Source organism: Agelaius tricolor, unplaced genomic scaffold, assembly GCF_023055355.1.
Source record: "Agelaius tricolor isolate 1412-34295 unplaced genomic scaffold, bAgeTri1.0.p SCAF_6, whole genome shotgun sequence".
Taxonomy (NCBI): domain Eukaryota; kingdom Metazoa; phylum Chordata; class Aves; order Passeriformes; family Icteridae; genus Agelaius; species Agelaius tricolor.
This window is the reverse complement of record NW_027269266.1, coordinates 40180285-40324463: the sequence shown is the minus strand read 5'-3', so window position 1 is coordinate 40324463 and position 144179 is coordinate 40180285. Positions and strand designations below refer to the sequence as shown.

The 144179-nt window shown below is 43.1% G+C and overlaps 1 long non-coding RNA gene across 1 annotated transcript; it reads left to right on the top strand.

Annotated features, from left to right (window-relative positions):
* Window positions 1-42682: 42682 nt before the first annotated feature.
* On the top strand, window positions 42683-106028 carry LOC139591159 (uncharacterized). Its single transcript, XR_011679569.1, has 3 exons — window positions 42683-42893; window positions 44780-44838; window positions 105429-106028. It is a non-coding gene; the product is annotated as an uncharacterized lncRNA (long non-coding RNA).
* The last annotated feature ends 38151 nt before the right edge of the window (window positions 106029-144179 follow it).

Sequence of the window (144179 nt, the reverse complement as noted above, 5' to 3'; positions counted from 1 at the left end):
TCTACACACAGCCAGGCTGCAAGGGCAGATAGACATCTTGCAGAGAAAGGCAGGGCTCTGCTAGGTCTGACCCAGCCAGGCAGTGCCAGGAGGTCACACCACAGCATCTTGGGTGGTTTCAGCCTTCTCGTGTTATCAAAATTTAATAGCCCAATAATCACAGGGGGTTGGCCAGACCACAGTGCTGGCAACCAGCATCAGCATTTCCCGGAGGTACAGCAGAAGATTGTCCAAGGAATTTCCCAACAGACAAGACATTTTGAGATGAATTTGGGAGGCAATGACCATGATTTCCAGACCTATTTTCTTTCAGGGTCAAGGAGGGAAACCTCCAGGTTTTTTCCCAGCTGTCCACTCCCCACTTAGCCCTCTGAAGGCTCAGGCATCTGTAGTTACTAATTTTTCCCTATGTGAGGGCACAAGGCATCCACACTTTGCCATGAAACTACATAGTCAAAGCATGGCTCCAGCAAGCATGAATTTTTATTTTTGGTGCTTACTCTCCCTAGGGGACCCGCAAGCCTCCCTCACTGTGGTACAGAAGGCAGTAAACAAGCAGGGAAAGCCTAGGCAAGCAGGTGTCCTTCTCTTGTCTGCTGATTTGAAATAGTATAGACAGCACTGGCATGTATCTGAAGCACAGTCATTATATTTCCATAACTTTATCTGCAGAGGACATAGGAGTTACAATGCAATCAGTGCTATACAGTTTAAAGTGTAGCTGAGATGTATTATAAAGTCAGCTGCAGCAAAGAACATATGGTACAGCTTGCCACCCCACTATAGTATTTCTTCAAAAGACATTTTTCTTACAAAAACTAAGACATTATCAGTCAAATTATAAGTAACCCATTTCCATTTATAGCATACAGTCTACCCTCTGAGTCACACACATGATCGGCAATAGCAGCTGTGAGACTTCTGAAAGTTCGGTTGGGGTTTTTTTTTCCCTTTTATTTTTATACTCTTGATTCTGAAAATGTTTCTGCTTGAGTGGTGAAGTCTTCCCTCACCTCCGTTGTGAAAGCCAAGCATTTCCACGGCTGTCCCTTGCCTTGCCCAGAGGGCACATGTGGACCTGCTGCTCACAGTGCTTGGTGGTTTCAGCCATGGGATGTGCCTAAACTGGGGCACAGAGCAGTTACCTCGCTGCCTAGTGCAACTCAGGGATCATTTCTGCTGTGGCTGGGGGGATTTAGCACAAAAATCCCATCAGAGATTTGGGGGAAATTGCCTGAAACCACATATTATTTACCACTGTGTTATGGTTTACCCCCGGCCAGCAGCTGAGCACCACACAAGCATTCACTCCCTACCAGCAGGGTTGGGCAAAGAACTGGAAAGAAAAGGAAAACCTTGTGAGCTGAGATAAAGCCAGTTTAATAGGTAAAGAAAAAGTAAAGCAAAACAAAGGATGAGTTCACTGCTTCCCGTGGGCAAGCAGGTGTTCAGCCACCTCCAGGAAAACAGGTTTCCATCACATCTGACAGGGAGCTGGGAAGACAAATGCCATCATTCCAAACATACTCCCTTTCCTTCTTCTTCCCCTCCTTTATATGCTGAGCATTACTCCATATGGTATGGAATATCCTTTTGGTCAGTGTGGGTCAGCTATCCCAGCTGTGCTCCCTCCCAGCTTCTTATGCACTTCCAGCCCACTCACTGGTGTGAGAAGCAGAAAGGCCTTGACTCTGTGCAAGCACTGCTCAGCAATAACAAAAACATCCCTGAATTATCCATTCTGTGTTCAGCACAAATCCAAAACAGAGAGCCCCATAGCTCCTATTGAAGAAAATTAGCTCTATCCCAGCCAAAACCAGCACAGCCTGTTACTAAATCCTTCCTACTACTGTTTGCATCACCTGCAAGAACAAAGTCTCCCTTTTCTCTAAGGAGCAGAAGTGCTCTTTGTCATACTTAGCAAGACTTTGGCACCTCTTGATATAGAACTGCTTTCATTCATAGCATGTTTGGTGTTTGCTCTTATTCCAATGAGAGCCACAATTCCAATTTAGAGGCCACTCTTAAGGATTTCCCAGCAAAGAAAGAAGGTCAGGGTTATTTCCTTGGGGAAGGAGGGCAAGAGGAAGGTCAGAAAATTATTTAACAAAATAAATACCACACTGAATTGTCAGGAAAGTATTGAAGTGGAGCAGATGGGTTCTGTTTGCAAGCTCATTTGCATTATGAATACTTTGTCATCTCCCAGATTTTACATAAGCCTCCTCCTTAATATTTTGTTACTTTACAATCATCTGTGTGCTCCCTTACTCACAGACACACTTTTCAAAGAGACCAAATTCAGAACTAGTGAAAGATGATGCAACTACAGTAAAGAAAGATTATATGTTTAGGGGTCTGAAGTCAGGGTCTGTGACTGTCACATATAGCCCTAGAGCCATATCCTGCAGGGTCTATTAATGAGGGAACTTTTATACAAAACTTTCTTAAACCAGGAAAACTAGGACCTGAAACTTCAGTCCCACCTCGTTTGAAGGCGGGGGGGGGGGGGGGGGGGGGGCAGGTCTCTATTGTTTCCACTGAAAAAAAACACCAGTATTTCCTGTTTAAGATCTTGAAATTAAATTTGGCAAAAAAAAAAGTGTTATGGAGTCTATGATTGTGGAGATAAAGACCATGAAGAAGAATCTGAGAGATTTCAAGTCCACACTGCAACATTTTGCTGACTCCATCCTTCTCAGGTTGCATCAGCAGAATGAGGTTCCTGAATTATACTAGAGTGACCAAGGATGTGCATCCAAGACCTTCATGCTGCAAAGTTTGCCCTCATAAGTGTCATATTCTTCCATGATGGACAAATTGCTAAGCACACAGGGCTCAAGCTGGGGGACTGGGAGCAGGAGAGCCGTTGAGCACAGCACAGCAGCTTGAATGACAAATAACTGAGGAAAGAAGTGTGCAAGAAGGAAAGCAGGTGACCGTCAAAGTGCTTGGTGAGGTGAAAGGCAGATGTAAGAGTCCTTCATCACCTAATAACTCTGGGTTACTGCAGATAGACACTGATACTTTGGACTTTAATCCTCTCCTTGTTGTTGCTTAGGTCCCACCAGACATAATCAGAGGTGAGCTCTACCAAGAGCTGCACACATTTACCAGCTAATCCACCACCATCTTAAAAAAGCCTGCTTAAAACTAACTGGAAAGAGAAAGTATATTGAGCCACAGCCTTTCAGGGTGTTTGTGATGCCTATCTGCCTCTGGATAAGGGGAGCAGAGAAAGAAAAGCCCATGACTGCACATTGCAAGCTATGCCTGTGTTTATGCTTTACACTGCTGCAAGGCACATGGGTGGGGATCTGTGCCACCTGCTCTGCTCAAGAAGAATGACTGAACACATCCTGCTGCAGCCATTCATTTGTTTTCTGGTAAGAAAGTAGTCCATGGCAAACATGTCTGATTTTCAGTACAAAAAACTTCATAGTCTGATTCACTGATTCAATAGACTTCCAAATAAAATGAGTCTTTCTGTGCTCGGGAGGGAGGTGTCTGGTCTTCATCTTGGCAAGCTTTTGACTTCTCTGCATATAGCTGTGGATGAAGCTGAGGAATTATTTTTGCACTTGCTTATGAGAAGAACTGCATGGAGTTTAGGATAATCCCCTCACATGAGCTACTTTTGCCAAGAAAAAAATGATAGTTGGATGCAAAGTCATGTGTCCTGGGTTTAATAACTCAAGTCTCAATGAGATCATATTGGTTTAGTACAAATGAACCGGCACCTGAATTTGACTCCAAGGGAGGAGTCAAGGTGCAGAAGGTGCCTAAGTTATGCACATGAACAGGTAAAGAAAATGGAGCTTAACCCAGAAGTTTCTTCCTTGCTCCCGCTTATGGCATCCTCTAGCAGCAGACCATGGAAAGTGACCTGAGGGTGCCAAAGCAAGGATCCAGGATGGTCCTTATAGACACACCTACCCAGGACAACTTTGTACCAACCCAGTGAATAATCTCTTCCACATTCTGGAGCACTGTAACCTCCCAGAAGGGTGGAGAAATTATCTGGGGTGGGTCCAGGGAGGGAAACTGGGCAGAAGCTTTTTACTCCTGGCGCACTGGTTTCCCTTCCTCTGCTTTGCACCCTGACTGTTTGCTTTGATAGCTCCAGCCACTGTCTCTCCTCACTGAGCTCCAGCCATTGTCTCTCCTCACTGGAAGTGTAACCAGTGTATTTCTATTTGCAGACTTCTGGATGCAAGTCCTTCACATGTCTGTTCCCAATTAGTTCTTCTCTTGCAAAGGAAGGGAGACAATATAATGAATACATCTATTTTGTGGAACACAATTTTAATTGAAATGTTTGCTGCTGTTGCCACCATTGGATTAAGAGAGCAGATCTTCGATAGTGAAGAGATTAAGTTAGTTTGTATCTGCAGAATGCAAGTGAGAGGAGTAATTGGAAACTATAAAGAGAGAAAAAAAGAGATCACAATTCCAGCATCGCAAATGGGGAGAAAGTGCTGCACTGCTATTGTCACATGCTATTGTCACGTTGAATTAGATGCATAAAATAAAAGCAGCGCTCACTGTGAATGCTCCTGTCCTGCACTAAGGCTTGTATGTACACATTGTCCTCTGGTCTGGAAACAAGATCCACACTTGAAGAAAGCTCCTCTCCATATTGCAAAATTAAATTTGTGCTCAGACCTTCCAATGTTACTAACACAAAGATAAAGTCACCTGCAAAAAACCCTGTTATGCCCTCGCCCAAAGTAAAAACTCCATCCTGGCTTCCATGGCTTGCCACCTTGTGACTAGTGTATGTTCCTTCAGCTGAATAGACTTTGGGGGATTTACACCACATGAGAACCTATCCTGAGAGCTCGCCCTTGGTTGCAGCAATCACTGCAGGGAGGTGGGCTGGATTCCACCATGCAAAGGGTTTTGTAACTGGCTGTGATGCAATCCTGCAAAGGCTCGGCCACCACCTACAAAGCCAGGCTGTGCTGCCCTTCCTGAGCTGAAACCCAGGCTCAGAGGGGTCTGCCTTGCTCAGGCAGGACGTCTTTTCTTCTTTTTTTCTTTGGTCTTTTTTTCTTCCCTTTAGCAGACAGAAGACTTGTTCATTTCCCATTCCTGCTTACTGAATTATTCATCAAAAATGTTCCACTGGTATCTTCTTTTCTGCCAGGGAGCTCATCATCCAACAATTCCTCTTCGGTCTTGACTTGTAATCAGAGCAATTAGCAACCCATTAAAGGTCTCAGCATGCCCATGTCTGTGGGGGTACAGAGTGCAACTCAGGAGCTGGTTCACCTTGACTCCAGAATTTGTGCAGGAGACCCACAGGATACAGTCTGTTGTGCAGAACAACAAACCTACACCAAGAGGAGGGGCTGGATGCTCAGAAAAGGAGTATTCAGTACACACAGTGAGATCACAGAAGCAGCACATCCATTTGGACTGATCTCAGTGGTGAGAATACAAGGTCCCAGGCTCTGCCTGAGAGGTGGGATATACTTCTCATGTGGGCATTCAGCCTGCTCCAAACAAGGTTGTTCATCTCCCAGGTGTATGGTATTTCCACCCCTTTTTTTGCTGGAAGGAGCCAAAGGGAACATGAAGGGCTGTCATCCATTTCCTCTGATGCTCTGAAAATGAGCAAAAATGGTAACCAGATGGCAGTGGAAAGCAGGATAGTAGGGCTGGGCTGTTCATCCCTGCAGTGAGCTGAGTGAGCCTGGTTTGGCAAAGTCCACAGTACCTTTGCAGGTATCTGATTGTTACTACTGCTCAGGACCAACACACTCTGGGGCTTCAGTACCACTCTTCTGCCTCTAGAAAAGCACTTTACCATGACTCAGGTTCCTCCCTGGTCACCATGAGCTCATCAGCTCACAGGGAAAGGAAGTTCTGAGCCAAGATCTCTCCCTACCTGCTCTGTGCACCAGTGATCAACTACCCAGCATGTAACAAGAAGTTGTGGATACCCTCAGTGTGAAAGGTCAATATAAGCACCATCCTTATAAAAGCTCCCTTTAGAAAATATGTCCAGGGATTTCCTCCTGTTCTGTCTTCCAGTCTGTGCCTGGGGCTTAATAGGTCAGGACCAGAGCAATTCATCACCTTTCCCCTCTGTCCTTTGCCTTCCTAACATACCAGAAATGCTCTTCTGCACTTCTGGGCTCTATCTCTGCTAATGTCTCTGGAAAGATAATCTGTTGAGAAAGAATGAGAGTTATTAAATCAATAAACACTGCTAACCTTTCAACTGTGCCCATCCAAGGAGATCTTCTCACCTCTGCAGCAATTGCTTGCTTTAACAGATTGAAAGCAAAGTGTTCTTAGTGCATATGTCAAATAAGACAGGAAAAAACATGCTCTCTCTCTGTCAGGAAAGTGAAAATGTCCATAGGGGCTCCCAGCATATTTCTCATAACTCTAAGACTGAAAGCCCTGTATGAAATTTTCCTGTGCATGCCCAAATGCCTTTACTGGGGGAGAAGCAATCACACTTCAACACAACCAGGTCAAAATACCTGAATAATGCCTCAAATTATTTTAATGACTTTTGCCTGAGTTGTGATTCTTAAGCAGGAAACATCTGCATTTTTTTACCGAATACTCTTCTGGAAGTCAAAGTGCAGAACTGCAGCCTGTGCTTGAGCCTAAGCCTGCCAGGAGGTGCAGTGAGCTGCTGGGGCATCTTTCAGCTGCTCAGCAGTGTGGGGATGACTAAACATTTTGCTGTTCTCAGGAAGGCCAAGGTCTCCGATAAGCACATGGCGACTCGGCTTGTTATGAATATCAGCAGAAATTGCACGTGCTTATCTCATTTTACGGTTTTAGTGAGTTTGTTTCTTTGGTCTGCACAAGAAGTATCTGTTCTCAAAGCCAAATCTGCAACGTGGCTCTGCAGTAATGACTGGAGAGAAAGATTTTGCTCATTCAGGAAATTTCTCCCTCCTCCAAATATCAACAGGATTCCTCAGCTTCCTGAAAAACACATGAATGAACTGTTAATAGGTCTTGGCTCTTGTGTTAGAAAAACATGATATAAATTGCATTTGGGGATCATCCCTGTTTACATGCCTGCAGGAACTGAAATTGCTTTCCAGAAACTATTTCCAGATAATACTAGTATACATTCTCCTGACTTAAAAATAGCCAACTCACTGCTTAAAGTACAGGGTAAAAATCTTTCTATCTGTAAAACAGATGCCAGAAACTTCTTAAGTTGTCATGAGATCCTCCTAAAGCCTGTTGTATTTATGTTTATTATAGTAGAAATATGACTCTGAACCTCCTTTATCTTGCAGCAGGAATGGGCCAGGTTCCTGTGTTTTGTGTGTGTATGCTGTGTCAGTGAGCTTCCCAGAGACAGCAGGAGAGGGATTTTCAGGAACAGTATTGTCAAAGTTAATCCTTTAGGGGGAAAAGTACACTGAAATCCACTGCAGCTTTAAATGGCATAAGTTGTAACACAAGTGTTTAGGTTTGTTTGTTTTTTTTTTCTTCACACTTTCTGAGGAGAAAGCAACAAAAAAGCCCCAAAACAAACAAACAAACAAACAAACAAACAAACAAAAAACAACCACCAAAGAACAAAAAAAACCGTTCTGTGTGTTTTTTGGTTTTTTTGGTGGTTTTTTTTTTTTTTTTTTGTAAGAGTACCATGACAGTAACATGCACAGTGGACAACGGGGCAACACAAAACAGCATTTCCAGGGCATGAAGTCCTTTCCCAGCTTCTGTGGCTATGAGCTGCAATGCCCTACACTGACTCATTTCCCTCAGCTTGGCCTGGCTGCAGGAACACTTGTTGTGACTTAGCATCACAACTGCTCAAGGGGTCTCACTCAACACGGAAAGGATGCCCCAAGCCCTGAGTCACATCCTGCACACATCATCTGAGATCCACAGGCCAGCCAAAGAAGAAGTGATTTGTTAAATTAATGAAATAGCCAGTAAAACAGAATAGAGGTCCAGCACTACTGAAAGCAAGCCAGATATCTCTCAGACTTGATGGAGACAAGCTGTTGGAGCAAGCTGCATTGTGCCTGCACTCAGCCTTGGTGGGACTTGCCCAAGGCCAAGGACAGCTTCAACAAAGTGTCTTCCCCTTTTTCAAATGCAAGTGCATTTAACAATTGCATGATCCCACTGTCACCGTGCTCTTAAGCATCTTCCAAGCAGGGAGCAACACCCATATGCTCTCTCCTCTGTTCCTGAATCACATGTAGGAGACACTGCCCAGAGGCAGTGCCCACCTCAGTCCCTCCTGGGGCTGGAGGCAGAAACAGTGTACCCAGAAGAGCATCCTCTGCTGCCCTCTCCTCCCTCTGCCAGGTTGCACACCCATTTTGGGGGTGATGGACGTCAGTGTCACAGCAGTGTCTGTCACAGGCACATCAGGGTGGGCTTCCCTGATGAACGAGGCACGTTTGCCACCATAAGAGTTGCCAGTCAGTTGGCCTGGCAGTGTCTCACGGGGACAAGGGAAGGTACAGGCTAGCACAGCTCATGCTGAAACCTTTCCAGACCTGCTGCCAAGCAGAAGCACCTCCAGAGACTCCCCTTCAAACAGGAGATCCACGAGAGCTACGTGCCAAGCTGCAATAAGAAACGGAGGCTGCGAGTTGTGTAATATTTACATTTAATACAATCCACTGACATCTGACATTTTTCTGGTAAATTTTATGTGGGCCATAAACACTTCTGGATCGCTGAGTAAATTTTAACTCCTCTGAAGGTCTTTTGTGCTGGTGGTATCTGGAATGAAATATTTTTCTGCCTTTTCCCCCCAAACCTCATCCATCCTCATCATCTCTTTGAACACTGGGATCTGCTGTGAGACTTCCTGTGCATCCTCGGTGCACCAGTGCTCAGAAGTATCCCCCCCTTTTTGTATTTTTGGTGTGATATTCCCTGCTATTGGTTTCCCGTCATGGTGGAAACAGCACGTGGCAAACCCAGCTTTCCTGCACCCCAGCCCTCAGAGCAAGCAGCATCATCCCTCAGTGGGGTTTGTACCAGCCTATCCTTTGGTTCCACCAGTGCTACACTTTCACTTGATTTGTGCACAGCAGCCCTGCAAAGTAACAGTGTCACAAAGAGACACTGTTTTAAAAGCAATAAAAAAATTCAAAAACAGGGAAAGAAAATTAATTGTTGAGCAGCCAGTCCACCTCTGGTAATGAAACAAAAAGTGGAGAGACAAGGAAAACCTGAGTCAAATGCAATGGCTCCAGACTCTGTCTCCAATCCCTTCCCCTCAGACCTTGGAAGGAGGCCAGCAGAGCATCCCGGTATCTGAAACAGTATCCGACACTGAAGTTCAGATCAATTTGCGCTCTGCAGCCTATTAACTTTTTGTTAATCCCCCCCACATTGTTTTACATCTTGCCTTGCATCAAGGGACAAGGAGGGTCCATGGCAGTGCCAGGGTGACTAATGGCGAGTGCCCCCTTGGATCCGGGGATGTTCAAGTTACAGGCAGGTGCGGGGCTTAATGGGCTCTGGCCATGCTGCCAAGATGTAATTGCTGTAAATCAGCCTGAGCCTTGTGGAGACAGTTCCCTGTGTTTTGAAGTCCATTTGCCCTTATTGCTTGTTCAGCTCCTTAATGCATTAATGATAAGACAGCACGGGGAATACGCAGTACAGCCTCCTCTCCACCCACAAAAATCCTGAAGCAATGAATCAATACTACGCCTATCTGCTCTGACCGCGGAGGAGAGGAATGTAGACAATGCTGGATGCAGGGATGCAGGGAGATCTCTTTTTCCTAAGGTTTCTTTGCAGTCCCAGGGGAGGGTTAAGGATCTTTAAGGACCGCGGAGGCTGATTTGAAGAAATATCCCCCAGTTTTCCACAAGACTGCAGCACTTCTTCCCTTGCTACCTGTCTGCATGATTATATTTTTATTTGTGCCTGACAGTGCTGTTCAAATACTTTTTTGATTGAAATCTGCTGCATTAACAAAAAAATAAGGAGAGTACTACATAAGGACTGGAATGTTTTTTCTTATGTCTGGAAAGCTCAGTAAATCAGGTGTTAAGTGGTACTTCGTGGCAAATAACTTGTCTCTAAATGGGCCAAACGCTTGACCTGATCCCAGACAGGCAGAGGACAAATGTGGGCAGCTTAGAGAGCTGTCCTGATGCTCAGTGCCACCATCTCCTGCTGTTGGGGCACCCAGGGGTCATGGCATTGCTCATCAGCACAGGGCAACTGTGTGGGGACCAGGGAGGCAGGGAAACTGAGCCATCCTGGGAAGCCAGGGCAGCCAAGGCTACCTCCTCAGTCCCTGGGAAGTTACTGGGTTTGCCTGGAAATGAAAGAGTCCCAGCGCTGTGCGCAAGCAGCAGCTCGCTTTGAGCTGGCTGAGTCTTGGCAGGGTTTTCTCCCCTCCACCCCCCTGATTAGTGCATTATAACTGCTTGACAAATTGCTGGTGCTCTATTGACACGTTTATACTGCTCCTTTCTTCCCAGCCAGTCAAGAGAATCCTGGCTGCTGGTAACAGGCGCTCCTGGGCATTGCAAACACCGACTGATGCAAGCACCACCCTGTAAGAATGAAAAATGTGGACATCCATGCAGAGACTATAATCTTTTTGATGCTGACATTGTTTCCATTCTGCCCCATCTCCTCTTTTTCATGTAAAAAATTTAGAAGCAGGAAAACCAGACAGAAAGGGCAAAGAGGTAAAAAATCTCTGTCTGGCTGTTCTTCATTGCCTAGCACAGATTAAGGCAATGAACAGTTTCTACCCACAGAATAGTTAGAGCAGTGAGCTGCCTCTGCCTGTCTTCGTTTGATGGCACATCTTGTCCCTATCTTTGTCACCAGCACAAAGTAGGGGCTGGCCTGACCTGTACCAGAAAGCACAGCCCCAGAGGGAGAGCTGGGGTGGTTCTCAGTGTGGGCACAGTCTAACTTGTCAGAGTAACCCCTTCCCCAGCTCCTGCCCCCACCTAGTGGAATATGTGGTGAGCTTGGGAACTGGCTGTTCCTCAGCTATCAGCTGTGAGGATGGCTCTGCACCGTCTCAGCTTGCCTGGGAGAAGGATGACCAGTTGAACTCTGCTTAGCTGCCATCAAAGAAGCAGATGAATAAGGGAGTAAAGTCTGGGCCCCTGTATTGCATCTCTGATGCAAAAGGCAGCCTTGATATCCTTGTTCTTTTTTTACTTTGAAATATTTTTAATCCACTGCCTCTTGGAAAACTTTATGTCCTGGATCAATTTGTGTTCTGAGTATTACAATGTACCTAAAATGACTCTGCAATCTGGTGTCACAGGTAATAAAACTCATTTATTGACTATGCTATCCATTACTGAATTGCATGCATTAACTCCCCAAAACACTGTGGACCAGCTAGCTGGGTGGCTCCTTCCACAGAGGTCCATGTCTTTGGAAGTGAAGGTCAAGAATTTTGTTCCTGCTGCTGCATATGTGTGACTGGCTGTGACCTAGGGCTGGCTCCACCAGCGTGTGCCAGCAGACCTCTACCTCTTCTGCTGCTGCTGTGCCAGCAGAGCTATGTGGAAGTCAAGAGGAGCTATACAATTAGCGAGTGACAATCCTTCTGGCAGGGTACAAAGCAGAGAAGTCTCGTCACGGCGTGGTGTCGGCTCTCCTCGAGGCATGACTCAGCTCAGAGGATCTGCTGCATCAGAACATGGGGCTCAACAGGGCTTGGGCCACCAAAGATGCTGAGTGCAGAGGAACAAAGGGTTGCAGGCAGATGCCACAGAACAGGGACAAATAACCCAGCTTTGTTACAAACAAACAAACAAACAAACAAACAAAACGGTACAGAGATACAGAAAAGGGTTATAACTTACCCAGTGAACCCACTGCAGATGCAGATTTGTGCCTTTTAGTACATTTTCGAGTGCTTTTCTAGCCTAGTGCTAAATAACCCAAGATTTTACTGGTCCCCTTAGGAGAGGATTTCATAGTTCATGAAATGTCTCCATAAGGAACCATTTCTCATGCCTCCACCTGAATTTTCATTTGTGCAGTTTCACCCCTTTCTCACCATTATAGAGCTCCCAGCCTTGCGTGGCCCTGGGGAATCTTCTCATTCCTTGGTGCCCAATCCTTCAAGTCCTTGGAGCCGACAATTATGTTCCCCTGAGATGTCATTTATCTGAGTGATGTGCGTTTAGTTACTTTAATCTTTGCCCATAAATCAGCTTGTTCAACTTTCTCTCTGTTTCTCATTTAAGAGTTTTTCCCTCTCTGCCATCTTTCCAGTATTACTGAGGCATCTAGAAGGGAATTTAGCATCATATTTTCAGCCTTGTGGGGGAGGACCATCATTTTCTTGAACAATCAGATGACATTTACTATAGGATAGGTATTTTCTAGGCTATACAACTCACCACTACCATACTTTTTATATCACTTATCACAGCTGGGTTTCTCTTTGCAGTACAGATTTCCCATTAATTACCCACCACCACTGACTTCACTCCTTAAATTGGACAACAGCTTCTGGAAATGGTCCTAACTTGTTTTTGTACATTACACCAGTCTAAATATTAGAGAAATATGTGAGCAGAAGATCATTAGACATCTGGTCATCTTGATTTTCTTATGCTTTTCTTTGAGGTGACTAAAGTCAGCCTTGCCTAGTATCCCATCTCCAACAAGGCTAAACAATTTGGCAGTTCCTGTGATCTTAACTGAGATGACTCTTTTCACAGACAAATACACACTTCTATTATTTTTTTTTTTCCCAAGTGCAGAACTGAGACTGCAAAAAGGTCCACAGGTCACCATTCTCCTCAGTTACAGGCAGCTGTAATAGCTTGAAGTAGATGCTTAGTCTGGAAGAGTCCTGCAAGCTTCTAATATGTATTTACACAGGACAAGGCTCACTCCATCACTGTTGCAAGCACAGGACTTGTAGCACAGAAGACCAAAAGCTACACAAATAGCAATATGCTTCAAGTAAAGAGCAACGAAGGACACTACCAATGTCCTAAATCCCCACACCAGTAAGAAATTTGTCAGCTGAAAATGTCCAAATGAAAGATGAATCTCCATCCTTACAGTATTTCTAACTGTTCTTCATTGTGTTTTGCCCAGATGACTTCAGTTATTTCATAAATCACTGCAGCTCCACAGAAGACAAGCAAGGCACCAAGACATGCCCTTGTTCTGAGATGAGCGATACTGAGTTGTCACTTGGCACAGAGGAAGAAGAAAAGACTTTTTTGATGCTCTGCTCAAGGTGGGAAGTCTAAAGTTATGTAGTCAAATATCTTCAAAGGCATCAGAATAAGTGGCCTATACTTACTCTGGGCATTTGCAACCCCACTTTTAGTTACCCTTATCTAGCAAAGCACATGAACACCTTATGCATGAGCACAGAGAAACAGAAGCAGGTTGATAAACATTGATAGCTCAGGGTTCGCTTCTCAAAATGTTGTTGTAATTTTTTTCCTTCACTTGCTACCCTGTACTTCATGTCTATGTATGTATTTCTTCTGATCTGAAATTCTGTACAGGACATCACCATTTATGCAGCAATAAAGTCAGTTTTTAGGCCAAGTGCTTTACATTTTACACAAACCAAATAGCTGCAAACAAGTACGATGGAAAATGTAGATTATAATACAAAATTCTTGGGGCACAGACAAAAATGCAGCCCTTTCTGTGGAAACATGGAATCATGGTTTAATACTCATTGTATTCAAGAAGCCCAAAGGACATGGAATAACAACTTGTGTCCCTTCTTACAGAAACGACCGATTTCTTTCCACAGGAACGCAATCACTAGAACAATGAAAATAATTCATTCGATTAAAGTACTAATAAATCCTGTCCTGACAATTGGATGTTATCGTGCTCAATTTCAGCTTAATTATTTTTGTATTTAATTACAAAATGGTTAATTACTTCATTTTAATTATGTATCTCTTTTAATTAGATTGAGGCTTAAAAACACGATAAGGCTGCTGCCACCCCACAGCCCTTCCATTCTTCATTTTATCTCACACTGTACCAGATTTTTCCCCTTGCTTTGCTGTTAGTTTCCCGTGCCAGCTCTCTCCCAAATCCCATGCATTGTATTTACCTTCACTTCAGCAAAGCCCTGGCATACAAGCATTGTGGCAAGGACAGGAGCCTGCACAGCAGGACAGTGTGTCCATGCTTCCACGGAAGTGTCTGGCTTTGCTTTCCTCACACATTTTCTTCTGCTGTGTGAGAAGTTCAGGAATGCCTTTGTTTTTAGATGTTTGTTTTGGTGGTAGGCTGAGAGAAGTGTCGTTCCCCTTTCCCCATTCCCCTATCAGATATGTCCCAGACTGCCCATCCCACAAGGCTGAAGACCCCAAAGGGAAGTACCTAACCTTCTCTTCCGACTACAACCATCTCTGTCTTCCCTGCTCCCAGCTTTTGCATTTCCCACACTACTGGGGAATTAAGTCAACAGCTCTCTTTGCATCACTAAAACAATTAATAGGCCTTTGAAATCAATGGGAATGTTTAGTACAACACAAGAACTTGACCCACCCATGCAATCCCACCTGCCATTCCTGCAGTTCTGGTGCATACTCCGCAAGCGGAGGCGATTTGATACAATGCAATTTGACGCATTGTGTTTGTCTGAGATTTTTTTTTCTCAGCCCATCTGGGTAATTCTAATATCAGAAGAATTGCTGAAATATTTATGCTATGCTTTTGAAGAAAAGCAGCTTACATTTAAGAACTGGTCTGGCTGAGGTTTTTTCTGACTATTTAATGTCCTGGCTTTTCTTTCACTTCCTGCTGTGGAAAAGGATGAGTTTCAGGGAGATGGCAATCTCCATGGAAAGTCTCTGATAGTGAAGTGTGTAGATGGGTTTGTGGCCATGGGAGAGCAGCAGTGGTGCACACCCTGTTCCCACCTCTTTCCTACAGCTTCTCCTGTTCTCCACTCCAAGACAAAGCTAAACAGAGGCTGGCCTGGCCTGGCATCCGTGTCCTTGGGTCTTTCAGGTTCAGCAACTAAATCACAGATGAGGCTGGAATACTATTTAAGTAAAACTGTACTAGGCAGTTCACTTCTGCCTTGTGTTGGTACTATCATGACAGCTGCACACAGAAGTGGTACCTAAGAAGCAGCCTGGTGGATTGGAAAGAAATATATATATATATATATATATATATATATATATACACACATATATATATAATGTGCGTACTGCAATCTTCTTCAAAGGGTAGTGGGTGATTGTAAAAGCATTCATGCTAGAGAAAGCCCACCTTTCTCACAGGGCACTCACCCTGTCCTTTGAAGTTTTCAGGTTTTAAGCAGAAACCCCTGCAATGTCACCAGTTAAAGTTTTCAAGGAAGACACTGGGCTGGGAAGGAGGAGAAGGGGAATTGTGGCACTGATGGTGGCAGCAGTAGCAGCAGCTCTGCTCCCTCTGAGCCTCTGGCAGAGCATCCCTGGGCTCCCTGCACACACAAGTGAACAACAGTGATCACGAAAGCCAGGCTTTAGCTAAAGTTGTACTTTTCTCTCCCAACTCCCCATCATCTTGCCAGACTAAGCAGAGGGTCTGACTAGCCCCTGCCCATCACTGCTGGTTTGGGTCAGCCCATTCTGAGGAATGGAGGAGACAAAATTCTCAACTCCTTACAGATCAGGGCATTAAAATTCATGATTCAACGTGACTTCCCTAGTGACTTAACCATCCTGTCTTGTGATATAAACCTTATGGCAACACCCAGCACAGCACAGGGTCAGGGACTGCAAAGCTGGTTTTGGGGATCAGAGGTCAGAGTTACCCAGAGCAGCTCCTTCCTGCTCAGCCTGAAACTGACTGTGCTTAGCCACACCATGGCTGCAGCCAGGCTGGCGTCACAAACAGCTGTAATCCAATTAATGGATGTGACTTGGGGGTGAAATGGAGAGAACAAGGGAATGTGGTGGTGTCGTGAGAGAGTTTGAGTGAAACACTTTTTAGCCACCCTTTCAAAGAGCTTCTATCAAGTGCTTTATTTTTAATGCTTCAATTTGCTTTCCTCTTCTTGATTGTAATACCCTTCTTGAACTTTGCAAATAAAATGTGCTCTCCCTTTTGATTTTTGTCATCATCTCCCTGGCAAATTATCAGACTTTTAATTCTAAGCCTCCATATCACTCCCCCCTCCACCTTGACTCCCAGCAGTGTGAGAAGTTAATAAAGTATTTCTCCTGGATTCCCTGCTCTCCAGTGAATCAGTACTCTGCTCACAGCCCTGGGCGAGGTATATTAGATGAGTTGTTCTGCTTTTTCTCTTCAGAAGAAGAGGAATGAGATGTTAACCAAGGTCTGGAACCAGATAAGTCTATTACAACCTGAATTGTACTAACTTCTCTGTCAAAAGTCTTCTTCAGTTGAAGCAAGGTCATAACCCTGTGTCTGCACTTGCAAAATGTTCCTTTTCTGCCAATATCTCAAATGATTGGAAGGAGAAGAGATGCCTCTGGAAGAAAAAAGACAGTGTTGGAAATGAATACACAGTCCTTAATGACAACCTAGGAGGAAGCTGTGCCTAGATGCTATCTATATAGAAACCACAAGCTAAATCAGAGCCAGCGGTGCTACTTTCAGGTTACTACAAAGAATTGCAAAAAGAAAGATGATCCAGAATAGACTGGCCAGCAGAGAAACAGGCACACTGAGCAGCTCTTCTCCAGTTGTGGTACAGAGAGCAGAATAGCTCTTTCTCAGGTCTCAGCCACTGTGCCTGCCCTGGGCAGACCCAGCCATCAGTGAGGATCCCTGCTCAGGATCCCTTAAAGCCATTTCTGAGATTATCACAACTACTTAACAAGAGTCAAAGAGTCACAGGGTTGTTTTACTGGATGGTTGTTACCCACTGGCTGCTGGGAAGGCCGGGTCAGAAGCTTAATTTGCTTGGTAGTGACGAAATTCAGACATGATATTGAGGATGGTGCAGGCACCTGGGACCCACATCTTCTGGGGTCAGCAAGAAATAGGAAATAATGACGCCACCACAGAACACATCAGCCAGACAACTTCATGGGGCAGAAAATGCAGCAAAGTTGGCCACATCCCTACAGACAGGTTCTCTGGGGCCAGGGAAATTGAACTTTTTTCCTCAGGAACATGAAGACATCTGTGAGGGCAGTTAATTGAACCAGTGTCACAGAAAATGATGTGGGTAATGACAGATAGTGTCAGCTCGTGCTGCTGTTTCAGTTACTGGGAAAAAATGAGAAGAGGGCAGAAATAGAAACAAATGGAAGGGAAATTTCTAACAAAGGTCAGAGAGAAGGTTTTATTTTTATCTCTCCACCTTTCCTCGTTCAGAAAATAAGCAGCCTGTGCCACCAGAAGGACCCTGTCCAGATACACATCATTGCCTGGTTCTGTGCTGAGGTCCTAGAGGTCTTGGCATGGTGTGTTAAACACCCATCATTGCTTTCCCAGAGCCTTCCTCTTCCTCTCATACCTAAATGGGGAGCAAGCAGATGCCAAGCACAGACTGCCTTGGCAGCGCCCAGGGATCCCTCAGAGAAGCAGCACCCTTGGTATGCCTGCACAACACTCACATCTAGTGAAGAAAATGAGGTGACATTTGATCTCTGCTGCAACTATTGGCTAACTTCCCCTGATTTCTGAAGGACCAGGGTTCCACTCTGGGAGAGTTGCATTTCCTTGGCTGACACTCCTTGCATCCGTGTTCCTTTGACAGTCATCTCCACGCCTTGAGAAGGGATGCTGAAGTCCAGGTGTTATCGCACTGTACCTCCACATGAAACACTAAATAAACAGAACACTAAAATCTGATGTTGTGAAAAAATAGCACAGAAGTACAAACTACTGAGGATTCTGTCTCACTCTCACTCCCTGTCTGTGCTAGTCCTGGCAGCCAGCTCAAAGGAGGTGCAGCCTGGGTAGGAGCAGGATGCTCAGGCATGTTCCTGAGCTGCCTGGGACTAGAAACAGGGAGGTGCACAGGAACAAGGGAAAAGCCACTCTGCCCTGGGGTGGCTGCGCTGTGCAGGGCAGAGGAAAAGCCAGACATCCATGGTGGATCTGGACCACAGCACAGCCTGCCCATGGGACAGTGCCCAGCAGCTACCACTGAGAGAGAGCAAGGGAGTGTGGAGAGCATCTGAGTGAAGGACCTCAGTGCTCTTAGCAGCACTGAGGGTTAGCCTGGCTCATTCTGTGATAGAGGGTTTCTGGCTCATTCTGTGATAATGCAGCTTGTGTTTTGGATGCTTGCTTCCACTTAAGCCTTTTAATCACTTGTTCATTAAGAAAAGGTTTTCAGGACACCTTGCTGAGAGGCAGCATTTCACATACCTCTGAGGAGAAAAAAAAGCCCACTTAGTCAAACACTCAAACCACTCAGATCCTAATGATAGAATAGTAATGAGATTGAAGTGTATTATCAACTTAATGATAAACTAAGAGATTTGGCACACATAACATGGGTTGGCTCTTTAGGCCCCTTGGCTGGTTTCTGAAGGATATGTAAGATGCAACTGGTGGGGGCTGGAATTAGGTTATTTTTCTGGTGGGAAGTAGGCCAACAAAATTGCATTTTAAAAATGGTTTCATGATACATTGGAGGAGTGGTCCAAGATGCTGAAAAAAACCCTAGACCTTCCTTCATGTCATGAGATTCATGACATGACAGTACCAGAAATTGGATTTATGGAGGGAAAAATCCTGATGGATTATTATTTCTTATTTACCTCTGTGCACATCAATCTTGGGGTGTAAATTGACATTCCTTAACTCGTGCTGGAAGAACTAATAGTTTTGGGTCAAAAGGGAGGTAAAGTCAATGACTATGCCCAACTTGTCCACAGTTATCCTGGATTCCTTCTGAGGGTTTAACCCTTCCTTGAGAAGCCTCCTTTTGCCATTGCTAAAGGCCACCACTGGCAAACCTGGAGAAAGCTCTCATATAAGAGTCAGACCACCATTGTAGTTGGGATAGATACCTTTTTTTCTTTTTCTTCAAAGCCATCAGAATTTGAATGTATCAGTCTTTTCCTGTGCTGTTCTTGGATCCTCACTGCTGAGCAGCCAAGATATGAGATTGCCAGTCCTGCACTTACTGCAGACTTTTCTCTGGCTGTTGTGAAATGGGGAGAGATGCCCATGACACCACACCTACATGAATATTGCATTTGCTAGGAACTGATGCAGCTGTACATACCTTTATACACAAACATATTGATTGGTCACATATAAAGCACAATCTAATGCAATGCCCACCTAAGCAATTTGCAATTGTTTTAAAGGATCCTTTTCTTACAGAGTGATTCATTTCTAATCCACACAGACACAGGCCACTTAGAGTGTTTTGCCTTTAAGAGTGCTCCTCAGCTTGGCCAAAAGGCAAACCAGCTCTGCTGGAGGCCCAGGGAGCCCAGAAATAGCTAGAAGTAAACCTGGGCTTTAAAATCTCCATCTCTGAAATATAATCCTATTTTTTGAGGTGAACTCATCTCAAGTACTTGGAGGTCTGGCCCAATAATTTCTGGCCCATCCAGGTGGATAACATGCTGTGAAAGAACATGCTGGGGAAGCCACACAAGGGACAACTGAGGTGGAGGTGCCACATCAGCAGTGGCTGAGGTCTCTTGGTTTGTTCAGTGGAAATGGGATGAAGCTGAGCCAGGGGAGGTTTAGATTGGATATTAGGAAAAGGAGCTTCACCCAGAGAGTGCCTGGGCCCTGGAGCAGGTTCCCCAGGGAAGTGGTCACAGCACCAAGCCCAACAGAGTTCAAGAAGGGTTTGGACACTGCTCTTGGGCACATGATGTGATTCTCAGGGTATCCTGTACAGGGCAGGAAAGTTGCAAAAGATGATCCTTGAGGGTTCCCTCCTGTTTAGGATATTCTGTGATTCTACAAAATCAAACTTGCATGAGGGCATAGGTGTCTGTTTAGGATGGAGGGTGATAGTCAGGAGGGGATAGATTCAATTGAAATTGAAAGACTCCCAGCACAAGTCTAAAATTCTTATCACAGCTCTAAAATGCTCAGATAACTGCATTTTTTCCAGAGAGGGTGTTTCATTTTTGCTTAGACTTTGTGGTTCCAGAGTCAAAACAGACATTATGGAAATTTTCTCACTAGGGGGAAGAAAACACATTTTGATCAATCCCTACAGAAAGAGGTGCCTTTGGAGCATCTAATTCAAAGCTGAGGGAGCCCAGGGAGTCAGAAGCATGGCTGGCATCCTGGCCAGGAGGTGCCCTGCAGGGCACCTGTGTCACTGGGCATCACCAGTGGGAGGGCAGGGGCTCAGCAGTAGCTGTCACACCAATTCTTGTCTCCTGAGACATCTTCCCAGAAATGTCACTGATGCCCCACACCACCCTGCCATCTCTCATCTGGGAGCTGCAGTTGCAAACCCCTGTCCAGTAGCAGGGGGATGATGTGTGTCCATGTGCTCTCCAGGTATCACAGGAGCCATTTCTCCAGGCAGCAGACACCTCCTTCTTGGGTGTGCTGGTGATTCCCAGCAGCTCCCAGCACTCAAATTTAGTTCCAGGCCTTCAAACAGTAATAGCACAGTTCTGAGGCACCTCACTGCTTGTTTTGAAGGCCTGGAACTAAATTTGTCAGATAAACACAACATTATTGTCATTAGTAACGAATACAATGGACAATAATTTCACTCCTTGAAAATGAAAAGACATCAGCTTTTACTAAGATTATTTTTCCCCTCTCAATCTCTTACATGTCTAAATACAGACCTCTCAAAATCAGCTCTACCTGTTATGTAAATCACTTTAATAGAAGGGTTAAAAATGCTTCACACCATCATGCTGTATGGGCTAGGGTGCATTTCTCTCACATACCATGTTCAGCTTTGCACACTCTGAGGCTCAGAGGTCAGTAGCAGACATAGGCAACATTTTTAAAGAAAAATATAGGTCAATAAGAAGGGTAAGGATTTTATCAGTTACTGTCCTACTTGCTCTGCCATAATTACTGTTATTAAAGACTTTTAAACTACATGTTGTAGGATTCTTCTTTCTTATCTAGTGCAGATCTGGCACCCTGAAGGAGCCTGAGCCACCATGGTGGTTCCTCCTGCAGCAGTGGGATTGTTATTCCCAGCTCTGAACCAGGTGCCTGAACTGACACCATGCTCCTGCTGGTAACCTGAGGCACACTTTCTGCTTAAAAATTTGTATTAAAACTATCAGGTGTTATTATCCAGCCCCTTTGCTGGCATCAGGGTGTGTGCATGGGGAAGAGAGGACAGGGCACACTGCAGGAGCATGGGGAGCTCCTCAGACCACCCACTAGAGCAATCTCCAGCCTCCAAGTCCCCCTTTTCCAAGACCTCCTTCATAAATCACAGGACATGGAAAACCCACAGTGCACCTCCGCTTTAGGGCTGATGTGTTGCTGCTCTCTTTTTCTACAAATAAATTAGTGGAGCAATAATTTATGGGAAAATAGCATGGTGAAATCTGGAGTGAAATCCCAGTTTAACTGAAGCCAGGGAGGTTTTTGCTTCCTGCATAGCAGGAGTCCACAGGTCAGAGGGAGACAAAATAGAAGATGAGGAAGCAGTTAATTATCCACGTGTTTTCCACTGGACTCCACTCCCATCTTCCCTTTTGCAGCCACATTCCTCCTTTGCTGCTGGAGTCCTGTCACGCTTACAGACAGGCAGACAAACCCCTAAGATGGGACCCTGCTGCTGGATGCTGCAGCCCAGCAAGGAATTTGTTTGTGAAGCAGATTGCTCAAACACCAGAGGAATTTTTACCTTCAGAGGCTGCTTTTCCATTTCTGGTCATCTGACACAAGATAACAGGAGAACAAGGGAAGGAAGAGCTGCAAGGTAGACGTGCCTGGCACTAGGCACTGCTCTGTGCTCTGAGTGTTGGTGTAGCAGGAGATACCCGCAGAGAATTCGTTCCCCCATCTGTTCCTCTGTAGATCACTTTAAAAATTAACTTACTCTATTAAAAAGAAAATGTGATTGTTACCGTTAAGTGGCTGCAGTGCTAGAGATAATTTATCCTACCCCCCTCAAATTATATCCAAAAATGCACAATTAATAACGCATTAACTTAGACATGAGTGAAAATAAGTTAAAATTTTGTTATAAATACATTATATTTTGTGTAATAAACAGATTTTTTTTCCTGGCCTATAATGTTGTAGAAGAGATAATTCCTCCCTACAGCACATTTCACACTTACCCAGTTTCAGACAGATTAGCACAAATGACATTTCTTGCACAACTCATCTGATTTTAGAAAGCACTCCTCCATCAAGTTACACTACGTTCAGATAATTATTCTATAAATATATTCTTAAACTATTTGTATGAATGGAGCAAAAATACAGCACATCAGCTAGACACCTTTTCTGAGCCCAGCAGAGGATGCAGAGCACAGGGAGCTGCCAGGGTCCTTCCAGCAGTGGAGGGAGCAGACATCTGGCAAGGTCAGTATTTGTGCACAGTTCACAAATAAGAGAACAATCATTAAAATCAAGGGAATACAAATAAAAATAGGTTTTAATGTTTCAAAAAGCTCAAAGGAGACGTATAAATCCATGAATTTTTCATTAAGACTGAATCCATTGGAGCCCAGATCCTTCTTTCTAATAAATTCAGTTGTCAGACACAGAGGCCTTTACTGCAAATGCTGACAGTGCTCTATCTGTACCCAGGTTAGGGTCTGCTACAGCAGGATTGTCTTCCTTTGTATTTAAATTGATCATGCAATAAAACCTGCTGCTTGAGCAGTGGGTCTTGCATCAATTAAACCATTTAGTTTATCTTCTTTTTATTCCACAGCATATAAAAATAAAATGGCTACAGGTAGCATTTTGTTGTCTTCAGAGCTAATCTGGGATCAGTTCTCTTATGAGAAAAACACTGCCTGAAATGAGATGTGAGTTCTGCCTTGTTACACTCCAGAGCACAGAGCAGCATAGTAGCACTCCAGAGAGCCATTTTCCAAAACAGTTTCCTTGCAAGTATTACACTGATATCTTGGGCAAAGCAAAATGTAGAAACATCTTTGTGCAGTTATCAGTAAATTTGACCTTGGAACACTGAGTTCTGTCTCTGTTTCACAGGATGTTTTAACCACCTTTGGATAAATCCTACATGAAGTTTGCCAGTAATTCTTGTCCTGGCTGATGTTGTGTTAAATCCTTCTCTAAAAGCTTCTTTGCAAGAATGTCACTGGAGTTCTGAGTTTCTAACTTCTTTGATAGCATTGCTGAGATGCTAGGCCTGTTGCTATCGATCCTTGCCCTTCATTAGTCTCCAACCTAACTTTCTGCAAGTTAAAAGAGGTCATAAAATCATAGAATGATTTGGGTTGGAAGCGACCTTAAAAACCATCTAGTTCCAGTTCCCTTGCCGTGGTCAGGGACATCTCCCAGTAGATCAGGTTGCTCAGAGCCCCATCCAACCTGGCCTTGAACGCTTCCAGGGATGGGGCATCCACAGCTTTTATGGGCCACCTATGCCAGTGCCTCCCCAAGCTTGCAGAGAAGAATTTCTTCCTAATAATCTAACTCTACCCTCTCTGAGTCTGAAGCTATTCCCCCTTGTCCTGTTGCTACATGCTCTTGTAAGAAATTCTTCTACAGCTCTCCTGCAGCCCCTTTAGGTGCTGGAAGATGCTCTAAGGTCTCCCTGGAGCTTTCTCTTCTCCAGGCTGAGCAACAGCAACTCTCTGTCTTTGTATCAGCTCTGATCAGCAGCCATTAGCAGCCAGAACAGCATTTCATTCTCCAGGCTGTAAACAGCCAGGAGTTTGTGACCATTCCTTTTCTGTTTCATGACTGCACCTCCATGTCTGTGCATGGATTGCTGTCCTTCACTTGCTGGTTCACCTGGAATCCAGTTAGCTGGTTAAGAGGGTGCAGGACCTGGTGGTAGTGCCCTTTGCTTCAAGCAGTGTCTGTACTACAGAAAGGTGCAGTGGCTTCCTGGGTGGCTTCTGTGGTGAGAAACTTAACTTCAGGATCTCCTCACCACTGATTCAGCTTGGGCAGCACCTGGAATTTCAGCCAGGGAAGATATTTGGGATCGAGTCTTCATCCCACCCCCCATTTGCAAAAGCAAAGCTCAATTAACTGCCTCAAAGGCACACTGGGGATCTGCAGTGAGACGGGCTTGGAGTCCACTTTCTTATATATTATAATAGATTTGAAGAACAAAGTACAGCTATTCTAAAAGGTATGTGAAAATTATTAGTACTCAGCTGATTCAGAAAATGTATGGAGAATAATTCTAATAAAGTCTATGACAAATAAAGATGCAAGGGATATAAAAATCCCTGTGAATTTTTAATCCAAGAAATAAAGAACGTAGTGTTAATACAGCATAATTGTTTCATTAAATATTTAAACTATACCTTCCACACTAAATTCGTATTTTAACAAATATCTATTGTGTTTATAAACTTGTAACACATTTTATGAATATTGCATACAGGCAGGAGAAACTTCCTCAATAAAAAGAACTTAATCCTTACATATTCAGCCTCTTGATCGAACATTTCCCTTTTATGTCAGGATACATTTGTATAATTCATTATAATTTATAAATTTTCTACTTAGAGATAATGCAATTACAAATGTTTCTTGCAAATCTTTCTTACTGGCCTTACATACCGTTTCATTTAAATATCATTCTGTTATTTACAATTGCTTCATTTTAATGAGAAAAGATGTTCACAACCAATTATTTAATTGCATGGTGCATCGCCACACACTATTCATCTCTTTCAAAACAATTTGCATTTTGTGTATTTGGAGCAGATATCAGAAAACATTATTGTAATTTTCTCAAATAACATTTTTGCAACGTGCCACCACTTGGGGCAAGAGCTGATACAACAATGGAAATCAGCGGTCTCAGCAGCCTTACCAAGCTTGTATCCTCCTTTACTAGATGGAATAAATATCTTACTGTAAGCAGAACTTTATCTGGCAACAACTTTAATCCCCTGAAAACTGAGCTGAAAATGTTCATTTGGATGGGGCTTGTAAATGTGCCTTATTTTTCATGTTCCCAAAAGAATGGGCAAATCCACCAGAAACTCTTGCTGTGAAGGAAAGCTTCTCAGCCCCACCATATCTCAGCAAAGACATCCATACAGTGCTCCTTTTTGCTCTTTTTCTCTTTATTTTTTCCTTTTTTTTCTTTTCATCTCTTTCATTTAATGAAAGTCCAGGTTGTTAGAGGAAAAGAAAAGGAGCTGAACAATGAAATAATCTGTAGGCAGACAGCATCTCTATAGCACAGCAACACCCTTCCACAGAGTTTTGGTGAGGGTTTTTTTTCACAGTGTGTTTTTGGGTTTTCCCCCATTTCCACATCATTAAAATTCATATGAAATAGTAGTTGCAGGAGGCCATCTAACATTGCCAGCAGAGGTGGTATTTGTGCCTTGATGCTCTTTGAAACACAAGCGTCAGTTTTTCATCTGGTATAAAAATATCAATATGGATGCAATTATATTTTCTTAGACCAAGGGGATGTGTTCAGACCTCACTTCTGCAAACACAAATAAGCAACTGGTGAATGGTATTACACAAGACCTCCTAAATGAATGTTTAATTTTGCATGGTTGTCTAAGCAATTGTTACCACTTCCTATGGGCACATGGGTTACAAAACATGTTTAATTACTTTACTATACGACTGAGGTTTTTTCCCACTTGACCCCTCCCTCACTAATTGCTCCTCAAAATCCTGCCTGTCCTCACCATCAGTGCATGACTGTCTTATTTATTGCACACTTTTCACACCCTGCTCTGAAAGCAGCATTTCACAAACATTGAACAGACTCTCACAATGCTTCTGGTGAGATGAATTATCAGTGGAGATGGTTATGCAGAGAGCCAAGACACACTGAGCAAACATTCCAAACTACCCACTAAGTCAGGATGGAGGGTTTGAAATGCCTAAGGCTTATCATTTCATAGTACATCATATTTTCTACAGCACTTTATAGGCTCAGAAAACAGCTTCTATTGATTTCAGATGCAACTGTGCATGCCAAGTACTCCTGCAAGACCAATCCTGAGATTTCGAGCTGGGTACCACAACATGCAAATTGCCATCTCTGAATAGCTTGGTTCAGGTGCCTTTCCACCATCACAAAGGGATTCTGTGGCAGAAAACAAGGCTAGGCTGAGATTCCAGGTGAAGATTCAGCTGTGCCATAGAACAGGCCCTTGTCTGCCCACAGAACATCTCCATGTGCAACCCATGTTCTGCTGCTGTGAGAAATGAAATGCAGAGAACCACTCAGCTGGTTTTGCAGCTCTGATCAATTCCAGAAGCAGATTCTTGGTGTAAACAGTGCTGATCTGTTGCACTCCAGTTGTCCTTTAGAGACCTCTGTTTTGCCCTAAGACACTGTAGATGTGCCACAACAAAATGACAGTGGTCCAGGCTGTCTTAACTTTGGCAGCTTTCAATGTTTGAGATATTTCCTTTATTAGATTTAACACAGTTACTTTTTCATGCAGTTTTCTGCCTCCTTTTTCTGAGAAAGATATTAAAAAATTAATCCCATGATTTAGCATCAGATAACATCCATGTGGCCAGCAGGATAAGTAGTTAATAAGCAGATGCATCCCACAATAAAGAGGGTTTTTCATATTTTTGTACTTTAAACAAGTCTGGGATAGGGGATGGTAAAAAGCATGTCCTGACACAAGGGCTTGGCCACAAAAAAATTTGTCAGCCCTCGTTGTGAAGCTTTCAAAATTCAGCTGAGAGATGTATGTTTTTCCTCAGTTTCTTTCTGAGAAAAAAATAATGAGCAGTAAACATCCAGCACAGAAAACAATATGCAAGTATGCAATAATAAAGTAATGCAAATGCTTTTCTATGTACAGAAAGAAATATTTTATCACATAAAATACCAGCCAAAGGTAATGGACCCAATGTCTTCTGTAAGCAGAATAGCTTCTACACTCCTAAATGGTAATTTTAAATACTAATATTTTCCAAGGCTTTTGATTGATTAAATAACAAGCAACAAGCAGGCATCTAGAAAGATCGATGAAATAGTTGTAATCTGTTTGATATGCAGTCCTGAGACTGTGGGCAGGTGAGTGTGGCCCTGTTTGGGAGGAGGAGGCCAATGCCTTCCAGGAGCATCACCTCCAAGTGACCACTGAAATTCTGTTAATCTAATATTTCATGTTACACCTTTCTTTATGCCCGTGGCCCTCTGACCAACAGCATTAGGATAGATTTCCTGTAGATGCATGGCATGGACAGATACTGGCTTCATTGACATGATCTGTCTTCCCTTCCTGGTCCTCTACTTTCATGCAGCTTTGTGGAACCCACCTGCAAAACCTCCGGCAGATTTTGCTGGGAAAGGTTCAAAACTTAAGCAGAGAGGGCAAATTGACATGATAAGGTCACAAGCATTTTTATGAAGGAGCTGGAGTTAGGAAGGTGTGTGCATACATGGTCACAGAAAGGCACTGTACACAGAGCACAGCTGGAACAGCTGGAGCCACGCCAGTTGACAGGAACAGAAGATTTGGCACATAATTTGCGTGGTGTGCGAATGGTTTCCTTTTCTTAAAGCAGTGCAACACTTGAAGTAGAGTTCTAGGGCATAATTGCTGTAGCTACTGCATGTATTTATTATCTTTGCACAATAACTGACTCCAAAGCTTAATAGAATGGGGTATCATTTCTTGCACAATAGTGATGTCTTGTTAAATTATTCACATTATTTATTTGACAGATACTAATAACCGTTATTTGGTATTCAAGAGGGAGACAAAAATGGCTATTTGTTACATTCCTCCATTATCTAATATTCATAAAACCTATGTGATGCAAAATGTCTCTGATGGATGGCCGTCTAGGATGTGTTTACATGTTTTATTTTATTAACAGAGAAAACAGCTACTGAAACTTATTTACAACTGTCTCCTGGTGCTCAGGACAGAAAAATTGATTTCTGATCACCAGTCCTCCTTCTTACACATTCAAAAAATATCCTGATTTGGACCATATCCCACTCTCACAACATTCCTCAGTCCTTCCCTTTGTGGCAGCCAGCCTGATCTCACATCTGCTAAAATGTGGGCATTGGATTCGTGTTCTGACCCCTCCACACAGGGTTGAGATCCCTCAGGAGGTCTCACTTATCCCAGAGGTAAATGATGTTGACATTTGCCTTCAGAGATGAAAACCTATTATATGAACATTTGCTATGCTTTCCAGCCCAGCCAATACCCCACCAAGAAACTGTACCACTCACAGGCTCGATTCATATGACAGAATGGGCTGCAGGCAGGATTTATTTTCCCATTGTCAGCTCCTATTGAGGCAAAGGGTATTTAAGTGTTTTAATAGACATTAGTCATGTAAATCCCCAGTTCATCAATGGGAAAAAAGGACTCTGAAAATGGTTAAATCTGATTTTCCACACTTAACCTGCTGCTTCTATCACAATTCTTCTTTTTGTTGTTGTTTTTAAGAATGTTATTTTGTTTATTCAGATATAATGACCTAAATATATTCAGTTATGCAGAACAATGAAGGGAAATCAAGTGTCCTCGATTCCCTGACATGCTCTGATGGAAATAACTGATTAAATTGTTCAAAGCAACAGATTTCCTCATCCTCCATTTTAATCATCACATTATATACCACTACTGTTCAAAGGCAAAACCAGAAATGTATTTTTAAATGCACATCCAGCAGCTCCTTTGTTTGATTTAATCTTTTAAACCCCACAAACAAGTTTATCAGCTGATTCTATAACCTCATGCAATGATCTTTCTCTCTAATTAGCAAAACAGGACCAAATAAATCCCAAAAGAGAAGAACCATTCCAGGTTTCCCTTCCAGTACACCCCAATCAGGGCACAGGAACCAGGCTGTCAGCTCCAAAATGGGAAATTCTCAGATTTCTTTGAATAGCTTAGATATTTGTTTTACTTGCAGATAAGATCAAACTAAATATGTTTACGAGCAGGCTGCAGGTTGAGATTAGCATTCAAAACCAACTTGGAAAACCTGGGATCTTTCTCTCTCCAGCAGCAGACACAACCCAATAAATACAAGAACAAGATAGGAATAATGCACTGTACACGCAAAAGGGTGGTCAGGCAGCAGTGCTGCAGGGGAGGCTGTGGGCTTGAAAGGGTTTTTTGACCCAAACATTAGCCCTGGTGGTGTGCTCTGGAACAGCTGAGACATGAAACCATCCCTCACAGAAGAATCAAACCCAGTCTTGGATACTGTTTCTAAGCATCCACTGTATGTATTGTAGCTACAATATTTATGGGCAATAACCCATTTTTTTCATTATTATTGCCTCTGTATATCACATACACTATGGGGTTTGTGTTAAGCTAAGGCACTCTGTCAGTGATGAAGAAGAAGAAGATGATGATGATGATGATGTTTACTGACTCCACATCCCCAGTAGGAGCTCCAAGACATAGTGAGGTTTGTCCAAGTGGGGCATGAGCCACAGGGCGGGTGACTCTCCTCTTCCTCAGGCCCTGCAGAGCTCAGTCCAGGTCACACACAAGGATGAGAGCAAAACTCAGTGCATATCATCAATACCACCACTACAGAGACACATCTGTGTGCTTTCCTAAAAGATGAGCAGACACCTGGGTGACAGACCTGTCATCACCTTTTGGGGAAGCCAAATAAACTGTGACCAGGGAGTCATCCTCACCCACAGACCTACCAGTTCTTCTGAAGGGCTGTAACAGATCTTTGGTATCAATTCAACCTGTCTGTCTGGTCTTTTTTTTATCACACTGCCTGACAATTTGCTTGGAAGGGAAGGCAGACAGACAAGACTGTGGTTTCCCAAAGCTCCTTTTTTTTTTAAAGAGAGTATCCTATTCACCACCTCCATTTCCTGGCACATGACTGATGGAAGGCAGGGGTTACACATTGTACTCAGTAGTTTGGCAGTCTTATAATTGAGTCTCCTTGGGAGCCCAGGCTGAACCCCAGCTGGACCCGGTGATCTGTTGCTACTCATTTCATCAACTTGTTCTAAAACCTCCTCTTCTGACAGTTCAATCTGAGGCTGTTTCTTGCTCATCTCCAGCTGGAAAAAGCTGTGGCATGGTAGGTCTCCTGAGGCTCCTCTCCAGCAAACACCAGCACAGAGATATTGTCTGCATTTGCTCTTACGGTCCTGCCATCTTTAAGTGCTCCTATTACCCCACAGTCCTCTCTAGACCTTCTGTGTTGGCTGGCAAGTAGCCTCTGCCTGATGCATCTGAAAATGGTTTCATTGTTGGGTTTATGCCCAACAATGAAATTATTCCACAAAAATCCATTTTGGCTGCTTTTACGATGGGTTTCCACCTGTTTGCTCTTCTGCTTTCCCTGGTGTGGACACAACCTATGCTTCTTAAGGACATCTTTGATAGTCTATCCAGCTGCTTGTCTTCTGCCCGTTTTAATTTCTTTTTAAAACATTTTCTGATAACTGGAAATATCTTTACTGTAACCAGGTAGTAAGGTGCCTTTTGAGAGAACCTGCAAGCATTTTACCCTCCTGGCTGTTGCTTCTAGCTCCCTTACAACAAGCTGCACATCACCAGCTCCTTTTGAGCACCCAGCTGCTCTACAGGCGGCATTGCTACTGCACCTGGTGGACACCTCGAGCAGACATGGAAACCCACCTATCTGCTAAAGTCTGAGGATGGGCACCCCCACTTCCCACTGGCCTTCCTCCTTTGCTCTGCTGTGCCTGTAGTCCTTGGCAGGGGGCTGGGGAAGAAGGGAGAAGACTCTGTTTCTTGTTTACCTGCCCTACTCTAATCCATCTGGTATGAACCTGGGGAGTGAAGGACTCTTTTTTGGAGGTAGGGATGAAGACTCCTCTTGGCCTCTTCTCCATCACCTTGTCTCACTCAGACAAAGCAAGTGAAGTGGTTAAGGCTGCCCTGCAGTGCTGTCCTGCTCCTCCACAGCTCCACAGCACCATAGCCCAACAATTAATGAGACAACAAACTGCACTGCATGTGGAAACCAGCTCCACTGTGAAGTCTGTGGTCACAGCAAGCAATTACCTCTTCACAGCCTCTAATTCTGACTCCTATAAAGTTGTCTTTTATGATGCCTGCTCACTAAATATTAATCTTCAAAATACAATGGCTCATCTCTTAATATGCATGTGACTGGACTCATGCCTGTGTGCTTCCTGTGCATTTCACAATGCAATAAAAAACCTGCTCCCTGCTCTTAATGACTTTGTGATTTATTGACTTGCCCATCTTTCCTCACTTCAGCTCGCTAAGCTTTATTTATTCCTTTTGTACATCAGCAGAGGAAAATAAACAGCACACACCCCACCTTTGCTAGCAAACAAATGCCTGATGGTGATACAACAAAATCATCATTAAGAAAAGTCCCTCCTTGGAGGTATTCACATTCACTGCTTTTTTGGCTGCTTGCATAACCAGGCCTACTAAACACTGAGTAATTATCCCTGCTTGGGATTTCTCCCTAATGCCATTATCTCTAACAATATTGGCAAAGATTTTGCTTCATGTACAGCCTTCACTGATCATGGAATCACAAATATATTCACACAAATTGTCTCCTGCATGTTGGAAGAAATGTCTTGGTGCAAATTGCTGAAATTCAAAAAACTTTCAGCCCAAAATTTCTCACAACTTGTTCTCATTATTTCTTGTGGTTATCCACAAAGCAAACTATTCCTCTTTTCTTCAAAAGAGCTGTGCTTCCCATCTCTGATCCCAAACCACATTCCCATTTGTTCCCCCAGAGACCCAAGACCTAAACTGTCTCTGACTTCACAAGTCCTGCAAAGTCCCTCTAGATTTCTGGGAAACCTTGTTTGTTCAAAGTGATCCTTCCCTCATGTTGCAATGCTCTCTGTGCTCAATTTCTCTCTGGCTATTCCTGCACTTCATGTCTGCTGGTTAGTCTTGTGTGCATGAGAAAGGGAATCAATAAAAGCTGTTAATCTACGCCCCTAGCATCCCTTTGCTCTCACAATGTAACAGACACTAAAAAATAAAGGGCCAAGATTTAGCAAGTGCCAGGACAACTGACTTAATGGGACTCTCAGCAAAGAACAGGTGAGCCAGTTCCAAAACAGGAGGAGGAGGGATCTGTATCCTGAAAAATAAGCAGTGGCTGTGAGGACAAGCAGTGCAAGGTGAGGCGCAAATGCTCAATGCTTCTAGAAAAAAATGTCTGCAGGCTGGGATGGGTCCTTCAGAGAAATCCAGGGACCCCAAAGCCAAGGATGAAACAGCTATCTATTTAAAAAGAAAAAAAAAATCACATCTGTATGCAGCACTGATGAAACTAAACTGGGAATATTGAGTGTATTTCTGACATCCATGTTACCAGAAGTCTTTGGAAAAAGTCAGCAAAGATGTAAAGAAGTGAGCTCCAAACCAACTGGACAACCAGGGAATGATTCTCTGGAGGAAGTCTGGGAGTTCAATCTGTCTAGCTCATCAGAAAGATGACTGAGGAATGATTTGATAGGCAGCAGCTTTTTCCACTATAAGGGAGGAAAAATATTGGGAATATAGGAACTCTTTTAACCTCATGGAGGAAAAGGACAGCAAATATCAAAGACTGGATGGTGAGATCAGACCTGTTTAATCGGAAATATGGCACACATTTTTAGCACTAGGGTTGATGGGCAGTGGGAGCAAACTGCCACAGAAAGTTACGGATTTCCTCACCCTTAATTATTTCAATGAATTATTAAAGTCCCTCTGAAATATGTGCTTCAGGCAAATATGAACATCCTGTGCTTCATACAGAGATTAAATGTGTTACACTGAGGGGCAGAGGAAGCAAGAAGAAATGAGAGTAGCCTTCTGGCCTTGCACACAACCACCATGACCAACCTCCTTCATGCTCCTAGGGGCCCTGATGTCCTTTCAGAGGACAAAGACAGATTTTTCTGGGTGGCAGTGGTCAGATCTGGGGGCCTGTTTATTTCTTATACAGGGGGGCTCTGATGACTCTGCTCCTGGACTTCTCTGCCTGAAGACCTTTGGCAGCACTGCACAAGGCAGGAGAATATTGGTTTTGTTTGCATCTTGGTATTTGCAGAAATGTCTCATCAATTAGCCTTCCCTTCTGACATATGTCCAGTCAGCTGTCACTGATTTAATTATTGCCTTCTGGATTTTATTTCCTTTTTTTTTTTCCTACTAAATAATCCATCTTGTATATCTGGTTCTGTAAAACTAGCATTGTTTCATAGGATTTTGCTGGCATTTTCCTGGTTTCTCTTGAAACCAGGAAACTCTCCTAACCACCAATATGTGTCAAAACTGGTGTCCCCAGGCTGCTGGCTGCTGTTGGATACACTCAACCAACACTAGCTGGCAGAACCACATTTCCAGCATGCATTGGCATATTAGCCTATAGAGTTATTCATACCAAAGTGTATTTCTGCTGCTTAGTTGAAATCCTATCATCTTTACCCTTGCAGGGATTTTCTTGGCTGAAGATGCAGTTATTTTTGTCGTTTCCTTGCCAGGCACAACACAAAGGCCTTATTGACTATTCTTGCTGGAGCCAAGGGAAGATACCAAGCAGAGTTTTGCTTACCTGATAGTCTTCAGCTCATAAAAGACTTAGGCTGATACCATTTTCAGCACAGTGGGAGCCAGGACTGCTGAGAGCCTGGGTTAGTCATACCAGTTTTTAATTTTTTATTATTGCACCTACTACAATTCATCCATTGATAAAAATAGTTCTTTGTACACACACTTTCTATCCTTTTTCCACATTTGAGCAGTTAGTGTCCACAACCCTGTGAACTGGGAATCATCTCTGGGAACACGGTTTTCCTCTTTTGAAAGGCTGCGAAAGCTGAAGCTGTTCCTCATCATGCAGAGAAGGAGCCTGGCAAAAGGTGTGTCAGAGTGGGGGGCCCAAGGCAGCAGACAGTCCATGGATGCTTTCTGGGATAAAACCCCTGAAAAGGCATCTCTCTTGCACAGGAGGAGATGCTTTGCTCATCCTGCAAGCTCACTTGGGGGTCCTTGCACTGCCTGGGCAGCTGACATGTGCTGGGGATGACCTCAGCTGCAGAGCTCTGCTCTTTCTCAGGTGCTGTCCTGTACAACCTCCTGATCTATACAGACAATGTCCTGGCTGAAGCTGGGTGGCGTTTCTGAGCCAGGCAAACTGCTCCAGCCAGGGCATCCACTTCCAGCTGAGCTGGTGAGGATGCAGGTCATAAGCATTTGCATTGTGCTGGTCCCTCAACACCTGCACAAGGATGGGTACAAGTCCTCTCCCACTGAAGGCAGGAGGGAAGAGGGAAGCTTAATGTAGGGCACTTGGGGCAATATATGCCATGTCCTTTGCTTTCTGGGATCTAGCAAAATGAAAATACTGTAACTTGGAGCTGGGAATTGTTGGTGTTGGCTCTGAACACAAGGACAGACACAACAGGTCAGAGGAAGGTGCCCATGGTTAATGGCAGAAGAGCAATGTAGGGAAGTGCCTCTCCTTTAGACACTCAGCCGCCAGACACCGACAGCTCAGAGGGCATCTGAGGCTCAGCTGCTGCCTTCATATTTAACAGCCTTTGTGGGGACCTCTTCCCATCAATCTACTTTGCAATCCATGTCATTTTGGAGGCACCATTAAAAATTTCTGCTGCTGCAAAAGCTACCACAGACATAACTCTTGCTTTGGAGGCAAACCATTCCACCAAGACTTTAAGCCGTGGTATAAATTACAGCAACCTTTGGTCCTTCCAACGCAGCAGGTGGCAGAGGAAGAGGAAATTGAGACTCGTCTCTGACAACCACCTTCATTCCCTTTGCTGAGCCGCCTCCAGCTTTGGCTGACAGTCAAGCTCTGCAGCACAAAAATTCTGAGACCTTGTTCGTGTAGCTCACGTGAGCAGCTCTTCCTCCAGAAAAAAGTCCCTTGTAAGCCAGGGAGCTGGCCCACAAACAGGTTTTCTTTTCATCAGAAAAGGTTGCAGGTTCAGGCTCTAATTTGTTTGATAATTTTTTTATTGTGCTGGCCAACATGCTAAAAAGAGATTTATTCATGAAAAGGACAATGTCAGCATCTATTCCCTGTGCAAACAGATGAGAAAAAAAAATCTGTAAACAGCAAAAGTAAGACAGAAAGCACAAAGAGCAGCATACTAAATTAACCCTGCCATGTGGGTCACTTTGGAGCATGTTTTTATTTTATTAAACAGCTCCTGCACAAAGTGTGTTTTTGCTCAACTAAGGCATAGTACACTGAATATTAAAATGATGCTGAGGCTCTTAAGTGCTGGGTGCAGGGGGAGAGCGGATACGCCCCTTTTATTCCTGGAGTTATTGTTTCACAAACATAAGGTGCTGATGACACTGTGTGCACAACACAGATAGGGCATAAAAAAATCACTGCAGTGGCTTGATAGGGATGATCTGTAGCTGAAAACCCAGTAATGCAGAGAGTAGGTGAGGCAAATGTGCTGAAATGTCAGGATGTGGAATGCCAGGAGAACAACCCTTAAAATAGTTGCACCAAAAATAGCCTCTGTGGACAATAGGAGGGGGGTTCGCCTTCATTTATTTCTATTACCAGCTTCTTGACATGCTGTCCCTTGAGCACTTCTGGTCCCAGACAGTGCAGGAGGCACCCCTTTGTCCCACACATGTGCCACTGCTGCAGTTCCTGCAGGCATGAGAGCACCCACCAAAAAGCAAAGCCTGCTGGGGTTACCACTGCCAGGGGAGAGCCAGTCGGCTCCTGTGGCTGGCAAACACACCCGCTGAAACTACACCTCCCCAGAAGCTTCAGAGCAGCTCTCTGCAAACAGCAGCAAATCCTCTGACAGGGCCCAGAGGAAATAAACTGAATGGTGCCTTGTGAGCTGGCAGGGTCTGCACAAGAGCAGGGGACAAGCAGTGATGGTGCAGCTCTGGCGGGTTAGCAGACTCCTACCCCCCATCATGCTATCCAGTAACCTGAAAAAATCACCTCTTCCCAATGTATCTTCCCTGCAAAGCTGGGCCAGCCATCAGGAACTGCGGGCGGTGCCCACACAGTCATCATTTCTCTGGGCAAGAACCTAGATGGTTCTGGAGGAAAAGCTAAATCGGCACACAACTTCAGGGTGACTCCAGAGATGCTGAACAGTACCAGTGTGACCTTAGCAAAGCTTAAAGGGAAGGACCTTTGTTTTCTTCAGGTAAAAAAGTTGAAAAACCAGGTGTGTAGCCAAGGACCAAGTCACCATGTGTCTGAGCAGAGTGGTCTGAGGACTAGTTATGGCAGACTTAGCAGTCAGTAAGAGGCAGGACCCGAGGCAGGACCCAAGGCAGGGAGGGGAAACCTCCAAGGAAAACAGAAACATAGGAGATACTCACATTTTGGCATGCAGTGAAGTGCAGCTATGTCAGCAAAACTTCTTTTCCAATACATGCAATGAACATAGGTGGGAATTCAGTGCTGGATTTGCAGCCAGCAGCTTACAATTCAGTGTGATGACTCAGGACTTTCAGTTGCTCTGCAATCAAAGGCTGCTCTGAACTTACTCAGACAGAATTTCCATTTTCCATGACAAGAGGCCATGTCTCACTCTCCTAGCTCTTTTCCTGATAAAGCTGATATTGCTAACTCACAGCATTTCAGAGATTTTGCATGCAGTCATCATAGCCCTGAAGTGTTATAACCATTGTTTGTTGGCTTTATAGTCACCGTTTCTGCTCTTAAAAGTGATTTTGTCACACTTTTTCTGAAACCTGTTATCTGATGCTGTGTCTGCCAGGTCTCTCTGGGATCAGAGGGTGAAACAGTCATTCATTTTGTCATTCCTCTCCCTCGGGATAAATTGTTAGAGGCGACTCCTACTCCTGATTTTGGTTTTGTAACAGGGTCGTGGTGTATTTCTATGTTCTCCCTGTGCAGCATCACCCTGTGCAAGTCTAAAGGGTCCAACTTTTCCTTGAAGCAGAGGTCTCCCAACACCTCCAGTGCCTTCCCTACCTCCAGGTGACAGCAAAGACGGAAGTGAGATTTATTCCTAGGTCAGGGGTAATTAGGTAACACGGGGTTTGAAATAAATGAAGCATAAACAATTCAGGTGTTGGTAAGTATGACATGGAAGTAAATCTGAGTGAAGCTTTGACTCTTTCTAGAGTTGAGTGAACACAGACATTGAAGTGCTTGGGAAGGTACAGGAAGGAGGCAGATTGTAGCCTTTGGAAGCATAAATCATAGACTGTATCTATTTTCTCCAGTCATTAGGAAAAAAGAATGAATGACAGAAAAAGAGAAAGGAGAGTAGGTCAACAGAGAAGGGTTAAAGGTTAATTTCCTGATTGCTGGAATATGAAAGGTAATGGCCCCAGATGCCTGTGAATTTCCTATTTCCTTTCAAAAGAGGCATCATCATTTAATGCACTCTTTTATTGCCCCTTTCACATCAGTTTCCTCGTATTCCAAAGCAGTCTTCTTCTGCTGTTAAGCATTACATTTCACATACTGTGGACCTTGAGGGTTTTGATGTGCTAGGTAAGGGCAGTAAATCTCCTAGAAACATAACCTGCTCCTGCTGAAGGTGAGGGGAGCTCTGCCACTGGTGGCTGTGGCACTGCGGAAGGTCCACTTCTGATGACTAATGGCATTAGTCACATTTTTACTGGAACCCCTTGTTTATGAACAATTCCAAAGCATTTGTTCAGAGAGTTCAATTTAAATGCAAACATTGCAGCTTGTGTTCCATTTTATGACATCATGAGCTCCTGAACTCCGGTTTATGTCACCTGTAGTCTGCAGGCTGCCCACTGCTCTCATCTTAAGTGGGGGATTTGCATTTTGGAGGGCAGGTGGCATACAAAGGACTTTCTTACAAACACTGTATAGGAAAGCACGAGAAGCAATCTATCTGTTAAACCAAAGTTTTACAAGATTGAAAGGTTACAAGGTGATGGTGGCAATTGTGATCCCCCCTGATCATTTTCTACTGTTATATGAATTGGCAGGCCCATTGCAAATGATGAGCATTGACCCCCCAGATTCAGTCAATTCAACTCACACATCCTTCAGTAATAAATTAATTTTTTTATGCCTCCTGCTATGGCCCAGCTCCATCATTCCCTGATAGAGGACTAAGGACATGACAAGGGATGTCCCCTGGGCCACTCTGCAGCTTTGTAGCCATGTGTGGAAATCTCCCCCAGGGTTCCCTAGGTCCTGTCCCATAGAGGGTTGCCAGACCCATATGTGCTGCAGAAGGGTCCAAAAAAAGTCCTTTCTGGAGTAGAGGGAAGGAAGCAGAGAAGGAAGCTGTCTCTTCCCCAATCCCCATGGGAAACTGGCAAACCTCTGAAGGTCTGAGCTGCAGTCTGCTGCTTTTAGCACTTCTATTATATTCTATTCTACTCTAGCCCCATGTGGGCACTAGATGGGCAAATCATTTTTGCTGGGCCTTGATCTCTCAGCTGAGTTCAGAGCCCCTTTTTGTGTATGATTATTTTGTGGTCACTGGTGTCTAGGTCCTAAACATGGCAGAGCAAGGCAATATTATCTCTCTATTGCAGGGGAAAGGGCTGGCAGCTGACAGGAGAGCAAGGCAATGGTACCCACAGCTCAGGGCAAGAATAAAACCAGATCTACAAAGTATGCCCCCAACACAACCACAAGCTCACCCTTTGTCTTTTCAAGGCTTTTCAAGTAAAGCTCTGCTGCTCAGAGAGAAGAGCCCACAGAACTGTAATGGGTAAATGGGGTTTGCCAGCTCCTGACAGGGGTAATACAGCACCTACCCCTGTTCTGATGTACTGCAAATAAATCAGGGTTCACCTGCTGCTTTTTGGAGAGGAGCTTGAAGTGTCTGGGTAATCAGAAGGCAGCTCTGAACATGTCGTGAGGGTTGCCTGATGGCTGAACTACCACATCTGCCCCTAAAAGGATGCTAAATGATGATATACAGATCCAGAGCATGCAACTTACTTTTGTATCCTCCAACTATGCCAAAACAGCATTTTCACTCCAGCAGAGAGCTGGGATCTACGTAAACAGGCCACTAAATGGAGTTATGTGGTATTGGCATTTCCCAGAGCATCAGACACGGATATTGCCATTTTTTGAGACGTGGGATGTAAGATGAATAGATTTCATACCATGACTTCCAAGCCTCCATACTAGCACTTGTGATCAACTGCCCTATTCACTGTAGTTATGGAAGTTATTTATGTTAAATAGATTAAAGGCTGAGCAACTTAGATTTTCTCTGAGTGATTTGTTGTTTCAGCTTCTTTTATGTTAACATCTGTTTGCATTAGTGCGGAAATACCATTCTTGCCTTCCCTTGAGAAAAAAATTTGCTAGTGGACTCAAGTTTATCTACTTCTTGTTAGAGTAGCAATGTCTACTGGGGTGGGGCCAAACAGGCTGGCTCCTGGTGGCCATTACTCAACAAAGCCCTTAATTCTTTACACACCTGGTGAGGAAAAGTCTATGGCAGAAGCAATGAGAGAGGCTCCATCTTCTCCCACAGAAATCATTTTAACAGGTTTTTAGCCCACCTCTTTTCCCACTTAAGTCACCAGCCTAATTCCTAGAAATGTACCTTAAAAGCAATTTTATGCATTGTAAGTTGCAAGACTCAAATGTAATCAACTCCTTCTGCTATTTGCAGCTTTGCTATTCATTGGCATTAGAGGCAGACTCTTTGGAAACACTTCATAGCACTGTTTAAAGACTTTCAATTTTGTGTTTTGTGTAATGTAACCTAATGTATTCAAAAGTGACTCTGAAAGTATTCTTCTACCGTAAGTAAAATGGGATGATTACATTACTACGGAAATTTGGGAAATTTATACAAATATGATGACAATTCTCTGTTTGACTCAGGCTGCTTGTGCATGTTTTCCCCCTCTCTCTCTGCCTGCCCCGCCTCTTGATCTGTGCTAGGGATGGATTCGTAGATTGGTTCTTATTTTGGAACAATTACCAAAACTTCTGTAGTGCCTCTTGTAAGAGTGTCTTAGGCAAGGAGGGAGAAGCTACAGGTGTCTCATACTCAAGCAGGGACAGAGCCCTTGCTCTTTACTGCCTTTGCTGAGCTCTGAAGCCCCGTCTCCCCACCATGGGCAAATGTTTAATTCCACTGGCTGTGCAGCCTGGCTGGGAACATCTGAGCCTGGGATGAGGCAAAGATGTGGCAAAGGGGTGTTTCAGGTGAAGGTGAGCTGAGGCTTAACCTGAGTACTGCTAGGAGCAGAAAAAACCAGAGTTTTATTCTATACTTCTTTTGTAACCTGCTCCTCCCGAGCTTTGCTGCTTCTTAGTAGTGCTAAGGGTTTAGAGCATCTGTGCACCAGAAAGCTTTCCTAAATCAATAGTCTCCTGCAGCTACATAAATAGCTAACTGGAGCAAAGATGTTTATTTTTGAAGTGGGAGATGTTGCTCCTGCGACAATGTTTTATTATAATGATTTTGATCCTCAACCTGCAATCTTTACACCAAGACAAGACTCCCCTTGATTTCAGTGCAAGCTTTGTCTGACTAAGGATTTCAGAATTAGCTCTTTGCTTTTATTTTTACTGAAAAACAAGCCTGCACTTGACAAGGAAAAAACAGTAAGTGGATCATGTCAGAGAGACAAGTTCCTATGAGAAATTTCTAGCAGGAAAAACACAGCTTTTTGATTACATGGCAGGAAGCTGCAAGGTTAAAGCTTCAAGAGTTTTCTGGGAGAAAAAGATGCTAATGCACTAATGTGAAGGGTACCTATTCCATCAGGGAAAAAAGGTGCAACCCAGCATACACCTCTGCTTCCTCTCTGTCAGAGACTGCACAAATGAGTTGCAGCAATGAAATTAATAAAATATAAACATTGGAAAAATGTTGCACAAAGGTTGCAGCAATGAAATTAATAAAATATAAACATTGGAAAAATATTTCCACAAAAACTTAAAACATCCATGGAAATAGACACGTTTTGATCTAAGGATTTGATCTGAAGAATACACATCAGTCTAGACATATTTCATGGCACCAAAAGGGCCCTGATCCCAAGAAGGATATAATCCTACACAGGAGTGGCAGCTCTGCACCAGTGCACTTCCCTCCAGGAGAACCACCTAAAAACGTGCCATTTGCAGGGAGGAGCCACATGACAATCAAACCCTGCAAAGACGGGGAGCACATAAAGCTCTACAGCTAACAGTGATTGCAGAGACATGGAAATTGCAGCAGAGGGGCTGGGGTGTGCCTGCCCAGGGCGGGGGGCTGCCCACCAGCCCTGCTGTGTCGTGCAGACAGGCAAGAGGAACCAGGGAAGTGGGGTGGGTACAGCTCTGCAACACGGGGAATGGAACAGGTAAATGCCCAGCTGGGGCTTCACTCGGGACTTGTCCCCTGCCCCTCACATCAGTGGACCCCAAAAAAAACCTAGGACAAGATGTCAGCAGGGCAGGGGCATCTACCGCCTGGTCTGGCAAACAGGAGCAAACAGAGGGTTTGGATGGTTTGGTGATTGGGGTTTTTTTGGAGAGGGGAGTGCAGCTTGGGAGTCATGGGGTTTTTTCCTGCTTTACACACAAAATTTCCCCTGGAAGCAGAGGGCTGTGAACGTGTCTCTCAGCCCGCAGCTGCTTGCTGAGCCCTGCTATGCGCTTCAGTGCCTGCTGATGCAGGTGGGTGCTCCCAGAAGTTCGTCCCAGCTCTCGTTTGTCCGAAAGTCTCGTTTGACACAAAATCGGGATGCAGGCACAGCCACAGCAAGGTGAAATGTGCGGGTGTATTCTCCAGAGGGGTGGGGGTGGTGAGATGCCACACTGAAGAGCAGCAGCCCCGTTGCCCAGAAGAAGGGTCAGGAGCCTGAATTAAGTAACTCGGTGTTCCCAGGCACCAGATTTCAGAGGTGGGGAGCAGTGCCAGCCAAGCCTGCTGCTTCTCCAGCTCTCGGCGTGGGCAGCAGGCAGGAGACAAGGACCCTGGCAGGGCGGGTGTTCCCCCGCAGAAGGCTGCACCAAACACTCATCTTCAGAAGCGCAGGTTCACCAGCATCGCGCTGTAAAAGCGAGCTGTCAGCTCACCCTTACCGCAAGCTGACAGCCCCTTTCAACGAGAACGTGCAGCCTTCTCGATCCTGCTTTTTCAACAGAAAACCCCGGGGTCAGTGTGTTTAATGAAACTCATCCCACCATAGGCGTGGAGCGCAGGCACTGTCCCCAGGCCAGCAGAGCGCGCGGTGCGGGGACACAGGCGGCTCCTCCCGCCGTGCCCCCCCGCACAACCCTCTGCCCACTTCGGAGCGGCCTGGCCACGCTGGCTCCCGCTCCCCACGCTCTCCCGAGCCGCGGCTACCTTCGCCACCGGGGAGCTCACTGCGGCGGCGCTACCCAGCGGTCGGTACCGACCCCCGGGGGAGGCAGGGCAGGGCAGGGCCCCCGCGGGAGCGGCACCTCCGACGGTGCGGCCGGCCCATGCCGCACACGGGGTTCCCGGCCGGCCGGGATGGGCGGGCGTGGGGAAGGGGTGCCGGGGACCCGGCGCTCCAGAACGGAGCCGCTCCCGATCCGCTGCCGCTCCCTTCCCGCGGCATTCCGGAGCCCCGCACGTCCCGCCCGTGGCACGGCACGGCGTGGCGCGGTGCTCCCGCCGCCGCCCCCCCGGCCGCCGCCCGGCGGGTCCCGCCCGGCTCCGCAGTGTCGGGGGCTGCCCCGTCACCTGATCGTCGCCGTCGCCGCGCGCGCGCGCTCACCGCACCGCCCCCCGCACCGACCGTCCCCCCCTCCCCGCGAACGGGGGCGGGGGTGCCTGGTATATACGGCCCCGCCGCCCCCGCCCTTGCCTGCCTCCTGCAGTACGGGAGGCTGCGAGCCGCCGCCGCCGCCGCCGCCGCCGCCGTGCCGCGCCGGGCCGGGCCCCGGCAGGTGGGCGAGCCGTGCCGAGCCGGGGCTGCTGCGGGGTGAGTGCGCGGGCGGCGGGCGCGGGGCTCCGGCCCCCCCATCCCATCCCATCCCCTCCCCTCCCCGTGGGGGGCGGGGGAGCGGCTCTGCTGCCGCCGCCGCCGCCGTGGGAAGGTGCCGGGGGCGGCGGCCGCGGGGGCTCGCCCGGGGCGTACCTGTTGCGGGGCTCGGGGGGCCGGGGGCGTGGGCGGCGGCGGGGGTGCCGACTTCGTGGGGGGCGGCGGTGCGGCCCCGCGGACCCCCGGCGGTGCGGCCGGCCGGGATGCGGAGCGGAGCGCTCGTCTCGCCCGCCCCGGGGTCGCGGTGCCGGTGCGGGCGGATGCTCGGCCGGGGCCGGGCACCTGCACTACGGCAGCCCGGGGGCGCAGTCCTGGCTCGCCCCGGGCGCTTCCCGGAAAGTTTCTAGAACTCCTTAAGATGGGAAGTGGCATTAACAAAACCCCGATCCCGGGGCCGGGCTGCCGCCGCCCGGTGAGGATGCTCGCCTTGGCGAGCTGCCCTTCCCGCACCGCCTCGGCCAGCTGCGGTGCGGGGCGGTGCGGGGCGATGCGGAGCCTGCTGCGGGCGCGGCGCAGTCGGGGCTGTACGACTAGGGGTTGCAGGACACGCGTCCCTGAGAGCAGCTGCGGGGAAAAGGACACTGCTGTAGCTCGGTTGTCGGGGTGTGTGTTTCTGGTGTCAGTTGGGTTTTGGGTTTTGTCGGGTTTTTTTTAGTTAAAATTTCTCCAAACTTAGGGGGCATCACATTCTAGCCACTATGTACCCCATAAGGAGCAAGCAAAAGCACAATTCATTACTTTAAGGTTTCGTTGGGAAATACAATATATGAAAAAGCCCTCTTCTGATTGCTGGTGTGTCGGGAAGACCAGCCGCTTTCCAGGGGCGCGCTTTTGCCAGGCAGATTTTAGGATGCAGGCACTGGGCTGGCATGCGCAGGAAGGTTCCAGAATAGCGGTGCCGCCTGTTCCCCGAGCAAGGGAGCACCCCAGAGCACCCACCTCTCCCTAGGGACTGCGCGAGGGGAATGAGCAATCAGGCTTCCGCACCGACACAGCACATCTCGCTGTCACCCGGGAGGGGGGATGCCAAGGTACAGCCTGAGCGCTGCGAGTTTGGGATGAGGAGAGCTCGGCTGCCCTCGTGCAGTCGTGGTTTGGTGGCCAGGCTGGAGCTCGGTGCAGTCATTAGCGGGGAGGCACCGGGAAACGCCTTTGCTGTGCTGTTTCTCCTGACGTGGTTTTGAGAAATCCAGGTTGCCACAACCTGGAAGAAGTCTAAAATAGTCATAGTGGGTGATGCTCCCTTTTAGCAATAATGGCTTTTAGCAAGCCCTCTCCCTCTGCAGTAGGGCACTAGCTCTCCTGGTAGCATATGCTGCAGGATGGGTTCTTTTTGCTTTTTAGCAAACTAGACCAATTACACAAAATCAGCTGAGAGGAGTGACCTACTTGGAGGGAGAAGAGGGGAAAAAAGTGTTTAAGAAGGAGACCTTGATTTTAAATGTCACCTTGTGTGTCCTACCGCTTGTCCTAACCAAGCAGGGTCGTTACCTCTGAAGGTGTGAACTGCATGGCTCAAGGGCTTGCTGCCCCCCTATCCCACCCCACCCAACCCCCTCGGCCTCCTTTCTGCTTCAGCAGGAAAAAAATAGTTACTATTGAAGAGACATTTCAGGTCTTTCTTAAACATTCTTGCATTACAGCTGTAGCATCAAGAGGTTAAAATACCTAGAACGTTTCTCCTTACCCTGTCTCTCACATACCACGTTTAAAATTAGAACATCATTAGTAAAATCGTAGGTGGCTCTGGGGAAGAAGGGGATGTTTTATGGCTGAAAGTCACAAAGCCATCAAATAACATCTTCACAAATACCTGGGTCTTGCAGGTCTTCAACATGGCTGCCGCTGACACAGCTACCTTCCTGCACGCGGCTCCGTGCAACGTGTAAGTACAAGAGATCTTTCCATGAATTTTGTGTGTGTGTGTGTGTGTGTATTTTAGTAGATTAATGGTCTCTTCCCCCCGCTTTAAATAGGTGGGTTGATTGCGACAAACGGGGAACGTAGCATATTGCAGATGTTTTTGGTTCTGGGGCATCATGGGTAATGTCTGAAAGGCTCTGCTTTTCATACAAAAAAAAAAAAAAAAAGTAACTAGGAAAGAATTTACCTGTGTTTCCAGTGCTTGCATTATCAGCACCGATCCCCTGTTAAAGAATGAGATGAATTTCAAATAATTTGTGACAATGTTATGGCCTTGCTTGAACCATTAAAATGTTGGAAGGTAGGTACCCCAAGGATTCCATTAATACCACTCAACAGTCAAGGAACAGATGAAAACTGAAAAGCAAAAGTAAGGTATTGTAACAAATCCAACTTATTTAATGTGGAAATAGTCTTTTTAATATAAAAAGAATGAAAACTGTCTTACCAGCATGAAACATTGACATATTAAATGTGCCTTCAGAAGGGAAGAGTTGCCTGTATTTCACCACAGGTTAAGTAATTGTGGGTTCATAGGACTCTGTCAAATACATCCTGAGGAATATTAGCTCAAGAAGTAAGGTTTCTTCACAGTATGCCTGCATTTTACCTTGAAAAGAAGTCCACAATTCTGAAAACTCTTGCTGCTGCATATAGGCATGATGGCTGCCTGGCTATGTGAGAGCAGTTTTTAAAAGATGCTATAGAGAGGAAAAATAATGGGTGCTCATAAGATCAGCTTTAAAAATAGAAGGGAGGGAAGAATTGGGCCTTCTTGTGAAAATTGTGTCCTACCTTACTATTTCCCCTTTAATCCATCAAGCTAAGAGGTGCTCCATTTTGACTTATATTAGAATAATATTATCATTGGCCACTGTTAGAGAGGCTTGTGTTTTAAAAGATAGATGAGGGGTTTAGTTAAATCAAGAGTACATAAACCTGGGAAAATGTTCTATTTCTTTAAATTGTTTTGAAAACAGAAATTGTTTTCTGTACTCTAGCGGTGTCTTCAATATTCTCTCACAGTGTGTTCTTGGTATTTCATGATAAGGTATGGCTGCCTCAAATCACATAAATAGGGGTTAAGTAAATGTAACATTCTTTCATGATAAACTTGTCATTTACTGTTCTTATGAATGGTTAAATTAATGTGTTTATTGAAAATCTCATAATTTCACAAGCATAAAGTTTTTAACATTCTTTTCACATACTGTGCGTTTGCATAGTGTCAATATATATGCATGGTGCAAGGAGAGAAAAGAGTATTATTTATTTCATCTTATTGCACCCATTGCATTTGATATGTCATATGCAGATAGAGTGAGGTTGATGCAGGATGTGTGCGTGGAAAAATCCTTGTTCTTGAAATATATTTAGAATAAGAAATTGACCAATATAGGCTTGCCTGGTTTTGGGGAGGAGTGGGTGCTTTGAAGAAGGGTTGGGTTTTTTTCCTTCCGGTAATTAATTTTTAAAGAAGTGGTTTCCTAGTTTAAGAAACCAGCAAGGGAGGGAGAGATGCAAGACGTTATTACAAGGAAAGGTCAGTACTATCCTGTTCCTTCATTGTTTCATTCATGGGTTTGGTTTTTTGGTTTTTTTTTTCTCCTCGTGTCTGACCTGCCAAAAGATTATTTAGGAGGGGAGGGAAAGAACAGAGTGTGTTTATAAGGTAGACACATGTATCAGAGTGAATGCTTAATTAGGAAATTGTGATACAGCCCTACAGCCTAATGGAGAAGATGACAATTCTCAGCCAGCTGGGTGGGGCACAATGCAGTGCTAACTGTAAGCCTTTTGTCTAATAAAAATGCCTGAAACAAAGTGGTTGACTGGCAGTCAGCATCCCACTTGACCTTTTTAAAACCAGGAAAACAAAGTTAATGAATGTATCTTTCAGTCGCCACCCTGTATATCGGGATTTTTGTGCATTACTGGAGAGCCACGACTCTGGCAGCTTTGGTTCTTATCGCAGCATGGCTATTCAGAGTTTGAAAGATGATTTGTGAAATTGTGCCTGTTGAAATTACTAAAGCCTCGAACGAAAGAAAGCCCTGTATACAGCTGCTAAACTACTTTGCCTGACTGGTTTTGAGGTTTCTTTTCTTGTCAGTGCAGAGTTCTAACTTCACCAGAGTTTCACAGGACTGCTGGAAAATACAAATCTTCCTGTTCCTAAGCTGTGCTTTAAGTCTCCTGTATTACTGAATAGTTGGAATTACTACATAATTACAGCAAACCCAGTGCATTATGTAAGTTAAATGTAGACATTGTTTAAAACTTTATTTTAATGAGGTAAGGCATTCCTAAATGCTCTTGCTGGAAAAATGATCTTGAGCTTTTTTTTTTTAAATGCTGAAAATGCTGCATGACTATTAAAGAATTTGTAGCATTTCTTAAGCAGAATACTGACAAGACGCTGTTGTTTTTTAATGCTCTAGAATGTAAAATCAAGTCTAATAGTCCCAGATATGTGTAAGCAGCTATTTATGTGTTGCTAAATTTGAAACAGTATAAATTGTATAGCTTGTGCAAAACTCTGGTAAGCCTGCATCTATTGAAAATGGTGTAGAAGAGTCTGTTCTGATGCAGATCATCAGCATGAGGGGAATTTTATATGGTTGTGAGATACCTTGGAAACAGAACTAATATTTGTCCTGGTTTGTTAGTACATTAAATGCTTAATTACTTCCTTTGAACACGATTGAGGAGGTTGATTTACAAATTAATACTTGTTTTTAATGCTAGGTGACAGTATCGCCACTGAAAAGCAGAATTCTCCGTGGTTTACACTTTCTGTAGAGACAAACAATTTAATTTGCATGTATCAAAAAGAAAATGGTGGCTTCTTCATCTCTCGGTGAAGACTGAATAGAAAACTGATGTGGTGATGTCTTAACACCGGGGCACTGTTTTGCAGAGAATAATGTATGCGCTGAACTGTCATCATAAAATTAGACAAACTTTTTAATGAGCAGTGAACGTTTTAAGATGCAGTTCCTTTCTGCTGCACTTAATGTCTGAATGTTATAACGGGTGTCTGCGTTAATAGAACACACTCAGGCTCATGTATTGTGTTATAGATAAAACAGGGAATAGGCTGGAGAGGGGAAATGTAAGTGCTATCCAGGAACTGATTTTTCTTAGGCTTGCTGTAGAATATTCAATAAGATGAAAAAGTATAAATGGTAAATGGTACATATTTATCATCTGAGCATTATTGATCTAGATGAAAAGAAAACAAGTAAAAATCAGCATTTTAAACAGAACTTAAAAATGAATCTCTAAGACTTTGAAACCTGTAATCAATGTAAATTGGAGGGGAGGAGAAGGAAGGGATTGGGGGAACAGTTGCAGGCATTGAGCACATGTTCTACTTCTTCAGCTTTGTCAAGGAAATAGGTGTCGTGATGAAGAAGATAAAGCAACCACCTAAATTTACTGGATTTCAAATCAACTAGTAGCACTTGTGAATTTTGCGGGGTATTGCTGCAAATCAGCGTGTTGTGTCTGTGCTTTGTTGGAGCAGCAGACCTATTTGCAAAGCTGTTTGTCACACTGTCGTTTTTATTATAATAAGGCTTATATGGAAATACTCCTGCAATGCATCTAAAGAAAAGACGAATGGCAGCATTTATGGGAGGTGGCAGATTATACCACGGTGCCTGCCTGCGTGGGGAGGAGGGCGTTGGTGGCATTTGTCCCAGCCCCCTTACTAAAGAGGGATTGACATCACTTTGTTTAATTGTGAGGCACGTTGCGCTGGACTAATGTAAAGATTAACACAATGGGGCCCTTAACCTGGTTAAGGAGTCGGGGTCCTGCCCCAAGGTAAATAATGAATACGAGTTTGTTTGCCCAGTGGGTCTTACTGGGTGCAAAAATGGCTGGGAGTCTGCTCCTTTTTCTTTTTAACTGTTTATCTAGCATATAAATCAATTAAAATTAGGAGTGTTTTGGAAGAAGGTTGGCCTTTCTAAGCAAACCAAGAGACTTGGATTTTGTTGTTTTATTTCCACTGAAGGGTCTGATCCCATTTTAATACTTTTGAACTTTAAAAGCAAACCCATCAATTTCAAGATAAAGAAAAATAAATGGTGACCGCTTTAGCTGATATAAAGCCACAGCTGCCCTTGTGGACTCGTGCTGTTCATCCTCTGTACTGATTGTGGTCTTCTGTAATGCATCAATATGATGTTAATTCTTGCAAATTTGGAATTTAATTTTTCTTGACACATCAAAGAGACAAATCTGAGCAGGGAGGTAGAGATGAGGAAAAAATGTGGATTTTCTTTTTGTGAAAGGCTACTTTCCCTGCTGAATAGATTTAATTTCTCTGTCTTACTTATGTGAAGGATGTAAGTCCTGAAGGAACATGCAGGCTTTATGTGCGGGAAGTTGCAAAGCTGGACTCAAGTTCCTTGGCATTCTGATGGGTCACACTTCTGCCTGTGGACCTCACCTGGGATGGATAGCTTTGGCTGAGTTTTTGGCTGTTCTTGGTTCTGCTGAAAACCTATGTTTGTCTTGGAGGCTGACAGATAAGAAATCATTAATTTTAAGGATTTACTAAAGTGTGAGCCTAAATTAGAATGCTTCTGAAAACAGATCTAGTCTAGATTTAGACTACAACTGGGGGGAAAAAAAGATTGCAAATTATTATTTTGGTTAACTATCAAGGCAACGATGCTGCAGACAATTTTGGAGCACACTGCAGGAAAATGGCTGCCTTCGTTTTTCTTGGCTGGGCTCACAGCAGTGAGCTCTGCCCCAGGTCATCGCTGCTGGCTCGTGGTCCCTCTAGCTCAGCTGAGGTGCACCTTGCACTCCTGGCATCCTCTGTTAGCACACGCTCCGTGCTCTCACTCACATTGCCGACAGGCTGTGGACTTTCATCCTTGACTCATCAAGACCTCTTAAAGCAAATATTAGCAAGGCAGGGGCCAAAAGCACTGCTGGGGGAATGTGCTATTGACTGCAGTTGCGCCGAGGTGTGCCCTGCTGGTGGCCACATCTTGACTCTGCATCCCCTTCCCCTGGCACAGCGTCCTCCCAGAGAGGAGGGTCTGCAAAAGGCACCAGGAAAGAGTCTCTTACCACCTGCCTTCCAACTCAGAGTTAGCCAGCTTACCAGAGCAGGGTAGTCTAGCCTAATGAAAGAAAAATCTAGCCCTCAGTGACTGATGCCACATGTGTCACAGGTGATCATCAGCCTCACTGTGCCAGAGCAGGTACCAGTCTTTGGCACTAGCTCTGCTTGCAAGACACCATTAAGGGCTTGCAGGTCCATTGGAAGGCAATGGAAGTGCTTTTGGCATGCTGTGGTACATATGGTATTGGTAAAGATGCTGGTGGCTGTCCCTTTACATCTCTGCTCTTGGCTGATGTCCGGGTCCAAGGGAGCCAAGGAAAGACCAGACAGAAGACTGGACAAAACCCCACACTCCTAGTGTGGGTTGTGCCCTGCTTTCCCCAAATCCCAGTCTGGTATGTTACCGGTTCTGGGAGCTATTGAGGATGGGCACAGCCTGAGGAGCTTGGAGCTGGTTACTGGCAGGGAAAAGCTTGCTCCCAAAAGGGAGGATAGTGTTGCAGCTGATTTCAGAAGTATAACCTCTTCAGGTCTTCCAGTGTGTTTCCAGCTAGGCTGTAAAAGTTTTTTCTTTTCCTTCAATGCTTCTTCCTTAAAAGTCAAAGGCACTGCCTGGTGTCTAATTCTAGGATTGAAGGCTGAATGTGCAGGGACTTAAGGTGGCTCAATCTGTCACAGATGCCAAGCCTGACCATGGACACACAGATAAGCTTCCCTCTAGCATTGCTTTTACAGCAAAGACTTGGGTGAGGTGGCAGAAATGATGTTTATCGACATCTTCCAAGCATGCTGTGAGGTCTAATATTTGTAAAGATGTTTGTGGTTCTTTGGGAAGAAGGGCAGTCTGCTTCTGGCTGGCGCTCCTGCTTCCTAACCCACTTTGGTTAGGAGTGAGGTGGGAAGCATGGTTTGAATCTCCACTCCTCCTACTCACCAGGGGCTCCTTCAGCAAACAGGGACAGATTTCCTGGATAAAGGGTTTGATCCCCAGAGTGCTTGAATGCATTATCCAGCTGGCTGTCAATATCAGAGCTGCTGCAGTGGGGAGTGTAAAGGGTTGCGTGCAGTCTTCTTTTGGATAACAGAAGATGCTTTTTTCCTTGTTTTGTGTTTTAAGTGAAAACAAAGTCTGCTGGCAGAAGAAGACTCAGAAGCACAGTGTGCTCTGTAGCCTGCAAAGGGGGCTTTGACACTGCTTGGAGCTGAGCAGCCAGAGTGAGGATGGGATTTACTGCTGTGAGTGATGTGCTCTCTTTCCTCTGTGGTGTTCTCAGTGGGAAGGCTCCATATCTGCCTGTGACTTTTGCCCCTGGACAGCAGCACTTGGTGGATTATGGAGGCTGTCATTTATCATCACCGTCTCTGACTGTAAAAGACAGTCCAGCGCTCCTGACAAAGTGATGGGAGGATTGGGTATGGTCGAGAAACAGCTTGCAGGGTTTTTAAATAAAAGGGATTTCAGAGGAGGTAAAGGAGGTTGGGAGAGAGGTAAAGACTCCCAAAGACCTACAGGAACAACTTTTCAACCTTGCACAGAGGGTTGAAATCTGCGTGAAGAATGGAAAGTGGAAAAAATAAGCGTGCCTAGCCACAACTGGAGATAGGGATTATTTAAGAAAATAAAGACCAGAAGAACTTGTATTCAGAAAGGTCAGAAGGATTAGGATTCCTTCAAGGGAAAGCCAGTGGGAGGTGAGTTCTCTGGGAGAGAAGATGCAGCATGAGAAAAGGGAACTGGTGTATCACCCAGATGCTGCAGGGGACTCATCAGGGGTTATGGGTGCACCAGGTACAGGGAACCTGGGAGCATCTTCTTGCTGTCCATGTGCCAGGAGGCTGGTGTCCAGCTGGGCAACAAATAACCTGTTTGAGGGGTGCAGAGGTTGAATGGCAATGGGATTATCAGCACACTTGTAATCCAAAAACTAACAAGTCCTGGTACTTGTTAGTAAAATTAAAATCTGGTGCTGTTTTTCCTTTGGTCTCAGCAGGTACAACTACTATGCCAAAAAGTGGATAAACTGTCCAAGTTCAACATGAGCATCTCTAAGAAAGGTGCTGAGTATTCACATACCTGTTTATATTGAGAGCTGTGGTGCTCTGTAGTGCTTTTTTTATTTTAGGGCTTGTTATCTATTAATGCAGGGTCAGTACTCTGGAGATCTCCTGGTTTTCCTTCAGACATGTTTTCAGTGACATTACAGTGACTGTGTAAAACCCATTTGCCTAAGTCCCAAGCAGGGATGATTAGTTTAAAAGATAATCCAACAGTGTTAGGAAAACAAGTTGAAGGTTCCACAAAAATTCAGCAGACACTTCCATCTGACTGCAAATGGGCACCTAGCAGGGTGCAGTGTGCTGTGCAGATGACTGCACCAGGAAAGTTCTGCTGCTGTCTGGTGGCTGTACTGCCCCAGACATACAGGCAGGACCTCTGGTCACTGCTACCAGGTGGGGGGAGAGAAGCTGCTGATTTTGTGCCATTTGTGCCCACTGTGTGTCAAATCCTGGTGAGGCTCGAGCGAACAGTGTAGCAACTCACAGTGGAGCAAGCCTGTGGAATTAGGGTGAGTCCCTCCTCCCATACTCCCACACTGTGATGCCTTCATCAGCAAGGTGCCTTAAAAGCCACTAATCTGCTCTCTTGTGGAAAGTGGGGTTTTTCATGGCGACTGACAGATCCTGCCCAGTCCTATCAGTGTCACAGACTCTGCTGCCTGCCTGTATCTGTGGCCATCCCAGTCTTGGTGACCTCCCTTCATGGCTCATCCTGTTCCTCCCTGGCTGCCGCTGTGCCTGCAGCAGGTCTGGGTGCTGTCACAGGCTGGCATCCCCATGCAGCGGTGATGCAAATAACAGATGGTGCAAGAAGCTCCCGTCTTCAGTGCGTCCCAGCAGAGGCACAGATGCAAGTTCAGGCTTCTCCTTAGGAGCAGGGATTTCTGGAAACACCTACCCCATTAGCAGCAATGGTGGAAGTAGCAGTAGAAAGCTTTAGTAGGTACCTCCACCCACACCCTATTTCAAAATAGTAACGAGAACATTCAGCAGTTGGCAGTCTAATATGTCCAGGGATATACAGATTGTGGTTTTTTTTTTTTTAAAGCTGTCTTTGCTGGTTATTCAACAGTCATGTGATCAAAAGTTAAAAGGGTTTTATTTTTCTGCATCTCGAAGGTTCAAGTGGCAACAGTTTCTTTGATTCTGCATCAAAGGGTTTTCTGTTTGACGCAGAATTCAGCCACAGCCCGGGAGCACCGCGGCTTCCCTTCAGTGGTGCGTGGCTGGTGGGTGATAACATATCAAATACCAAGGAACAGCTGAACAAAAGTTCTTTTTTAAACAAACAAAAAAAGCCCTGCACCAAACCTCACAGAGGTCATAGCATTGCTCATTAAGCTGTTTTGGACAACTGGGCTAGGATTGGGAAGCACACTGGATGCATGTGCTGTGTCAGGGAAACAGAAAAAAGTAAGCAATCCCTCTCTTCTCCTGCTTGCAAAGATAATCCAGGCTAAATCATATCATTCCTTAACTCCACCTGCCCTGAAACTTGGTGAAAGCCACCATTCCTGCTGCTTTTATTAGGTCAGAAGGTGTTACTTTGATGCCTCAGGAGATGCAGAGGGACAGGGCTGCATTGTTGACTCTAAAGATGCTTAGGACCTACCCGCTCACATGGAGCCACCAAAACCACAGCCAAGTTGTTGCTGCACCTCATGGTTGGTGGGGACAGTGTTAGAAGCTGTGGTGTTTGATTGCCTCCAGACTTTTTGGAAGAGATAATTGAGGTGATGCAGGAGATTTTTTCAGACAGGCAGGAAAAGTCTTTGGGGGTACCAGTTTTTGCATTGTCTGCATCTCGCTTTATATTGCTTGGTCATTTTGTAAATAGATCCAGTCAGGAATATGCCTGTTTATACAAATCTGCAAAAAACATGATAGGTTTTTGTGTGTTGTATAGCCAGCCTACAAGGGATTTTGTTCTTGCATCTGATTCTGGAGACACCAGTGTGTGTGATTTGCAGTGCTAATGGGGATGTAGGCAAAAAATGAAAGGCAGAAGGGTCTTTGTGCGGAGCAGCAGACCAACCAGACCAGGAGGAGCTCAACCTTGCAAACTGCCAGCTATTAGAGGATTTGAAGAGGTGTGATAGGGAGCACATGATTTGGCAAAAAAGCTATTAGGGGTTAATGCCACCCAGAGCATTTCAACCTCACAGGCAGGTTCCTGGGGCTGGTGGGTAGGGGGGTCAGGCAAGAGGTTTCAAGGGGTTTCCCTCTTGTTGTACCATTAGGTTTTGGGGTTTTTTGGTTGGTTGGTTGGTTGGTTGGTTGGTTGGTTGTGGGTTTTTTAAATTTTTCTGCCTTCAAATGCTCTGGAGGCTATGCCCTATCTCTCCTATGACTGGGTAAGCAGGGTGAGGCCCCTCATCTGCCAGCAGCATCCCAAGCAGGGCAAGGGGAGCCAGGTTGTGGGATGCTGAGGCATCCCAGCTCAGGGACTCCCCACACTGTGGGGAATGCAGCAGCACCCGCAATCCTCCTTGGTCCCTTAAAAGTAAACCCACGGGGATTCAAAAAATGGTGAAACCCAGGGTAGTAATTCTAGAGAATGGCTATTATTTTATTATTGGGAAGAAATCGTCACTATGTGTGGGAAGGAAAAGGGAAAATGTGAGAAAGAGTGTGTTCTGTAAGGACGCAGGGTGTGGCTCAAGCATCAGTAACAAATGCTGGAAGAAAAAATGCTCTTTGTTCTGCAGTCAGGTGGGTTGACAACTATTCTCACCCATCCCTGGCATGCATAACACCCAATGCAATTAAAAGATCTAGGAAGGCTTGACGTGCTGAAACTGCTGCAAGTGCAGCAAGCAGAGAGATTCAGCCTGGAATCTGCTTCTTTTTTTGCTTTCCGAACAGTTAAGTTCCGAAGGTTGTCGCTATCAAAATCAGTGTGTTTGTTTCATACTGCTGCATTGTTTCAATGCCCACATTTTGTGTGTTTAATGCTTCAAATGGTACGTTAAAGCTCTCTAGCACTAAAATTTGTACTGGCCTACATGTGACTAGAATTGGACCAAAGTGTGCATGACAGTGTATTAAAAACGTGTACATCCATATACGCGTGCGGTACAGCAAATTGACTTGTAATGACAGTCTTGCTAATTGGAAAATAATTTCAAAGCTATTCCTTTTAAACTACCCTTGTTTGTCTCAAAGGTTTAACACTTTTTATTTTCCATTTATTTAACTAAAAAGAAAAATTACATTCACAGCTGCTTTTAGATTGCTACAGGCTAAAACAGTACCTTGAGTTTAAAAAAAACCCCACTATTCGGGTTTTTTATGCTTTGTTCATTCTACTGTGGGTTGGTTTGATTCAGTAACTAAAATGCTGCTGTCTTTTCTCCCCCTAAGCATCAGAACTAAAACTTGGTCTCATTGCAGTTGCTGGCAAGAAGTGAAAATCTTGTGCAAGTGAAATACTGTATGAACTTGTTCATACACAGGCAAGTGGGACTAACTGTGTAAAGCAATGAAAAGAAGTGACGAATATACATCTTCTCTCTTTCAATTTTAAATAAATTCTTCTAAGTTTGGGGTCAGGAATTTGGGCGGTTACTTATTTTCTGTGTCTTTATAAATATATATATATTTATATATTTATATATTCTAAAAATGTCTTATTTCTTTTTCTGGGAGGATGAGAAATCTACTTGCAGATTTACATCTTGTGACATTTCCTTACAACTGCACGCTGGCATATGTACTGCTAGAGGCCAGCCCATCATTTCTTGGTAAAAAGAACCTTTCAGCTCGGTTACCTCCTGTAGAGAGCTAATTTTCCAGCAGTCAGGCTTGATCTGGATAAATAATTAGAGAGCGCGAGAGAGAGATGAAGATGATCACATCAGCGCTGTCTGTAATTCAGTTAATACAGGCAGACCCTGTGATTTTGCGTCTGCAGCGTACTTGCGTGGTCTCAAAAGCCACAGAGGCGAGCAGGCAACAAAGCCAATCGGTTACATTTGTCTTGGAAGAATTAGCGGCACTTTTCATTCATTTGTGGGAAGCCAGCAAACAGCTGCAGCATGCATCTGCAGCACAAGAAGGTGATGCTTGACACGTTCGCTCTCCCCAGCCTGCCCCCGCATACGCGAAAAATTTCATCGTGCAATTAATGCTTGGGGTATTTCCATCCTTAAGGATGGCTTTTGCTTTTCCTCTGCGGTTTGAGACGTTGAGGTGGGTTTTTTTATTTGAGTTCAAATAGGTATCTTGTGTAGCGGAGTAAAAGCCGTCTTGGGGAAGCCTACTGTTTTGGCATTTCTGGATTTTTAGTTTTTTGGTTTTCCTTTTTTTTTTTTTAAGCTCAAAATTATCTGACAGCAATGCTAAGGTGCAGAGATGTGTGCCCGGCTCTCTGAGAAGCAGTAGCATTTCACATGACTCTTAACACCAGTGGAAGAGATCCAGTTAAAGCAAACTGCATTCTCGTGCAGTCTTTGAGGGTATGTTTGTTATTGATGTGCATTTGTTCCTCCCGCGTGCAGTGCTATAAAAGGGTTAAAAATACATCTTTGGTTCACTTTATTCCCAGTGGTAGCTCCATTGCATTTATACATGAATCAGATTAAAATAGGTCAATATCTTTTGTGGAAGGTCTTTTGACACTTTGGTGCATGACTGCAGTACACCTACCTTGAGGATGAATGGACCCGGAGGAAATCCAGGCATTAACAAAACACAGCCTAGGGATACTTTAGGATCACATTCCTTTATTCATCAACTAAATCAAAGGCTTGACAGAAGATACTTTATTGTCGAGTCAGTCTAAATAATACTTTCTGAGGTGACAGATAACTTCTGCTGAAGAAATAAACTAGGTGTTTTGGTAAGAAAAATCTGGATGGTGTGGGATTATGCTTTTCTTTATACTGCATCATTTGCATGGAGATAAATGTATGTGCTCTAGCGGAAAAATTTCAGAACCTTATTAAAAAGAAAATTGTGCATTCAGGAGTTGCCTTATGGCAGGAAGTCTTTGTCTGCCTGTTTGCTTTATTGCAGTTGTTTGCTGCTTTGAATCGATTTTGTCTACCAAATCAGTATATTGAGGATGACTGGGGAAGGCAGGGTGAAGGGAGAGGGTGCAGCTCTGCAGTTTGCAGGACCAAGAAGCTCTTTGCTGCCTCATGGTGTGTAGGGGTTTTTGCTTCTTTCTTTCTTTTTTTTTTTTTTAATTAAAAAAACACAAACAAACCTAAGTTGGAATTTAGGAATTTTCATAATATAAAGAGGAAGAGGCTTCTTTTCGATATAATGGCACCATTAACATCTATTAATAATGCAGACAGGGTAAGTAGCTGGAGTTGGAGCTCCCTGGGGGCCTCGTAAAACAGATGTGCACTATATCTTCCCGGATTTGATAGCGGCTGGGGTCGAGGGGGTCGCTGTGGTTCCCGTTTATTTCCTCTGGCAGCGGTTTTCTAATTTAAGCACCTCTGTCTCCTGGCTACAGTTGCCTGCTGTGCCGGGGAGGGGGTGTTCGCGCATTGTCATGCCTGCTGCCGGGAAAGGGGGCACGGCCACAGCGCCCCTGCCTCGCTCGCTGCTGCTGCTGCTGCTGCTGCTGCCTCTCGGCTCCTCTCGCTCTCGCCAGCGTCTTCTCAGGTCCCTTTGCTGTTCAAGGTGCTGGAGCCGGGCTCTTCTGTTGATTTTTTTTTAAATTATTATTATTTTTCTCCAAAATGAAATTAAGGTAAGTGTTTCCTCCTCTGCGGATTATTTTTTGTCACGGGAAGGAAGAAATCTTCCACCTTGCAAGAGCATGTAGTGTATCACTTGAGGTGAGGTCTGGCTCCTGGTGGGAAATGCAGTTGCCGTATCCCCCTTTTCAAGATGATGCTTTGCAGTTTTAATTGAATGCATTCACGGTGCTGCCTCTGAATAGATAGCTCTGCGTGTTCTTTCTCTAGCTGTCAGCATTTAACTCTAGGGGTGGGTTATACCAGAAGGACTCAAAAATGTTTCATTCTTTATGCTATCTCTTTAATTGCAGATTACTCTGCAAAAGTAGCGATAAAATATTAGTGGTCACAGTGTATGGCAAAAAGTCTTTACAATTGGTTCTGTATCAGATGTATTCCTATCATAAAGGTTCAGGTTTGCCTCCAGTCCAGTCTGAGATGTGAACATCTGTCCTTGTGTGCACTTCCTTTGCAACGCAGTCTTCCTATTTGTATTTAAATGTGTGTGTGCACTTTTGCTAGCTTGTCACAGACGTGTGGGGAGGAAAAATCCTGGTATTGGATCCAGATAATTTTCAGCTGCTTCCACCCTCTTCATTATTCCAGCTGAAAGTTTAGAAATGTGCAGAAAGGTAGTGTAACTCCTTGGAAAGAAAGAGACAGAGCAGTTACTTCCCTGCCTTTTTTATTCTTCCATTACTATATATGCAAATGACCAACAGCATCTGACTGCGAGGAACACCATATTATATAGGGAAGCATGATGTCTGCTGTATACACTATAGCAAGCCCCTCAGCTGAGAATCAGGTTGCATCTGTTTTTTCAGCAAGCCAGGGGTACATCAGGTAGAAGGAAACAGCAGAGGTGTGCGCAGGTTGTTTTTGGAAGTGCTGCGTAAGCCAGCTCATGGCATTTGAGCAGGCAGCCTTCTGAGTAGGATGGATGGACCTTACTCTTCCCCCACATTCATTGAAACCTTAAAATACAGTTTTCCTCTGATTTTTCCATGCTTAAAACCCCCTGTATTGCTTTCTTCTCTCCTCCATACCGAGGCAGTGTCCTTGGCAATGTGCACTGACAGACCAGTGCCTCACTTGAAGTGGCACCGCGTGGTTTCGACCAGACCCGTGTCAAACTGGGGTGTGAATGGACTTGCTAATAACTTCACTACCTGGCATCATTTAAAAGCATAACATTTATTCCTCAAATGTTTTCTTTCTCTAATAGTATCCAAAGCTAAGAGGTAGAAATTAAATTATTTTTAAATGTATGTGAGACTGGAAGTAAATTTACAAGCAAAACTGCACTTTATATAAAACGTTAGGTTTTTTCCCTTTTATTAGTCCAGGCTGTATTTGCAGATAGTTGTTTTTTTTTTAATATATTGATTGTTCTTATTTTTCTGATAGAATTGCAGTGTAATGCTAATATCATTTAGACTTCAAATGTAAATGCGCAGATTTTACTAGTTTAATGGGTTTTATTTTTAAATATGAGCACATTTGCAAATAACTTTTAAAAACAGAGGCATTTTTCTTGGGGAAATTTGCTGTCTATTACTTCTGGTAATTTTGTTTGCTGAATAACACAGAACATTTGCCCCCTCATTACAGAAAAGGTCAATAAGGCTCATAACTGACAGGTTCAAAAGAACAATAAAATGCTCTGTGTTTTTAATCAGATACTTGAGTCAATGGTTTTTATTGATATTTTGCTAACTTATAGTCTGTTCAGTAAATTCTGTTATGAATGTATACAATATTTGTATCGTTGAGACCTTTCTTTGTGAAATTGGTGTGTGAAGCTATGATTGCTGTTAGTGCTCAGTGAATCCTTTTCTCCTGACTCTGTGAAACAATCCCTTCAGAATTAATTGAAGACCTAAACATTAACCAGCATAAGGAGAGATGGTAGGACCAAGCTTTGTGTTTTATAATTTATACACAAAACCAACAAACCTAAACCCTATTTTTTTTTTGTTTGTGGCATGCGTGGTTTATTTGGGCCCCTTTTGGATTAGCAGTGACAAATTTAACATCGGAAATGCTGTTCAGATGCATATTTGGTGGCTTAATATTTAATGACTCATTATGATTGAGTTTATATATAATTCTCCTTTGCCCTGGTAAGACTTTCTCCATGAAATGAAGTCAGACTATATGGATTTTGAGCCGTTGCTGTACATTTTCCTCTTATTTTTCTACAAGGGGAAAATACACACACAGATACAATCAGTAATAGGAAATAAAAAATTTAATTACTTTTATAGTACAATTGCTGTCTGGATAACCAAAGCATTGGTTTTTTTTTAAGGTAGAATAATAAACAAAGCTAGAAGCAAAATTGTCCGCTTAGGGAACTTCGCTGAATATAAAAATACATTGCCAGAATTCAGGCTTCCGCATTCTTTGGGAAACAAAGGAAAGATCCTCTTTCCTTTGTTAATGGTATTTATCATCTTTAACTCATTAGTTGCTGAAGGCAGAGATGAAATGTTGGAGGGACTGGAAATGATCCATTGATAAAATTCACACAAGTTCTTTGAGGAATGCCTGTGTGCTGGTATTTTGCAGTTAAAATACACGCAAAAGTGCATAAGCTGCTGGCATTGCTCCTCTTTAATGCTCCTTAAAGAAGATAGAAATTTTATCTTGTGTTAATGTGTGTTTCATGCCTTCTAAATAAAGAACAATTGCAGGATTCCTCTTTATCTGAACTTTGGGTGCGCCCTTGTGTAAAATGGAAGTGCTTTGTGAGGCATCCACGAGAAGGGAACAAAGTAGAAGGTAATATGGGGCTGCTTTACATCACAAGCTGTGATTTGGCCTCTGCTGAAAAAATATCATTTCATTTTTGTCTGAACCCTCTTAATTTTTTGAGAAGTTAACCTTCTGTAAGTGACTGTCTACAAAGCAAGGTCAGTCATGGGTTGATATAGAGGTGTATATACAAATATATATAAGTATATAGATCTCTTTCTTTTAAAATTATCTTGGTTTTCCTTTTTAATTTACATGTTAAGAGAAATTATATATCTGAAATGTGAGGGATATTTTTTCCTTTACGTGAGTGTAGCACTTCCACATAACACATATTCTTTGCTTTTTCCAAGTCCATTGAGTTCTCCTCTAAATTAATTGTAAAGAATGGTGTTTAGTGGATGCTTCACTACATTGTCTTGCTTACATAAAGCTTATAAAACCACAAAGAATTTGGACCTTTTTTTTGTTTATTTATTCCCAGTAAATCATATGTACATTTTCCTTAAACTTTCTGTTACTGGGAAAAATAATTCCTCCATCTAGCAACCCTTACATTTTTGTGTGAGATTTTGCAAATCTCTAACCAGGATCTGTACTGTAGCTGCTTATGATAACTGCCAGCATATTGATGTGAGGGGAGGAGCAGAAATCTTAACAGCTCACACTCCAGACACCCACACTGATTGCAATAGAGGAAACTCTGCAGCAGCAAAACAGAATAGTAAATACAGAGTAAGAAATCGTGAAAATGTGGCAAGTTATAATTACAAAGAGGGCACTTACATCACGCTGAATACTTTTTTTTCTGTGTATGATACAAGTGAGATTTTTTGCATGGGGAAAATCCCCAGATTTGTCTGTTGTATTTTTTGTAATTGCATGATTTGTGTCTCCTGACTTCTAATTGAGTGACCTCAGAAGGAGAGCTGCTTGTTCTCTGGATTGTGACTTGTTTCCTACTCCTGAGACTCAGGATCAGGTACAAAAAGAGGCAGCATTGGTGGTGAGAGTTGAAGAGCAGCAGTGATTCCCTGAGGATACAATTTTCCCCTTCTTTTGCTTTTGCTCTAGTCAGATATACAGAGTGTTACATATATATTTCTGTATGTATACATGGCAGAGTGGCAGTGGATGCACCTTGGGGTCTGCAGGAATTCAATGTCCAGGTACCAAGGATGCACAAGGACAGCGCTTCCAATGTCCCTTTTGGGTTTCCACACATGGCAATTTGAATTATTTCACCCAGGTTGTTCCACAGGGATAAGGTTATTTGGATTGCAGAAGGAGATAAATCAGTTATCGAATGTGCCTGGGAAGATGGGAGGCTGCATTGTGTACAGAATAGGAGACAAGTACTGATTAATTATGCTGTAAAGCACACATAGCTTATAAATGTGCGCATGATAAATGTCTGTATCATACACCCTTGTCCACTTTATCCATGGACAACCCATTTGTCTCCCTGAGGACTGCTGCAAATATTCAAAACACCCACCCCTTTTAAAATAAAACCGACCAATGTAGTGAGTTTTTTGTTCCTCCTCATTGAAATAGTGAATTCACCCCTGTTTGTTGCTCATAAAAAGTTTGGAAATGAATGGCGTGTTGTAAGCAGCCTGACCTGAGGGAGTGGGAGCAGGGACCTCCAGGCTGGCAGTGGGGCACAGCCTTTGCCTCTGCAGGAGAAATGAGCACTGGGCTCTGTGTGAGAAAGGGTTGGAGACAGTGCTTTGGGTAGAGCCTCTGGTGTCCATTCCTTCCAAGACCTCTGCTCTTGATGCTGTAACAGGAAAGCAAAGCGCTGCCTTTTGAGGTTGAAGGAATTAAGAAAATGTGACTTTGCACCAATTTGCCTTTCGTCTGCCTTTACAAAATTGCATTTTACTAAAAGGCAAAGCCACTTTCCTGATGCTAGCTGGTTTTGCTCTGACCTTCCCCCAAGGACACCTGTTATCACAAAGGTATGGCTTACTTCCTTGGGGAAATAGCATCGCTGTCCCTCCCTCCTGCCTGTTTTATGCCCCAACAATTAATTTTTGTGAGAATCAATGTATCTTCTTTGTGTGTTTAGACCACGAACACTGCGTAGGGAGATTAAACTGCTGTGCATGACAATTAGGTGTACATGAAACTCTTCATTAGCCTCCGTACTAAAGAAAGGAGAAAATAGATGTCACAGAAAAATTTCTGCCCAGTTCTGCTTCCTCAGCAGATGAGTAGGAGTGTTGAAGTACCTCTTCTGACTCTGGAGCGGCAGCGTGCAGGTTTCCAGGCAAACCTCATCCCCAGGGATAGATGAACTGCAGTGTGGGAATGTAGACAGGGACTGCAGCGTGCTACCAGGTGGTCCTGGTCGTGTGGCTGAACAAGCAGCTGGGGCACCTATTGAGTGAGGGAGGTGCCTCTGTCTCTGGGCATTTCCATCCATCTGCATCACTTTGTCCGTGAGCCTTTGCCACCTCTGAAATGAAGGAGCAGATGCCAATCCTTCATGAGACCGTGGCCCCCAGCAGAGGGGCTGGAAGGGCTCAGGGTGTGGTGAGAGAGCTGTTCGTGTTGAGTCACTGCTGAAAGTCCACTGTGGCTGGTAAAGTGACGCATCATTTTCTGCTTGAACAGCGGAGAGGTTTTTCTCAACACCTTGTGCGCTCCTCGCTCTGTTGGAGTTGAGCTTCAAACTGGTTTAAATTCATAAAACATCAAGGAATATGCAGATTTTTGTATCAAAAGTCAGATCCAAGAGGCTATTAAATACTATAAGTACTCTATAATTGGCTCGATTAGTCTAATATTAACTCTAAGTGACACTTAAGTGACATCAACTGTGACAACAGAAGTGACATTTTTGAATTGCCTTATTTTTAGGGAGAATGTTGATCATGGCTTTTTCAATTGTCACTGTGGCATAATGCTCATAGACCAACATATTTCTGGCAAGCGTGACATGTCCCTTTTCTCTGGTGTCAGGGGTGTGAACAGTGAGCCTTGCTGCTGCTCAGTAGGGTTCCTGCACTGACAATATGCATTTGTGTCAAGAGGAAACCATGGATATGGTTTTCTAACCATATTCTGAATGAAAAGATTTCTTGAGAAATATTTTTTGATTCGCTAACAGTAATCTTTACTGAGGCAAGGAGGAAGGAAAAGATCACCTTTGTTAATGGCAAAGCCTAGGAGGCAATGGCTTCAGCAATCTGAGTGCGTGATAAAAGAGCATCTAGACTGCAGCATCCTTTCTTTTTCCTCCTGGTCAGTACACTCCACGTTCTTGATTCTGTTGTAGCTTTCTGAGAGTAACAGTTCCAAGTACTTGGCATCTAGAGAGGGCCAGTTTTCACCACTGTCTCTATCCTTGGTTCTGGTGCTCTGGTTCCCAGCCTGATACCAGATATAGAGAGTGACCTTCTCCGCCTTTGCTAAGCCCTGCTTTAGATCTTGAAGCTTGTGTTAGCCTCAGTCATATGGGCCACTACTATTCTTTGAGCTTACGTCCTGGCAGGCTTAAATCCCAACAGTCTAAGAAAGCAACCTCGAAAAGTGTTTGTCCCTTAATCAAGACCCAGTGACTGTAGGCAATGTCTTTATTGAGGGTAAATAACAATAGTTCCAGTGAAATTTGGCTTTTTCCTAATGATTGTTTCACCTACATTTATAATCATGTGGAAGATGATAGATGCAGAATAATTCTAATAATGAAAAAGGTAGTTTAGCTAACTTCCAGTCTTGGTGGATTTCTGTGATTTTGGTGACTGTTTCCCAAAAGATTCAATGCAGAGTCTCTGGTTGGTTTGTCCTGTAGGAAGTGCAACATGGATTGTAGATAAGCAGATTGAGGACTGTCATTGTCTCTTCTGATTGACTAGAAATAGCCACATCCACTGTTTTATTACTCTGTTCTTTTCGCCTAATAACTCTTAACTTAAAAGGCCTTTGAGAGAGAGGCTTGCACTTTTTCAGTCTGTTTCCTGGACAATGGAGCCTTGGTCAGTTTGGCCAATAAATTCTGCTGTAATATATGTCATAAGCCTGGGTAGGAACCTAATTAAATCTGCCTGTGCTTCCCTTTTGCTTCTTCCCTTCTTACAGTCATTGATTGGACTTCTATCCAATATCTCCCATACAGCTTGAAGGAGTGCAGCTGTCTGTGCAGAACCTGTGCTGCAGTACACCACAGATCCAACTTTTCTTAGTGTTCCCAGCCATGCATGCGATAACTTTGCTTCATATCCAGATTTTAAATACACTTTCTTGTTTGATATATTTTACATGAAGAACATTTACAAACTAATAATTTTTTTCTATATGTTCCTGTTGTATTTATTTTCCAGTGGGCTCCCTGAAATTAAGCCGGTCATTTCAAAAAATTGGAAATTCTTGTCTGTTGTTCTTATGATTACATGAGATAAAATCTATTAAAGATATATTTACTACATATCTGGTTTAATCTAATTAGTTGGTTTATAAAAATTAGGCTTTTTAAAATTTCTTGGGATTTGTGGTCTTAAATTCTGACATAAAACATTGCCTCCTTCACTGCCATTGCTGATGGCAAAGTGTTTTATTCATAATTTAATATTTTCCATATAAGCATTCCAAAGGCCTTATCCTCAGTGTTTTGGATATGACAGGGTGGAATCTCATGTGATTAACAAGGGCAGTATGTGTTGTTGTATGCCTCTCCACTGACATTCTCTTCATTCATCTCACGTGTTACAGCTTAAAGGCTGATTATCCAAGAGTCACAGTCATGGTCAGTCTGCTTGAGTGTGATGTGAAGTCTGTCCATTCCTGCTGCATAATATTCCAGAAGACAACTTACTGCGATAACTTTGTAATTTCAAAATTGTTCCATGGCTGCATACAGGTGAAACACAGCTGTGCTGTGTGTCCTGCTTTATTTGAAATGTTTTTCTTGCCTAATCAGTGACTTTATTCCATATGCTAATGTAAGACTCTTCTCTCCAGTTTCCACCACAGAATTGTGAAGCTTGGAACATCATTACAACTGGAAGGATTGTTTTTATTTGCTAATTCCTGGAAATCTGTCTGTTATCCTCAAGTCAAGGGAATGCAGTTCATGAAGGAAGAACCAAGGTCAAGAAGGTTTTCATGGGTTTAACACCACAGTGGATCATGAGTGTTTAGTTTAGTTGAGTGTTGTTAGGTAGACATGGTATGTTCATCATTTGAGATCTTAAAGGACTTTGCATATGGCTCTGTTTGTGTTCCCAGCAAATATCATTAGGTAATAGCAAAGTTCATGTGTTGGATTGTCGGAGCACCTAGAGGTGACTACCAAGCCAGAAGAAGACTCTTGTGAATTCTGAATAAGATTTGAGTTCCTATTTTCAGGACTGATCTGTGTTAGGATAATGAAAGGCTGTTGCTGGCTGAGTGACCGACGGGCATAAGCTCTGTACTATGTGTCCCTTTTAACATAATTTTAAAATCTCTTTTAAGCACTACCACCAAAGATCCTGCTTAATTGTTTCTTTGGGGTTTTTTAGCTATATATAAAAAGAAGAAAGATAGGTCTGTTTCTCTTTGAAATGACACAAAGAAAGAGAGAGAGAAGCACATGGATTAATGGTTACCTGGACTGGAACATCTGCTAGGTGTTCAAATGAAGTCCTTGTCTAGTTATTTCTATTGATCAGGCCTCACAAAAGGTTTTCTGTCCCAGAAGTAAGTCTGTAAGACCTCTTACCATGCATATGATCTTCTTAATGTATCTCATCAGTTGTCCTGGTTTTGCTTATATCTGAGAAAAGCCTGCAGGAAACAGTGGTAGAGATGGGCTGCACGGTCACACCCTAATACCTCACTTGCCGAACAAAGCAAACCCTTAATTACAAACTCAACCACATTAAAAAAATTGTTGGGGGCTGACATTTCTGCATGAATTAAATGTGTGATGTGTTTGTTGTGGAGGCATGAGGTTGTAATTAGGGTTTTATAGGATATTGTAAAAGGAGATTAATGTATAGTGTGTTTCCTTATCAGCAGGAAGCAGGAACCAGTTCCCTGTGACAGCACGGAGACAGTCCCTGTCCCCAGACGTGTGCCATGCAGGCACAGGCTGTAGGAGCCTGTCTAAAGGGTTTCCATTAAACAGAGTTTAAAAACACTGGGGAGGCAGAGGTTGGTAAGATGGGAGTTGAGAGTGCTTTTTGAGGTTAGTTCTACGATTTCCTAATTAGCTAGAGCAGCAAAATGCCGCCTGTCTGACCATCATATGGTACCTGGCAGTGGCAAGGAGGTCTAGCTGGCTCTTGGGCCAGGTGGCAGCTCCATGAGGAAGCTGCACAGGGACACAACTGGGCAATTTCTAGAGAAGTCCACCTGTCTTTTTTTTGGCTGTGGTTCCCAGGTTTTGCTGCACTGCAGAGTTTATTACAGAAATTCCAGTTTCAGCCCTAACCCATCACCAGCTGATTTTTCAAAGCAATTTGCTTGTACAGCTATCTACCCCTTCCCACACCTACACAAAAGTTTTAAAAAATGTTTCCTTCTTGCTGCCTTCTCCCATCTTCTCCCTGTACGAACTGAGCCACACAGCAAAGGTGATTATGAAATCCTTTGCATATGGGCAGGATTGATGTTTTTGACATCTGTCCTCCACTGAGTTAAAATTATGTTTTTAACTTCATCTACGAGTCTTACTTTTTATGTCCAGCACAATGGGTAGGACAGGCCCAGCACTCTGCATGCACTCTCTCCTGTTCTTTCTCTCCTTCCACGGGAAGCCCCCTGTTTCCCCTTCGTGGTGACATAATTTCAGGATTCTTTAAAGCCACCCACGTGTGTACGTAAGCGGTGTGCTGAGCCCTGCATAATGTGGTCACTTGAATGCTTCTGGAATGCCTAGGTATCATGTGAAGATAATGATCCATATAAATGCATTTCATAGCAAGACACTCATCTATGGATGGTGTGCGTGTAGGTTGCCTTAAGCATTGGAGCTGCTTTTGCGTTTTGTTCCTCTCTCCGCTCACTCAGCCTTAGATCCCTTTTTTCAGCTTTGTATCTTTAAAAAGCTTTGCTTTTGTTAGCTGCACTAGTGATATTAATTGTGCTCACAGAAAGCCACAGTTAGGTGCATATATATCAAAAGCCACTGTGCTCTTCATCTGGAGGAAAATTGCAGATTGTTTTTTTTTTAGTGATTTGAGTGGTTGGTAGCTGCTCAGTGGGAGAAGAAAGTGGGACTGGTTTTCATACAATTTCTACATTCTTTCCTTTTTGTGTGTTTGAGGAAAATGTCACGTTTTCCACACATGGTTCATCCTGGGTCTGCAGCCTTCCAGAAAAGTTCTGTTCCTAAGGATTGAAGAAACAAAAAAAAAAAAAAAAAGTAGATTTGCAAAACTGTTATTAAAATCAGCTCCAAAATTCATTTTGCTCTTTCTTTCTCAGTGAGACAGCTAAGACACTTGACAGTTTTAGGTGTTGGCTGGTGAGGGGTGGAACTTCCTGTTCCTGTCTGTATGTATAAAAACACAGCTTGTCTTTGATGTGCCAAAGCCTCATGGTCGAGTCATCCCCACGGCCCTCAGTCTTCTCACTCACTTTTGCATCATCTTTCCTCCTGCTGCCAGGAGGAGCACGACAGCCCCGTCATTTCCTGCTGACACTGTGAATCATGCCCTTCAGATGCCTGAAGCTGGAGAGCAAATCTCTGCAATTAGTGAGCACAGAAAGTAATCCTGCCCTTGCTGTGGCCTTATGAAGACTGCAGTCTGAAGTCATGAGCCAGTTCTCTGGTTAACAGGGACTGTGGATACTACCAGTGTGGTCTTGTTAGGGCTTCTTTGATGCTTAATGTGAGATAGACCCGTCTCAAACACATTTTCAGTGTTTTCTTATTTTAGTCTCCATATTGAACTCCTGTGAAGCCTGTCTTGACTTGTGCCTGTAACCCTGTTTGCTCATGAAGGCTGAGAGTTGCTATCTTCAAATGCCACATCGCTGGCATTGCGTGAGAACATGTTGGCTACCAGGCATGCTGATGGGTCATGAGGTGTCATTAGTCTGGAAGTGCTTAATTTGAAGCATATAGCAAAAAAAGAACTCCAAAACTGGACTACCTCTTGGTTGGGAAATTGTCACTGTCATATTGTCTGAAAAATCTCTTTGCCCAGGATTCTTCTCCTGGGAAGATGAGAAGCCTCAGAGAAAAATGAAAGCAATAATTATCTGATTAGCTTCTCCTGTGTTTTGCTGCTTTGGAATGTGTTTGGACATTGTTTACCAACAGGTAGTTGTTTCATTGGTTTCATGTGAATTGTTTTCACTCATTGGCCAATCAGTGCCAAGCTGTGTCGAGGAAAGAGTCACAAGTCTTCTTTATGATCCTTTAGCCTTCTGTAAGTATCCTTTTAGTATTCTTTAGTATAGTTTAGTATAGCATTCTTTTATATAATATAGCATCATAAAATAATAAATTAGCCTTCTAAGAATATGGAGTCAGATTCATCATTCCTCCCTTTGTCTGGGAACCCTGCAAATGCAATAGGAAATCCATGTATCCTCTGACCTCATGTCAACAGGAGAGTTCAGTGGCTTCTTACTTGTGTGTTCTAAGAAAAACCTCACTACAGAACATGTGAACTAGAGAATAGGATAAGATTTAAAATATTCTCTAAAAGATATTTTCTCAGTTAAAGAGGAAATTAAGTGATTTTTGACTCCGATAATCTTGCCTTCATTTTGAAAAAACACGGCCTATGAAAGTAAACCTGCTAGTCACAAAATAATGCTTTCATAAAAGTTTAAATTAAAAAGAAAAAGAACCCCACTATTACCATAAATATGATCAGAAATGTGAACAATAACTCAATTTAGAACACCATGTTAACATTATTAATCAAAATACTGAAGACAGACTGCTGACAACACTGATCTGTGTGCAGCATATTAGGGAAACAAGGAATAAGGCTTGTATTCTGAGATCATCTATATACTGCAAAGCCAGGATGTATCCATCATGTCACTAAATGTCATTTATTATCCATTGTAGAATAAACTCCTGAGTTAACACTTTTGCACTGCAGGCTGCCAGGAAAAGCAAGAAAGCTTCTTAATGCTGTTCAGATTTGAAAGCATTCATAATTTGGGATGAAGTTAAAAGTACTGATAGAGCATCCCTATCAGAGTCTGTGAATGAAGAGGATGCATCCCAAGAGAGTCCCTGCTACACAGCAGATTGTTGGTTTTCAGGAGAGTAAATGGATAAGCTTTTCTCATAGCCAAATAACTACCAAGGCATTCCTCCTGGGCCTGAAGTGGCAGTGGCACGAAATCAGTTTGTAAATCACATTGTGTATCACAATGCTACCTCTAATGATTATATGTATTCTAACTTTCAAATCATTTCTTCTCCAGAGTCTTCAAATATTGCCTTACCTAGTCAAGCAAAACCTTTATTAATGATGCACTCAGTGAAAGGAAAGCTGTGACAGGGTTCTGTAGCTCCTGAGCCAGTGGTTTTCCTTCTACCAGCTGACCCAGGAACACCAAGCTGCTGAAACACCCAACTTTTCCTGCCTGGCAAACCCTGACTAGAACAAACTGTTTGTTCCAGTGCTGCAACATCAAATTTATAGCTTCTCCTTGGAAATAAATGCAGCACTGGAAAAAGGTGCCTGCCAGAGAGCAGTAGCAGCATTTTGGTATCTTCCCTACTGAGGAGACAGGGAAGCCATGCCAGCTTCTGCTAGCTTGTCATGCTCTAAAGAGACTGAAAGAGCAAGGATTCAAACAAGCAGGTTTTGGCTTCCCCGCTAAGGTTGCCACTGGTTTTAAGAGCAGGGCACCTAACACCTGCAAGTGCAGTAATCATCCTGCTGCATATAGTGAACCACCAAAGAGCTGCTGTGTACTAGTGACTTCTGGGTTCATATCTGTGCAAGAATTGTGCCTTGCTAGGTAAAAGATGCTAAGTTGTCATCACAGTTTTTTTCTTTTACCAGTTCTGTATGACTCTTTTTAACATAATCTGTGTGAAAGCTAATAGCTTTTGTCCTTCTTCTGTCTTAGGCAAGTATATTTATTATGTCATTATTTATGTCATCAAACATGATCCTCATTTTCATTTTGGTCTGTGGATTCAGAACAGATTTCTGTGTCTTTTTGGATTTGCTACTAATTCCTTTAATGTACAAGTAAGACCACAAAATTCCCAATAGATGTTGTTATCTATGAACACTTGAAGGAAAACTTAAAATACTTCCTTTCAGAGCACCTTCGGAATCCCTGTAAAAGACATAGTATTTTGTACAGATATACAGATGTTATTCAAATTGCTGATAAAGTACATTAGTGAAGAATTCCTACCTGGTTCATCACATCCCCTGCAGTTTCCAGGTGTGTTTGCAAGGTCTGTCACGACCATACCTGGCACTCCATACCTTTGTTTGACTGTCTGGTTTAGCACTTGCCGTGGCAGGGACTTCCACAAACCAGAGGTGGGAAACAAATGGCACAAGAAGCCCTGTGCACCAGTCAGTGTTTGATTGCAGCCAGAATATCTTTATAAGTTCAATATTTTATACACTTAATTAAGCAAATGGATCTTTCCCATTAAGCAGATTCTGAGTCTGTATCCACTGCTGTTGAAGTGGGTTGGCCTTGGGGGCTGTGTCAGAAGAGATGAATGTGATGCAAAAGAGAGTGCCTGGGTTTACAGGGGAAAAACCTTGACATTAGCATTATCCCTAGAGTTAAACCATGAGCAGTAATTTCTGTCCATTATTGTCACTGCTGAAGAAATCCCCAATGATGCAGTGGTTACCCAAAAGTATGATACCTGGCTTCTTTGTAGTACGTGTTGCGGTCCTAAATTCTTTAGACGGCTTTAAATTTGGGTTGAAATACTACTTTGCACTAGGACAAATATTTTAAATCTTGTTTTCACTTTAGTTACACGTTGCTGAGCTAGGATTCAATGTCCCTTTTTACAGCCAGCCTCATCAATGTCACTTAGGTCAGAACCCAGACATATGGCCCCAATATTACCTAGGTGTGACATAATTTTCAGTTGCTAAAGAAATGCAGACTCTGAAATGGAGGAGAAGGTGGAAGGGAGGCAGTTATAGACTACTGCAGGCTGTAGTCTATAATTGGGAATCTTTACTTTTATTAAAAAATGTCTTAGCAGAAGCTTTGTTGTTCATCTTTCCATATAAGTGGATATATTCTCATTGTCTCCTGTTAAGAGGAGTATTTTTAACAGCTATTGAAAGGTCCTTGGGGTACATGTGTGTAATAATAATTTTTTACTTTTAAAGGAAATCATCTGTAAATCCCATTAGTTATCATTTTTCAATTTTCATCTTTCTAAGTGTGATTTAACTTCAAGTGTTGCAGTTCTTAAATCTAATTAAAGAATCGCCTTTAGTTCCCATCAGAAAGTCGACCTACTGATTGAACGCTGGAGATGAGCAAATTAAAGGCTGTACTCATTCTGGTATGAAAGAACTGTGGGGACATTCCTGGGATGTGGGACAGGGCTGAATGTGGCTGCTCTCCCACAGGAAGTGTAGATCTGATCTCACACCAGTGGGGCTGCAGGAGGACCCAGTGGGGCTGCAGTGGGTGGGTGGAAGAGGCACCATTCTCCTGATGCCTTCCTGGGAGGAGATCCCTGCCGAGGGGAGAGGGCCACAGAGCCAGTCCCTGCCCCTTCAGCCAGGGTCCTGGTGGGCAGCAGTGATCCCTTTCCCCATCAGCACAGTGTGTGGCCTCCCCCTGCTGCTGCAGCCCCACTTTGTGCTCTGCAATATCCGATAGCAGCAACCATGGAAACCGCTGCTGACGGTGGCTTACAAAAGAATTTGTTAATTAAAACATGTTTAAAATTATAATAAACTCACTATCTTAAATCCACTGGGGATATTGCAAACGGTATCCCACTCTGCCATCACTCTCCAACGCTGAAATGCAGCTGGGGATGAAATGCCCCTTTGCATCCAGTTCTCATCTCCTGTTATCTTAGCACACAGTCAGAAGGCATATATTAGTATTAAATTTTTTAGAGCTGCAGCAATGAGGGCTTGACCCAGCCCTGTGGCTGCCCATAAACTCTTACCTGTCCCCCAGTTTAGCAGTGCAGGTTTGTCCCAGCCCTTGCTGGAGGAGGTTCTGCAGTGGAGACTTTCTCAAGAGAACAGGGAAGATAAAGGGAGCAAGCAAGCAGACAATGAGCTGAATAGGCTGGAAAACAGGGCAGAACCACTGCAAAGAGAATGTGAGACTAAAGATCAGACTTCACACTGACTGAAGGGAAGTAAGAAGCTAAAACCTCATTGAAACTTGTGGGTGATTGAGCTGAGGCAATGCTGCATGTTCTGAGTCCAGTGGGGTCTCACAGGAAATAACCAAGCTGTCTTTGTGGGCTGGATCCGTGCTACGTGTGAATCCAACCATGGTTTGCTGCCTTGGCATGCAGGAATCACACGGTGCAGGAGGGCTGTCAACCTGAGAACCCAGCAGTCTTTGCTAAAAAAAGCTCTGAGCATTACTGAATGAGCACCTAGATGTTGTTCTTTAAAAGATGATGGTTTTTGCCACATGGGACAAAAGCAGGGAAGAGTAGAAGCCAGTAAGGAATACTCTTTGAGGCAGAAGGGTTAATGGAGTTTGAGTGTGAGTCTCTTGACTGATCTCTTTCCTAGGGCAGTTAAAGGTGAGCCTGTGAGTAGATGGGCAGAAGCACCAGCACTTCTGCAGGAGCTCTCTTCCAGCAGGGTTTGTGGCATGCAAGACTCTGTAAACTGAGGAAAGTGTATTTGGCATTCTTATGTACACATGGGCAGATGAGTTCAAACCCTGCTCTATTTTAAGGCATCCAGAATAGAGAATATTAATTTATTAGTGTTTTCTGTTCATCAAGACAATGAAAATTGCCTTTTTAAAAAATTATTATTAGTTTCCTTTATAAAAGACTATAAAATAAAGGCTGTATTTAAATTTTTCAAGGAAATATTAACTTACACTAAGGTCAAAATTTCTCCAAGTCTTATCCCTGTCATTTATTTATAATTCTTATCACAAATTGATCTTTTCTCCCAGTAGAAATAATTGGTTCTGGTCAATAACAAACCTCATCTCAATTTCATTGGCTTGTATCTCAGGCAACACAAGAGACATTCTCTAATGCCTCAAAATACCCCTACTGGATAATGTAGACCACCAAATTAGTTCTATTAAACTTTTTAACCTTTAAATTTTAAAACCCATGAATTTGAACACTGCCCACAAACAAAACTAAACACGCTGAAATCTTTTTGCTTTATGTAATTTTTCCATGTTATCATTCACTTAAACAAAAATGCAGTGATCTCTATGGGTTGTTTCTGTTTACTACTATCACCAATAATTAATTTTGTGGGTGAAATAAATGTATTAAAATAGAGAACTGCATTCCAGCAACATACCACAGTTAAACAGTGTTACACCTGTGTGTGTTGATGATTCAAACCAGTCAATTTGTAATTTGCTTCCTAACCTCCAGGAGGAACAAAAATGAACTGTGCATAGAAAGAAAAAGGACAGAAATTGTATTGGCCTGTCTTGCTGAGTAAAGTGATGGATAAAAAGTAATTCTGTGAACATCATAACTTGTTTTATTGTGGAATGAAACAACATGCTTAGAAAACGGTTGCTTCCCTCTCTGACGTGGTTGTTCCACATCTGACACCAGTAGTGCCCCTCACAAAAGTGCTAAAGGCAGCTAAAAGTTGCATTAAGGAAAGCATTTCAAGCTGACTCATTTCAATAGGTGAACAAAATCTCAGGATCATCTGACAATGGCATGTAAAAACTACGTTTGTGTTTTTCCTTTGCTAACAACGGTGAAGTAGAGGTACCTCAGGTTTTTTTCAAACCTTTTCCGTCCTCTTTTATTTAATGGGGTTGGTGAGTGATGGAAAAGAGCAGGGAGCTCCATAGCAAGGCCCCTGTCATTCAGACTGCAAGAAGACAAGAGGCTGCAGTCTGCCTTTTGTCTTTTTCTCTGTAGAAATGAGACTCTCCATCACTGATACAATAATCTCCAAAAGTGTGAAAACTGTAACATGCCTTTTTATATCAGGTACAGATGTATGTTGCTTTGACTTGATTTCATGAAACTTAACGGAGTTTTTGATTACTTTTTCTAGCATGTCATGTTACTCAAGTGCTGTTTCAGATAGGAGGTGCAGCAGAGAGCTGTCTGTGTTGCCACAGGCTCCAGCCAGAGGAGATTCCCTCGGCTCTGTGGCCTGGAGAAGAGTTTGCATTTCAAATTCACTGTAAAAATCTAATGCAAGTCAGAAGTGGGGAGGGAAGGAAAAACCCACAACCCAGAAAAAAGAAAAATCCTTTTAGCCAGCCATCAAGATGGTGTTTTGGGAAGAGCCACCCCTAAGCCCTCCACAGAGCTTCTTCCTCAAGCAGAGACCAAATTGCAGAGGTCTCATTTTCAGGTTCCTGGAGAGATGCTGAGCTGTTTGATGGGAAGCAGGCACTGTTGGGGACATTTGCTGGGTTGTTTCATATCAGTGGTTGGGGTCAGGTGTTGTGGTTTGCCTTCCAGCTGTGCTTGCAGATGGGCACCAAGGATGGTGTGAGAGGCTGATGGTGGAAGGTGGAGCTCAGCCCTTCTTCAGAGCAGTCCCTGTGGGGAGGTGGCTGTACCAGTCTTTCTGTGGTCCACTGGCAGACCATGCTCTTGTGGAGGGCAAAATTCCATGAGGCAGAGGGCAGTGTTCACTGTCCAAGCAGGGGATGACTCCTGAGGGATTCTTTCTGTAGTCTGAAAACTAGGTGGTAGTTGACAGTGACATACTTCAGCAAGATGACAGCTTGCTGGACATGAACAGTGTTGCATGTACAATACATGGATTCATCTTCTAAGGTAGCTCATCCTGAGAAGGACTCAGCTGGGGCATTTGTGTTCTGCTTTGGGGCACAACCCTTCAAGGAAAATACAGGGAAGGGCAAAGGTTAAACAAGAACAACAACATATTTAGGAAATAGGATGTGGGACAGCAAGTTGAAATAATGGAAGCTGTCATCGGGTCTCTTGGCTGGGCTGTGTGACCCTGGAAGGTGTAAATGACTGCTGGAGAGAAGGAATGGCCTGTGATCTGTCTGCTGTGAGTTGGATAAAGAGCAGTAAGTTGCAGCAAGAAAAATGTAGGTCAGATTTTACTAAAAACTTTGCAGCAGAGAAGGGAGAGCAGCACCAGAGAGCCTGCTTGCAGCATTCCTGCACCAGGGGAGTTTGAGAGAGCTGGATAAATGCTGGTCAGGAAGGGTTTAGTTCACTGGTACTGCTGACAGGAGATGGGAGGAGGTTTCTTTGAGCCATGTGTTTCCCTCATTCTCATTTTATGATAGTTAGCACTGGAAAATTACCACTGCAACTGTGAAAAGTGGGAACCTGCCTTATGTCTGGCAGCTGATGGGCACTATGTGCACACATGAGGGTGGAGGTGAGCCATGTGGGAAGGCAGCTCTCCCAACCTGCTCATCCCATCACAGTCATTGCAGATTGCTGCATTAGTGGGTAGCTCTGCTCCTCTCAGAGATATCCCCTTCTTTGCATATAAATAATTTCTTAAACCTTACCAACCCTTTTGGTTCTGGGATTTTTACTGGTGGCTAAGTAGTGGGTTTGTATCTGATGTCTGCTGAATAGAAATAATATCAGTGCATCTTCCAGCCTGGATTCTGCATTGCCTCGTTGGGGCTTTTTGTCATGTGTCAGGTCACTAACATCACTTCAGTAGGGTTTTCTAATTGCATTTAATATGTCACTTACTATGCACGCCTCATCTGATTTCTATGGCACTAATGAGATAATTTATCTTTGCTGGGTAGCAGTCAGTTGTGTGTTGATAAGGCATTTAATTTTACCAAGTTATAAAATCTTGGCTGATTTTAGAGAAGGGTCAAAGCCAAGATAATTTTGTATTTTAAAATACTTATCAACTTCAAGTCCTTCATGTTAGCTTTCTTTTTGTCTATTCAGCTAGGGAAGCTCCAGCCTGAATTTTATTCAGAGAATTCATAAAACTTCTTTTGTCATTTGAGTGATAAAGGAAACCATGAGAAATTCTGTGCTAATATTTATTAGCTGTTTAGGCCTCATTTGGGGAGAGGGAAGATGGCAGGGAGATAGAGCCAGTTTTCCAACTACCAAAGCAATAAGACTTCTTACTGTGCAGCAGTGAAAGCCCAGCAAGCAAATTAGTGTGTGGGAGGAATATCTTCCACTAGTTAAATTTTTTTATTTTGTTTTAATTTTCAGGAGTATCTGAAGCTGTGTTCTGTCATTTTAGCCTGATTAAGGGATATCATTTGTAGGAAGAGTTTTTGATTTGAGCCACTTTTTCAAGTACTGTATTTCACTCCTGCAAAACAGTTTTCTTGCAAAGTTAATTGCTCTTTTATTTTACAGCAATGCTGACTGTGTTTCATATCTGAAGAAAAACGACATTTGGGTTTTCTAATTTAGAAGCACAAAAGGGGTTGATAGAGGTGGTGTCAGTACCTGATTCACATGCCAGGAAAAGGTGCTTGTGTTAAATTACAGCCTGCTGAAGCTGGGGCCAAAGATAACCTTATTAGACTTTTGGAATAAATGCCATTAATGGGACCATGGGGCTATCATATGGGTCACCTCTTATGTAGATACCAGATTAATTTTCATGATAGAATTTCATCATTTAAATCAGGTATATGCATCCGTGTATTTTTTTTAAGCTTTCTTGGTTTTCCCACATTTGGAGATTTTAAGTGTCTAAAAATGTTCATGTTTTCTTAAGCCCACTCTGGCAGAATTTTGGAAAAGGAGACATCTCTGCTTGTGCATTGTCTCTTCCTCTAGGTAAGATCTGTGAGATTCAGAATACAAGTTACATTTTGTAATGGAAAAAAACCCTCTCCTGAGATATGAAAAGAGTAGTCAATTAGAGAATGCTACCATGTTTTTTAAGGCTATGAAAAGGTAGGATAAAATGAGCACTCTGGCTCGTGCTGAGCTCCTTGGGAACAGCTGCTGTGCAGGATTCCTCCTGAAAACCTTGTCCAAACAAATCATCTTTTAAATACAGAGTTGTCACTTTACCAAAGCCTCACTCTTGCAAGATCTTTCACGTCTGTGTTTGAGATGGATGTATTGTAGTAGGGGAGCCTCAATGCTTATTTCTGTAGTCTCTTTAGCTCTGTTTGGTACGAGGTGAATCAAAGCATAGGGCACCACTCAGCTCCTGATCACTCCTGTTTCCCAGTGGCTCAGGGTTTGTCAAACCTGTGCAGAAATCTGGGGTACAGCAATGATGCTTCTTCCCCTTGCACTGCCTCTCCAAGAATGGATACAGATTGTATAATTGCCCCACTATTTTTAAGACTGGGATAAAGGAAAAAATATCCTATCACAAAACCTAGAGGTTTTTTTTAACCTCTTAAATGCACAGACTTGGTAGATACTGGGTGGACTGTGGTATCAGTGTGATGGATTGGCACAGTTTCCACGTCTCCCATGGGGCCAGCAGAAGCATGTATTATTCTGACATGCTATTTTGAGAGGGAAAAAAAATTATTCAGATCCTTAAATCATCTTTTGTGAGCAAAGATCAGAAAAAAATTACTCCAGTGGCAGACACAGATGTATCAGGTTTTTGAGCCCCTCAAAACATTGCAGTGTGCTTTGTTCCCCACTTCACTGCCTTGACTTTAGTCTGCAGGACAGGGTGCTGTGGATTCCTTGAGTGTGTCTGATTTTGCACCAGCCCCCATCACATTTGTGTTTTGAAAATCAGTGTGTCTGTCATGTTTCCCCTGGGAAACAGCTGATTTCTTTGTTTTGGCAAACCAAAATAAAAGCTGAGAACAGTATAAGCCCTTTCTTCAAACAGTGGTAGGACCTGATATGCTGAGAGCTTTTGTTTATTCTGATGTCTCTGACCGAGATGTTAATCGCCATCTCAGAAGTGTAAATCAGTTAAAATGGCAAAAAAGAGATTTGGCCTATCTGAAGGATGAAATACTGATTTTTTTAAAATTTTTTTTAGGGTCTGGAAAACCCCTAGCTGTTAGCAAGATAATATAATTTGAAAAGCTTCCTAATATTTAACAAATGACCAAAAGCATTTAGGGTACTTTTTCGCTTTTTTTAGGGGAAAAAATGCCTTTTAAGCCTATGGACTTGAAATATTTTCTGCTTGTAACTACCTGCAGGTGGTAATTGTGTGTGGCTGAGTTCTAGCAATAGTTTGAAATGAAGGGAGGTGGACATCCATCCTGCTTGGAATTCCTCTCCAGATTGCTATCACCCATGAGTTTGTGAGTTGGGGTTTCACAGGGAACAGGGACAAAGGCAGTTGTTCTTGGGTAATGTGCAAAGTGTTCTTTGCATTTGCAAACCTCATTGGGGATTTTACCAAAATTGCTTTATTCTGGTATTGAGATTGCTGCCCAGTGCCATTTCACCCACCAGTCAGCAGAGCTGTGTTTTTTCACCAGACAGTTTTTGCTGAGGTAGTACATTAAAACCCTAAATGTTGGTCCCTTTCTCAGCCCCTCTTGTGCAGAGAATAAATAGGAAGTGCAGTTCCCCAATGCAACATCTTATCTCCATCATCTAAGGATGGATGAAGTGTGTTTGAAGGCATTGGCTCCCTCTATTACCTCTGTTTGAAGTTGGTTTCCCTGCTGCAAAGCTGGCTGCCTTCCCCTTGGCTAAAATACAGTGCCTATTCAGGAACTGAGTTTGTAAAACCAGTTTTAATCTCTGCATGGGGTGTGAAACTGCTGTTAACCTCAGGAAGGGTCTGTCCCAAGAAGCACAGCAGATTGTAGTCCATTCTCTAGCACGTGCTGTCTTCTAGGCTCTCGCTTTTTAAGGCAACAAAGCTGAACTTAAACACGAAGCAGGAACAGCTTGGCTTTTTGATCCCTATGCTGAAAGACATCCTCATTTCAGGATCAAGGCAGCTCTGGAAATTCCTACATCTTGAGCGGTTAAATGATGTCAAAAGCTCCAAAATGAATATACATGTGTGCAAAAGAATTACTGAAGTGCTGAAAGCAGCATAACTGTGTCAGTCAATGCCAGAGCCCAAGTGAATAAACCCAGGCCCTGGATTCTTCCTGGTGGATCTGAACTGGCTGATGAGCGGGTCTTGCTGTGGCCATGCCGCTCACCCTCACGGGTCTGGCAGAGCTGGGGCCTGGGAGTCTGCACTACAGGCCTTGCTCAGCCAAGAGAGATGTGGGCTCTGATTTACATCTGATATTTGAAGGCACTGTCTGCGGGGAAGCCCTTCAGAGAAACACCAGGGCTGGTCACATCTATTTCTACTCTCTGCTCTGCAGCGTAAAGTGGCTCTCCACTGATGGATGTGATGCTTAATGGCAGTGGTGAATGCATACATATTTCCCAGGTTCTCACTAGAGGGGGGAAAAAATCTAAAATGTAGTACTGTATCTTCAAAAGAATGTGGCCTCTGTGCTTTTTACTGACACAAATGTGGGCTTAGAAGGGAAACCTGCCGGGTATTTCTCATCCCAGATACTAAGGTAGTCCTGTACCAGTAACAGAAAAAGGCTCAGATAACTCTTCACAGAGTCTCTCTGTATTTGGTATTAGACCCTGTTCTTCCTTTTTTTTTTTTTTTTTTTTTTTTAAAGCAAGTGAATATTTTTATTAAACATCTTGATATTTTCTTATATTAGCTGGGTGAGTAGGTATTTGCATCTGGCTGGTCTGTGGCCGGTTTAAGAAGTGTCATCACATAAAGAATTTATCTGGGAACCACATTTAGCTCTTGAGTTGATAAATATAGAAGAATGTATGAATTTCCTGAAAACTGGTGCATGAAGAAATTAAGAGAACAGGAGGAAGTTCAGTTTTCATTTCTGGCAGGTCAGGGCACAGAATTACTTACTTGTATGTGTCTTGTTTTGCAGCATCAAAGACACACAAATATTTTTCCTTATCTAGTATTCCGGTTGAATTATCGGCTTGGGAATGAGATGTGCATTGAATTTTGACACCAGGGAGAGTCCAAGGAAAGGACTGGTATCATTTTGGTACCAGGTGACATGGCTGTACCATAGCTTAGCAGCTGGCTTAGTGATCTCCAGGGTACAGATTTCTTCCACTTCATTGCCAGCATCCTCTTCCGAGGAAAGCAGCGCGGGCTCTTGCAAATAGCTTTGTCCTCTCTCCGACTGACTGTGCTCTTAATAATCAAAATGAGTTGCAGGCATTCCATTAATTGTCCAGATAATTAGCTTTAGGCAATCTGGCATTTCATCTTTGTCTCTGACTTAATCTCAGCTAGTTTTTGTTCAATCACTGGCATGTGTAATTCCTCATCTATTTTGACATTTCTCTGTCACATTACCATTTGTCAAATTTCAATTCCTCCGGACTCAAGCAAGCTTTGATCAGTCGTGCTGGTCTGCAGCTTCCTTATGCTACATAAAACTCAGATAGTTGTAACTTTTTGTGCCCGCTGATTTGATAAATGTGCATTTGCTGCTCCTGACACATGCTTGCAGCCTTAGCTGGCTTGCCTTGTCCGTCCCGTGGCGCCTCCACGCAGGTTGTTAAACCTTCTGTAAGAGTTCTCATTCCCTGGGTGTTTTAAACCTAATTTTATTTTTCTTTTATTAATCCCTAGAAGGATGCCAGATGGCGAAAGGCGAGGATACGTGCTAGGGCTGCGTGTGCACACACACACACACGTTTTATTTCTCCGTGTGTGAACGCACAGGGTGATTCAGTGTGATGGAAGGTTTTATTAGATAATAAAGCCTGCTTTTTTAAGTTATTCAGGTCACTTTACGTGAGGGCTAAAAAAACTCAATTTATTTGGCTTTATGCAGCGTATGACTTTATAGAAAAGCTGTTTTAAAATGCCCGCTACTGCTGTTTGGGAGCACTTACATTACTGTTCCCCAGAAGTTGGATGCCTTCTGCTGCTGGGTCCAGATGAGAAAGGAAAAGCTGTTATTCTGTGTTCATTTGGAAAACTGTGAACCTCCCAGTTAGTCACATTGGTCCCAAAGTGCTAGTCTGAAATGCTGCATGGGCATCAGGGGCTAGCTCTTAAATCTGTCACTGGTTCCCTGGGCATTGCACACTTTACATCTGGAGCCAGTAACGAGGTGGAAAGATTTAGCAGTAAAAAAAAGAGGAAAACATCTTTCTGCTAAGTAGATTTTTTTTTTTAATTAGGTTTGAAACTGCTGAGAAATTCAAAATATTAGATCAATGTCAGGTGGAGAGGTGTTGCATGTGCAGAAGAAAACCAGAAGTGTGTTTGCTGTTTGAAAACTGAGGAAGACATTTGTTCTATGCTTTACTGAATTTCCTATCCTTTAAAGGGAATACACTGGGCTTCTTCCCCTGAGGACAGAAAACATTTCCACTGGTCTTTGTTTTGTTGGGCTTTTTTTTCCTTTATAAGAGCAGCAGCTATCAGGCAGAGAAAACTTTTCCAAGATACAAGGGCTTTGAAGATCTGTATATGCTGAAAGTGCTGTGCTTGGACCAAGCACTGCACATCCCAATATTGCACAGCTCCTCAGAGATCAGAAGGCATTTTTCTCAATGATATCTCCAAGTCTTGTGTCCATTTCTGTGTGGGAAAAATGCCCAGGGCTGCTTGTCTTTGAGAGAAAAGTCCAGGAGACTTCAGAGCTGTTTTTTTGGCTGTGAAATGCAGGGCTGTGGCTCAGCACTTCCCCTTCAGAGACACGGGCTTCTCAGGAGAGATGTCATGTGCAAACACCAGTTTGGGGGAGAATAACATATGGGGCACTTATTCTAAATGTAAAGGACAGACAGCTAAATTTCTGTCTTTGTGCACACAAGTCATCCTGCTTAAATACATTGTCAAGTGGAAATGATGAAATCCATTACTTCATTTATAACTAGCTGCTGTGTAAGTCCTCTAACTGGACTTTAAGTGCAGTTAGGCTTTTTTAAATGTTCTAGTTCCCTTTGGACTGAGTTGAACAGCATGCAGCATCTTCTTCTTTGGTTTTTTCAGGCTGAACCTGATATGGTCTCTGCAGGGATTACAGGATGCTGTGTAATGGCTGGATTTTTCATGTTTAGGGCTCAGTTTCTGAAACACTGTGCTAAATTAGGTATTTTTAGCTTATAGTAGAGTTAATTGAGTTCATACTCTGTTCCTTATTATATACAATTTCCTCTTCAAATGTAATAGTGTTTTATGGCAAGAAGCATTATTTTTCATAGTCCTTTAGAGCTTAGTACAAACTCATCAAAAGTTGCAGGTTCTGAGATTTTACCAAAATTCATCTTTTTCACAATGACAAATTTCTCACATGCTGGTTTACGTGGGGCTGTGGCCGACTGGTTTTTAAAAGCCCTGTTTATCGAGGCCAAGCTTACCCTTCTCTTGGTAAAAAGATTTACCACCTGTGATGCAATAGGTAGGTAGAGTTTAAAGCCAGAAAAGGCAGTTAAATTATTTTGTTGATGTGACACAAGCTATAAAATGTGATTTAAACTGGGCAGTTTCTGCAGTGAATCCCCGAAGTTGAAGGGGAAGCTGTTTCAACCCCCTTGGCTTGGAAGGGGTATGGAAAAGCATGATCTTGGTCTGCTCTGGAGGAGCTGGAGCTCTCCCTGCGATGACTGAAGGAAGGGAGACAGCTGAGTTTGCTTGTGCACTGTTTTGGTAAATACAGTTTGTTTTTAATAAGGACAGCTTTAAGAGGTGTGAATCCTTGTAGTTATGGGTGACTCTTTCTCAGCCTCTTCACACATTTTGCAGCCGTGGGAGGAAGTATTTGAACACAAACATGATTTGGGATTTATGGAGACTGCTTGTGTGAGTGGAGTTATTCATTTGCAATGCTATTTGCCTGACTAAGCTCGTGCATTACACTTTGCCTTTTATTTTCCCTCCATGGACCCACCACTACCCTTCACTGATGAGCTTGCAGGGAAGAGCACACAGCGGGATTTGGGTTCAAGCTCCAGCTTCAGCCAGGCTGCTGTGCTCTTCCCTTTCAACCCCTGGGCTAAGAGCTTTTCTCTGATTTACTGCAGGTGTTTCTGAAGTAAGAGGTGAGCCACTGCATCCCTGCCACATGTGCTGGCTGGAGATAGGCGCTTGTGCGAGATTTCCTGGGAAATGGGTTAGGGAAACTTTAAAGCCGACAGCGCTAATCAGCATCCTGCATGCCCGCTTTATCAGCACATCAGATCCAAGGGAAGGACAGAAAACCGTGCAGGAAATGAGGGTCAGGAGTGACAGGTGGGGAGGAGGGAGAGAGACGGTTACCAACCAGCCAGCAAGAAAATGGAAAGAGTCAGTAATGCATTTGCTGTGGCTGCCAAAAATCAGAAGCTGATGCATGCTTATAAAAGAAACCATTTTTTGCTTTAAGATTTCAAATTCTAGATTGCTGCTCTTCTTTCTGCAGTGGTTGGGCAGAATGTAGCACACTGAGGTCCCAGGCTGCGGTTCTTTGGTTGTCAGCTTTGTGGTACTCTCCTAAATTAAAGTAGCAAATGTAATAGATTAGAGTAATAAGATACAATGCTGCGTTTTTTTCTGGGTGTGACAACAACAATTTACCATTAATCAAGAAGTTATGTCCTCCTGGAATTTAATTTATAGGCTGTTTCCTAAAATTAGGAGCTTAGAATATTTCCTGTCAGTCTTATTCTGCACGATTTCTCCTAAATTATTTAAAGGTATTAAAAATGCATAGCACATATACTGTACCAAGTCTAATGAAAGAAAGGATTGATCCTGACTTTACATTGAATTACACATTAGCTGTTATTTATTGTTGCACTTTATTTCATTTTGGAAACAGAATTAACTCAGATGAATACTTTCTGATGGACACTACTCAGTAATCCCCCCATGTTATTTAATGGATTTTGTAGATCTACACATAAATGTATGCAAAGAAAGCTCATTTTCCATTTAAATTGAAATGGGCAAAGTCACCCCTTTACTTTACAAGAATTCACCGTGTTAAAATCTTGTGTCTGTTCCAGTCTCCAGTAAGGGAAGAAGGAGTCAAATAAAAATTTAAGACAAGTCCCTTCTTTCTTGCTTCTCTCTGCCATTCTCCTTTGCAATATATTTACCTTTTAAGGGTGTTGTGGTTTGCCTTGAAATAGTAGAAGAATGTCATGAGGAACCTGCAACCTTGTTAAAATACTATGAAATTAAATGAGTCTCATATAAATGGTTAGCTATTGTATGAGATTTGTCTGACAGTTGGAACCCTCCTTTGACTGGAGAGTCTAACAGGTTGGTAAATAGTGAAGCAATTCCACTGCTAATTGCACATGTATTAGCCTGTCTTGATACTGAAATACATTCTTGGAAAAGCATATATATCACTTACAGAGAGACATAATATTTCTCTCCTGATGTCATCCATGCAGATTGAGGCAAAAGCTGGCAACGCTGGGGACTGTGGCTGAAGGCCTCTGAGTCATGGCTAAGCTCAGGGTTGTGCATCACAGTGGTGTGAAAAGTATTTCCTGGCTGTGTCCTTCTACATCCAGCGCTTGTTCAACAGAAAAATAAATAATTTAAACAACAAGTTCACAACAAGGGAGTAGCTTTGTTCCTTAGGAGAAGGAACTGTCTACAGTTGCCCAGATCTCTCTTTCAGGCTTGTGAGATGCCCATTTGTCAAGGGGCATCTTATGTCAAGCTTTTTTTCAACCTGCGACCAGGAGTGGGATGGTCCCTCTCCCAGCCTGCAGACCATCCAAAGCCCAGTCAGTTCCCACATATCTCACTCAGCATCTTCTGATGGTTGCTTGATTTGAGGGCTCCTATCCCCATTTGCCGTGGGATTCACCTCCTGCCTGCCTGACATCCTATTGTGTTCTCAGGCAGCTGAAGAAATGGTCTGTCTTGTGGCAAGGCATCCCCAGCCAACACTGATGGTCTCCACCAAGAAAATCTCGGCCAAAGCAAGGAGTGACCTTGTCAATCAGGCCGGGTGCGGTAATTATGCTCATTTGCATAAATGCCGCTAACATGTGCCATTGCTTCTAGATAAGCGGGTCCTCACTTAACAGTAGCACAGCCCTAAGCCATTAATTACAGGAGTCAGAGGAGAGGTACAGCTGCAGATCTGCCCCATCAGGATTTATCAGGCTCCATTTTATAATCAATGCTTTATTTATTAAACCATCACAAACGGTGCATACGCTCTAGCCACGGCTGGCTGCGGCTCGGTGTGGATATTTCATTGGAATCAATGGAAGCAATCACCTTCTTTACATCAGGTATTGAACCTGTGCAGGTCCTTGAGTGACAAATGACTTTATTGTCTGGGTGGAATTGACTGGAGCTCATGCTTAAAGCTGGAGATGGGGGAGAGGTGATGAAAACACTGAATTCCTCCATAACTGGTGCTTTTGTCCTTTTTTTTTTTCCTTTTTGCTTTTTTTTTTTCCCTCTCTCTCTCTAGCTCCTGAAAAACAATTCAGAGTCTTTATCTCCGTGTGGCTGAGATTGGTGCAATGAGGGAAGAGGCTAGTGATCTTGGGGTGAGAGGGAAGCTACTGGAAAGCAAAAGGGAAGGCGATTTGTCCTGCTTTGGATGTGTTAAAATTCAAGAGAACAACCAGAAGCAGTGGCCACTGCACTGGTCTTGGCTCTGACCCGTTTGGAGCACACATTGCACACAAATGGTCCCAATGTGCTTTGGGGATGCTGTGGGGCCCTTTGGCTTTTAAGGGCTGCTGCCAAAAAAAGGCAAATCAAGCAAAATTGCATTTGAAGCAAAGCAGTGTCCAAACCCCTGAAAATCCCCCCTCAGCCCTTCTCATTAACATTGACCAGGCAGGGAGTTGACACTAAAGCTGTATGATTTGCATGTTGCATAGGGTCTGTTATTGACATAATGAGGTTTTATTGGATTAAAGGCCTTGCTGCCAGAACTAATTGTTCAACAGAATATACAGGTTTTTATAAACCTCCAAAACTAGCCTTTGTAAGATCTGCATTAATATATTTCACACCCATGCTAGCAGTAATTCAGACATACTGTTCCTATGTACAGCAAGGTAGAGGATTGACAGGGAGACTTGTCTCCATGTAAGATGGTGGCATCCCACAATGTTATACAAAGAAAGGCTTGTTCCAGTGTGCTATAAAAATTCTGTATTAAATAAGTACAACCCGGATTTGCTAAATTATATCCATGACACTTTGTACACAGTCAGTTTGCCTGAATGTAGAAAGGGGTGGGGGAGTAATTTTGGTTTCAAAACAGTAAAGACTGAGTAGACTTCTGTATGGCCTAGTGGTGGTGTTTAGAAGAAAACACAAGGCATTGAATACTCCAGTGTATTCCTCACCGTGCACTCATTTTCAGAAGTGTATGCCAAAATTTAAAGTAGCAAACGTAGCTACAGTCTACCATGTGGAACCCAGGCTTATATTTCCAGTTCTGCTGCTGGCTGCCATTTGACATTGAGCAAGAGATTTAACACCAGTCTGGATGTCTTCCCTTTTTTGGGGCTTGTTTGGTGATGCAACTAAGCTCTAAACTTAAAATGGCGAGTGGCAACTTCCCTGAGTGGGAAGAAGCAGGGAAGAGAATTAATTTCCCACTGGAGCTCTCAGTTGATGCTGCATGATGGGGTGACCAGGGACTGGGAGATAGATAGATAGATAGATAGATAGATAGATAGATAGATAGATAGATAGATAGATAGATAGATAATGTGGCCATCTGGCAGCCCCAGCCCACTCCCTACATTTCTCTACAGCTTCCTCAGAAGTGCTGCCTGGACCATATGAACTTGACTTACAGAGTGGGAGACAAGGGTAGTTACATACTAAACCACACAGAGAGATAAATATTCACCTGTCATCTTGGGCAGCTGTTCCAAAAACCTGCTCCCAAAGGGCAGTGTTTTCAAGGATTTGTACTGACAAAGGAAAAAATAAATAAACAAACACCCAAATGTTTATCCAAGCAGCAAGTGTCAGCATAGGAACAGAAAAGCACAAATTTTCCTTTTCCTAAAGACTTGCTTCTGCCCATCAGTGAGAGGTCTGTTCTGGGGGAACACCAGTGTAGTGTGTGCAAAAACAGGTCTGTTCCTGCTGGCACAAGGCTTTTGGGGTGTGTCCCTGAGAGCTGCAGCCTGAATATGCATTTGCTCCTGACTGAACAGTCCCCTGGGAGCAGCTGAGGACCACATCACCATCAATTAATGCCAGTGCCACCCCAGCAGGTGACACCCAACCAAGGAAGCTTTCCCACAGCAGCCTCAGTCATCACGATGCTTTCTGCTCTTACACTCTCCAAAATGTTCACAGCTGAAATTCAGCTCAAAGTCACGCTATCTGATTTATAAAAGGCAGAGCTGCTATTTTTCACTGGAAATGTACATCCCAGTCATTTCTGGTGGTATGTTATAGTGAGAAGTTGTGTACACAATGGAGTTCCCAACTGGTGACTAACACAGTGAGACCTTTCGCGTGTATGTTTACTCTTGATGTTTTCCCCTCCAGTACTACTAGCAATAAAAACTTGGTGAATATAGGAAATGTGTAGAGCTGCAGATGTTATATCTTCTTTTCATTGACCTATTTTCTGTATAAAAGAGGTCAAATCACATTAGGTTTTCACTGTTGAGATCCCAGGGCTTCAAACATGAAAATTAAACTAATGTATGTTTATTTAACTGCACTAAAACCTGCACTGATACATTTTCTTTTCTCTTTTTTTTTTCATTAGAGAAGTTAATTATCTCAGCATAAAAGTGCTTGGTGAAAGATCATAAATAGAAAATTAATCCTCTTTTAAGCATTTTATTTGACAGTAAGGTAGGCAAAAAGGATGGATTGTTGCTTCAGAGTTACTGTCTTGCTCCTCACTTTGGTATTAAATGCATTCAAATTTATCCTAGCCAGTTCTTTGCTTTGCAATTTGTGTGCATGTTGATAGGGTTTCAAAAAGTGGTGGATTGTTGTTTTTTTAACCCTCCGGGGACTTTTTATGTGCAAGCCAAGTGTTTCTGCACGCATGATAGAGCAATTTCTTCGCTCTGGAAAGTGCTACTAGATAGAAATACGATAGCAGAGCAAACATCGACTTCCTCAGAATTGTTACTTGTTCAAATAGGAATACCATAGCAGAATCTTACATGGGGTCAAAAGTGCTCGTCCCTGTACTGATGAAATCTCTCCCAACAATTTTTGGTAGGTTTCCAAACAGAGAGCATAGTTTATTGCAAGTTGACACACAGTGTAAGTTATATTCCACATCAGAAGGATGTGGAATATAACGTAATTTAAACTTCGAATAAATTACTAAGTACTTTTATAATTATTTAGGGTTTGTTCCCTAGCTAGAATAGATTGGTAGGGTTTGATTTTGGTCAGAGGACTCGTACTGATTAACCCACTTGAGAAATCTGAATCTTGATGGAGATGTTTTGGCAGATTTTTTTTTTTTTTTTTTTTTTTTGAAACAACTTCATCTTACTGGAATTGTTTAATGCAGTGCCAGCAGAGCCTGGAGAGTAAAGGTGCACATGTACAGATATATGCAAACACACCAGGCATCCTTATAAGAAGAGTGGATTAATACAGGCTACTGTTGTACAGAAGTCTATCATGAAAACCTGAACCCAAGCTAAGCCTATGTGCATATATGTAAAGCTCATTTCAAGAGCATATACACAGCACAGACCTATTTTAAGGGGATTAATAATCTATGAATAATACATATCCAAGATGAACAGCAGCAATGTGGGTTTGGAAATGGAAAAAACTTCTGTGAGTTTTGGTGGAGGCTGTGTCCACACTGAAAATGGACTTATTGGGGCACATCTTCTAACAGTAAAAACCAGCTCCAGGTCTGCTGGCTTTGGAAAAGGAATACTGATATAAAACAATGGAGCACCTAGTTCAATCTGTCTAGCCTACAGATCTATTACCATTGCATATAAGTAACAATTTCATACTAGCATTTTAAATTACTACTCCCTTCTTAAACCGTATGCTAATTTTCTTAAAGAGAAGTCTAATTGCTCTCTTTATATGCAACTCCAAGTCAAAAGCTTAATTTATCCCTCCAGTTGGATAATTAAATCATACAATGTTCATCTCTTGTGACTCTTCCTGTCCCAGAAATCTTAAATTCTTCTTCTCTAGCTGTCTTCCACAGAGCACAGCTCCTGACAAAGCTTTCACCTTCAATTTACTTGTGCCAGGAAGACAGCCGTTTGTCCCGATTCAGAAGCGAGGCTTCATTTTCCTTTACTTGAGTTTCCCTGTGTATTTCTTTTCCTAGAAAAGAAACCCCATCTCTCCCACATGTACCTTCTCCAGGCATTGCAAAACAGGATTTTTTTTTTTCCCCTCCCTGTGACCTGGTTTTGCAAACCTGCAAGTATTCCCATTTAATCAGCAGCCTGACTTATATGGTTGTGGTTTGGGAAGTGGAAAGAGTGCAGTTTGAGTGCCTGTGTAGTGTAGTTTGAGTATTACTGCTGGTGGGCAGTCAGAGCTCAGGCTGCAAGGGTGAAGCAGATGATGACAATTCCCTGCTGTGGGGAAGTCCTAGAAGTCACTGGTGCATTGCACCCCAAAGGAGAAGCTGCAGGAGTATAGGCTTGTATTGGAAAATAAATTGAAGGTATAAAAGTTCATGCTTGGTGAGGCATTTCTATTAGAATTCCTTCCTTTGTAAGGTTCAACCTCCTTGCTTCATTTCTTTTCTTCAAAATTAAGGAGTGTTTTGAAAGCTCAGCTGTAGATTAGGTAGACCTGGAAGTGAGCAGCCCTGCTGAAGTCAGGAGGACCATGCACATGTCAAAAATGAAGACCTCCTAGCAGCTTTGCTCCAAGATTTTGCAGGATTGCATCTGATAAAAGGGATCTCAGAAGAATTTTCTTATTGGGCACTTGTGGCATTATAAGAAATGGTATGACATGTAGTTTGCAGAATGGCAATTCTGGTGTTGAAACATTGGTTCTGATAGTATTTCTGCCTATACCTGAAATCGTGTTAGCTTTTCTCAGCCATTGTGCTCTGGGTGGAACTGCTGTGTCACTGCACGTTAAGGCAAAGGGTTGGTGAAGCATGAGAAGCTGACCCTAAAAAAGCTAACTAAAGGACTGCCTTTGTGCTTTGCTTTGTGTTAGGGTCCTGGTGTGCTTCCACAGCGTAGCGTGCGTAGCAGCACTGCTGACTGTCCTTTACTGGAACTGCAGATCAGCATCTCATCCCTCCCCACTGATTTTTAAATGTTTCGTTCATGTCACTGCTCAACACTGGTCTTTAAACATCATTTAAAACGACACCACTGGTTTGGTAGGGGCTGAGTTTGGTAGGGGCTGAGACACTGTTCACCCTCCTCCATCTCCCCCAGCATCAACCCCATAGGATCCTCTGCATCTGCTGTCCTCCTCACGGCTGACTCAGGATGATACCCCAGGAATTCCTGATGGAAAAGCTGAGACATTCCTAGAATTTAAATTAAATGTGCTTTGCACCCAAATGTACGCAAAGTACATTTATTTTGAGTCATGCAGCAGCCTGTCTTGTGGTGCAGTATCTGGTTGAAAAAAAGCATCACTGCTCCTGATGGCATTTGTACTGTTGGCTCTCACTGGTAAAGCTCTGCCTGCTTTGGGCTTAAATAGGAGCACAGAAGTGATCGAAATTCCACTCTCCCTGCAGCTGGCCAGAGAACAGAGGTGGGAGTTGTCACAGCTATGGATTTTTCTTCCCTTCCCTTTGATTCTGAAATAACTCATTTGTCAGATTTCAGGCTTGTGCAAAGGCTGTGGGTCCTTAAGCAAGCAGGTTTGAGTGCAGATGTGCTGCAGAAGGTGGGTTCATTTCTTGTCTTGCAGTCCAGTTGGACCTACACAGGCATCACTAATGGTTCTTTTTAAGTGTTGTTTTAAAACTTATAGAAGAGTGATGCTTAAAGAATAGCCTGCAGCTGAAAGAAGGCACTGAATTGCCTGAACTACTTTCCAGAATAGTGCAGTACATGCTGTGGGTCAGCCTTAGTACCCACAAGCAGATTTTTGTGTGCGTGTGCATATTAACCTTGAGACAGCAAGGAGCCACGCAGGGGACAGCACTGTGATATGAGGGCAGTGATTTTGTCAGAGGTCTTGTGTGCATCTTGAAGGGTCTGCTCCTGAGATTATCCAGATTGCTGAAGTTGCACAGAGATGTGGACAAGGAATCCCTTTGAACACTGACCTTTTGCTTTTCCCTTTTTAGTGATAAAATATTCAAGGGAACAGAAAGTGACTCATTTTGTGCTCTGCCTGTCAAGCCAAGCAGAGGAAGGAGAGTACAGTGAGGGCCCAGGTGGAACCCAGTGAATGCAAATGATTTATGGAGTAGCTGCTTTAAGCATTTCAAATTACTTCTAGCATCATCCAGTAGAGTCTATTGATGTGTATGAGCTTAAACACATTGCCCAGAACAAACTGATGGCAGAGGCAGCTGTGAGACTGATACACACTCCAGCACCTCTCTTTGTCCCTCTGCTCACCAGGTATTCCCTAGGGCTTTGCAGAGGGAAGAGATGCCCTGCTTGGCAACCCCTTCACATGAGCTTGGCTTTTCCTCACTGCACCTCAACTAAGCAAGCCAAGTTAGGTACTCGGTGCACTCTGAGCTCAGAAATGTTTTGCCAGGTTTCTTTCTTGGATGCTGCAATGAAAGGCAGCTCACCTGACCAAGCTGCAGAAGAGCAGGGAAGATCTTTGCTGTGGCAGCTGGGCACACAAGTGTGTGTTCTCCATGTCTGACCCAGAAGCATCTGTGGGGTCTGCACCTTTGGGATCCACAGCCACACCACACCCTCAGTGTATAAACATGGCAATCAGCTGGCTCAGAAAGAGAGGAGGCTGAGTCGTCTAGCACGGTCTTTAATTTCAGAAAGGGTTCCAGGGTGTGTCTGGTGGTACACATTTTGCCAAGGACTGTTTTAGATAACTTTATGTAAAAGCTAGCATATCACTCCTTCTAGCTGACAGAGGTTTCATCTGCGGTTAAGCAAACAAGCAAACCACCACCAGCTCCACATTTTACACTGTTTAAGTTTGTGAAGTTGAACAGCTTGGTGCACCATGGAGCTTTTATAGGGCTTCAGCATCAGTAAGCAGCACGCTTCATAGTCCTGGGAGGCCTGAAGTACTTTTTCCACCCTAGGATGACTGTGTGAAGAACATATGAACTTACAACTAATGCCAACAAATCAGCTAAAGGTAGAACTTTTGGGTGTGCTTTAAAGGATGTTGCCAGTATTCCGCCTCTGTGACAGAATTCTTGTCCATTCTCACTCCAAAAGAGAGCTATTTCAGGGCATCTTCCTTATATTCCCTGCTGGTTTTTACCTTTTTTTTTTTCCTTTTTATTAAGCTGTGTCCTATTTCTGTTTAATGCACCAAAGAGCATTACACTGATGATATACCTCCAATTCCTTAGCGGCGTCTCTAGGAAATCAAAAGTGATCAAATTCCCTTGTCAAGTAGGACACTGACTTGGAGATTCTTCTTTTCTTAAAAATCTCACCTAGACATAAAACTTCTAAAAAACTTTAGAAGTTAGATAGTAATTACATACATTTGAAAGGTAAGCTGGGACAGTCCATCACACAAAACCATTCAAATAGTCCCCAAAAAACACGATTCTATCTTTTCTTCACCAGCATTTAGGTCCTATACAGTAACCAATTTTATGAAATACAGTATGTCTGTTAACCAAGAGAACTGAACACTTCAGTTGCTTAGTAACTAATCCAATCCAAGGAGGAAATAAAAATAGCATACATAATTTTAGAACCTTTAGGATCTTTGCCAAGCAAAATATTCTCACCAGCAGCAGCCAGGTTTGTGATTTGAATGGGTTATCTTAATAGGGTAGATTCTATTTGTTTTATGTAGATAGATGGTCCTTGCTTTTCAAATCTGATTAATTACATATCCGGGCCATTAGGTTTTGTAGCTTCTGTACTCTTCCACAACTTTATTTAACTAAAAATACAACATAACTAAATATAATACAAATAAAAAGGAAAAATGTTTTAGTTGCTGGCTTCTTTTTCAGCCTTAATCTGGTTAAAAAGCCAAAGACTGCAGTATAACTAAATAAATCACATTATATGGCCAGGAGGAATGTCATAAGCATCTGCTTAATTCAACTGTGGTTTTTTTTCCTATACTCATCTGTAAAGCTTGTTGAGGGGAAAAAGGATATTATTTTTATAAAAAGATATTATTACCACCATTGGTGGAAATTGCCATATGGTACCATAGCGTATTCAAGCAAGGTAGGAACAGTTTCTCTAAAATTATGTTTTAGCTGACAAAATATGATTCCTGTTTTAAAATACGTCTTCAAAAATTCAGCATTTGCCTACATTTTTAGAGGCTTGCTCTGTTCATGCACATTGCCCGTGCATTTGACAAGTTTCCTACACCAGCCTTTTGCAAATTATGGCGAGGATCTGCACTTTTTTTCCCCACATTTTTATCAGCCTCGCCACTGGATGAAGGATCTGCAGGACTAAATTATAATGTGTGTGAATAGCATTGCTGAGGTTGGGTCTCTTGCCCTTATTCCTGAAGGAGGTCGGCAGTTTGGGATCTGATGTTCGTGTAATGCCTGTGTCCTGCAGCGGTCATGGAGCTTTGGGTTATCAAAACAGATCGAGTGCTCCTTTCACAGAACAATTTGCATACCAACTTCCGACTACATGAATTCTGATTTAATTCCCTGCTCCTCTGAAACATGCATTTGGGAAGGTCTCAGGTTTTCCTTAATCTCCCTCAGTTCAGTAAGTATTTTAATCTAGGGTGAAAAGCACTCAGATTCAGTGTTACATGGCTGGTACATTTTGCTGGAAGAAGAATACCTTTTTTTAGATGCAGTGATTCAGCACATTTTTCCTTCCACTTTAGGATTATCATCCTGTAGGGTAAAAAAGCTAAATATAGCAAATATGTGCCTTGCATGGTAGTTTTAATACTTTTTTTCTTAATTTTTTTTTTTTTTTTTTTTTTTTTTTTGCCAGTGGAGTTTCAGACACTGCTATTCTTATTTTTGGTGTTTTAATTTATTAATACAGCTGATGGGATTGTCTGAAGGAAATTAAGATTGTTCATCATTGTGTGCTGAAAGAATTGTGTGCCAAATCCAAGAGGAAGTTTCCTCTGGAACATCATTCTAATTAGTTTACAAGGAGAGATGCAGGAGGTACATCTGTGACAGAAGCAGAGCCACAGGAGTTATCCTGCAAGCCCATTGCTTGGCCCATGGAGCTGCCCAGAGGGAAATTTCTGAGCATGGCAGCAGGAGACATGGTGTGCTCCTCTGTTGGAATTTGGGGTGAAATCCACAGGAAGGGAGTTCTTGCATGGAGCCAGTGTCCATTTTCTGCTGAGAGCTCCTGCTCATTGCTGCCCTGGCTGCTTGTATGACCTTAGAGATCTGCTTTAATGTTTGCATTTCATTGACGATAAAAAAAAAATACGAGAGCTGTGGTGAAATGCAACTTGATACATGACTGATGTTTTTCCCTAAAGAAGTTCAGAAAACATTGCCTTAATACCAGGATTTCTGGCCAAAATATATTATGGAGTTAATTCAAGTAAATTGCAGTTACTCTGTAGCAAATAATTACCACCTGTTTCACATCTGTCTGAAATCCGCTCAAAATACAGCAATCTAGTCATCATTCTTGTATTATTTATGTCATTTTATTATTTGCTGTTAGACTTCTATTTACTTACCAGATTCACAACAATTTTTTTCATGCCTTCTGCACACAGAATGATGAATTTAATAACCTCCTTTGGATTTGTTTATAAAACCTTTCAAAATATGTTTGCAATGCATGACAGGGCTCCTGAAAAGCCGCAGGCACCCGGTGGCCGGTTTCATCATGAGCTGCGGCTGGGAGCGTGCCACTTGCTGCCCTTGGACCTCAGCGCCTCCGTTTCACCTTCAAAAAAAGTCCACATTAACCTGTCACACATGTGATCTCACGAGCATTTCAGTCACATTTTGCTCTGTTAATCTGGGAGCTTCTGGAGTGCTTGCTTAGAGCATTGGTGTGCTTTGATGTTGGATGGACAGTGAGGCAAATGAGGGGATTTTAGCAAGAATGATCACCTCCTGCCAGGATGCCCAGGTACAAAAGAAATCCAAAGGAAGGATGGGGACAAAAGCCAAATGTAGGCTGCTTTAAAGTACTCAAAACAGTCTGCAAGTAGGGCTTGGGCTTTTTGTGCTTTGCGCTGATCATTCTCACGCACAGCGAGACACGTTGTCGTAGTGGTTTCTATCGATATTACACTTCACAAGAAAATGGCATGTGCAGGAAGGAGGGCGAGGGGTTAATTCCTTGCAGCACATCTAGGCCATCCCCTGAAATCACAGGAGCAAAACCAGCTGAGCAGTGAATCAGGCCACCCTGCCTCTCCAGGACAGGAATAGCAAGAATCAGAAATCTTGCCCTCAGCTGTGCTGGCTTGCAGGGATGCAGAGGGAAGGCATGGGGAAATACAGCCAGTCACTTGCCTCTGAGTTTCATGGTCTTTTCCATATACACCCAACTGCTATACATGGTTTTGCAGCTCCCAGTAGTGAGAGCAAAACATAGTCCCCCATATACTTTCAGCCTGAGTTAGGGTGATTGGCCTCCCAAGATGTGTTGCTGTGTTAACACCCCATCTCACCCTGGATTTTTCACCTTAACTCCTTTTCATTTCTGTAGTAGTTTCTTCACATTAACCTCTCTCACGACAGGAGCGGTGTTCTCCCCCACTAGAACAAATCCTGCTCAGTTGTGATGCAGTGCCTGTGCCCAGCATGTGCAGATGAGGGAAATCTGGGTGCATGTTCTAACACACTTCCTTGGGAGGGAAGGGCAGCAATGGGCTGGGTTCTCCAAATAATCAATGGAGGTGGAAAAAAAAAATTACAGCTAAAATAAAAGTTAAGCTTGGAAGATTCCAAGGGAATGAGTTACAAACTCAGCAGCACTATTGCATGTCTTTATGATACCTCTCAAAACTGCCTGTCAAAATCTCCCATTAAGGAGCATCGCAGATTAGTAATTATGCGCATCTATTAACTAAGCATCCATTCTTTCTCTCAAATGCTTTGTAGCAATATCTCTCCAAAGAAGCACATATCTCATCTAGGTGTCTGCTAGATGGCCATAACCCCTCCCCAAGGGAGATGCCTCTGATAACACTATATTAAAGACAGGGCTTGGTTTTGTCTCTTAAACCGCTATCACACAAGCCAGTGCACAAGGAAAGACACCTATTATGATTTTATAGACAAATGCTAACAAAAGCTGCCTGCACACATGCACACACAGAAAAATTTCATGTTAGCATTGCAGGAGGCTGTGGTGATGACAGGAGTACTTTTATTGTCAGCTCTGCTGGGGAAGGAAAAAAATCCCTCTTATTTGTGCAAATAACTCCAGCTTAGCTTTATTCCCAAGCATCCTATTTGCACATATGAGTATGTTTTGTCAGCCATGTCTTTAGGTACAGGTTTTCATCTTCAGCTGCTTATGCTTGTTTGTGTTAAACAAATTAGTGCCATAATAACACCCACCCCCATAGAGACGTGAATATTATAGAGTAAGAATCCGAAATACACAGTGGTCCTGCTTTTTCTTGTTGTGGGTTTGTCGTTCTGGTCTGTTTAGGCTTCTAACCCCTCCTCCCAGAAAAAAAAAAGAAAAAAAAAAAGCTTAATTAAACTCTTTTATGCTTCATTTTCCTGATTATATTTTGTTCATTAATAGAGAGCAAATATGAAAAGAACTAAAAGCAAAACTGGAGGCAGAGGATAATAAAATCTACTGCTATTAATTAAACGGAAATCCTCAAACATGCCTCCTTCCAGCTTGCTCTCTTCCAGATCTTCGATTGCTTTACTCTTTCAGTGAATACTGCTAGACAGACACATCCTGTTCTGATGAAGGAGACCAGCTGGATTTAGGACTGTGACTTTGTGTGTGTGGTACAACTGACCATATGTGATTCTCTGTCAAGTTTGCAGCTTTAATGGGAAATCTCTGAAGTATTTCCACTTTGATTCATATTTTCTCACTGGTTCAATAACAAAAGAGGGGTTGGCTTTGTGCAGCTGGCTTGCACTAACATAGGTTGTATTGTGACTCTGCTAAGGAAAGGGAAGCTTTTGCATACTTATCCTTAGGAGTTGCTTTGAGCTGTTCCATTTGTTTGTTTGTTTGTTTTGGGGGATTTTTTTAGGATTTTGGGGGGGTTGGGGTTTGGTTAGCTGGTTTTGTTTGGTTGTTTGTTTGGGGGTTTTATTTAGGAAAAAAATATCTGGGATCAGAAACTAAATTTCATTAGGGATATAATTTTGAATTCTTATGCAGATCGTGGTTTTTATCTGGCTTCAACAGAACTGAATAATTCTGTTAATTGTTATTGTCTTCCTGCCGGCTTTGAGAAATGTGTGTCTCCAGCCTCTCTAGGTCTGGCAACAGAAGGGTAGCTAGTTGTGAAAAAAGAGAAACAAACAGCAGATAGAATTTAAAGGAGTTTGGGATCTTCTTTTCCTGAAGAATGATTTGCATTTACTGGTCTTCCAGACCTGAGAGCAGTATATGTAAGGGCAAAGGACCATGATGGTCATATGGATATGGAGGAAATGGGAATAGGAAAATTCCCTTCCTTTTGCAGTCTATGAAAGTTTTACTTAGAAGATGCAGTGAATTATCATTATCATTTGTAGTGGGTTACTTTCACCTGCATTCTGTCTGCTCCTCAGCTCTCTGGGCTTCAGGCAGAAAAGTCAAACGCCACAGGAAAATCTCATCTTCTAAGATCTGCAGCCTCAAGGCAACTGGCGAGGCATCAAACTTCCAAGTCAGCCAAGTGTCTGAAGTCTCCTGTTAAAGAGAAGGCAAAGGTTAACACTCAGTACCCAGCCCTGGGCTCACCATGTGTCCTTTAGTCGAGTATGTACCACTTTTGTATTTCATACTGCCAGTGGGCTGTGACCAGACTGTATCTTCTTTGCACCTTATCAAACACTGCAGGTTTGAACAGTGCCTTAATTATAGTGATCAGTGTTTGCAAACAGCATCCTCACACTTTTCATCCAGATTTTTTTGGTAAAGGAGGGGCAGAGAAGAGATATCCTAAGAGTCACTCACATGTCTGAGCCTCTGCTCACCTCACAGCTGTGGAAATCTCCTTGCTGGTGGTGAGGGAAGATGCCCTTTGCTGCGGCTGGGAGGGAGGCAGAGTCAAAGTGCTGGCCACTCAAACGCTCTTCCTGAAGTGTCCATCATTTCAGGTTAGATGCCAGCACCCCTGGTCCAAGGGCTGTCCCTCTGTCGTGCAGGGAACAGATAAATAGAGGTAGGAGGATTCAGAGCAATGATTTGTAACTTGGTTTTGCTGGCTGTTACTATAAACAGTGAATGGGCAAGCTGGCAATGGGCTTTAGATTTCCCAGATGAAAGCCTGCTTGTTACCACATAGATGTATTTTCCAAAAAAGAAATTCTAAAATTCTAAAATGGATGTGTTGGCATCCAATTCTTTATTAAAATCATATATATATATATATATCCAAGTGAAGTGCATAATTTGAGTCCACTGAAAGAAAATGGTACACTTTTGTGGATGTTTGAGGTATCTTTTCCTTTGAGGCAAAACTTCAATTTTTGTGGAGATAAAGGATGTTTAAATTAGAAAGGAGCAGTACAAAATAAAAATGCTCAGTCCTGAAAGAGGCTGTACTACAGCAGAGCATTTATCAAGGACTGCATTGTTACCTGATGCAATAGTGGGATGCTGATGGGAAGAAGGATGCTTCCAGATCTTCACAGGCCTTGCAGATGAGGCTGCAGTGTTGGAAGTCAAGGAGATAATACCGCACCTGCATTTTATTTTAAAGTGTGATTATACAGCTGCTGTTATCTATTGCTGTAAATCAGTTTCCTAAAATATATGGATGTTTTTCTCTCAGACATGTACAATTCAATATTTCTAAATATTTGATCATGTAAGCATTAGACCCTGTGAAGCAGCTTGTGTGTAGCACCACGGAGTGAGTTCTGTCATGAATGGCAGCAGTTCTGTCCTGCTGCTGTTTGTCTAATGGGGAAGAGGGTGCTGACTTGTCTCAATATTGCACTCAGCAAGTGAATCTTCATATTATTCCTTTAAATCAAAATGGGCAGCAGCACCCTAGACTAGTATGGTGCCTATCAGAAGTGTACATTTCGTCTGAACATGTCTTGGAGAGTATTTATTTTCTCATTATAAAGAATATTCTGGCCCAGTGTAAATGTCAGTGAGCTCAGAGCACTTTGTGCAATGAAAGAGAGAGATCTAAAACAGTAGAAAGAGGCAGACCTGGTCCTTGGAACTGCTGGAAAGCACTTACCCTTTTTTGTTTTTTAAACATTGTGCATTTGATTCCCTCAGCCCACTAATTTGAGTCTTGGTCGGCCTCAGAAGGGCAGTAACTTTGCACATACTCTTTCTCTGAGAGGGCAGGAAATTATTCTTCATTAAGAGGATGATCTAGCAGGTTGTGATGTGGGGGTGTTTGTTGGTTTCTTAATAAATATTTCCTTAGTTTGGATTTTAAACATCCCCATACACAGTAAGGAAAATGTGAACGAGACGTTGTTTGTGACCAGATGTGTTGGTGGGAAGGAGTCTCCTATAAGCAAACCAGGCAGTGAACACAGTGACTGTGTGGTGTTCAGTTTGGTTATCTGCAATCAATAACACTTAGCAAGAGACAATAAAGCATCTGGAAGATTATTTTGAAGTACAGATGTATTGTTTCAGTGAAAACATCAGAAAAAAAGCCAGAAAATCCTTTTGAATTTTGTTGTGATCAAACCGAGTCCCACCATCAGGACATCCAAAGGCAATCCTGCAGTCCTCAATGTTAATGATCAACATTGATTACAAGGTGATTTTTCCAACAGAGAATCAGCTCACCTAAAAAAGCATCTTGCTGTGCATATATAGCATGTACCAGCCTTTATTAGAAATAAGTTGATTATTATTCTGTTACTGGCTTTTATTTTCTTCTACTCCCTCCCTTGCAGGAAGGCTGCATACAAATATAACAATCGATTGAGAGGAGATGTTCTTCCTTCACGAGATTAATTACAAACACAGGGATGCTGTGTCTGGCCCGTGTGTGTATGATTGATCTTGTAGGAGGAAATGCAATAGGAAACTAATGCTTCCTTTTATCCAGTAAGCAAAGTTCAGAGATGTTTGCATTCTGCTAGGTAAGCACAGCTGTCCAAAGATGTGAAGACGGATGGACTGTCCTGTCAGCACAAATTCATGCCGAGGTAACAGGCCATGCTGTCTCTGCGGACCTCTCTCTCTGGCCAGCAGGCTGTAGGGCCAGAATCGTTCATTTAGCAAACAGCTTAATTGTTTCACATTTTAATTAGTGGGGAGATCCAGACACTGTCAGTGTACTGCGAGGGGCAGCAAGGGGAAGGTGTTGGTGAACCTTGCTGCCGGGGCCGGGGGTGAGGAGGAAGGCTCCCAGCGACACCGAGCATGGGGCAGCAGTCACAGGGCAGCTGCTCAGAAATTGCAAGGGACTGTTCTCTAAAACCTGGCTGGTGTAAGGAGAGATCTGCGTATCCGCTCACTGCGTGTAGCTGTGGAAGCATCTGCAGAAAGCGGAGCACTTTGCTGCCCTTGTTTCTATTTGTATATAAATATAATCTTAAACCTCTGCATTTGGCTCAGGGTACTTCTGCAAAGGTTCGTTCTGTTCTTGGGCACAGGCTAGCACTTGTATTTAGGCTGAGAAGCAGTGTCAGAGGTGACAGATCCAGCTTAGTGTGACTCAGCTTTCTTCCTCAGAGTATTTTAAATAATGGATGTGCTACTGCTGGCATTTAACTCCTGCCAGAGCTGCTGAAATATATGGTGTCTTTAAAATACTGCTACAACATCGAATCTCTGCACAGGCAGGGGAGGAGATCTCCACCTGGGATTGGTTTTCTCAAAAGGAAAAAGAAATTTGAGGAAGAGGGGAAGGGAGGAGGAAAAAGCCTGAGCCATAATATCTTGTAACTGTGAGAATGCCCTTCACCTGAGGCAGTGAAGTAGTCAGCTCTAGCAGCGTGCTGATGGAGAATCCTGAAATCGATGCTGCAGTCTGCGTTATATTTATACAAGCATATGCACTGCGCTGATGACGAGGGAGAGAAAGGGCTGTTCCCTGCGTTAAAATAATTAGTGTAATAAATACAGCCTGGCAAGCGCCAGAGGAAGTAGGCATCCCTTTGTTCACATCTCGCCACTTAGAGCTGGGTAAGCAAGTCTTGTGGAGTTAACCTCAGAATTTACTCACGCTTTTATTCTCTGTCTAGAGGTCTCGAGCAGGACGTGCTGCTGATGCCAGACGTAACAAGCGACACTGGATCTCTCCTGCTTTACAGTGATGTTGAGGATTTTATGGGGTTCTTTTCTTTTTCTTCTTTCTGTCCATGCAAATCCTGACTGGTAAACGAGGATCTGTTTGCTGTTTAGCAGTCAGTTTTGCTTGGCTTGACAAAGGTTATTGCAATAATTGATGTTCCTCTTCTAATAATTAATGTTAATGAGTCCACTAAACAGTAAACAAGACAACAAAGAACTGTTAATGAGACAGTCTTTACTCATTTGTTTAATCTTTTACTAAGATAATGGGCGATAAATATGTCGCTATTCAGCCATCTTCAAGTCCTTAATGCATGGGGAGTGTTTTAAAAGGAGATTTGAGCTGATTTTTTACACTTGCATTTAGTAAATTCAGCTGACTGGGTAGGTGGGGCGCCTGAAAGAATTGGGAGACCTATATAATTAAGTGCCTTGACATTCTGCTTCTGAAGGACATTGGCAGATATCCAAATGCTATGTTCTGCTCTCAAACTATTTAATTGAAACCATACAAAAGGGAGGGGAGTGGAGGGGCAAAAGAGAGGGAGATCTTGGCAAAAACCTTATGTGCGGTTTTTCGCTATTGGATTGACCAGACAAGGCAACAAAGCTGATAAAACAGGATTAGCAAAATTGCATTGTTGGATATTATATGCTGTGTGACATGTACTACAGCAAGGGAATTTGGCAGGATTAACCTGCAGAGGATAAAGATGTACCAGACAAGAGGGCTGAATTAATAGACTGCTGTGACCAAAGCAAGAAAATCTATTTGCATGGGATATTAGGGCCGATAATAACCTTTCAGGGTGGGGTTGCAGTTAATGCCCCAAGTCTAGTGCTGACCCCATGCCCAAGTCCTGCTCACCGCCTGCAACTCAGTGTACAAAAACCAGCTCATTGGCACAGCTTCTTATTACTCTTTCCTGTTTCTAAATATATATATATAAATGTATACACACACACAAAAAAATGCTAATTCCTAAGCAGGATTGTCTGTGTTACCGGGTGGGTTTGTGTTGGTGGATTTTTTCCTCCCCCCAAACTGAGAAGTTATTTTTTCTATTTATAGGAGATGACTTTCTTCTCCGAATGCACTAGTGTTATCCTAAAATAAATATTTGGGTTTGGTGGTTTTCCTCAGGGCTTCTGGACCCAGCTGGCCATGGGGGAATGCGGTTCCCTCACTGTGTATTACTCAGCTGTTCAGGAGATTCTACACTTCCCTGCGTGCAATCGAGCTGAAATCGTAAAAAAAGCTTTCAGACCATGTAGTGCCAAAGAACCTGAATGATATTGCCAGTAGATGACTAATAAAATCATATAAAGTAAAAATGGGAGAATATTAAAATTTAAAAATTTTAGATGTCCACAAAGACTACATTGGACTATTTGACCATGGGGATAAAGAAGCAGAAAACCAACCTCCGTCTCTGGTGTGTTAAGGGGAGAGAAAGTAGATTAAGCATTCATTTCTTATTTGTACAACATATAATTCTGGTTTTTCACTTGAAAAGTCCTTTAAAATTGTTTCTTCTAGACTACAAGCAATACATATATGGTAGTGTGCTTTTTTAAAGTAATCTGATATGCTTCAGCACAGATTGTATTCAAGGATTCAGAAGGATTTCAGCAACCTTGAAAAATGCTCATATAATTTGCTTTCCCTTTTCCCACCCACAGTACTAGTGGCAGACTTTAGTGTTCCCAGGGAACAGAGAATGTACTAAAAGTATTTGGCATTGCTCTGTGTGTGACACAGTGTGGTTCACTGAGTGTGCTCAGTGCCACCACAGACAGTGAAAGATCTGCCCTGGTGAGATGATTCCCCTTCATCCAGCATTAGCATGTCACCATTGATCAGCACCAGCCACAACACAAGTTCAGCTTTCTGGTTCTTCCTTTCAGAGTTGAAGGCTAGTGGGAATATTAGATACACATAAAATGTAAATACTCATTTTTTTCGTTTGTTTCAACATGTTAAAATTTTGAAAACTGCTCTTTAAATAAAAGCTCTGTTAATACAACATTACTGGGACTTTACAAGTATGCACACATGCACAAGTGTCAAGAAATTTATTTCCATTTCCTACAGCAACTAGATTGCATAACCTGTCTCTCTGGAATATTTTTTGCTACTGCATCTGTTACTCACTTCTCTGCCCAGGAACTATACACATCTCCCTTTTTTGCAGGGGCATGAAGTTTCCCTTGGATTAAATTGGGCAGTGGGCATAGAGGAAGGGATGCTTCCTATGCCTCCAAATCCAACCCATTTCAGGAGAACTATTAAAAAACAGCACTTCTTGGAGGTGTGCTAGGCTGTATATCACTTTCTTTCTATCCAATGTGCTTAAGGACTGAGTCATCATCCCAGGGATAGTCCTGAACTAACTCACAGAAAACTTTGCCTTCTTCTGGAGGTTGGTTGCTGAGGAAGGTCTCCAATACACAAGATCACGTTTATTATTTGCTTGTTTTTCACAAGAGCCTAGATTAATTAACCCAATAAGGAGTTGTTGGTAACCCCTTAAGAATGACCCAGCTCTGACAAGTGAGTTATTGTACCACCAGTGCAGCATTTTGAAGGGAATCAGGAAGAACCACATGTCTGTTTCCACCTCTTTTTGTCTGCTTGAAAAGCTGCAGGACCACCTGGAGCTGTGCTCTCCCCAGTTCTGTAGTGGTGCAGCACTGCAGCCCTGAGCCCTTGTGCTGCTCGAGAGACGCTGTGTGCATGCTGTGATGGCTGCCATGCTCACCGGTGTCAGTCCTGCACAGGGAGGGAGATTTCCTTTTCCCTTGAGTCCCAGAATCCATAATTCCCCTGTGATTTTACAAGAAGCTCATTTTTCCTGGTCAGCAGTGGGTTGTGTCCCTCAGCTTCTGAGAGCTCCTGAGGGATGGGTGCCTTGGAGGGGAATGAAGGGCCTGCAGGCTGGGACATTTGTGGGGTGGGGATTACATTCCTGCATGCCAGTGTGTTGGGAAGCTTCTGGGAATGGACCACACATGTGCTGGTGTCTCTCCCACCTCAGAGGAGCAGACAGGGTGCAGGCATGAAGGTTCATGGCCACGGTGCACTCGGGAAGTGAAGCGGTCCCTCGGGCCCTGCTCTCCTTTCAACACCATCCTGGGATCTGTGAAAAAGCAGCTCCCATGTCTCTGAGGACTTGGCTGAGTTTCTAGGTTGCTTCCTCTGCCTTCCAGCCTCCGGCTCTCATGAGACGAGTGCAGGGAATGAGTTGCAGGAGTGCAGTACTGTACACGTTTGCAGTACTGTGCTGCAATGGCCACCTCTGCAAAGCCTTAGATCTTGAGTGCCAAGCGAGTTTGCCACTTCTATTTCTTCTTTTTTTTTTTCTTGGAGGCATTCACCCTTGACACGTTTGTATTTCAAACAGACAGGGGTATATAACTGCTGGGGTCGATGGATCTAACCCTGTCATTTTGCTTTCCAGCTCTCGTCGGCGTAGAAGATGGACTGCACAGGAGAAGGACAGAGCACAGAGGAGCCCAGGAGCAGGGAGCCTGGCCAGGGGCCCCCTCAGGTGCTGTGCAGCAGCTGGTGTTGTGAATCAGGCCGTCACCAGTCGGAGAACGGCTACTTCACAACACCAGGGTCGCACCGCACCACGCTTCCACCGCCGGCTGGAGAAGAGCAGCGTATCCTGTGGGAGGGCAAGGGACGTGGAGCACCTCCTGGCTGCTTCCACACAAGCCCAGACCTGCAAAGGTAATCAGGTGCTCAACTCCTATTTAGGCACCAGCCTCCCACTGAAGTCTGAAATAGAAGTTAGGCCCCTAAATATCTCTGTGGGTCTGGCCCCGAAACCCTGCATCGCTGTGCAGTGCAGAGCTTCAGCAGGCACAGGGCAGCACTGTCAGCAGCACGGTCACTGCCTGTTCACATGCCACATGAATGTTAAGGAACAGGAAGCTTTTATTAAGCTGTGGAAAACAGTAAAAAAAACCCCTCTGCATGCTCCATGTGTGGTTCTCCCTGACAGTCACATCTGTGGTCCTTGCCTGTGATTTGTTCTGATCCCTGACAGTCACATCTGTGGTCCTTGCCTGTGATTTGTTCTGATCCCTTCCCTACCTCGACACCCAAGCACGTAGTCTCTGTAAAAGGTCATGTACATACCAGGAAAAAGTTGGGCTCCTTGCTATTAATACTAAACCTGGTCAGCCTCTGCCAATGTGTCTCTATCTAAACCAGCCCTAGGTGTGTTGTGATGAATGAAAAAATAAATGGTGGCATCATCAAGAAGTGGTACCAACAACTGCAGTCCTTAAAATAGAGAAAACGTTGCTAAAGCAGTGCCTCATAAATTCCTAGGTGTAGAGGGACAGTGAGACAGTGAGGCACACTCAAACCAAGTGACCCTGTAACATGTGCTGTGCACTTCAGATTTTAAAAACAGGCTCTTCTCTCCCTCCTCCTTTGTACCACACCACCAGTGTGATATTAGTTTGAGAGGAGTGGGTTACAGAAGAGTGCTTTCCATCCAAATCTGGGTTATGTACAGGGAAGTTGGCACACACCTGATGGCCAGGGTATACAATCCCTTAAACTGAACTGCTGTTCAGTTTTGATCTCAGAAAGCAGGTATGTGGTCTTGGTCTCAGGATGGGGTTTTCTTTGGTGGGTTTTCCCTTCCTCCCACCCCTCAGGATGGCTCTGTGTTCTCTGGTGTGTCTGGCTGTTCCCTTGTATGATATAAACCACTAGATATGTCTAAAGCAAAGAGTGGAGAAGTGCAGAGAGAAATTACTCAGGTAACATAGAACCAATGATGGTTTTTGTGAAAGTTTTCTTCATTTTCCTAACTCATCTGACTGAAGATGGCAGTAAAAATTATTTTACATTCCATTCTGGATGTATTATTGCTGGCAGGGAGATAGATGTAGGGGAGAGTCAGGATATGCACAATATCTGAAATAGTATGGGACAGCCTGGAAATGCAAATAAAAGGTGACAATGGTGGTTTCATTGGATTCATCTAATCCTTCTGTTCAGGTGGACTCTCTGCACAAGTAGCCCTGAATTCCTTTTATTGCAAAAAGTCAAATACCTTGAACAATGTAAGAGGTGTATGGGAGGCTCATTCATACATTAGAAGGGCAACCTGTGGGTTTTGTCAATAATGAGAGGAAAAACTAGATCGTGTTTCTTGTTCATGCACTATGAATTTGTGAATCCAACATGCAAGAACACTGTTTAATAAACTTGTTCTCTGCTAACACAAACTGTTTGCTCTGTGTGGTAGACTCATTGTTTGTTATAACCTTGTCATAAAGCTTGAAACTTTTCTCTGCAGAGTTTGCTTCTTGAGACAATGCACAAAATTCTTTAGAAACAGGAGGCATCAAGGAAATAGTCCCAACAACCCTTGCATGCACACACACTGATTTATGTGAGCAGCTACTCATACAAGGAACTAAACACCATTTCATCTTTTATTGTGAGCCAGAAACATGTTTGACATATTCAGTTTCTGTCAGTAAATACACATAACATTTGAAATACATTAATGCTTAATATCTGCTGTCAGGTGACCTGATAGACTATCTCCATACTTCTCCAACTATCATATGTAGAGACAGGTCATTTTCAGCTCCTTTTGTTAAAGAATTTCATGGGAAGAGCCCACTTCAGAGGTACCTTTGAGGCATTTATTGTACTACAACTCTAACTCGAATGCATCACCTTTTATGCTCTTCTAAAGTGATTTCCTAGCAAATTAATGCAGGCCATAATGCAGCTCTGCTACCGCTGAAAATCAAGCACTCCTGCTTGTCATCAAGCAGCCTAATCATGTCATCTCATGAGGAGGATTGCTGGTTGAAAACCTGACTGTCAGCTTCAGGTGATGGAACCAATTTCTGCTTGCTCCCTTCAGCAGCTGGCACGTGCTGCAGTGAAAGGTGAATGCACAAAATAAGTTCAGTATGGGTTTTTAATTTGTGGAGTGTTATTCTTAACTAGAACCTACAGTTCATCTTCATGTCAATCCCAGTCCTGGATGCTGAGGTGGAAAAATAGGTGCTCACCAGGTTTCTGGACAGCTCCCCAAAAGAGAGGCAGGCCCCTGCAGCGTGGGTACACTCGGAGAGTTTTCTGGTGCTTTACAGATCCTTTCTCCTACTTGTGTATTATCATAAAAAAAAAAGTGGAAGTTTACCCTGCAAAAATACCCCATTAGAATTGTTGAAAGGCTTGATTTTACAACCTTAATAAAACACTGTGCTCGGCAATGAGGGGTAGAGAAAAGAGCAAAGTCTATCAAACCTGAAATGCTGGGCTGTAGTCTCTCGTGAGATATTTTTTATGGGGTTGTTATTCCAAAAGTGGTTCTTATATCTAAGCAAATAGTATTTAATTTCACCCTTGAACCCTTTGAAATTTGAATGTGATGGGTTTTTTTCCCAGAACATCCACGCTGTTCTTCAGTTGTTTTGAATCGGTTTTTTGTTTCCTCCCCGAGCTCACCAGCAGCTCATATACCACTTCAGAGAGCAGCAGCCTTGTAAATTTTGTTCTCTTTTTCCCTGCACACAACAGCCAAGCTGACAGGCACAGTAGGGCTCACCATCTCTCACTTTCTGTGTTCGCATGCACGCTGCTTTGTTACTGTGGTGTTCCTCATGAAAAGTGCCATTAACAGATTTCTTCGTCTCTTTAATTGGGCTTCCTCTTTGGCAAGCAACTAATGTGAAATTAAAATGATATTTCAGGCAGCATTGCAAAGCAAACAGTAGGTGGGGCTGAATTTTGGTACCCACAAACCTGAGTCAGGTTTTATTTCAGTTTCAGCTATAAAAGCTTCACAGGGGAAAAATACAGGAACAGTCTTCAGGCATCTTAACATGGTGAGCAAGAGGTGACATTAAGGAGGAGGAAGAGAGGCTTGTTCACAGCTACGGTTTTAAACACAGCATATTAGGTATATTAGATAGGTATTTTTAGAAAAATCAAGAGTCCTCACAGTCTATAGTCAGGCCTCAAATGTGCACATAAAAGGGTCAGGAACATCCCCATTGTGCAGTGAAGTGGCACCACAAAGAGCATAAAAATCACCAGGCTAAATAATCAAGGCTAAATAACTTTCACTCAAAGGTTGATGTAAACAACAGAAGGGAGCAAGGAGTCTCTGAAGATCACATAAACTACTTGGAGAAGTTTTATAACCTATCCTCTAAGGAGATTCTCTCTACTTAAAAGCCAAAGCAGCAGAGACTTTGCTGTGTCATACTCTTTGTCTTTATGTATATGGGAAATTCCAAAAGTTATGATGCTTCTTTGACAAACAGTTGCCTCCTTCCTTAACAAGACTAACTACCTGTGCCTCAATAAATGAGTTTTTAACATTGCATTTGATTAGACCTAGTTCTCCAACCATGCATTAGCAGGAAAGCGCTGCCCACGCATGCAAGCTTAATGCACGCAGCTCTTGCTGTCAAAGACCATTTTGGAAAAGATGATGTGCAAAGCAGTCCAGCCAGCTGCACTCTGATACCCACTTCATGCCAGGAAAACTCCTCTTCTCACAGGGATGTGGTCTTGGTGTCAGGAGGGAAGCTGGCACCAGGTGGCCCCCTTTGTACCACTGCAGCTTTGTCCCTGCTGCTGCTCTGTCTGCAAAGTCTGAGGCAAGGGCTTGGGATGGTCTGGTTCATTCCAGGTCTGGAATAGCACAAAAAAAGCAGGGCTGGGAAGATGTATGAGGTCTATATTAGTACTTTGAGTGTATGGCATCTCCGTGATTCAGCTAAAAATTTTGGCAGTTTGGGAAGAAAAGGTCAATTTTAGAGAATTCTGGCGTATGTCAAAAACTCAACATCCCAATATGTTGCCTGCCATGTGCCTTTAGTGAAGTGGTTATTAAGATAACGAAACCTTAATTTTCCTTCCCTTGCCCTGAACTCTTTCTGCCCTGGTCTCTCTGCCACTGGGGATGTGTAGCTGTGGCAGCATGTGTCCCTGGGCTCTTCAGGAAAGCCAGCAGCCTCTCTGTGTGAATAGCAGCCGTGGACTGCAACAGCTGCAAACTCTGCAAATGGTGTTTCATTTCTAAATCTCCAGTGGAATCTCACCACTGCAGATGCAAGGTCTGGTGGAGGTCTGAGGAGGCAGAGCTCTGTGCTGGGTTTTTTAGGTGCCCACCACCCTCAGCTGATACCAAGCAGGACAGTCTTCTGGAAAAGGTGCTGCTATCCCCATACACCTGGCAGTCCTATTCCTTGGTAAATGGCAAAAGACTTAAGCCTTTTTTAGGGGGTTTACATGACTATTTTTTACTGTGTTAGAATAATGGTTTCCATAGTAACAGCCATGTGGGTCAGCACATACCCCAGCTCTGAAGATATGTTGTGGAAGAGCCTTGGAGATTAAAAATCCCCAAATGCCTGGGGAACCACTGCACACGCACAGGGTGTCACCAGGGAGAGTACTCCTGCACTCCATAACCTCTCCCTATGCTGGATTTCAACACATCTAGTTTACTGTTTTATTGTTCCAAATAAACTTCTTGTTCGACTGTGGGACCTCCAGAGAGACCTGTCACACAATGACAGCATCTCCCATGTCAGCTGCAGTGTGTGATAAGTCTCTGGTGAGAAGCAGCAGCTCTTTTCCTCCAGGAATGGGTTTTGATCTCTTCCCACTTTCTGCTAGTCTAAACCCAAAAGTATTGAATCACATTCTGGAAGCTGTGTTGCTGTAAGAGCCCTTCTAGTTTTATCACTCGAATTAAAATCATACTGGCTTCGAGCCTTGAATTCAAAATGGCAATGTCTCTGCTGTTTAATGACAAGGTAAGGGAAGCAGAGCTGGGGACTGCTCCCAACAGCACATGCAGAGGGAACAGCATCACTCATCCTGTCATGGGGGAGATGTGTCTGCTGTCAGGAAAAAGAAATGTAGAAAAATCCTCTGTGCCCACAGCAATGCAGCAGCAAGCATGTAGGCAGCTGCCTGCGTGGGAGGTGGTGCATACCCCAGGGCCAGGGCAGCCACAGTGGCTCAGTCCTGGGCAGCTTTGGGTGGAGTTGGCTTGTTTTAACCTGTGTGAAAGACAACCCACATGGCTGGGGTTGGTTTTTTCCTTTAGGAGTTAAATTTGTGCTGGGGAAAAGGAAGACATTCACCAAAAAGCCCCCCTGTCCCTGCCAGGATGAGTAAGCAGATTCCCAATGGCTAAATACCATTAATACTGATGCCTCCATAATGATGAAGCTGAGCTTCCCCCTCAATCCCTGTCCTTGCCTGCCCGTGTCCCAGGCACATCACAAATTCAGGCACCTTCAGCAGGGCTGCAGCTTCTTTCACAAGAAGCTGAAGATTTATTCTTTCCAAGACAAGACCCCCAAAAAATACCAGATTGCAAAACACAGATGTTTATAGTGACTGAAATACTCAGTGACCAAGAAAACCCTTACATGAGCTTTCTTTTTTAATAAAGCAAACTGCTCTGCCTTGTCATGTGAATTAATATCCCCGCAGCATGGCTTTGTCTATTTATTCCTTGCTGATGTTTTTTTTGATCACTACTAGATGAAAATGAAATCTTGGATGCTTTGGGGCTGCTCTTAGGACAGATTCAATGAGATGAAAACGCATTTCAGGAAATATCACTGAAGCCAGTTTTTGTTTTAATTTCCAGGGACACACAGGGCTCCAATTCCCTGGAGCCAGGAGGAATTGCAATTGAAGAAAGGCACACTGAAAACACTCTGGAAGTGTGTCCTTCCAATCCTCCACGGCAAATGTCACCTAGAGGCATTGCTGTTACGCCTCTCAATCACAAACTCTTCTTTTGAAGGCAACACTTTGGCAGTCCAAGTCCCTTTCTTCACAGGCTTTTTGAATATTAAATGCTCCCTGGGCACAGACAGGGGCCAGGGCTGTAGCACCCTGCCACACTTTCTACTCACTGGACCCACAGCTTCTGTTCTGTCCTTCTGTCTGTCCCATCAATTCTGTCACCAGGTTACTCAAAGCCCCATTTCAGCTGCTGTTTCTCTGGCTTGCTCGTGGCCTCGCAGGCAGTCCCCAGCTGAAGGGGAGCACGGGGACTTTACCCTGCACTTCACCCAGTGCTCTTCTGGCTCTGTTATGGGGTAGCCTCTTTTCTCTTCTTGAGTTGGTGTCCCCACATCTCCAGCTGGGAGGTGTACCTGGCTGGGGAGGGGTATGAACATCAGGTAACTTTCTGTAACTCAACACTTGTCATTGCACAACCAGCCTAAGGCAAATAGTGCCAGACCAGATGATTTGCACTGCGTAAATCACTGTATTTCACAATCTGTTTGGTTCAAACCCAAGACAAATCTGACTCTGCATCTGAAGTCTCTGAATTTAAGCACATGACTGGTGTCCACCAAGTCTCATAGCTACATTTGATCAAGGAAAAAAAAAGTACTTTTCCCCATATGTTTATAGAAGGAAAAATCCATATTTGGAAACAGTTTGATAGAAAAAGTCAGACACTCTGTTATTGAATATAACCCAGATTAACGGTGACAGACTCTGGGATTTTCTTAGAGGAAAATAAAAATCAAAACCATTTTTAAATTACATTTTTCTGACAAAAATAAACATTAAGGCAGAGAGCAAAACTTTTGCCCACACTGACCTTGCTCTGCAGTGCAGTGGCAAGGGTCTGGGTGCCCCAAGTCACCTCCATGAGGGAGCAGAGCGGACAAGCATGGATCTCCCCTTCTGCCACTCCTCCTGCCAAGGGAGCTTAAAAGGCCAAGAAATTTGTCCCCTTTCAGATTTCCTTTCAGCATTTCCACAGCTTTCACTGTATACAAGTAGCACACAACACAGCAGGGTTATGACCCACAGCAGGGTTTTTTTAAACACTCACACAAGTGATAATAAAAAGCCCAGGCCATCCCCATCTGGGTGTCTCACAGAAATGGATTTAAAGACCTGTGGTCTTTCAATAGTGTGTGCTACAGGTGGGACAGAGCCTACAGAGAGGCTGACCAAGTCCCATCACTGCAAACTGGGGAGGAGACCTATGATGCTCTACAGCCCAAAACTGCCCCTCAGCCACCTGCTTCAGCGTTTTGGCCCAGTTTAACTCTTGATGCCTACACCTCTCCAAAGACTTCCACATTAGAGAAACAAACAAATTAAGTTTGCTGCCACATCACCCCAAAAAACTCAAGGGCCAAGCAAGGAAATGGTGCTTGGCCCTGACATTCTTAGCAAGACCCAGTGAAGCTGCCCACCATAGGCTTGAGGTTGTCTTTTTGTGAGGCTTGTTGGGTTGTCTTTTTGTGTGCAGATCAGCACCAATTATCTGCAGTGTAAATACAGTGATGTAAACATATCAGTGAAGTGATTCAGTACCTATGGAATGAGGAAACTTACACCTCCCTCCCATCCAAAACTGTAGGTTGGGAGTGGAGGAGATAGCTGAGTACCTTTGGGAAGCAAAAATATTTGTATGGTGTTCATTTCAATTACCCTGTGAGGGAGCACAGCAGCCTGGGTGAGTCTCCTGCTATCCCACAGCACAGAGTTGTTTCAGCATAGTAAAGTACAGCAGAACAAATACCAGCCCCCACATGGGAGTTTCTGAAACTCTCCATCAAGACTTTCCTCTTTCCCCAGATAACCCAAGCTCTCCTACATGGCCACAGCAATTTCACCTTCATTTAGAACAGAAGATACTGAAATGGAAACTTGGGCGGGGGGGAGAAAACCCTTTCAGACTCAAATCAAAACAAATCACTTTTTTGCATATTAATAAGTCTCCTGATTGAAAGTGTTCTGGCTGTTCAAGGAGGAATATCAACAGTAGATGCTGCTAATTTAAGCCTGGCTAATTAAAAGCAAAACGAAAAAAAATTACTCCCGTAGAAACAGCCACATGCAAAACGAACTCACCCAGCACATTTCATCAAGCTCTGCTCTTTATATCTGGATTTAGGGAAACAATCCCATTACTTTTTTACTCTCTTTCTGGGTTGGGTTTTCCCACTGCAGATTGCCTCCAGCACTATGCTCCTCTGCAGAGTCAGCAGCAGCAACCAGCAGGACTTGCAGGACATCCACAGCTGTGACCGGTGTGGGGCTTTGACCAGGCTGTCACCAGTGGTGTGGGGCATTGAGTCAGGAACATCCCTGCCTGTAAGAACTGACACCTGCCAGAGTGCCATCAGGAACTTGCCATGGGTGTGCTCTGCCCCCTTATCCAGCTCACCAGTAGGGACATTAAACGGTAGCAGCCCCAGAAATGATCCCCTAACCACATCTCACCAGTTTGGCTACAAGGGTAGTGTGGGCTATTGTGGCAAATGCTACAGCAGGGACAATGGCATTCACCACCATTCCCCACTGCCTAGAGACTGAGGTGCAAGGGATCTGGTCAGGCACAACCCTGTTTCCCCCCAAAACTGAATACAAACCACTAATAGAATCATAGAGGCACTAAGGTTGGGAAAGAACTCCAAGACTGAGTCCAGCCTTTGGTGGAACACCACCATGTCCACTAAACCATAGCACTAAGCGCCTCCCTCAGCTGTTTCTTGAACACTTCCAGGGATGGTGACTCCTCCACCACTTCCCTGGGCAGCCCATTCCAATGTTTAATCACTTTTTCTGTGAAGAATTTTTTTCTGATGTCCTAAACCTCCCCTGGCACAGCTTGAGGACATTTTACCTTGTCCTTGTTCTTGTTACCTGAGTGTAAGAGGCCAACCTCCACCTTGCTGCAACTCCTTTCAGGTAGTTCTAGGAAACAATAAGGTCTCACCAGACCCTTCTCTTGTCCAGGCTAAACAATCCCAGCTCCCTCAGCTGCTCCTCACAGGACTCATGTCCCAGGCCCTTCTCCAGCTCCATTGCCCTTCTCTAGACTCACTCCAGCACCTCAATGTCTTTCTTGTCGTGAGTGGCTCAGAACTGGACACAGGATCTGAGGTGTGGCCTCACCAGTGCCAAGTACAGAAGGACAATCACTGCCCTGGTCCTGCTGGCCACACTATTTTTAATGGAAGCCAGGATGCCATTGGCCTTCTTGGCCACCTGGGCACACTCTGGCTCATGCTCAGCTAGCTGTCAACCAGCACACCCAGGTACTTTTCCACTGGGCTACTTTCCAGCCACTCTTCCCCCAGCCAGTAGCAATTTCATTTGACAACAGCACGTACAAATTATGTAAAAACTCTGCAAAAAAAAAAAAAAAAGAATGCAGACACAGTGTAGGAGGAAGGAAGGCTGTATCCCTCACTCCAGAGCACTGGCAGTGTCCAGCAGGAGTCAGGAGAGTGGGTGGTAGTGAAATGCTGCTTTACACAAGCAGCAGTTTTCAAACAGAGCTATTGCAGGAAAAACTGCTGCTGGGCTCTCAAAAACCCACCAAGAGCTTTACTTTAACAGCCTGGGAGTGTAAAGCTTGGGCAGCATTGCCAGTTATGTTCACTGGTTTGAAATAGATGAGGGGAAGAGTCTGGTCCAGAACCATGGGCTCTACACACACAGGGGGTTCCTGCAGTCAGGCAGTGCCCATCCACAGCTGCTCTTCTCCCTGAACAGGGTGTGTCCTCTGCAGTCCAAGCAGGGAGGAGAAATGTCTCCATGAGTCTGGTGTCAATCAGCACGTTCCCACTGAAATGAGAAATGGGGTTCTGTTCTCCTTCTTTCCCTTTTTATTTTTCTTTTACAGTTATTTATTGTATCTCTCTGAATTTGCATCCCAAGGGCTCTTGTATGACAGAATGTAATAGTATTAGTCACCGTTACACACATTAGAGAACATAATATTTAGCGTTCATAACAATTTCTAGCTTAAAAGTGCCACACAAACATTAAATATACTGTATTTTTCTCTGTGTTTTTAAGGGATAGCTTGTTCTTGCCTGAAGCTATACAACTTCCCTTTTTATCATCCCTCAGGAGAAGTGGGGTGTTTCTGTCACCACCTCTGTCACATAAGAGAATGCCAGTTTCATGGCCCCCTCCCTCACAGCAGCTCTGAACAAAAGGAACTTCCCTGGCTCCTTCTTCTCCTCACCCATTCACAGTTCCCACACACCTGCCATATTCCCAGCTCCTGAAATCCAAGTCCAGCATTAGACAGCAACAGCAGCAGTCAGTCATTCTTTTCTTTGGCAGCTTGTCCTGCTGCCTGTATGATAGAAACTACAAGGTATTAGATTTCTTTTTCCTTTTCTGCTGATGCTTTGCTCATGCTGCCAATAAGCTCATTCTCTGTCGGGCACTAGAGATGTGCAACCCACCTTACAGCCCCGTGGTTTGAGGCATGACAGGGACCAGGAGCTTGCAGCTGGTACAGTGGAGGTCTGCAGAGCTCCTTGAGGTAATGGTGAGGCTGCCCTGCATCATTCTGGGGATGAAAAAGACCTTATCCAATAAATCTGTTCTCTGAGAGGAATGCTGAATGCATCTAATGAAAAAGCAGTATCTATCATGTTTATGTGGCAATATCCAACTTGTGATACCGTCTCATAAATTTTACTTGTGTATTTTCGAGACCAGAAGAAATAAAATTTATATAATTAGTGACATAATGTTTTACATGCTATGGTATTATATGACTCCTTAGTCCCATAGAGCAGCATATGAAAAGTGGTTAAGAATTTAAAATCTGTCCTCTTTGCATCAGTAATTTTTCTACCTGCAAGAATCTGAAGTTTTTCAGGATCTATAAAGCTCCTCCAAGTGTTCTGCAAAAGAGGACTAAGATAAATGAGCTTGTCATTTGTCAGTACATGTCTGCATATATTACCTTTCCAAAGCACCTCTGCTTTTGGGAACCCCAAATCAAAAAACACCTCTTAATGTTATGCCTCAAAAAACATTTTTTGATCCTGTACTTAGCAGGACTTAATCTTGCCTTCAATTTCGCTGCCTTTAGACAACCGAGAAAGGAAGATTAAAAATACTGTCTCAGTTGGAGACATCACACAGGATTTGTATTCATTCCCCAACTGTGATTTGTAGTATGATGAATTCTCAAGAAATATCATAGCTTGGCAACTGTATTCCTGAAGAAGAATGATTTAAGCTGGATAGAATCTCTCCTGGGTCATCTAGCCTGCTGCCCAGTAGTGATGGCCATGCTATGGCCTTCGCTGTGCTGGAAGGTCCTCCATGAAAGAAAAAACAGCAAAAAGTCTGTCATGGTATGTATGTCACACACACACACTAGATTTGACAAACCAAAAATCCCAAATCTAAGAACAATGAAGCATATAAATATGCCAATTCAGGAGTCATAACAATCCACAGTTTCCACAAATTGCACACATTTTTCTTCTACCAGCCCCAGCCTTACACGCCTCATGCATTTTAATGCACACTTGCAATGCAAATGAGTTTCCAATAATTCCTGTTTGTCAGCTGAACAAAAACCAAAAGTCTCAACCAGAAAAAGTTTCTTCAGCCTCAACAGATGATCAGCTGTGCCTTCAGCCTCAGCCTCTGCAGGTGAGTCAGTGACTGGCTGGGACACTGGTCCTCAGGCATGCTGCTTCAGGAAGGGTGGGAAACTTGAAACCAAAGACTTTTAATCTCAAATTTCTTGTCAATGTGCAACTGCCAGGTAAAATGAGTTCTGTTGGCCACTTTGAAGTGGAATAAAAAAACCATGCTGCCTTTTGAACCACCAGTGAAGCACCCGTAGTTTCTACAGGGTTCAGTGAGCTTGTAGACATCTCAGCTCAATAGGAACCAGGGACCAGGGCTCATACAGCCCATGGGACCCTGGGCCTTCAGCTCCTTCCTTCGTGCAGGCAGCCAGTGGACAGGTCCTTCCCTGATGGGGAATCCCTGATGGAATCCCTTCCCTATTTCATCTGATGTCTTCTGCTACTCCCTTAATGTAGAATTTGCAGGCAACCCCAACAAGGGAAGAAATGAGAACCTTGACTTCATGTTTCAGAAGGCTGATTTATTATTTTATTATATATATTATATTAAAAGAAAATTATATACTAAAACTACACTAAAGAATAGAAGAAAATTATTTCATCAGAAGGCTAGCAAAGGAATAGAAAAGAATAGAATGGAATGATAATAAAATCTTGTGACTGACCAGAGAGTCCGAGACAGCTGGACTGTGATTGCCCATTAATTAAAAACAACCACATGAGACCAATCAAAGATGCACCTGTTGCATTCCACAGCAGCAGATAATTATTGTTTACATTTAGCTTCTGAGGCCTCTCAGCTTCTCAGGAGAAAAATCCTAGCAAAAGTATTTTTCATAAAATATGTCCATGACACCTTAATCTTATTTCATGATGAGTGGGGGAAAAAAACCATCATGGCTTATATTTCACCAAGGGCTTCATAAAATCACTCATTTGCAACAGAGGATGGATGGATCCAGCACAGCTTCTCAGCCATACATGAAAATCTCCTCAGTCTGATTGTGGAGGCACCAAGTCTCATACATACATGTGCACATCTCTCTTCTTTTCCTGGTTGTCTGCAGGGACAGAGCCCTGTAACACGTTGCCGCTACCCTCCTGCATCTCCAGAGCTCAGCTACAGGCCAGAAGGTGCCTGCAATTTAGCCCTTGTAAGGCTGGTACCCTCTCTCAAACTCTCTGCTCTCCTGTCAGATTTAAGTGTCTTGTAAAATTAATATTTGTGTATTTGATCACCTCAAGGGGAAAATATGGGGATAGGAAGGAAAAGACACCTCTAAGTTAGTTTTGATTGACTATCATGAAGAGATGTCAGTGTGCACTGGTGTAAGAAAAAGGAGCACCAATCCAGGGTGCAAACCAGCTGTGTTCAGGGTCTTCATGGGGCTCTGCCTCTAAACCTGCACAGTTTGAAGCTCTGTTTTGCAAGATAATTGAGCCTAGACCATAGGACAAGTTGAGCTCGATGAGCCTGACATGCTTGAGCAGGGAAGCCAGACTTGGTGACCTACAGTGGTTCCTTCAAACCTTACCCATTCTGTGACATTGTGATATAAAAATGGTTTGGTGCAAATGATGCACTGTAGTCTCCCTGTTTAAACTAGATTTTATCACAACCCCTACTACATAGCTGTCTCCAGCCTAACCAGTGGTCTTTGCTCCCAGGCTGGAGGAGATGTGGAAGCAAACTCTCTCTGTGCAAGCATAATTTCTAAACTCTTCCTAAGCCTTTATCTTTGCTCCAGTCACCCAGGAAGCTCCCAGGAGGCAATGTTCACTTCTTCAGCAAATAAAAAGGAATACAGCCACATCCCATTGCTGTGAGAGTATAGAGGACCTCTGTGGAGAGGACCTCTGGAGCTTGGATATATGGGATCAGGTCCACCCATATGTGTGCCATGAAAGGATCAGCTGCACGAACCATTCTCATCTTTGGTTACATCTACCAAGTCTGTGGAGTATGGACTTCACCAAGGGAACCAAAGGCCTGTCACAAGGTCACAGTTTTGAACACTCTTACCAGCTGTGCTTGCAAAGTCCTCTCCCAAAGCAGTCATGGTGTCCCTAAGATTTTGCAGGGATAGACAGAATTTGCTGATACTTAGTTGTGTCATAGTTTAACCCCAGATGGCAACCAAGCACCACTCAGCCCTTCACTCATGTCCTTAGTCCCAGTGGGACAGGGAGGAGAATTGGAGAAAAGTAAAAACTCATGGGTTGACATAGTAATAATTGAAATTAATAGGAATTGAAACAAAGTAAAATATAACAATAACAATAATAATGGCAGTGGTGATGTTGATGTTTGTTATTATTATTGTTACTATTTAATGAAAGCAGAAAAACAACCCCAAGAAAAATAAATCCCAAGTAAAACAAGTGATATTTGATACACTACAGTTGTTCACCACCCGCTGACTATGTCCAGCCCTTCACTAAGCAGAAATTGGTACCTCTTGGCCAGCTTCCCCCAGTTTATATACTGGGCATGATGTTTTGTGGTATGGAATATCCCTCTGTCCACTTCTGAGCAACAGTCCAGGCAGGCTATGCTCCTTTCCAGCTTCTTGTGCACCTCCTCACCAGCAGAGAATGGAAAACTGAAAAGTCCTTGACTTAGTGTAAGCACTGCTCAGCACCAACCCAAACATCAGCGTGTTATCAACTTTATTCTCATACTGAGTTCAAAACACAGCAATGTACCAGCTACGAAGAAGAAAATGAACTCTGCTGAAACCAGGACAAGCTGGAGATGTTTAATGTATTTATTTCTTTGCAAAAGGTCGTAATTTCAATAGGGAACAAAATGTAAGACTTCTCCAGCTTTGGGACAGACATTTTCTAAAGGCTTACCTGGATGCCCGTACCCCCTGGGGACCCACCACTCTCCATATTAACATTTGCAAATGATGCTTTGAGGTATTTCAGATATTTTCAGACAGAGAGGTTTCTCTGAAAGGCAAACCAAGTAGGCTGTGATACCCTGCTCTGTCTCCTCCCTCAGCAGCTCTGCAGAACCTGGATATTACACTGACAGGCAGCTGTCTGAACTGCAGGCAGTAAGAACAGCCAGTTTTGAAGTTGCTGATTCTTGTATGCAAAAAGTGGGTACATGGAGGCAGCTAAGATCTAATAAGAGGTTAAAACCAGGTCCTGACCTTGTGCAGGCACACAGCAGAAGCAGGTAATTCATGGGTTATTGTCAGGAGGCTTTGCTCCAGTGACACACTTAGAAAGCAGCTGTGAGCAGCTCTCCAGTGCAACACAGCATCAGGGCTGTTCAAGTTTACACTGTACCTCAAAAAGAGATGGTAGAAACTGCTCAATTTCTGTTACTCTGCCCAACCCACAAACCTAAAATAGACTCTACAAAAAGCCACAGCCTTGTGACCCCCCCTTGTGCAGACTGAATTAAAGATATAATTGAAGGTGCCCTATTGGCAAAGCTCAATGTCTATACATACTGTGTTTGGACAATGCAAAGAACTCATAAAAGGCACTGAATGGCTTTAAAATTATAGATACCTCCCACCTAAAGAAGGAGGCATTCAACCAGAGCCTGTTCATTCCCTGTGACCCAAAAACCAGATGCAGGCTACTAACTGAGCAAACCAAACAGGAGAAGTAGGCAACAAAGAGAATTTGGAGTGACTGAAGATCAGAATGGGTAGAGAGGTCATAAAATAAATAAGGAGATAAGGACCAGACATGAAGCAGAGACATCATGCAGAGCATCAAAATGAGCAATTGCCAGTGGGCAGCGCATCCATCACAAAGACATAGCATGCCACAGGGATCTCACAGGTGACATGGGGAAGCAGAAGAAAGCCCTGCACTGTTACAGGACTTGCTCCAGGCAAGGGGTTGTCACTCCTCCAGCAGAAAATAGGACTATAGGCGAGGAAAACAGGGCCATAGGTGAGTATGGGCGGTCTCAGGCTGTTTCTGGGAGACAGTTCATTTAATGCTGCTCACAGCATTACTGCAGCAAGAATGCAGAATTTCAAGTGTCAAGTAAGTAAATTTGTATTAAAGTAACTGCAATTATACACAGCCTGCAGTCACTCCCACGGGAGGCTGTGGCAGGTTTGTGATGGACTTCACTGAGAGCAGAATTAGGATGATAATCAATACAAGCACAGCCATCATTTTGCATTTTCTTGTAGCTGCCAAAGCCTACCATAGTAAAAGCAAAGGGCTTTTTAGATTACAGAGCAAAGGCCTGCAGAGATTTCAGCTAGTCTCTGAATAATGGCATGTGATCAAGTCCTTTTGTGAACAAAAAAAAAGAGAATTTCCCAATACGTGAATGCAATTCCAATGCTGTGATATGTTATTTGTTTCACCGCTGGTTAGATCACTGCACAGCGTTCAGTGGCACAGAAGGTTTTGGTCAATCAATGCATTTTTCATTTCTCACCTCTCATCTAAATACTGATTTGTTCCTTAACTGTGTTAGTGGCACATGTATCTCTGGTCTAACAAAAGAAAAACTAATTTTAGTCCTGTGAATAACCCACCGTGCTCAAAAATTAACCACTTCCTTCAATTACACAAACAACCAGGTAACTGAAAAAGTAATTCAATTTATTACTAATCTGATTGCTTTTTGAGATTTAAAAATAAAAAGGTAATAACAGAAAGAACTCATCCAAACGGCAGGGGGCCAAAGGGAATTAATGGGAGGCAACCAGGGTTGCAGGTGGATACCAAGCTGGCTCAGAAGAGAAAGGTTTGCTGAGCACCACTACCACCAAAAAGCTGTGAGACTGAAGGCATGATTACACCTGTGAGTGGCCAAAATATAACCATACCTTCCCAGATAACTGCAGTGTATCCCATACTTCTGACCTGAAGACTATGCAGAAAATCCCCATTTGACTGCTGTGCCTGAAGAAATAGACTAACCTGAAGAAATAACAAGTTCTCTAAACAGGATTTATTTTCCAAGTAACTACCTTGACCTGCTGCAGGATGAGCCCGTGTTTGCCAGGGGGAGCAATACACAGGACATGCTTGCTCCAGGAGGAGCGGAAAGACCTGAAGGAGCTTGAAATGGAGAAGAGGCTCTATCCAGCATCAGGGCATGCAGAGACCTGGCCCCAGGCAGGGCTGAACTCCCTTTTGCACTGTGCTGAAATTAGAAAAATATTCACACACAAGAAGTGTCTCTTGTAGTGCCTAATGTAGAGATTGGCCAGGAGCACGGGAAGACAGGGAGAGGACAGTGACAAAGAAAATCTTTACCTTAAACTGCTATTTGCAAACTGTTCAAAAAGAAGAGAAGGAAGATAATGATGATGACATGAGACTTTAGGCTGGGGGGTTAGCAGATTTTTTACCTCTGCTATATGCTGAAGCTCAAGGGAGCAGCCAACCCACTGAGTGAACACAGGTGAGAAATCAGGGCGCAGACCTTCATGGTGGCTGTTCATGACCACAGGGAGAGGAAGACAGAAAAGGGCATCCAGCTCCCTAGTTTCTTACTGGTCCCAAGGCAAGCACCCTGCTCTGTAGCAAGCAAAATCCTTTCAACAAGAGCTCTCAGGATTTCTGCAGTTTTCACAATCTTTGGGTTCCCTCTATAGTCTTGGGGAGATACTGTCTCCTTTTTCCTAAGCTAACGTCTTCACTGCAAAGTCTCCTTCTCCATTGACTCTAGAGCAAACTGTTCCTCTTTCCCCTGCATCCCTAGTTAGAGGGGCTCCTTGGTTCCAGGGGGCAGAACAGGATATGCCCTCCCTTGCTTCTTCACCTTCTAGAATTTCTCCCAGGAAGACAGAGATGAGCAGAAAGAGCTGTTCAGGCTCACTTATTCTGTGACCATGTGAGGATGTGACACTGAGATGAAGGGCTGAGACACTTCCAAATTGTCCTGGACTTTGCTCCTCTACCAAAAAAATGCCAGTGCCTGGAAAGGTGCAGTTTTCTCCCCTCCCCATCTGCAAGCAGTTAGGAGGAAGGATATGGCTGAAAAATGGTTGCACAGTTCTCTTGGTAGGAAGCCCTGCTAATATGCAAATTGATCATTTGGATTAAAAGTGTTTCAATTCCCAGCACTTTCCTCTGTATACACTCTCTTTTGACAACATGATGTCCTATTGAAGCTATTCTGCAAATCTTTTTGCTCTTCACGTGGGAGGTGGGATGGGCAGATTTGGCTCTTGCCTTATGCCCTCAGATAGGGCACAGGGATAAGGGGGTCATTGGCTGATCTCTGCCTCCCACTGGTTGCCCTAGGGTCAGCCAGATTAATGTTTGCATTTTGTTTGATTCATTCACCATGCTATCAGGGTAACCCAAGACAACACGGGTGACATTTATTGTGAGCTGGCCCCTTTTTCATTAAGACTTGGCTTAAATCCACACACATTTAATGGTAATTGCTAGGCAGGCAGCACAGAGCAAATACCTTTTATTTCAAATCCAAGACAAGTCAGTGCTGGCTGATAGTTTGTTGGCGCTTTCCTACATTAATTAAGTACCTCTCATCTAATATTACATGCGGTCTTTCTGAAAACCTCTAGTGAAAAGTCTATTTGTTAAAAGTGCCAGTTGAAGTCAAAACAACATCCAATATTGCAAATTAGGATTCCAGATTCCAGGAAGAGATCTATTAGTCTTTCCCTGCTTAACTAATTAAAAACATGGAGGGACAAAATTTGTTTTGTCATTCTTCCGTCCGTAGGAGTCCTTACAGTAACTAAGAAAAGAAAACAAAATTCCCCTTCATTTATCTTAAGATATCGGCTGGCTTACCCATCTGTGAGCAAAGAATGTTTTTGCTTAGCTTGCTTAGCTAAATGAATCTTGGTTCACTTGCTTGCAGCTGAAGACAAATTAGGCTGATTATCCACGAAAGGGCATACAGTACATCTAGGAATTAAACTGTGACTGGGTATTTAGGATGAATGAAATGAATAGGCTGCAACAGCTTTGCGTGGCTCTGAACAATCAGCAGTCCCCTTCTCTTGCAATCTTTTTAAAGCACTTTCAAAATAATCCTCGGTGTTATTCTTGTTGTTATTCATACTTGCTTTGCAAGTATGGATTTTTAAAGAAACAAACAAAAAAAAAATCCCCATGCAAACTTTTCCCCCTTTGGAACGGGAAGCATTGCCGAGCTCAGCAGCTTGCTGCGATGCTGCCTTTCCCACTCAGCGGAGGAATTCCTGACATGCCACGCTGCTGGGCTGCTCCGTGCACAGATCGTAGAGGCAAGCAACAGCATCGCCCCCTCCAGCAGTTTTATTTCCCACATCTCTTACCCCGTAGGACACTGCAGGATGTGTGCTGTATCTGCTGCAAGTGCTTGACAGGTGGTATTTCACATTCACTGCTCTCGCTGCTATCGGGAGCAGGCTGAAATACTGAGTTCTTCACGTGTCGGTGGTTTTCAGTAATTAGCATATTTCAGCCCAAATCACAAACATCCTCCCTTGAAAAGAATGATAATTGGTGACAAAATCCATGGCATGCAGTTACATCAAATGCAAATTTGAGCTAGTAAGATAGATGCTGGACTGCACTAGGAGAATTAAAAGCATCACTGTTAGCAAAAATAATTTTTGCTAACGTTTTGGGCACGATGATTTTTGAGAAGACATTTCTAATTTTAGTGTTTATGTGATAAAAGTGGGGATTTGGAATACACAGATAAAAAAAGTCTTATTGGCCTGTTCTTGTGGCATACCACTGACCATTCCCAGTATGACTGCTTCTCAGTATGACCATGAAAGATCAATAAATCTTAAACAAAATGGAGATCTAGATGTTCAGCTCCTCTTTGAAATACACATCCTCATTTGTTCTATTCCAGATACTTGCTGACATGCAGTAATTCCAGTTTTGTGCTCTCTTCCCTCACTGTGCATGTAAAAGGGAGGTTGGAGAGTGTCTTTGGTTTGGTTTTTTTTTGAGTCAGCACGGGCTTAGGTTCATGCTAGCTCCTTTGCATTGCTGGTTTTCCAGCTCTGTGACCCGAGCAAGGGTTCATGAACATATTTGATACTGTGATTGGTGTCAACAGGGGAAAGAAAAGCAATCCCTCTAGCAAGAGAAAACATACATTTCTTGAATAGTGGGTGTTGCCCATCTACCGAAATCAGATGAAAACTGAAAGGCAAATATTTGTACCCAGATAGGACAAATCTGTCTTTTGACAGCAACAGACAGCTCCTGGGAAAAGTGGTAGAGGCTTGAACTCTGCAGAACCCCAGCAAGGAAATTCCTTCAAACAAAGAACACTACTAAGCTGTTTGGAGCTTGCTGACCAGAAGGTTTTCTACATTATGATCATCTTAAGCCTTGAGAAACTCCTTGGATGCACATGGGTGACTGAAAGACAGAAATACTGCACTGGTTTTACCCACTATGACACAGGGAGCCCTGGCCAAAGTAAATAGTGAACCCAGGTCCTGGGGGTCTCGCTCACAGTTACAGCCAAAGCCAGCTTTTCTTCCCATCTCTTGTTTCCAGAGTGTGACTGTTCTTTCCATCCATATTTGCTTTCCTGCAGCTTGGCCATCCTGTCTCCCCAGCCATCCCCTCCTGTACTGCCACGGCCATCTTCCCTCCCCAGCATGCCAGGACTCAGTGCAATGGGTGTGATACCTAAAGCCTCCAACACCTGCTATGTTTCCTACACTCCCCTTCAGCAGCATGGACAGTCATGGTAGGCTGACTCTCTGTCTTCTCATCTCAGCTTCCCTAACACATATCAAGGCTCTGAGGATGCAAGAGAGCACTTTCCAGACCACAGGCACAAAAAAATACCCAAAATTACAGCAGCACCTGCAGACCCAACCACTCCCTGATGACAGAAATGTGATTCCCATCTCAGTTAGAAAACAGAACAAAAGTTTTCTTTCAAAGACTTTCTGACTACAAAATCATGGGAAGCAAATATAACAAATCAAATCCCCAGGCTGAGATAGCATTGTCAACACAAAGCAGGATATGGCATTTGGTGTGAACTCGATGCTATTTTATTAAAAGCTGATAGGTGCTCATGAATATAAGTTAGCAGTTTACTTTTATCTAACAGAGGTTTTTTTCTCTGAAATGACAGGTTCCTATTTTAGTATATAAACTTGCTTTTGATGTATTGATGTAACCTAGAACTTATCAATTGTGGAGAAAACAAGACAAACCATGGTAATATTGGGGGGGTTGTAACACAATTATTGAGCTTTCATGATATAAGCATCATAGCAAAATGATTAACTACATTCAGGAGTGCATATCCAGCTTGCTTTTGAAAAATCACGTTTCAAACACACAGACACACAGACACACAGACACACAGACACACAGACACACACACATATTTCTATAACAGCCATATAAATAGACATTCAGTCATATCCTAACTTACAAAACATACACTACTGACAATAGGTGTGATAAACCCTTGTCTAACACTGAACAGCTTTGTCTCTTCTCTCTCTACAATTCTCTACCATGCTGAAAACAATTCTGCATGTGCTGCTGAATCCAGGCTCTGAAATCTGAAGACTGTTAGACCACCATGCTGTACAATCACCAAATGCAAGATTAAAGTGTACAGAGGCACCGTATTATTCCATTATCAGCAAAGCACAAAAACATCTTGTTTCAGTTATTATTTATACAGTTTTAAGAAGCTGAATTTCTTTGAAGAAAAGAATGTTTGAGAATTTCCATCCTTATAACATAGTAATGGTATGGATATCTAAAGGAAAAAAATATATATGTAAATGCAGCAATTTGTTTTATACATATTTTGTATATAATTCTTAGCTTTTTAAATTTAAGATTAAGTTACACCCATCAGATATGTGAACAATTTGTAAAACAACAGTGCTTTTTTGGTGTCATGAAAGACTTTGAAATTTAATTTAAATCTTACATTACTGCTGAAGTACATTTAATGTAACAACAAAAAGAAAAATAGCAATGTTAATAGCTGGCTTGCTTTAAAAGCCATCAGTAAGTGATCCTCACAATGACTTCATGTGGCACTGAAAGCTGCAGTATCCCCAGAAGTCTACACACAGGGAAATCTTAAAAAGCAGTCACACAGAGAGAGAGAAACTAGGATCAGAACAGAAGTAATCGCAGAAGCTCCATTTCTTTTCCAGCCCTAGAGACATGCCAGTCCTCTCATCTTCAGCATCAATGCCATGTCAGTGAGAGCCTGGCAGCCCGGGGAGCCAATGCTCCTGGGGCTCGGTGTGTGTCAGGAAATTCCTCCTCTTTTCTGCTGGCAGGGCTGCAGCGGCTGCACTGGCAGTAGGAGCAGCTCAGGGAAGGGAGGAGGGCGATGTGCTGCAGGGACCTGGGGAGGTGGGAAGCAGCTGGGAATAACCCAAGCCACACTGGCCTTCTGCCTCAGATGTTTGTGGGAGTTTCTGTGGGGAAATCCAATATACAGACAAAACAGGGAGTGGCTGTTTTCTACGACATGTAAAACCAGGCTGCATGGCATACATGTGAAATGAAACCAGCCTACTCATGATGGAACTGCAGTCTCAGTTCAGCTGCGTCATTTTCCATTGCTGTTGTATAAAGAATAGCATTTAAAACCTGACATCAGCCCTTTCAGTCATACAGGGCTTCCCCAGACAGATGACTAAATAATCACCCAGGTAAGAGGTTTAATGAACACTCTAAAGGCTATCATCATCTAGAAAAGACCCCTATGCAAATATATATAAGCTCTGGCCAGAATTTTAAGTGATTCTTAAAAGGCTGGTTGTTAATAATCTAAGATCTCTCATACAGGGTCTTCTCCTCCACTGGAAAACACAAAGGCATTTATAAATTTTTTTTTTTTTTTAAAGGTTGAAAATTGTGGAGTTGGCATCACTGAGACGTGCCAACGATCAGCAGGGCAGGTCATTGTTATTAGCCAGAAGCACTGGCTGCACCTACTGCTTTCACCATCCCAACCAGTGGGTAACTGGAAAGCTTCCCTGGGAAACCAGCTCAGGGAGACACCAGCAGGTTCCTCGTGCAATGAACAGAAGAAGAACAAAGACAGAATATGGGCTTATTTTGACTAACATTTACCTGCATGTCCTACATTCAGACATGAAGGGACACCAAACCCCTCCTGAGCCCAGCATTTGTGTGTCCCTAATACTGAGCAGACACAACCTTGCTGATGTGTGAGCCACAACTGACAGCTTGTAAAGCCCACTGCAAGGAACAGCAAGCTCTCCTGAAAACTTTTCCCAGGATAAAACCGAGTTTCCTACTTTTCTGCAGTGATTTTTGGGTTTGTGCATGCTGGTTGGTATTTCCCTGCACATAAATCCTGGGTCTCTTCTGCAGAAGCAGGAAAGCACAGACTGCTCACAACACTCATGACTAAATTTGCAGACTCATTCTTTCCCCAAACCATTAAAAATACTGGGTTACTAATTCAAATCTAACCACCAAATCCTTCATCCAGGATTTCCTGGGAATGGCCAAGTGGTTTAGGATGCCCAGCAATCCTCTTTTCTAGGAGTTTCAAAAGCCAGGAAAAATAAATATATCACACAAGGATTTTAAAGGAATAACTAAGGTGGTAGAACACATGAGCCCAAAATGTTGGCTGTACCCACAATCCTCTAATATTTTCCCTTTCATATTATCAAAAGATCAAGTTCTTAAGCCTGCTGAACTCGGATGGCTAGGAAACCTGAGCTCAAACAGAAGCTGCTAATGAGAGGCATTTCCTAAAGCTGCTTTAGCAGGTGCTTCCTGCTGGAATGGGGAGGGTCAGGAATGGAAATCTCATTTGGAAAGTTTCTAACCCCGAGGATAATATTCAGTGGCGCTGCCACTCTCACTGCCATCTGCATTAGAAAGTGGTTCAGACTGAACTCGATAGCACTTGATCCCACTGAGTGAGCCCAATTGTTTGCATTCTTGCACAAATGTGTGAATGGCAGCCTTCCGGCGAAGCAAATGCTGGGTCTGCTCCCTTCAAAGCCTTTGCCAGTGATCCTTGCCCTGCTGGCTTCATCCTTAATTGGCCTACACGGTGGGGAGCAATTAAAAATAAATGGTAGCTTGCTGCGCTGCTATAAGGGGAAGTTTTGCGGCTCCAGGCATGAGTGCAGCTACCTTAGTCCATGGCGTATGCCATTCACAGGGAATGGCACAAGGGAAAGGGGAGAGACCTGGCTATTCTGAGTAAGTGCCAAAGGAAAAAAAACATCACACTGTAGTCTGCAATAAATCAGCATTAGTTTTAAAATTAAAGGTTTGATTGTCTGGGGCCAAAGCATGCTTTCCCTTGTGTGTCTGTGGAATGTGGGAATAGCATTTCCTATTATGCCTATCATCCAGAAATGGGATTTTTCATACCATCTTCACAAGCCCTCCTTCAGTCTCACCACAGAGAGAAGAATGGCTCTTATCTGCTTGGGAAAAAATGAGGTTTCTTCAAATGAAATACCCGATACTAGAAGCTGTAGAACTAGTCTTTAATGAAAGACAACTAATCTCAAAGAAAAGCAGTGTCCCATAACTGTGTCATGAGGCTCTCTGAAACTTTAATCATAACGGGGGAATTTTGAACCACCAATTAACTTGCCACAGTCATCTGTATTAAGCAATGAAGATTCTTAGATAATTTCCTACTACTTATTAATGAAAGTCTGGTATAAGGATGAACTGAAGAACATGATCATTTATGGAATTAAAACTTGAATTATAAATACAGATTTTTGCAACCCATATTTCCATGACATTTAGAAGTGGATTAAAGCACACAAAAAAAAGGAGGAGCTGAGACTCACTTGATTTTCCTTTACTCCCTGAAGATACTTGACACTGAAGGTGGTCAGCTTCACCCAGGTACTAACCACATAACTCATGTCAGCAACAGCCATTTTACAAACATGACATGTATGCCATTTCTTAAAGATGGGGTTGCACATCATTTTTTGCATCTTGCTGCTTTACTACAAAGCATCTCTGTGCTTCCTGTTTCATAAATGTGTGGTACCTTCAGGGATGCCTCTTCATTTTGTGGTGGAATAAAAAGGGATGAAGTCTGCCATAGGAAAATCTCCAGGATATCCTTTTCTTTTATCTCTCTTTGTTGATACTAAATAGAGGCTAACAAAAGGCTTTTCTCAGCTGATACCCTGAAAAATTTGTGATGCAATATATAAGAGCTTAGCATCTCTGGAAAAAGCTACCACTCTTTTTAAGCAGATTCAGTAAGCATGAAATAGAGCTCGTGTAGGACACACACTTCTTGTTGCACTCATTTTTATGCCCAGTGTTTAGAAAGAAAATCTAGACATACATCTAAAAATTATTTCTCCCATAGCTAACGTGTGATGGTTGGAGTGGAACAGAATGGTTTATTGGCTATGGCAGGGGCACTGGGATTAGATGGCCTTTAAGGTCCATTCCAAGCCCTTAATATTTTAAGATTCTGTGATTCTATGCACCAGTGCAGTTCAAACTCTGTGATTATATAGATCTCACTCCTCCCAGGAAATGACCTAAAAGAAGTAACACAGAAGGATTTTTTTGTTGTTGTTGTTTCAGTAGATTTCATCCTCAGGGGGAAACAGGTTATATAAATTGGATTTCTGCACAGAAGTCTCTTGTTTCTTGTGCTGCAGTGTAGCAAACCACCTGAACTGCACTGACAGCATATGATCTACTCAGTTGCTGAACTAGGACATTTATGTGCAAGCACATACATTTGCTATATTGTTTGTAGGCACCTCCAAAACTCACCTTCTCCAAACCTGCAAAATTTCAACAGCAGTAAGATGCTGTGGGGGTGGCAGAGACACTTTTCATGTTCTCTCCATAGACAGCTGGAGAAGATAATGTAATTTCTAATTCTTCAACAAAGAAATGTCACTCATCCCAGGCACTTTCCTTTTAGTCCATTAATTCCTGATGCAGTTTCTAAAAGAGAAAAAGTTCAAAATTAGACATATCTCTCAAAACCAGATCTGAGCACAAGAACAGCGAGGGGCCAGTTGCTTAGTGATAATCACAAAGGCAAAGAAGAAAATACTGCAAGCCCTGCTATAGCCACATGATCAATGTGAGGAAAAGGCCATGGCCTTGCAAGGGAAAAAACATTGAGCTGGTTTGTTGCTTGTAAAGATTTCTTATATGCTCATTCTATCTGATTACATTCAACACTGACAATCAGTTTTTTTGACTCCAGGATTGATAAAAAATTACTACTAAATAGCACTAGGGGTTCTAATATATTGTTACTATGACCTTTGTAGTAAGGTCTTTAAAAATCAAGTTGCATTCCAAAGCACGGAGTAATTCACAGCTTTTTTGCACATGCTTTTTCTTCCTCCCACATACTTCAAACACAGCATTTAAGCACTATGAAACATATTTAGATGAGGCACAAAAGATGCCAATCACATGAAGGCCATCCTAAAAAGTTTGTCTGTTCAGACTATTAGACAAAATCTGTAAGAAAACTTGAATATTAAAAAGCTACTTCTGCTAGGGCTGGTCTTATCAACCATGAGATCACTTATGAAGTCCCTTCTCCACTGCTCAGGACCTTTGACTCCCTATTTGTCACTACATGGGTCACAGGCAAATGGTCCTCCACATGGCAGGAAGATATCTCCAAAATAATTTCTGACTGTTGCCAGTCTCTTCCTGTTCAGGAAGCATTAGCCAGTGCTAATTTCACTAGGCAGTGAAAACTCACCTTTTTTAGTGTTAATTCTTGATTACAGTACTTGTGGTTACAGTGGCAAAAATGTCATTTTTATAATGCAAACTATAAAAACTGCAGTTTTACTTACCTACAGGCTAAGCGCTTTTCACATTTACAAATCGCTCCAAAATAGAGAGAAGGAAGTGGGAGAATGATTTTTTTTGTCTTTCTTTACCAAAAGGTTCTATAATCCTTGATTCAAGAATGAAAGAGGAGCACTGCCCTGACCCATCTAAGAGGACTGACAAAATGAAGGTGCACATAATTTCTAGCCTCAGAAGTAAGTTGTGAATTTATATAAATTATGCAAACCTTAAGGGAATACAATAAAAAGCCAAAACTGCAAATGAGCTAAAGAGTAAGAAAAACATAAGAAAACACCAGAAGGGGAAATTCAGATTGCACAGCACCTATGGGTACACAGGCCACTTCCACACTGCACAGTGGTGACTTCCAGCGTCCTCTGGATCCCTTTCCCTCATTAAACTTTGCATCTCGAGTTGCATCTCACAAAGGGCTGGAGGAGGGATGGTACTGGAACGAGCAGCTGTCAGTCCTGGACAAATCCCTCACTCGTGGCCACCAGTGCAGCACCATCTGCTGGGAACACAGACACTTTGGCTCCTTCCAGCACCAGTGTTTGTCCCCACCTGTCCTAAACATGACACACAGAGAAAATGTCCTCCTCCCTGCTTTTCTGCCCTTCTTTTCAGCAAATATGAAGTGATAAACCACCACAGGCTAATCAGACTATTGCTTGAGCTCTTGGCAGCTCAGAGAACTTTGCAGAAAGCAATAGGATACACAGAAAGCTGGCATTTTAAGGTCCTGTTCAAGAAGTAATTTCAATACAGTTACAGGTTAGTGATGCCAAAATGAAGCCAGGAACAAGAGGCAGGGCCCCGTGGACTGAGCAATGTTTTTCGGTGTCCAACTCTTGCAAGGAGATTGGCTTCAGACATTCAAAAGTGAGACAGAAAAGATAAGGGTTAATTCAGCTAAAGGAGCTACTAGGTGAGAGATGTAAGCTAGTGAGCATAGCACTTGCTGAGTTATTATGTCAGTGTTAAATCTGTGGGAAAATCAGTCACATTTCCACAGTCAAAGCTAAGCTTCATTATAAAGTAGGGCATCAACATCTTTATTAGCTATGAAAAACACCATGCGTCCTCCCTACATTACCAACAAGAGCCAGCTGGAAAATTCTGGCAGGCTTTTATTTTTTCTCTCAGAAAAGCATTCATTGGAAGAGTCTGAACCTTGGATAGAAATTAGAAAACTTTTACCCTGAAAGGATACTGCAGGACAGAATTTCTGCAACCTCAGAAGGGCTGGTTAAGAGTATAGGCAACACACTGAGACAACCATACTGCTGTTGTTGTGGGGAATACCTCAATTTGTCTTTCCTCAGGAATTCTTGTTGAGTGGCACAGGCATGGCCAGAAGGACATTAATAAAATATGTCCAAACTTTTCTGCTTACAGAAGGAAATACAGAGTGATACTCCTGGAGGTTCTACAGTTTTGGGGTGGGACATTTTTGGCAAAACCTTAATTCTTGGATCTCCTTCAAAAGCAACCCAAAACCTCCAAAAGCCAAGGATCCCTTAGTACAATGTAGCTTAGAGTGAGTTGAACTAAATGGTATCATCTTAAGGTATAAACTTTTATAGGCATTATTCAGTATCAGCTAAGCAGTTATGCATGCTGTAAAGTGGCAAAATATATCAGTTTTAAAGACCAGAGGCACTTGGAGAGCCAATTCATCTGGTTTGTTTAAAAAACTCTTCCACTTCTTTTGGTAACCCCATGGGCTGAGTTAGCACAGACAAGTCTGCTTGTGTGTCCAGACCTTTAGTGAGAATTAACTTTTTATTCACTGAGAATGTCGTCACGGATTAACAATCAAGAAAGGGTCATCCATCATGTTTTTCAAATAAATGCTCCCTGTTTATCAATTAATCCAAATATTACTAGGTTTTCATCACTACCTGGCCTCAGATTTGCAAAGTCACTACACCACTGTGTCATTTGCTCCACAACTGAATTTGCAAGCAGGGCAGCCATTCATTCCTGAAAAATCCAATCCACTAGCCATAGCTTATATTTCTCCTAAAACATTTTATAAATCTGGAAAACAATTTCTATCATGAGGATTTCATAAAATAGCAGGGAAAATTGAGAGTAGAAATCTATATAAATACCTAACTAGTAACAACCTCTGGCATTTTAATTCAACATAGTTTAGTTTTCTTCTTATAAAAATGGTTTCATTTCACAAAAGGTACATTTTAATATAGGAATTAACAGAGTTTAGATTATTAAATTATCCAAATGAATAATTTGGATTATCCAAATTCACAGTCCTGGCAGTCCTGATTAATTTCTTTTTCCAGCTATATTTAGTAACAAAAAATGAACAGGAGGGAAGGTCACTGTGACCAGCAGCGTTCTCTGAATCCAGCTGGAGACTGCTCACAGCAGCTATGTACAGTTTCAGTAGACAAATCCACAAGCCCCAAAAATTTCTCAAATGCTAAATCAATTAGTCAGTATTTAAAGGCCATATACAACAAAATTCTTTGTTCAGTTGCCCCTGTGAATGTTACCACTGTTATCTCACATGCACAGGGCACAGCAGCAACTTGCACTCTCCATCAGCAGATGCCTCACTCCGAGACTCAACAACACTCAAAATAATTGTCCCTTACCTAAAAGCCTACAGTTTAAATGGCAAGCCTTCCCAAAAGGATGACATGAAGGGTTATCAGGAAGAGGATAATAAAATTAATAGGTTGTGTGCCCTAGTGAATACTATTTCAGTGTGTAAAATTCCTTTTCAGAACAGAACCTCTGCATCTCCATTTGACTAATGAGGCATGCTGGTTTAGTTTGGTTTTTATAGCAAAATCAGGCTATATACTATAGCCTTTTTATAGGTTATGTACTAATTCATATTATATGGCTTGAGGCCTTCATGCATGGTGGAGCAGCAAGTAGACAAGGGAAAAGAAATGGTAGTGTCCTCACAGAGCATGCCAGGATTTCCCTATCTGTAGTCTCCTGCTTCTGCTGTTTCTTTTTCTTCTCCCAAAATTCAGAGGTCTGTACATGTGTGAAGCCTGGCTGTGGGGACAGAGCACACACTCCAGCTCATGGGGCCAGCACATGCTGGTCAAGCAGGTTTACCTGTCACCCTGAAAGTGAAAAACAGACACAAAACCAAGCTGAGAGTTCAAACATGGAAAAGGTGAAGTTATAGCATGGAGAGATTTCTTGTTTGAATTCCAGTTCTCATTCACACTGGGGTGTGTCCTTAGCATCTACTCACACATTAAAGGGCAAGACCAAGAAAACCCATCACAGAGCTCTACACAGCCCCATGTGCAGCCTCCTGGCAGTGCAGTAGGTTCAGTGGCACCAACAAATTCCAAAGTGAATGTAAGGACTCCGTGCAGCCCCTGAACTGTTTACAGTAACTTTCCCATCCCACTCCACAGAAAACATTTATTTAGAGAAAGAGGAGGATGAGGGTATCAGAAAACAGGTCTCTGAAAAAGCAAATGTTGTATATAGTGCCTCACTTTTTTAATGAGGCAGCAATTTGTTAATTCACCTTTCTGTTTTAATAAATACAGCCTGTAAAGTAAGGAAACATATTGTATTCACGGAAGCCTGTAACTACTCCAAAGAGAAAATGTTAGTTAAAAACATCCAAACAGATTCCTGATTGGAAATAACTCTTTGTCTTTGGCTATACATACTAATTTCCTCAGCAGACAGGAAAAACAAGCTAACAGCCCCCAGAAAGACCACAATGCAGATTTATGTGACAAACCACCACTACCTGAAGATGAAGTGTAAATGTTATGGGTGAGTGGGGAAAAGACAAGGTACTGAGTGTATCCTGCAGCACAGGCAGAGGTTTCAGTTCAGCATTCACCCAGCCCTGATCACCTGAATCTCTGCCAGCATCATTCTTAGCCCACATAAGGCAACTGACTGATTTCAGTTGTCTCTTTTCAGACTGCTGAGCATGTGAAATGAATACAAATACCTGGCTTCTTTCACGGTTCAAAACAGAGTAGGAAACTCAAACATAAGCTGCAAAGATAAATACCTATTTGCATGTCTACAAAAGCAACTTATATTAGTCTAATGTAAATAAATATATTGTTTACATTTATTTGAAATTTCACTACACAACATAAACTACATATATAAATTATTTTCCTTTAAATTCCTATGGACCAAGGAACAGCCCTGAAAAACATTCAGATATGCCATATAAGGAAACATATTATTCCACAGAGGGATTAATACTGATTTACAGCTTGTGTGCCCCAACTTTAGGAAGTTGTTCCCTCAGGGGCAACATTTAGGGCCTTCTGGTCATAAAGCCGTGCCAACAATTTTAACTCCCGTGGAAGCTCTCTCCCCTCACAAGCAAGATGCCCCCTGCCACCCAGTCTTGCCTGAAACCCTCTTCAAGATCTTATAATCTGTAGCTTTGTAAGCAGTGGGACAAGACCTGACGTCTGACATCTCTCTTTTCTGTGGATTCATTCATATTTAAAAAAGGGTGAGCCTTTTTTTCCATGGATGATTTCTCCTCTACACATATGTACATCTTCCTGAAATATGCAGGAACTTAACAACCCTGGTCTCTATCCCATGACAGTCAAATTTAGACAAAATTCCCCAATACTTACTCAGAGACCAGGAAGGAATGACTGACATAAGCAGGCACACAAATAGTGAACGTAACACAACTGCTGCAGCCAAAAAAAGGAAATTGACTGCCTCGCAGTTCTGAATTCTGTTGGACTGTGACAACAACATTGCTATTCATTGAGAATTATCACTTATTGCCAGCCTTCTTACAGGTGAAAGAAATTACAGCATTTGAAAGAAAGGTTCCTGAGGTGCAAGGAAGGTACTTCTGCATAGATACTGTAACATCAGAGAAGACCTACTCTTCTTCGTTTCTGTACCCTGTGCTGTGTGAATATGTAACCTCATTTCCTCATGATTAATGCAAAACACCCCAGTTTTCATCTCGAGCAACATGCCAAATGTTGTGAATGTGAAACTACAGTTTTAATTACCATCATGAATTAAAGTCTTTAAACCACCCGTGTACAGTCTCTGCTCAGAAAGTCTTCATATCTTCATGAAACTAGCACTGGAGATGGCTCATTCAGTTGTGCTCAGCTGACTGACCTGGGGACCAGGAATATAACTACTCACTTAAGAATTCTACCAACATAATAGTAATAGTAACAGGAATATTATGCAGAAAACCTACAGTGGAGTCGTGACTCATAATGGGATTTCAGAGCTGTTGTGTTATATTATTAAAGAATGTTTTCTCTATGTTGTGTTAAAGAAATTGCTCTAGAAAGTGACAAGACTGAAGGGCAGTCCAGCAAGTAATTCCTCCTATCACAGTGAAGCATCTCATTTCTTCAGTAATTACGTATTTGTCTACACCAGCAAGCACAGTGACATTCTGATCAGCTCTCCACAGTAACAGAGCAGTTGCTTGCAGGGCAATGACTCCAGAAATCATACTTTCCACAACTACTGATGTGCTCAGTCTGACCCACCAAATGACAGCCAAGCCAAAGAGTGGACACTTTTGCAGTTAGCACAGCATGAAACTTGGGTCATCACAAACACGTCAACAATCCTCATGCTGATAAGAAAAATATTTATCTATGTGAAGAGGTGAAAAAGAACTTGTCTGTTCCCAAATGCTGTAGGACACACAGAAAAGAAGTATTTAGATTTTAAATGAAACTGTCTTCTCATACACAGAATGCAAATAGCTGAGATACCACTCAGAGGTTATGACCCAGCCACTCAGCCCACCAAAGTATGAAGATATGCAAGTGATGTCAATATTAAGCAAATAATCTATGCTGGATGCAACTCCATGTTGAATGGAGTTTACCTTGGTTTGCTAATAGCATCAACGAATTTTACCTCCAACCCTCACTACAGCACCTAGTATGTGCCTGCTTTATCTGAAGATCATTTTCTGTTGTTTTCAAAAGGCATAATTAATAACATGTGAAGAAGTAATCAGATGAATGCAAATGTAGTTAAATCTCTGATCTACTCTGCTCTTTCCTACAGAGCAAGCTGTTGCACTCCTGTATATGTGAACCAATAATGTCAGCTTTCATGCAACTCCTCCCATAGATTGCACTGGATATGTCAGTGGGAAAATGTGCAGTGGTAAAGTCAGTATACATTCCAAAATGGTTGCATGCTGCTTTAGTTAGGGAAGGTATATAATTAGTGCACTGCACAACAGTCAGCATGGTTTCATCAACTGCAGAAGGTACTTCCATTGCTACAAAGCAATACTGCCTTAAAAATTATAAATATATAAATAGCAGACATTTCCTAGATCTGCAGCTCTAAAAACACAGAGTAACTGCAAATATGCTCCTCAGTTTCAAAACTATGTATATAAACTATGGAACATACTGGGGGATGTGGAGCAACCTGATGCTTATGGATGGATCACCCAAGGATGGAAAGACACAGCAGGTTGTTCTGAGGCTTCACACTCAGTACATCAGCCACCTTGACACTGCTAAGCAAAGATGTAAGCTCATCCTTAATGGATGACCATGGCACCAGAAACTGAATGTAGGAGCCAGTCAGTTTCAATGCCTAACAGCAAGATGAATTAGGTCTGAGATTAGGGTCCAAGTCTGCGATTGATCACTGTCACTTCTCAAAGTTCAGGCTCTCTTTACTTTTCTTAGGAGCACTGCTAAAAACAGTCCCCCACTGTTTCTTCAGTCAGTCTAAACCACAGGAAAGTTTTCTATTACTGTGTTTAGTCTTCATCACTCCCTTCTGCTTTTAAAGAGTGATTTTCTGAAGCCATTTGGGTTTTTTTTTGTCTGTGTTCTGTCTAGCACTGTCTTCCCTGATTATTTACTGGTTTACTGCATTCTATCTATACCTTACTGCACCACTACCATTTCTAATCCTATATTCACTCAACTTTAATTTCCTCTTTTCCTTTCTTTTTTAACTTTCTCATCTAGAAATCACATTTTATAATCTTTTTTTGGCATCAAGATGGAGGTGTCACGTACTTGCTGGTGTGCAGATGCTTTCCTCCAAACTCCATCTTTTTCACCCAGCCACTAGAAGGTGTTGATTCTAAAGGCAGACTTAGTGGTAGGTACATGGTATGTATTATCTATGTGAAAGCAAAGATATGCTTTATTTAGAGAATTTAAAAAATAAATTGAGACTGAATGTGTAGTCCTCTACTTGACTAGTTAATCCTCTATTGCTTCTGTATTTTTTAATTTCTAATTCCAGAAAGCTAGCTAGTTTATTCTTAAACTTCTGAAGATACATGAAGGAAAGGAAGTAAAACACAATACAAATTTTACATGGGAGTTCCCTTGTGGAACCTTAAAACTGATTATTGCACCTTCTGTAAGGTTCAGATCAGATGTGATCACCTGGAAAGTCAGTCTTCCAGAATAAATGTAAAGCAGCATAATTACAAAAAAAAAAAAAAAGGCAACTTATACAGATGACTTTCAAGGCTTGCAAAACCCAGTGTGAGAGGTCCTTTTCCCTCCTATGACTATCCTTTGACAGAAACAGAATTGCCAGAGGGAAATACTGATTCCGTACAATCAATAATTTTGATTTTCATGCTGTCACAATTCAGTAGCAAATTAGGAATCAGAGGATCTACCAAGAAATGCCAGATGGTTCATTACAAAATATAGCAGCTGTCCTTTTTCCTCCAATGACTCATTTTAAGCTGGTGGAAAATGAAGTTACTTTAATCTGTCCTGTACAGCTCTATAATAAAAACAGACATGAAAATAAAGGATGTGGTATCCAGCTACTCAGTGGATTCACCTACTCTGCCATGAAGTGTAATCATTCAGCAATTTCACAAAACAGATCACATATTTCCACCAAGGTATCTCTACTCTCACCACCCTACTGGCCCTTGTCCAATGGAGTTCACAGTGTCAGGGCAGGTAAGGAAACAGCTGTCAGTATGAGCTGGGTCAACACCTACACAGGGGAGATACCAATGACATGAGCTGACCATGAACATTGTACCTCAAATCCAGTACATGGGTAGTTAGCAGCATTCTCATTAGATGCCATGTCAAAGGTGGCTCCTGACTCAAGAGCCTGGAAGTGAAAAGCAAAAGCAATTTTAGAGGGATATACGTGAATGGCTTGAAAGAAAAAGCAACTTCTTACTTCAACAGATTAGCAATACACCTATTTCCAAGACACCCATGTATTTGAACAGAAAACAAGGGATAAAGAAGTTACTTAAAAATCATATCAATATTTACTATCTTTGGGTTCTCACTTGGCAAAACCAATAGCTCAGAACTGTTAATAAATCCTTGGGGTTATAAAAGGATAGTTTCTTTGACATACTAGACTGAAACTCTTTTTTTTTCTTTTTAGTTGTATCACTTAATGGCTTAATTTGGCGTGTTTTAAGAATGCAACAGACTAGACATACTCTTCAGAGCTCAGTCTCAGTTATTACAGCACAGCCAAACTCTTTGCACCATGGTTTGCTAGAGATAACAACTCTATCCCTCAGCCAAGCATAAAGATGCAAGCAGTGTAAAAAGAAGTGGTCCAAGGGGACATTTTTCACATTGCTTCACTAAAAAAAGGTTCATTTTCAAGTTAATTCTTTCCAGCTCCCTAGCTAAAAAAAAAGACAGCTTAATTCCTGTTGCTAGGTGAGTATAATCACAAAGTCTAAAATACAGCCCAATAAAAAATTTATATGATCATCTCACCTATGTAGCTGGATTATGTGTTTATAAATTTCAATCTTTCAAAAACTTTTGGAAGATTGCTCAAATGTATCATTGTTAGATCTGCAGCCACAATTTCTCCACAGCAGCAATGTAAATTACATCAGCTGGAGAGATAAGTGCACACATTCCTCTGAGGAAGAAAAAAAAAAAAAAAATTTATGGGTTTTACATAAATGTAGTCACACAAGCTCCCTTTTCCCACTTGAAAATTGCCATGCACCTCTAAGTATACTAGTAATTCTGGGGGAAAAAATATTTTGGGCACCACAATTGCCTTTTTACTTTCAGACACCTGGTACCTCATCTTTCTATTACTGTCTTGAAGTGTCTAGAATGAACAAGAAATCAGTGAAACAAAGCAACAGATCAGCAAAAGTTGAATTAGTTCTAAAATTTAGATACGGCATTGAGATAGATAACTATAAAACTCAAGAAGAACAAGCATTTATCTTTATTTCTAAATAAGATGTAATTTTAAAATAAAGTTTAAACATTTCCTTGCAATATTAGTAATTCAAATGTTGTTGGAATGTGAAAATAACTAATTTTTCATCCTTAAGCTGTTTATATTATTTTTCAAAGTTTTTTCCACTTTAATAACCTACAGTTTTAATAAACACTTGACACAGGATTTCTTTAAATATGCCTATATATTAAAATTCTCTTATCTTTCAAGTATTTTTAAAAGATGGTTAAATTGATCCACTTTGCAAGACAATGTTTATACTACCTCTTTTTAGCAGTATTGTAAACTGAATGCAAGCTGTTTTTTAACATAATCCACAGCTGCTTCAAAATGTCCTTTCTGAAGCTCTAGTGCCTTTTTCAAAGTACTTTAATGAAGAATGCCTTTAATTAGTATTCATTTCAAGTAGATTTTTATTCATTTCATAAAAACCTGGTCTAAGGAGAGTTCTCATCATTGCAAATAATTGACTAAATACTAACATCCTAAAAATTAGAGCTAGCAGTAAGGTAATTCATATGCCATTTTCCCAGATTTCCTTTACTACTGCTTTTCAGCATGTCTTCATCTTGGTATAAAACTTAAAAGACTCTGTTACACACTGAAGAAGGTTTGAAATGAAAGGTTAAATGGCTAAATTTCACCAGAGCTGAATGTTTTATGTAATACCAGCCTTGCAGAACACTGACAATGATAAATATTGTGCAGTTAACTCCCTTTTATTGGGTCCTTTCTGTCCCAAGGACCAGAAGCACAATACTGAGCCATAGGAGAAAATGCCTAAGAAATCTGTATTTTCTGCTTTGATTAGCTTTAGTTAGCCATTTGCTGACTTTTTCTACTTAAGCATGTATGTGCAATCTAAAAAGACCATAAGAAAATTAAAGTTAACAATTTCCCAGCCGCCCTGTTTTTCTTTCTTCATCTATGGAGAGATTTTAGCAAAAATGCAATGTTCTCTGTCTTTATTTGGACTGAAATGTATTATTTCTACCTCTGGTTGGAGAAACAGAGATGAAGTGAGTTACGTGGGCTGAAGTCACATAGTGAGCCAATGCCAATTAGTAATACACACCTTTCCAACTACTCTTTTAACTTCACAGGACTGCACTTCTAGCAAGTTGAGATATAAAGCACCTTATTTCTTTGCATGGATCTCAAACTAGGATGTATGAAATGTGAACACCAGAAAGGACTAAGCCATAGTGAAATGAATTTGAGAAGGTATTTCATCCCTCAGAGACCAGCTGAGGCAAACACAAGGAGACTGCTTGTAGGACACAGTCATTTACCAGCCATGTGCATTTTTGGCATTATTGGCATTAGAGTACCACCTTATTAAGTTTAATAATTCAGGACTTTCATAACACCTGCCACTTAGATTCAGTCTTTGTACATTTTTTTTTAAGCTAACTTCTACATGTTCACATTATCACGCAGTGGATGGTTCTGAAGCTTTGGTGTTCTCCACCTGTGTTGAAACTACCACCCCAATTAAAGCCCAAACATCAACTTCTATTGTTTTCTGACTATATCATCTTTTTGAGTTATTTTCTCCCCATAACTCAAGTCCTAAGAAGCTGTGTTATTTGAAATACAAAGTTGATGTCCTCAATACAAGAGACACATGGAGCTCTTAGAGGAGGTCCAGTGGAGAGCTTTAAAGTTGATCACAGAACTGGAACATCTCTCTTACAAGGAAAAGCTGTAAGAGCTGGGCCCATTCAGCGTCCAGAGGACTGAGAGGGGACCTCTCAGTCATGCCAGTATCCAAAGGGAGGGTGCCAAGAGGATGGAACCAGGCTCTTCTTGGTGGTGCCCAGCAATAGGGCAAGAGGCAACAGCCAGAGAGTGATGCACAGAAAGCTCTGCTGGAACGTGAGGAAGAACAGCTTTACTGTGCAGATAACCAAGCACTGGAACAGGTTGCCCAGAGAGGTTGTGGAGTCTCCCTCACTGGAGATACTCAAGAATCCCTGGACATGATCCTGTGTCATGTGCTCTGGGATGGCCCTGCTTGAGCAGGGAGGTCGGACCAGGTGATCCCACTGTGGTCTCTCCCAACCTGACCCATTCTGTGATTCTGTGAAACAACCGCAGGGCCCCTCAGTGTTGGCGAGCTTCTCAAGTGCTGTGCTCGAAGAAGGAATCACTGAGGGGGATGGAACACCCGACGAAATGGGCGATCCTGGGTGTTTACCCACACGACCCCGACCTCGGGGCGAGTTGGGCGTTTGCTCCCAGGCTCTGGCAGCTCCACACCGAAGCCCGGTCCCTTGGGGGGCCCTGAGCCCGCGGCCGAGCCCGCGGCCGGGCCCGCGGCCCCGCACGGCGCTTCCGGCACCATGGGGGCAGCACGACGGCTGCGCAGCGCAAACCACGGCGCTCCCGCCTGGCCGGGGGCTGCCGACACGGGGGCACGGCCGCCTGGAGCTGCCGCGCTCGCCACCCCCATTGCTGGGGTTGAACCGCGCAGGCGGCCCCGCCGATCCGGCGAGAGAGCGAGCGAGGCCAGGCGGGTGTTCCCGCCGCCCCCCGCCTCGCCGCGCCGCGGAGCCGCCCTCACGCCTCCACATCACCATCGCCCGCCGGCTCGGCGGCAGCTCGGCGCTTTGGGCGGGCAGGCGGCGCTTGGACGAGGGGAACGGATCGGTAGACGAGGGCAGATAGTGAAGGGGAGAGGGTGGGAAAGCGGCGCGGGAGGCTGCAGGCGGCGGCCTTTTTGAGTTTGGAGAGGTGCGAGGCCGCTTCCTTCAGCGCCATGGTCTGTGAGAGGTTGC